The sequence below is a fragment of the Rousettus aegyptiacus genome, unplaced genomic scaffold, assembly GCF_014176215.1.
Source record: "Rousettus aegyptiacus isolate mRouAeg1 unplaced genomic scaffold, mRouAeg1.p scaffold_m13_p_10, whole genome shotgun sequence".
NCBI classification, from domain to species: domain Eukaryota; kingdom Metazoa; phylum Chordata; class Mammalia; order Chiroptera; family Pteropodidae; genus Rousettus; species Rousettus aegyptiacus.
In genome coordinates this window covers 70,986,010-71,130,188 of record NW_023416285.1, presented here as the reverse complement: position 1 = coordinate 71,130,188, position 144,179 = coordinate 70,986,010, and the positions used below count along the sequence as shown (strand labels likewise).

Sequence of the window (144,179 nt, the reverse complement as noted above, 5' to 3'; positions counted from 1 at the left end):
GCATTTCCCTAATGATGGATGAAGTTGAACATTGTTCATGTGCTTATATGTTATCAGTAAATCTTCCTGGAAAAAGTATTGAAATCATTTACCTTTATTATTATTTTTTCTTGTCATGTTCTAATAGTTCTTTATGTATTTGGATAAAAGTCCTTTATCAGATATGAGATTTTCAAATATTTTCTCTCAGCTTGTGGTTTGGTCTTTTTTGTTCTTTTAATAGTATTTTTTGAAGAGCAGAAATTCTTCATTTTGATGAAGTTCGACTTACTTTTTATTTATAGATTCTGCTCTTGACAGTTTATCTAAGAAATCTTGGCTTAATACAAGGCACAGATTTTGTTTCAGAAATTTTATTGTTTTATATTTTACATTTATATCTATGACTTATTTCACAGTTACTGTTTGTATATGGTTCAAGGTATGGATTGAAGTTCATTAAATATATGTATATATTAATATTTATTTGTTAAATACATTAAACTGTGTTTGAAGCTTTGTGGCAAATCAATTGACTATATATATTGATCCATTTCTGAACTCTGTTCTATTCCAAAGATCAATTTTTTTTGTTTTTTCTCAGAGCCAATACTCTGAGATAAACTGTAGTTTTATGACAAATTTTGAAGTAAGGTGGAAGAACTTTGTTCTTCTTTTTAATGTTATTTTTTCTATTTCAGTCCCTTTGCGTTTCCAAATGAACTTTAGTACCACTTGTCAATTTCTATAGAAAAGCTGGTGGAGTTTTGATTGCAATTGTGTTGAATCTATACATCCATTTTGGAATTATGATACCTTAACTAAATTGAATGTTCTGATTCTCAGCTATAACATATTTTTCTATGTAGTTAGATAGTTAAATTTTTTTCTTTTCAATGTTTTGTAGTTTTCAGAGTTTGGTCCTGCACATTTACCCTTAAGTAGTTATATCTTTATGTCATTATAAATTATATTTTTAATTGCAATTTCCATTGGTTGTTATTATATAGAAATACAGTTGATTTTCAAACATGGGTCTTTTATTCTGAAACCTTGAAAACTCACTTATTAGTCTTAGTAGCTATATAGATTTTCTGCAAGGTAGATTAGCAGGGCATTTGAGAATGACTAGGTATGTGTATGGGTGGAGGGATTATGAGGGAAATTTGAGATGATCATTATGTTTTTGACTTGGAGTGCTAGGTTGATAGTGATATCATTAATAAAGATTAGAACTATATGATTAAATAATATGTTTACAGCAAGAATTGTGATTAAATTTATTGTTGGATATGTTGAATTTTAGAGTCTCATGAAATTCAAATGAAAATGTTTAACAGGCAATTATATCTCTGCTTGGGGAGCTATTAGGAATGAAATACATTTGGAAGTCATCATTATTGATGGTGGTCTGCTTTGTAGAAATATATAATTATAAAAAGAAAAAGAATGTCAATGATAGAATTATGGGAAGCATCATATTTAATTTAGGATGGAGAGGCTTGGATATTTTCATGGGCTGCAATAAGGAGAAATTAGTTTAGAGAAAGATTCTTCAATTTCTTTTTCTTTAGTGCTTTGTTTGGAATCACTAATATCTATTTGGATCCAAGAGAAAGTGTGTTGATTCCCACAGGGGTCATATCTTTCTCTCTGGCAAATCTGAGGGACAGGTTTTATCTAATTGTGAGTCCATGTATATGTCATAATTTTTAAAAAGTTTTTATTAAAATAATTTTTATAGTTATGGAAATAATACATATGTTTTGTAGAAAATTAGAACACAAAAAAAGCCAAAAAAACCCCCAAAACAAAACCAAAAAACAAAATAGAACACAAACATTACATTCCCGTTCTCTCAGGAATCACCATTAATATCTTTGTACATATTAATTTTGTACATTCTGCTTTGTAAGCTTCTTTTCTTAGTCAATGATCCTCATCTTTCCTCTCCAATAATTTTTTTTTATCTCATCTAATACCCAGATCATACTCAAATTGCCACAATTGGCTAAAAAATGTCCTTTCCAATTGGTTTTTCTAAGTCAAGACCACATATTGCATTTGGTTATTATATCATTAGGTTATTTTAATTTGTCCCAATTATTTTTTCTTATAATACTGACTTATCAAAGAGATATATATCCGAGTTTTAAAAACTTAAATTCTAAAAAGCAGCCAGTATTGTTCATTGAAAAATACTCTCCTAACAGAATCAATAAGTAATCTGCTTGTCTATTAACTAGTGTAACAGTTGATACTTTCTCAAATTAGGCATGTTTATATAAAATGCCAATAACAAGAGCAATATGTATGATGGAACAAGTAGTACTGCTTTGGTGAGATCACTGGGTTTGGATGGCAAGACCTAGATTCTCATTTCAACTCTCTCGGTGATTCCAGCACAGCCTCCTCTACTCCTCTAGCACTGGCCTTGGTGGCTCCAACCCCACAGTTCTTGTTTCTTGTAACATCGATCCTTTCTGTCACCCAGCCATATGGATGGATGGTAGTTGCTTCCTCTGTTTGGTGGTTTTTATACATGTCTATGAGTTCTCTGGCATTCCTACCACTAAGAGGTGGAATCTATGTCCCCTGTCTTTGTATCTAGACCAAACTTACTGACTAATCAACCAACAGAATATGGCAAAAGTGACACTAAGTGATATTCGCGGGTAGGTCATATAATGAGATGGATCTCCTCCCTTTTTCTCTTGGATTACTTGCTTTTGAAGCCTGTCCCATCAAGGAGGAAGTCAGACTATCATGTTGTAAGAAAAGCCAGGCCACATAGAGAAGCTCTGTATGGGCGTTCTGGCTAATAGCTCCTACTAACATCCCAGCCAACAGCCAGCATCAACTACCACTCATGTGAGCAAGTAAGCTTTTAAGATGACTCTAACCTCTACCACCATCTCATATAACTGCCTGAGATAACCTAAGTGAGAGCCCTCTAACCAAACCCATCCAATCCCAAAACTGCGAAAGATAACAATAAAAAAAAAATGATTGTTATTATTTTGAGCCACAAAAGTTTGAGGTACTTTGTTATGCAAAAATAGAGAAATGAAACACTCAGTTATATGTTTCTGAGTCACCTCATTATCCCTAATTTTCTCTCTTACCTCATCTGTGTAATCAATTCCCTTAATTAAATTTCCTTTCTTTGAAAAAAACCTAGCATCGTTTCTGACTTCCTGACTAGAACCTTGTGGATAACCCTCCAAGAAAGGACATACACAAAACAGCCAGGAAAAACTGAAAAAAAAATCCAGATCACACGTTGATCTTTTTTAGTTATATGGTTTATGTTGTTTATTATCTACTGGTTTTGTAAAATCCTCATTGTAAATGTTTTTGCTTTCTCAGAAACATAAATGTCACCTTTTAAGAATGCGTGGCAAACAGTGCTACATTTGAATATGCAGAAGACACACAAATTTCAGCATTTGTTATTTAAGAATGTTAAATAATAACATAAATGTGTTAGTGATATCCTTTTTTTCTTCATCATAATAAACTGCCTTTTGTTTTTGTGCCTCCTGACTTAAAGGGGGAAAGATTTAAAACCACACCCATTATTTTATTTTTTCTTTAATGTTTTTCCTTAGGAAAGTTAAAATCTGTGCAATAAGAGGAAGTATAGGAGAGTTATAATCTGTGTGAGGAAATATAGCGATGATAATCCTGGCACAAAGTGGTTCTCGCTACTTAAAAATTGGCTTTGTTTGTGATCTGCAGCATATGCAGTAAGCTGCCTGCTGCTCTTCAAAGCAGCCATATATTTTAAGACTAGAAGCTTGGATTTATGTAGAAGGAGGGAGTAATTCCAAACTGAACTAGGAATAGTTTTCCTCAGGGTGTCAGGCTCTGCTGGGTACTTCAGTGGGTGATATCCTGTGGCCTTGGAGTACCTGGGTCCTTAGCTGGTCAGATTCCAGGAAGCTAGACTTTGGTACCTATTCCATGGAGAAAGGAAACTTCCCAGAGCAGACTTTGCCTTGGTTCAAAGCAAGTCCGCTTCCATTGTTAGTAGTTTGATATTCAGCTATCATGTTCCCCTTTACCATCTATTTCTGTGTTGCCTCTGATTGTATCTGTAGGCTACATGTGACCTAGGACAGCCTTGGTCTTTAGCTCAGCTTTGGTCACCGAGGTCCCACTCACTTCCTGACACAGTAGAGACTAAAGTAGGAGACTAGACCATCAGGCAGTAGAAGATAAGTTTTGCTGCCAAAAGCCATAAAACTAGGGTTAGTCCCTATTAGGCACTGAACTGCAACCTTACCTTAATTTCTGTGTTGTTGGCATTCTCTACACAACTGAGTTTTTCACCTGTCTTTAGTTAGTTTCTTTAAGTCCTATTCATACTGGATCTTAGTCCTGAACCCTTACCTACTCTAATGGGTCTCTGACAAGCAGCCTAGTTCTGGCCTAGCTCTTTTTCTAACTCCCTCTTTACCATCCATGGCTGAAAACTGTCTCCCATTACTTGGGCATTTAATGGAGGCTGTTCCCAGAGAATAATGACTCAGAACCCTGACCCAGTCCCTTCCCCCACCACACCTTAGCCTTGTCTTGAAAATGACCATACTTGGACTCTTCTGCTGCCACCTCCCTTTCTCCCCTCATTGAGTACAGGTGGTCATGAATGGAAGATGAGATTGTCACACTCTCTGGACACTAGTTTCTTCTCTTGGTCTGTTTTCTCCAACCCTAGTGCTGTCCATTTCTGGTTTCTACTCTTTTCACTCCCCTCTCTCTCCTCTCTTCAATTGGCCTTTCCAATTTTTTTGAGGCTGCCTGTATTAAGACACTCTTCTTTAGTCTTAACCTTTTCCTTGGCCTCTATCAGGTTTCACTTTTATTCTTGTTCCAAATAAAGCACATAAAAAGCGTTGTATTGATATTCGAGAGGGGAAGAAAATAAACACCGAGGTAAATTTGTAAAGCCAGATGCTATGGAGCCCAACAAGTGTGGAATAGAAGGAAAAATAACAGAGAAGCAGGTGACCAGCATTTACCAGGAGAAACTAATAGGAAAGAGAATCCATAACAATACCTATAGCCTCAGGTAGTTGTAATTTCAACAATGTACAGAGCTCAGCGATGAACAAAGTGAACTTAAAACTTAACCCAGGAGGGTGAATATAATCTCTTAGGCATTACTGAGACTAGATAGTATGGCACAATGGTAAGGGAACAATGTCTCTACCGAAAGTCAGTCTTTCTTTAGTTGATGTCCCTAACTATCCATGCTACCACTCTGATTCTCTCCTTTGAAAACTGATAAAACTGAATTTCATTTCTCAGTTTCTTTCTAGTTCTGACATTCTGTGAGCATCACCCATAGGTCATTCTCACAATTGGGCTTAGCCAACAGCTGTTTTCAGGTTCTTTAAAGAGGTATACCTATCCCAGAATGGAAGAAAAAATTATAGTTGTTGGGAGATGATGGTATATGAAACCAGCTACATCAATTGTGAAACATTAGTTTTATACATTATTTAACTTCATAAAAATAACAACATTTTGACATCAAGCTCATGCAAGATCTACCACTCTCAAGCGAGTTTGTATGTACCATCAGCTTCCTGCTGGGGATATTTATTTATTTTTTCCACCTGATGTGTCCAAAATCTGCTTAAAAAATTTGAGTTAAACCTTCCTACTGCACTGAGGCTGTGGGGAGCACAGTTTACAGAATAAGAAAGCATTGAGGATAAGGAGCCTTTTGCATTTTCTAGAGATGGAAGCAGGAGCCTTAATCCCACCAGAAATGTAAGAGAAAGGAGCATGAAAGAATGGGTCTTTTGGTTTTGATACCATGATGTCTATAATCTAGAATGCAAGATTCAACCAGATTTGCATTTGAATCCCAGCTCTGCCTTAATGATTTTGAGTAAGGCATTTAGTATCTCTGAACCTCAGTTTTCTCATATGTAAAATGGAGGCAATATTACATATTTCATAGGCTTATCTTAAGGACTAAAAAAGGTAACATATGGAATGTTTTTTGGCATGTATGAAACAACAAATATTACTTTTATTATTATAATAAGACTGCCTCAGAGATATTGCAGGTTCAGTTTCAGACCACCACAATAAACTGAATATCACAATAAAGTAAGTTGTAATCTTTTTGTTGGTAGAACGTCTTACCTTCAATGTGTAAAAATACAATAGCTTTGATATGCAGTAAAATGAAATGCAATAATCAAAAGTTATACCCATATTTAGTATTTATGAAGCATCCAAAATGGAGACTATACAGTAGGAAGTACACCAATATGGGATAAAGTGAATTACTCACTTCAAATTTCACTTTCTAAGTGCCCTTATCTTCAATTAAACTTCAATTTAGTATTACAAAATTTGATTTCCGAGAAATTAAGAAAAATGTAGATTAAAAATAAAATGCACAAATGAATATCTTGGTATTCAAAGCAGCAAATTGTCTAAGCTATCTAAATAAGCCATAAAAATGTAATATACTTTTGTATCTTTTCAGTATCAAAAGCAACTTCTTATGTGCATGTTCCTGTCATAATAATATTATAATAATATGATAAAATAGCAAAAAAAAATTTCAGGAACATTTTATTTAAAGAACTAATCCTACTTATTAGGCAGGAAGTCACCAACACTGAAGCATTTATTTGCCCTCTACTTTGTTCTATTTGTAAATTAAATTGACAGTCAATTCAAATAGTGCTTTTGGATACACGATGTCTGAACTGTAGCCATAAAAGGATACATCCTTTTTATAAAGAAAGTGAGGGGAAACCAGGTAGTATCTACTGAATATTAAGAATTCTTGAGAATGAATATTTGGGTAGACTTTCTAATCAACAGCCTACCTCAGGAAAAAATAATAACGGTGACTTGGAATTATATGATATTCTATAGGTATTTACAGGTGTTCAATAAACCTGTACTTACAGGTGTTCTTAAACCCATGTTTTTGAACAAATGGATTACCATCCAGTTTTCTTTCTGCTGAGGATGAAACTCAGAAAAGGAGTAATTTGTTTTTCTTTGAATATGCAAGCTACATTTTGATTTTTTATTTGCCTTACTTGGATAAATTCTTTTCTTCAACATTCTTGGAAATTATAACAGCAGCAACTATTTTTAATTTTTTTGAAAGAAGCTCTTTCTGACCTTCTGTGTCTGAGCCGAAGCATCAATTCCTCCTACTTCCGTATTCCTCTATACTTCATTTCTTGCTATTATACAGCTTGTTGAACTATACTGAGAGTTACTTGAAGGCAGAAGCTGAATGAGTTTTGAATCTCTCTTGTTTAACATGACATATGCTCAATCAAATGGGTTGAATGAACAGGTGAAAAATGAATGGAACAAGTGTCTTGGGAAAGGAATAAAGTTTATATTCATGCGACACGTGAAACGTGGGTAACAGACACAAGATCAGAATTCCTATTTGAATGGGACTTACTGAAAAGGGAGGTATCTGAGAATTATAGAGTATTAGAATGTCCTGGGTTAGGATTCAGTTCCTATTGAATCTATTTTCCACACCCTCCTAAAGCTGATGTGGTCTGGGAGAAACTGAAGGTAAATTAGTTCAGTTGTTCTTAGGAAGGGAAGTATGCCCCTTCAGGGCATTCTGGAAACTTTGAGAGAGTGTTTTTTAGTTGTTAAATATTTGTGGAGGGTTTCCACTGTCATTTTAATAAAATTGAATCCAGGGATTCTATCTGTCTTGCCATGTGTGGGAGAGCCCTGCACAACAAATGTATATATATCCTGTGCAAATTGAATATTATCTTAGCCTTGAAATGAACTCCATTTGACATATGAACACAAGGTGCTTTTTAAACAATAAATTAATAATAATTTTTAGTTTTCAGTTATAGTTGGTGTACAATACTATATTAGTTTCAGGTGTACATAAGAGTGATTAGACATCCGTATAACTCACGAATGATCACCCCAATTACTCTAGTGCCCCTCTGACACTGTACACAGTTATTACAGTATTATTGGCTATATTCCTTATGCTATACTTTCTATCTCCATGTTATTTTGCAACTACCAATTTGTACTTCTTAATCTTTTCCTCTCTTTTCAGTGACCCCTCTGAAACCTCCTCCCATCTGTTAACCCTCAAAATGTTCTTTGTATCTATGAGTTTGTTTCTGTCTTTTTGTTTGTTTATTTTGTTCTTTAGATTCTACATATATGTGCAATCATATGACATTTGTCTTCTATCTTAATCTACTCAGCGCACTACCCTCTAAGTCCATCATAAAATATCTTTTCGATCCCATTACTTTCAGTCTCTATGTGTCTTTTAATCTGAAGTGAGTCTCTTGTAGGCAGCAAATGTAGGGGTCTTGTTTTCTTATCCATTCAGACACTCTATATTTTGATTGGAGCATTTAATCCTTTTTCATTTGAAGTACTCATTTATAGATGTGTATTATTGCCATTTTTTATTTAGACTTTTGATACATATTTTTTTTCTTATTCTAAAAGAAGTCCCTCTAACATTTTCTGTAATACTGGCTTGATGGTGATGAATTCCTTTAGATTTTCTTGCCTGAGAAGCTCTTTATCTATCCTTCAACTCTAAATGATAGCTTTGCTGGATAAAGTAATCTTGGTTATAGATCCTGGGTTTTCATCATTTTGACTATTTTGTGCCAACCCTGTAAAGTTTCTGTTGAGAAATCGGCGGATAGTCTTATGGGCATTCCCTTGTATGTAACTAATTGCTTTCTCTTGCTGTTTTTAAGATTCTATCTTTGAATTTAAACTGGAATTTTAATTATGCTGTATCTTGGTGTGGGCCTCTTTGGGTTCATCTTGTTTGAAACTCTCTGAGTTTCCTTGGATTGTATGTCTATTTTCTTCACTAGGTTAGGGAAGTTTTCCTTCATTGTTTTTTCAAATAAGTTTTCAATTCCTTACTTTCTCTCATGTCTTTCTGGTACCCCTATTATGTGAATGTTGTTATGCTTGCCATTGTACCAGAGGCCTCTTAAACTATCTTCATTTTTTTTTTCTTGGATTCTTTTTTCTTGTTGTTGTTTCAGTGTTTCAATTGTGTGTCCTCTGATACCCCATCCTCTATGTCACTGATTCAATCCTTCGTTTTATCCATGCTATGGATTCCCTCTAATGTACTCTTCATCTCAGATATTGTATAATTCATTTCTGACTGGCTCCCTATTATGTTTGCCATCTTCATTTTTATGTTTTTTTTTTTTTATCACTTTGTTAAAGTTCTCCCTCAGTTTATCTACTCTTCCCCTGAGTTCCTTGAGAATTCTTATAACCAGTATTTTGAACTCTGCATCTTATCTCCATTTTGATGAATTCTTTTTCTGGAGCTTTGTTGTTCTTTCATGTAGGACATATTTTTTTATCTTCCCATTTTGGCTGTCTCCCTGTGTCTCATTCAATGTACTGGGTAGAGCTCCTAAGTCTCCCAGTCTTAGTAGAGTGGCTTTATGTAGTAGGTGTTCTGTGGGGCCCCTTGTCACAGGCCTGAGAGAGGTCCAACCGCAGGCCTAGTTCAGTCGCAGCCTGTGTATTTCCAGGGCTACCTGGTAAAAGTCACAAAGCAATCCACATATGGCTGCCACCTGTGCTGGACTTATAGGTTCCTTGAGGGTCCAAGTCAGAAACCAAGGCCATCTGCCACTGGGGTGGGGCTTGTGTTGCTCAGCAAGAGGTACAGGGTTCCCTAAGGCCAGATGCTGTTTCTTTGGGTTTTGTGAGCTTTCGAGAAATTTTATGGAAGTTTACAGCAGAGCCAAGAAAGCCCGTTTGTATGAAATAAACTACCGGAAGCAGCTTTGGTGGGCCCACAGGTTGGGAAAGGTAGAGCCTCAGGGAATTGCATGGGTGGAGAGACCTGTGTTATCCAGGTTGATGGTGCCTGCATCTACAGGTTGGGAGGGAGAAGGCTCAACAAAGGGGGAATGGCTTCGGTCTGCACTTCTGTCCAGGAGCCAACCACCTCTCCAGACTTCTCTCTGAAGCCCGAAGGCTCAGCACCTCACGTATGTCCCTGGTGCCCCTCAAGCAGCTGCCCTAGTGCTGGTATTCAGAGCAAGAGAGCCCATCAGTGAGTAAGGCTGGCATGGGCCCTTTAAGAGGAAGGTCTTCATTTCCCACAGCTCTCCCGCTCACTCAGCCACAACCTCTGCTGGTTTTCACAGCCAGAGGTTGTGGAGAACTCCTCTTCTTAGCACTGGAACCATGAGCTGGAGACTGCAGTGTGGGACTGGGACCCCTTGCTCCTTAGGTGGAGGAGGTGGCTCTGCAGCCAAGATAGCCCTCCTGATTCACATGGTTGTGGGACTGGGCCATTTCATGTCTCTACCTCTCTTACTGTTTTGAGGTGACCTAGTATTTGAGGTGACCTAGTTGTAGGGCTTCTGATTAGCTAGACCTCTGGCGACTCTATGTACTGTTTGCTCTGTAGTTTGTTATAATTTTGGTGTGGTCGCTAGAGGAGGCATGTGTAGCCTCTATGTTCTACACCATCTTGGATCTGGAAAACCACTTTCTCCACAAAGTACTTTTGAATATAGTTTTAATATAGTTTATTTTCTAAGAAATGGAACTGATGTTTAAATTGAGAGAAGTATAGTTTTTTTTTAATTTGGAAATTTATCAAAGTTATCATTTCAGAAAATTATGTCACTGACTATAAAAGTTATTCATCATTTCAGAAAACTATGTCACTGTGTTGGTCATTCAATTGAGTAGCTGGCATGACACACCCTTGTTAGTTTGCATGTGTGCCTGTCATACCTAGTGGTTCTGTGTCTTGGTGCAGGCATCAGACCACTTTAGTACATCTTTGTACATGTCAAGTTTAAGGGCTTACTTAATGAAATGAGTGATGTCTTATTGAATAGTATTTTTTGAGTTCTTTTTCATGCTCAGTTAGGCTGTTATATTGAGTTTTTGTGTGAAAGTAGGTTACATAGTTCTAAAAGTCCTTTTCTGAATCTCTTCACCTGAAATGTTTTCAGTCTTTTTCAAATTTTAGAAAGCCAATGAAGTATATATACCTAATAAAATGTAACAGTCTCAGTGGAATGTGGGAGTGCTTGTAACCAAACACATTGATTTTGCTGCAGCAAATATTCATAGTAGGTGGAATAAATAGAATAAATTGCTCTCACTGGTTCAGATCAGAGGAAGAAGCCATGTGAAGTTTGGAGCCAAACCTTGATGAAAGTTTCAGATTTCCAAATTTATTGGGCTTTTGTATCGTGGAGTAAAAACTAAAATGAATGTAATTTCTGTGTGGATGGACTATAGTGTCTATGAATTTCATTTCAGGATACTAAGAGGAGTATTAAAATATTTGGCATAAAAAGAAATTTGTTTAGTATTATAGTTAGAGATCATTGATATAGTTGAAGAAACTCGGACTTTTAAGTAACCATATGCAGTGAAATCATTGACTGAGTTATGACGTAGACTTGAAGTCTGAAGTAGTTCCCTGGGGTTAGAACCCATTCATAAAATATGGAAATGTACAAACTAGGTTATTTATCTCCAAGTGCTTTACAACAAGAGATTGCACTCAGGGCTACTGGTGTTTTGTTGATATGAGAATGTTATTTAATCTTCTGAAAATGAAACATAAAGACACAGTCAAAAAAACCAGATGAACTCTCCAGGTTTCTAAGGAAAGATTTTGTTCTTTTTTGTTTCTCACAAAAGCCCAGCTGTATCACCTTCTAAAACTGGAACTTATTCCCGTGCCTACCAGGTACCAGGGCATAAAAGTCACAAGAGGAAAAGCTGAAACAAGATATTTCAAAAATAAGAAATAGGAATAAGGATAGAAGTAAGTGAAAACATAGAATAGAAAGAAAAAATAGCCACGTGGAAACACGTTGATGGGGTAAAGTGTACATAGAATATTATTAAACAGAGTGAATTTGTTGGATGAGGAATGAACATTAGTCTCCTAATTGTTTTAGTTGGGTTGGCTGCTCATGGTTTGTCCATCTGAATTCTCTGGCTCATATTTTTACATTAAAAAACATGGGACAAAAAGCCAGTTCATAGTGAAGTTTGGAACAAACTCAGACCTACCAATTCTGAATATAGTTTACTTTTCACACAGAGGACCTGGGCTTCAGTGGAGACTCTGAGATTGAGGAGAAGGGACATACTTGAGATATGTTTATAAGGGTGTACAAATAATACTTATTGATTTAGTAACCATGTAGAAAGAAATTAAGGAAGGGCGTTGGGGAGCAGAAATTTTAAATCTGTTAAAAAGAAGAATGCTATTGGCAGAAGTAAAGATAATTAGAAAGAGGAAGATGAAGAATAATGAAGTTCTATTTTGGATATATATTTAGGTAACGGAATCAAACCTTATCGGTGATATCTGGTGGGCATGTGGAAACAAATGGAAGTCATGAAGTAGCTTTGAATCATCAATATATGTTCATTCAATGCTCCTCTTTCCTAAAGCCTATCTATCATCTCAGAGAGTTAAAGATTTTCTCTGGAATTTGGGGTCACAGGGGAGTAGGCACCAGGGATTTTATGCATGAATGGCCCTTTGTGATAAAAAGAAGGAGTAATTCTTTGGCAAATTTTCCCCAGTGACTAAGGGTGTTGGTGGTAAGCAACATAAAGCTATTCAAACCAGGTTAAGTAAACTTGTGAGTTAACACGGCAAAGCATTATGCCAAGTCTCATGAGGAGTCCAAGAGCTGGAAATCTCCAGGAATCAAGGCAGCTACTTTCTTCACTTGTTCTCTCTTTGACTCCTAGAATTGCTGTTTTCTAATTCCAAGTTAACTGATTGGGCCAGCCAAAGACAGATCCATATGACCCACTGCCCTCTTGGTAGAACTACTGGAACATCTGGTAAAGAGACATGGCCAAGACAAGCAATTTGAAAACATGCCAGCTAAATGCTATTGGTAAAACACTATACTGAGTATGTGGAGGACAGTGAGTTCAAAGCAGATTTGTGGAAATATATCAGGACAACACATTGCTTTGTAAGAATACCGACATATTTTAAGAAGAGACCGAATATAGACCTAGCCGATTAACTTTATTATTATTTCATTGGATAACTAAAATAAATATTAATATTTGGGAGGGGAATTTACCTCTTTCTTTGTTTTAAAATTCACTTAACAGACATTTTTAGAACACCTGAGTGCTTTCCAGTCATATTTTAGATGCTGGAATATAACATTTATCAAAATTGTTTAAGTCTTTGCTCTTGAGCAGCTTACACTGGGAAAGCAGGCCACAAGAGACAAATAAATGTAAAACACGAAGAATAATAGAGCAGGTTAAGGGAAACAGTGACAGATTTTATCTATGTTTTCAGGGAAGGCAAGGCGACTACATAATTTATTGTCTAATGGGTATACTTTGAATATGAAAACAAGCATGCTTAGTAATTCTGGGATAACATACATCACCTGGGACTCTTTCAGGCAACCTGGGCAGCAATCTGGTCACCCTACTGATAGTATGTCATTTGAGCAGAGACCAGGAGAAAATGAGGAGTGGGTGATGTATTTATTTAAGGGAACTTGGTCCAGGAAGAAGGAATGCTTGAACTATTCTACACAGGGTTAGAACACTGGACATTTATAATTGTAGAATTTTTAAAATAAGAAGAGGACCTCACTGTTGCATTACCTTTTCTAGGAATGACACCTCAAGGACTAGCCGTGTGAGGCTGACCTGCTCTATCAGACCTTGACCACTGGTATCGGGGATTGTCAGTGTAAGAGTAGAAACACTGATGGCCAGCTGGCAGCCTCTTCCTCACTATGGTCGCAGAAAAGTGATATTATGGTGAGAAGTTTGCTTTGTGAAGGGATGGACTCAATTTGTGGCTGTATTTTGAGAAGCCCTTTCTATTTGGAAACTTAGCTCAACCAAAGCCTGAAGATCACTGTAGGATAAACTGCTGCCTCTTTTTAATGGGTGTGCCCTTTTACCTCACACCTGGGGTTCTGCTTCTAGGTGTCCTCTGAGAGCCTGGGTTGCTTACCCTGCTGCTGTTGGCTTCTCAGTTTGCCTCACTGAGCGCCCTGCATCTGCTTTCCAGCTATCACTTATTCTCTACTTATCTTGTTCAGTTCACTAGGATCATGTTCTATCAAGAAACTGCACTCTAGGATTAATAAACTGGAGCCTCACAGCTTGGGGAAGTTGGACCACTTATGCTACTTTAGCTTCTCTTCCTCCTTCTCATCAACATGAAATACCAAGGGCACAAAGATATTATGCTAGATAATAACAGCAACGACATATCAAGATTAATAGCTATTATTCATTCGGGTGTACTTTTGCCAGATACTTAAAAACATTAATGATTGAAACCTCAAATTCTCATTCACCTGTGAGACAATTATAATACTAAGCCATATGAAGTTACACTCTATCATTTCTAACCTACAGAAATGACATTTTTATATGGTTAGACTTAATATTTTACAGGCAAAGGAAGGAGAGGTTCAGGAAAATTGAAAAAACAAAACAAAACAAAAAACTACCAAAGTCACACACCTTGACTAAGAGCTAGTATTTTAATGCTTGACAATTGGCTTCTGGTCCTTACGTTGTGTTTCACTGGTGGCTAGATCCAGTATCCAGTAGATTAGCTGGTTCTTTCTTTGGAGATCTGTGAGGCTAGAAAATAGATGCAGAGGAATATGTAGAGCCAATTGAATTCCTTGTACCTATAAAGCTTGGAGCCAGTGCTGAGATGTTTGGACCAGAGGATGAGACCCTGTTACCCAAGCTCGTGAACACAAAGAGGGTACTACTGTAAGGTCATAAATTGAAAGGGGAAAATGGACAAAATAACTAACTCATAGGAAGTCCAGGTAAGAGGACCTGCAAGGACATATGTGGTCCAGATATGAAACAGGAGCCTGCTGGAAATGAGAAGCTAGCACCTTTTCCAAATGGGGTTCCTTAAATCCTAAGTCCCTCAAGAGATATATGGAGCCAAGTAGGTTGGAAAACTGCATTCTATTGCATTTAGACCAGAAGCGGTAATAAGAATGAGACCAGGAACCAAGGAATCCTGCTGCTGCCTGTCCCACTCCAAACTCTGCTTCTGTTTTCTTCTAGATATCTGTACCTTTTCTTTTCCTCTCTTGCAAACAGCTTTCTCAGTTCCTCCATGAATGTGGTGAAAAATTATCACTCTAAGAATGTCCCTGAATTTCAGTGCCCATAAAGACTGATGAAAATTATCAGATTCAGTTAGACATTCCCCAAAGGCAAACCAATTAATCAAGCTCTGGTCAGAGGTCTCCTGAAGCCAGGGGTGAGTTCCATGCATACTCTCTATAGAGGGGTCATGGTATAATAAGTAAATAGACATGTTTGCTATCGTTGGCATCAAGCCAAATTGAGAAGATAGAGAAATTTGTTTTTATGCTTTTTTTTTTCTTTTCTGGCGTGTCTGCGCTCACTCAGGAATCCTCACAGCTTATCTTAATAGTGGGCTCTCCTTTCTTCTTCCCAAGCTGACTTTGGCCCATGCCACTGGAGGCTGCAATGTCCTATTTCCATGCTCCCTTGGGATTGTCTGAAAATTTCAAGTAAGAAGTAAGTCCAATAAATGGGAGTATTTGTTCTAGATTAATACTTGTTTTTATCTTAAGTAGTGTGAGAAGGAGTGGATATAATTTGTAAAATTAAAAAAAAAAGACTATGGACAAATAAATGAAAAAGAATCATCCCTTAAGATTGTAAGAAAGTAAATATTTGGTGAGAGAGCATTAAATCAGGCATTTTTTTTTTTTCTGTCCAGAACTGTTCTTGTTTTAGCACTGAAAGTCTCTGGTCCCAGGAAATCCCTCTCAGATAAGCTGGGACTATTAGTCACCCTAAAAATCTAAAAAATGTCTTGTTTTTCTCTCTTGAGTATTTGTGGAGAGTAAAGAAGCCTATTTTTCTTCTCCTCTTCATAAAATGATTGAGTTAATCCACATTGTTTATCTCAGCAAATCTATATTAGCTTTACAGAATGTATATTTCTTCAAACTGAGGTAAAATAATCATCTAAGCTTATCAGGTATGGATTTTTTCCATAATGTATAGGTTTACAAAATATTCCATATAAATATTTTTAAAATTCTGTTTTACTTGTTTTAAAAAAGTATTTCTCAAGCTTTGATGTGCATAGGAATCTCCTGGGGAGCTTGTTAAAAGTCAGATTCTGATTCATTAACTCTGGTTGGGATCTGAAGGTCTGCATTTCTAATACACTCTCAAGCTGTGTGATGTTAATGGTCTGAGGACCATACATTGGCTAGAAAGATTTTGAATCCAGTTGGGATGTTATTCTGGGATATGTCTCTCTATGATCATGTAAGAATTACAAGAGTTTATTTGGTGACTGCAAAATGGAGGAGTTAGCTTTGTTTACACTTTCCCAAAGCAGTGAAAACAAAAGAGAAAGTGATATCTTCATACTTTCCCTGCAACATAAATAAATCTTTTAGGCATCAATTTTAAACTTGTTCACTTGTTTTAATTTTTAAAGCTCGGATATGCTTTTCTGTACAGAACATATAAGACCAGCTATGCTTCATGTAGTAGATGTCTGAGTTTATAAATAATTACTGATGGACGACTATTCCACCTATTTGGCCGCCAACATCATCATCAGATTGAAAATAAAAATTTTGTCTCATTAAGAAGGTATTTGGATAATTATCTGGAAAAATCATCTTCTTTAGATACCATTTTTACAACTTGATGTGTAAGACGCAGCATGTGAAAGCCATTGGAAAATAAAGCATTAAACAATGCAAAATCTTGCTAACATAATTTTATGAGTTGAGTGCCACCTGGATAGCTTAGCAGAAAATCCTTTTCAAGATTTTAGTTTCAACTGTCCTTGGTCATCTTCTAAATTGCAAAACATCACTTGATGATCTTTCCGTATGTGTATTAAAGATAAGAACCTAATGAAGGAATACATTTAAAGGTGCTAGTCCATATCCCATGCCCACTAATCGATACCCCTTTGATGTCTGCGTACAGAGCTGGCTGAGTCTGGGTAGACTTTAGTTCTTTGAATAGATGCCTGTAACAAAAAGTTAGCTGATCTTTAGGGACGGCTGGCCTCCACAGGCTGCAGAACGTTATTAAGGCTTGATTACAATCTCCTGACATGATAAAACTGAATTAAAGAACAGGAACTGCCTGCTTGGCAGCTCATAGGGCAGTTGGAAAGATCAGAGAAGGCATAAGCATTAAGAAAGAAAGAATGCCGACAGAAGCTGGGCAGGCAGACAGGGCTATTTAATTGAGAGGGGCGAATGTTAATTATTTTTGGTGAGGGAGATCTGATTTCTAAGCTAGACTACAAGCTGTTGCCAGTCTAGTTGGGGACAATGTCCTAACAGCTGTAGGAAGATCATTCGTCGTCTGGATAGCTGACCTCATATCATATCCATCTTTTTGTGTCCAGACTTACCATGTTGTGTCAGTTGGACACCAGCAGTTCATTTTTCTTACCCTTCAATGTTACTTTTATTATATGTGTCTGGCTAGGTGGCTTGTCTCTGCTCCTAATTTCTCCTTGAACTTACCTAGAGCATGAAAATGATCCATGGCAGGTGGAAAGAAGCAAACTGGGAGTGGGTTAGAAGATATTGCTTCTTCTAGAATGGCATAATTTTATATGCATGAAATTGTGGCTTCTTATACTTTTAAGATGGGTCAAATGCTGTTCCCGAAAAAGGCTAGTCATTAAAATTTACTAAGGCAAATGTCAAACTCACAGTGTCCTTATTTCCTATCTGGTCCCTGCTTATTCACTGCCAAAATTATTTTCTCTCAATTCCATTGTTTCTCATAACAAAGGATATGTCTAATGATGTCCTCCCACATGTAGTTTTATGGAGACATTTATTATAGTAATTAATTTTTCAAGGCAAAAAAATGGTATGGCGTATTATGAAATACAAGCAGAAATGAGTGAAAGTTTTTGATAATTTTAAAAAATGTTTCTATGTAGTGGAAAGAGTACTAGATTTTGGTATTAAAGGCCTGGTTTAAGCAAGTCACTTAACAATCTAAGGAGTTCTATACATATTTGTCAAAACATCAAGCATTAAAAGGGTGATTTCTTTTGTATTTAAATTAAACCTATATAAATATAACTCAAAATTCTATGTAATATTATGTTTTTTATTAAGTATGAAGAGATTACAAACTCCTCTGAAAATACAGAAAAGCACAAAAAAATTAAAACTAGCCATAACATTTCAACCATGAGATAATCACATATCTACATTTTGGTTTCGGTGGAGTGAATTAATTATATCCTGTTAATCATGGTGCTCTATCATCATTGGTCTATGCAAAGCACCTCTCTCCTCCATCATTCCCTATTCCCATTCTCATGTCTCCTCTCTATCTTATGTCACTTATGGAATATACTTTGATTTACATCACCCTTGTAAAATATGTAGTGCTGCCTTGTGCATGCATTTGTTTTATTCTACTTAAATGATGTTATTATTCATAGAACCCATTTTATTTCTAAATTATTTACTCAATATTAATACTATGTATTAAAGATACATCAGGATTTCATGTAAATTAGTTCGCTGATCCCAATTTCTACACAGCATTTGTCAGGGCTATTATTTCCAGTTTCCTGTAACCCCACACAATATTGAAATAAACCTCCTCATAAATACAGTTCCCTCATGGATCTGAGAAGTACTGTCTCTGGGTTATATACCCATGAGTGGGTTGTTGGGTCATGGCATCCAGAACGTTTGCATCACCCGTAATTTTAGGAGGCTCTCGATTTTCCACACATTCTTCAGCATTTCTGTCTATATTTTTTAAAAATAAAAATCCTCTTGTTTTAAAACTTTTTTTACCATGGACATTTTTTCATCATTTAAAATAACATTCTAATGTTTATATTTAAAATTAGACTGTCCTTATTGGACTATCATCCTTTGTTAAACTGATATTCTATTTTGTGATATTAAAGTAAAATGTGCTTCTAAGATATGACATAAACAAGTTGTGGGTCCCAGGTCTGGCTGTGATCCAGGCTTATGGCTAGGAATAGGATCCCGGATTTAGAATGTTACATTAGTGTAAGCCTAAAGTATGTAAACATAATTCAGCTTATTGGATCATGCATATGTGGCTGAATTCCACTCCGATATATGTGGAGACCACGTGGTCCCCTAGGTAGCAGAAGAGAAGCAGAAGCAGAAGTATGTTCCCCGCAACAGAAGTGCGCTCCCCTCATTAAAGTTGGTGCCTGCTGTTTCATTCTCATGTTGGTCTCTCGTGCATTCTTCCAGCTGGGCCCCTCCCTTCTCAATCAGCTCTGCAGTGACACAAGTCTGCAGTTAAGGTAGCATAATTGTCAAAATAATAGATCAAATTACTACTGATATGTGGAAATGGGTAGGGATATACTTCTTACCAATTTTCAAGTGTTCCTAAATGTAACTCTTTGGTTAAAGGAAACTAATGAAACTGTGACTGTATTAAAAGAAATGATCTAATAAGTAAAAAGATAAACTAAAAAGAAACAAAAACTCGACTTCCAGAGCAATTCTATACATCACATACTCTGACAATGGTGTTGTCAATGGAAGTAAAAACCAAATATGAGGTATATCATGTCCCTTATGTAGAGGAAGAATCATTGGCCAGATTTTCCTTAGAATAAAATTCAATAAAAGAAATTTCCCAGTTTAGCAATGTGTTTACTTTTTATATGCTCAACTTCTTTGAAAGTTTCCTTGTGAAGTTGAGTAAAATTAAGCCAATATTTATGTTACATTCTACAGTGATTCAATATTTTCAGCTGTCAGATGTACATATCAATTATTTTTCCACCCCCTCACACTATCTCTGATACAAATTCGCAAGTTTACATTGTCAGGATGACATTTTCAGATTATCTATGACTTACTATAAGTTGGCATTGGAGAATTTAATATTAACATACTGAGCAAGTTATCTGATATTAAAAAGGTTTTATTTTCATACGCAAAAAATTAAATAAGTCCATAGACTTCGAATAAGAATTCTTTTTTAAGAGAAAATTTTCAACCCTTTAGATTGAAGATTTTTCTACAATATGTATACATTGTAGAAAACTCTGGAATTCTGTCATATTGTAGTATACAGAATTCCAGAGTTTTCTACAATGTAGTATACAATATGACAGAATTCCAGAAACCCAAGAGTAAGAAAAAGCAGAGCAAATTTATTTCTTAATATGGGAACTCAAATCAAGCAATACACTAAGAAATATCTCTCTTTTTTCTTGAGAATTTACTTGGAAAAAAAGATAATTGTTTTTCATGAAGACCACTATTTTTAAAGTACTAAGGAAGCTTGGGAACTTTTGGAGGTTAAAATATTAATGTTCAGATTGTTGATATTTGGACTAGATGATGACTGTGTTAGTATTTGAATTGGATGATGACTTGAACTGACTGAAGAATATTCTATTTTCAAACAGAAAAAATTAAAGCCAAATCGGTTAATTACCTTAGAGTTCCAAGTTTATATATACAGAAACTGCATTAACTCATTTTGCAAAAGATAATGCAAATATATATATGTGTGTATATATATATACATATATATATACATATATATATGTGTGTATATATATATACATATATATATACATATATATATATGTATGTATATATATGTGAAAGCCCTCTCTTCAATGTATACTTGACGTTTGGAGAGAATTGATTGAGCTCCATGCTTTCTGAGGTGGGATGAGGTGCTTTTTAAACCACAGAACTCATAATTCATATTTCATCATGCCATCTCTTCAGGTAACTTTAGCTTCTTCTGGGCATCACTTATGTGCTCTTAAAAAACTTTCTAGTTTATTTGTGGGCTCTACATTCCCACCAGGAAAACAAGAATATCTCTAGATCTCTAAATGCACACGGGTTCTTTTTTTTCCCCTATCTTGCTAGCTCCTCATTTTTCCTCTCTTTGCTAGCTTTAACCTTCATCTCAGACAGTAGAATCAACAGTCCCCTGTTACCTTGGCAACGATGATAGGATAATAGAATTCGAATTTCCCAGTGCTTCATTCTATCATCATGCTCTTAGAAGAAAAGAGACAACACATTTATGAAATATAATTTCTGATTCTTCAAACTGGCACTGTCCATTCATTTTAAATTTATGGTATTTACTGATTCAAGATAAATGTTAAATTTTCAGTGATTTAAAAATGTTTAACCACAAGAAGAAGATAGGAAGTCTATATCATGATATGGGTTTCTTTAACATATTTATATATTTTTATGTTTCTTGACATTCTACTTCATATATGTCTTGACATTCTACTTTTTCATTAATTTAAAATGAATAAGAAAAATTTATCAGTAGGGTAGTCTCTGAGAGCGTTGCCATTTTATCTCAATGGATTTGAAATTCTTAAGGATTTTTTTACACTTTCCACAAAAACATTCTCACTTGTGGAAAAATAAATTGATACTCTAGGGATTTATACTCCTAAACAACCATATTAAGTGTTGACATTCTGTTGAAATCTGTTATTGATTTGGAAAACTGCATTTAATTTTCTAGGTTGATGTTTCTAACACTGTGACTTTACTTCCCTGTTCTCTTATTTGTATCCTGATTCTGGAAACATCTCAAGGATAAACTCTGATCTCTTTGATATTTAGTAAGATAGCTTGAGTACCTTCAGGTCTAATTCAGTATTTTTGGTGGTTTATTCATTAACCTCTATTCTTGAGTGTCATGTTCGTTCATCCTGTCTGAATTTTTCTCCATCCCATAGAAGATGGATTTGCTTTTAGTATGTTTCCAAGCAGAATTTTGAGAACTAAATTTCCCATGTGTAGGATAAAAATATGCATAATTTCATTAATTGATTATCTTTTTATTAGGAGTTAAAAGATGTCAAATCCATATACCAATAACCTGGAATAGAAATATAGTTACAATCTGATTGAAGAAGGATATAAAAGTGATCTTTTCCTTTCTTCCTGGTTTAAGGATCTTACCCACACAATACATTAGAAACTCCTTATTCAAGAGGAAATAGCAAAATCCTCATTTCATGCTTGAGAACAAAGCTTGAACTTATAGTTATTGGTGCTAAGTGGACTAGATGTTTGAGTCACTTGCTTTTATAAGTTGAAGGCAATCAATTCAAGTTTTACCTAAATAGGTAAAATTGATTCATTCCTCTTCGATCTCTTCTGGGACTTGGATTCTATAGGCTGAGTATACTATTTTCTCTCTAGCATTCAACAGTTCTAATGTAATGTAGAGAACCCTTTAATGACACCAATAGCATCATATGACTCAGACATTTTGCCTGAGAAGTTAATAAACATTATTTCTTACCTTGTGTGTGGACTAGAAGCAGGACAGAAAAAAAATGAAAGTAATCATGTTAGTTGTTATATACCTCTCCCCTAAATGTGAGGTCAATCTGTCCTGATATTAAAATCTAATTTAGCTAATTTAATTCAGCAAACATTTCTCTGAGCAATGTTTATGTTCAAAACATTCTACAAGATACAGTGGAGGAATCAAAGACAAAAATTGAACTGTAAAAGTCTGTTTTGGGAAGCTATTGCTCTGAGAACTCTTTGTTGATCCTCCTTCATTTGTGGTTTTGTTAAATTTAGAAAACTTAAGTATTTATAAAATGGAAATGCTAGGTGCATGTTGATTCCACAACTGAGCAGCCCCAGGAGTCTGAGACAACCGTGCCCACTCATGGTCCATAACAACAGTGTGTAAGCTAGCATTGAAACCATCTGCCCCCAGTACAGCTCTTAATATATAGTAAACTCCCAGTCCAGAGATGTACAGAGTTAACAAGTCTACTGGAAACTAGAGTCCTTCTCCAGAATCTAAGTGATGGCAGGCTGATTTAGGCTTGGAGCCCTAGAATCAGACCAGAAAGAGAATGGATTGCCTTGATTCTCTGTCAGTTATTTATGCTTGGTTCCATTCTTCTTACTGACCTCCAAACAGTATGCATATTTAGCTAGTTTAAGTAACTGATAAGAATTTATAACTGTCATTTGTTGAGCAGCATGCTAAGTACTTCCTATACATTATTCTATTTAATCTTTCCAAACACTCTGTAAAATAAGAATTATTATTTGACAGAGGAAACTGAGGTTCAAAGTCACTTAGAGGATGTCTGATCCAAGATTCAAATGCAGCATTGTGTTCACCCATAGCCCTCATTCTTAGCCATTAATCTGTAAACTAAGATATCAACCATCTTTCTTGTTATATAATAAGACAATAGTCCTATTTTCAAAGAATATTTTCTTGAATGCGCTCAGTTATTTTCTGATTAGAAGTTCTCTGTACTTCAAATTAATAATTAAGCTGTAAATTTTGATTTGTGCATTCATGCTAGTTAAGAAAGATTCAATACTCTACAAGATGAAAAATTTGGGGGATAGCTTATTTTTCCTATTTCACTGATGGTTGCTAAATCTTCTTTTCCTTCTAATCATTAATGAAGTCAGAAAGTAAAAATTGATAGGTTTTCTCTATCCAAACAAAAGTTCTGAGAATAGCCTTTGGGAAGTGAGTCATGGTTTATCACTTTTTTAGTGAAAAGTGTTGCTGGAGAGAAGACAATTACTTTTCCAAAGACTGATAGAGTTTTTGCTTCACTTTCAATAATCAATTTTTAGTGTTTTCAAGATCAAAAAACAAAATAATGAGTGTGATAGCTATGAAATAATAGCAAATGAAGACATGTTGCATATATTAACTGTGATTCAATGGATTAAAAAATATGCTATAAATCCAGGAATATGGTTAAAATTACTCTCACCATGCAATGATAAGTACACATAGAATTGTATGTGGGCAATATTTGGAGACTGAATGAGTAAAATAATAATCATATTTTGGTGTTATGCTTTCTCTACAGATAAGGTAATAATTAAATATTTATGATTAAAAACTGACAGCAACAAAAAATATCCAGGCCTGGGTCTAGCTGCTAAGTTGCCATTTCTACTGGGAATTGAACAAAGGTACTTTTTTCTTTGAATTCATTGTTAATAGTATTTTTCAAAGTAGTTCCAGTTTGGTTAATGCAAGATTCTACCATCTATATAGCTTCCAGAATGTATAACTTACTATTTTCAATAAATAGATGTCCATTGGTGGCAAACCTAGGAATATTTGAAGTATTTCTTTATTGGCAATATAGAAATGGTTTGCAGGTTTTTGGTTTCATGTTTTGAGGAGGTTGTGTAAATTAAGGGTTAGGTTAGGAGGAAAAGTTCTTCTAGTCCTATCCTTTTTTGAGAACTTTTTTAAATGGGAGTCATACTTGTCTTCAGCCACTTTGCCTTTTATCAGTTCTTTGGACAAACCTAGTGATTTTCTGCTTTGGGACCTTTACACATGCAGCTCTTTGCCCACCTCAAATGTTTACATGATCAATCTTCTAATTTTGGTAGACTTTATTTAATATCTCATTTTCAGGGAGGCTTATTGTTAGATTTTTTTGGCCTAAAGTAGGCTCCCTTCTTTATCCATTTCTTTTTTTAGTAATACTTGTTATAATTTTTACTATATATTTATTTGTTTATTGTATGTTATCTCCCTACCTCTGAAGGCAGGAAACATGCCTGTTATGTTCACCTGTACAAATCTAGCAACTCTCTCAGGTTTAGTTGGTTCTTAATAAATACTGTTAAATGAATGAATAATTATAAGAATACATCTGAAGGAAGAGAAGGAAATTCTTGCTGAAGGGAGGAGGCAAATTTGCAAAGCAATTAACATGTAGGCAATAATACAGGTAAAAGGTGGCAAATGGAGTAGTTAGAAGTTGCTTTATTGACATCAAGTAGCTGGGAACAAATTGTAAACAGAATGAGGATGCAGATTGTTGAGAAAAATCTATATCTTGTATTGAAGATAACTAGTAATTTGGTTATTTCAAGGAAAAGGGATCCTATATGAGCTTAAAGTATAGTGCATTGAATTTTGTTTTGCTTAAGCTTATGTTACTAATGAAAGGCATGGGTATAATAATATATATATTTATATTTACCATAGTATCTTGCAATGTCTTATCCTTGGGGCCACTCAACAGATGCTTGTGGAATACTCATTGCCTGAATGAAAAAGAATTTGTCCACTGAAAGTAACAGCTTAATTTTTATTTTAGCTTAAGATAAGTGTGTGAGTTCTAATTATCGAGGGCATATTATATAACAGGGTACATATCTTCTCAAACTAGCAGATACTTCTTTATACTTATGGCACGATGGATTTTAGTCTACTGAGCTTTCTGCTAATCCTTGAAAAAGAAATGATTCTTAACCAGTCTCATTATTTTAAAATATCATATAAAATATTATATATACATATACATGTATATATATTTAACATACTATATATTTAACATAAAAATTAAAAATGTCACAAATTTTTTAGTCATTCTAATGAATTCTCTCTATCTTTCATATATATTTAGCGACTGTAAGCTTGTATGGCCATTATCTTGCTTTATTCAGGCTAGACTTAGTTATTTTCATCCAGAAGATATATAGTATATGTGTACACTATCATAGACATATTGAGTGATAGTTCAAGATACTTTGCAAGCACAACTTCTTGAAGAAGATATTGTCTTGGTTCTACTGATGGGAAAAATTAAATAATTGGGTGGTGGAAAGAACGTTCCTGCTATGTTGTGCTGGAATTTGAACCTAGTTGCTTTGACTCCACAATTTTGCTCATGCTGCAATACAGTTTCCAACTCAAAGACTGGAAAGGTGGAGCTGAGGCAGATCAAATGGGGTGCTCAGGACAAAAAAATAATTGGAACAAACATGGAATTTTCATTTTTCCCCCTTGATTAGGCTAATATCCATGCCCTCCCCACTAACTACTATGTATTCTGAAAGATCTGGACATTTGGATGTAAAGATACATTAGCAATTTTCTTCTGCCCCAGTACATATTTCCTCACTTAAGTTTTCTTGTTATACACTTTAACTATATATTTGCTTTTACTTTGCTGAGTTAAAGTCGCTTTATATCATCACTTAGGTATAGTTGATACAGCGCTCTCTCTCTCCCCCTCTCTTACTCTGTTCCACTCTTCTTTTATCTCTCCCTCTCGCTCTACTTCTCTCTTTCTTTTTTGGTATTATATAATATTCTCTACATTTGATTCCCAATTTGACTATCTGTGAGGTAGAAATTCTCATTTTTCTCTATCTTCTCTTCAGTGAGAGTTCTATATGAAGAAAACATTCAGAATGAAAGTCATCAATAGTGTTTTAAGTTGGAAAACTATAATCAATGACTGCTTATCAACCCGATAAAAAAGTTATTGAAAAATTGGTAATATTAAGTTTTGGCATGGGCAAGAGTACAGTAGAGTAGGAACTCGTGTACTAGTAGAAGTGTATGTTACACAACTTTTTTTTTTACAAACAAATGGCAGTTTGTATCAAAACCTTCACCTTTAAAAATATCCTTCCCAATGAATTTTACTCAAATGATTTTATACTAAAGAATTACTTAGATATATGTACGCTGATTTTTGAGCAAAGACGTTCAGTATAGCATTATTTTACTAAATATTTAAATAACTTAAACAACTAGCAATGCAGAAAAAAATAAAGTAAAATGAGGTACAACTATTAAGGGTACTTTTAATACACATTAAATTCACATTTTTCAGAAATAAAAATATTAGAAATGACTCATTTAAATGCTGAATAAAAAAGCAATATGCTAAATAAATGCAGATGATTTTATATATAAGAGCACTTAGATTCAGCTGGTCTAACAACTCTTTAATCAATCTTCATTGCTCGACACAATAAACTCTTATTTTTTTGCTTATGACATAGTCCATAGCAGATTGGTGGTGGTCGTGAATTTCTCTGTGACTTTGACAAGCTCAATATATGCTTTCAAGATTAAAAGGGTCAGCCAGTTGGCAAATGAGGAAGGAAGAGAAATAGCATGGACAGGGCACTCTCCGCCTTAACTGCCTTGGTCCACAAGTTATGCATCATTTTTGCTCATATTCCATCAGTGAAAGCTAAGCACTTTTTCTCTCTTCTCTTAAATGCACAAGGCTAGGCAGTGTAGTTTTGTGAACATCATAACATCTCATCTTCAAACAGACTGAAAGAAAATTCACAAAATTATGAACATCTCTTGAGATTGTGACTTTTATTTTCAACTTTTTGTTATTATTTTTTTGTTTTCTAAAATAAATTCTTAATTAGATAAAATTATAAACATGAACAAACTGAAGTGCAGGGTCAGCTGCATGCCCTCTCTGTAGGTACAGAAAGGTTCGGGTATTCACTAAAGCGTAAGTTTCAACATGGCTCTGTATCTTAAGAGATTCTTCTGGTGTCTGCCAAGGTGATAGAAAATACACCGAGCACAGCATAAGAAGGTCCCTTCTCTATGCATGGGTGATTTCGATATTATACTTATCAGTGCTGATCACCTGGATTGCTTTGGCCGATCTGGCTGGCTTGAGGGATTTTTCCATTCTTTCCTCATTGTTCCATATGTTTCCTTTCCAAATCTTTCCCTCTGTCCAAAAGAACAACATTTTCTACTAGCAGAAGTGGAAAAGTAACAAAGCAAAAGTTTTTTTTTCCATAGTGTGTTAAAAAGTTATTCTTTAGAAAAACTGCTGTGCATGAAGATGTAGGTTGAAATTCATCTTATATAATGTAGGTGAGGTCTAATGATGATTTAATGAGCACAGGTAATGATAGTTCTATGCAGAAACATACCATGTTTACTGCCCTTTTTAAAGATTGATTGTGCAGAGTGGAAGACAGAAGAAATAAGCACTGTGAGAAGAATATGACATCTCTGATCCTATATATTTGATTCTATATTTTATCTCTGGCATCCACTCTGGACAATGAACTGTAGAGGTGTATCTGTCACGAAGATCCTTTTCAACACTCACTATTGGCTTCAAAATTCAAGTCTTTCATTTCCTTGCCCACACTTATTTTCTATTTCATTGCATGCCACTTTCTTGCACTTGTCCTGTTAAAGAATCTACCATGACTATTTAATATTTAAAGCCTGGGATCATTTTGCAGGTTTTAGTTTAAAGGTAACCATAGCACACTCACACTCATTCATTATTAATAGCTGAGATGCACCTAAGTTCCTGGGAATCTTCTTTCCTTTCAATGTTAGTTTCAATGAGTGCTGCTGTCACTAGAATTAGGCTCTCATACTGCTATCTGGCAGGTGGACTAATGCAATAACAAGGGATCCAGAATTATATAAACTGTTTATATGGGTGGATGTGACCATGTTGAAAAGGGAGATGAAGCCGGAAAGTGACAGGCCACGGAAAGTCCGGTTTCGGATCGCTTCATCTCACAGTGGGCGAGTTTTGAAGGAGGTGTATGAAGATGGGCAACCATCAGGCTCTCTGGATTCTGAATGTGCCAGTATCTGTGGCATAGATGGACTAAGTGAGTCTGATGGACAACAAAATGGCCACATAGGATCAGAAAGTGATGAGCATGAGAATGACCAAGATAACTTGCTGGTGTTAGCAAGGGCCGCCAGCGAGAAGTGTTTTGGTACAAGAAGAGTCAACATTTTAAGTAAAAATGGCACAGTCAGAGGCGTCAAATACAAAGTGAGTGCTGGTCAAGCTCTATTTAACAATTTGACCAAAGTTTTACAGGTAAGTTATTGCACTTTGCTCTACCCGAACTTTGTTCCTAACTCACCCTCTCAATACCTCTCTCTTCACCGGTTTAAAGCAAGCCTCTCTTATTCATGACTCCTACATACTTCATGAGCCACTTTCCCATCTAAGATACTGTCTCAACAGCCATTGATTAAAAACAAGGTTATTATGCTAAGCAAGCTAGATTGACTTTTTAAAGCCAGATTTCAAACATTTAAGGAGTCTTTTCTTCCACTGTGCAGTGAGTGAAACAACACATCTAATAGCTAGGAAAAAAGACAGACCATATTGTTTAAGGCATCTGAGAAAAACTTATAAGTTTATTTCTGGTTTATCATCCTTAAGATACCAAGTTAGCATTTATCATTATTTGTATAGACATTTAAACCAGAAAAGTTTACTGCATTCAGTGGGGTTGGATTCAGTTGGACTGTTAAGAAGAAATAAAGGCTAACTGACTTTTCCTGTTCCTGAGGAGTTTGCAGTTTTCCTTTGAGGTTAATTTTTCCTTAAGAATTTTTACAATAGTACTTACAAAACTTATTCCTCTATAAAACTACAGACTGAAACCCAGATTTTTATAATAAAAAATTGCCCTTAAAATGTGATTGATTCTACACAGTAATATGGGAATGTATTATTCAGGTCTCGGGCCTTTGGCAATGATCTAACATTAAGATGGGTTTTTGAAGTTGCCTGGAAGCATTGGTAAATGATTTTCTGTTTAAAACAGGCATCATATTTCAGAAATGGAATTAATAACCACTATCATTAAGGTAGCAAACCAATATTTTTCATTTTAACACCATTTTATATTATTCTCAATATTTAAATAAAATGATATCTTATGATGAATTATTCAATGCCTTGGCATTATATAAAGCTGCTGGAATGGTAGGGAGAAAGGATTTTTAAGAAGATATTTGACTATTTTTCATTTCAAAGGAAGTATTTGGAAAGATCACACTATGAGAATTAAAGAAAAAAGAATTAAATGGTAAAAGCAGTTAAGATCAAAGGTTCTTTTCATATATAAGACTTACCTGTGCAGGATTTTCCAGATTAGGGATTGGAGTGGGGAACTAAAAATCAGAAACTGATGACTGTGTTTTACTATGTTGGAAACAATTTTGTATAGATTTCTAGAGATGTGACTATTAGGATGAAATCATTTTGGTGGCCTCTGTATTTTACTTAATGCAGAAATTGTTATTGCCAATGTATAGAACAAGACTCTAGGACAATTACGTTTAAAAACGATGGCATTCATTGTGATTAATTTAGCTTGTCATGATTTGAATTGGTTCATGATTTGGAGAGTTATTTACAAAACTGCTGTAATTACTATACCAAGTTTGTACTTTGATTTGAATTTGCTCACATCTCTCAAAAAACTAACTTTTGAGTAAATACCTTAAATATTCAAAACCTATAAGAGAAAAACTTTTCTTCCTTGTGGCTTTATCCTGATAATGCTATAAATTTGCAAATAAGAAATAGAGGAAATTTCAAGTAAAAATTTTAGTGTTAGATTCTGTTACAATATTTACTTGTACATTTTTCTATACATAATTCCATTGCCCCCCCCTTTTTTATAAGAAAAAAATCCAATAATGCTGTCATGTTCTAGTAATTTAACTCCATTTCCTTTACCCTCTGCATTAAGAGGAAAATAGTGGTTACTAGCAGAGGTCCTTTGAAGTCTTTGATATTTAATCTTTTATTTTTTTTATCAAGCTGGCCCTTCTTTCTTTATAATGTGAGTAAAGTAATCATCATATTGTAGGTATTCACAAATTTTGGCCATCATCATTAATTTTTTCTTCATCATCACCATCATCATCATCATCATCATCATCATCATTATGGAATGTTCTCTGATCTTTCCAGAATAAAACATAAGTTAAAGGAACTCCTACCTTGGATCAGGACTACCAACTGCACAATTTCAAAGATCTCTGTGCATCTCATTGTCTGTGTGAACAGCACCCCCTAGAGTTGTGCAATACAATCTATACAGCATTTTAATAGAGAGCTGCCTTGAATGCTTGCTGCTTGCTGAAGGATGTGTATGTCATAAGTGATGATAACTGTTTTAGGCATATGTCTTAGGATAATTTAGTATGTTCCCATAAGCATCTCACAATGCAGTAGCAGAGAAATCCCAGGGGCTAAATGTGGAAGCTACAATTTAATTATTCCCATACATAAATAGGAGACCAGATGTAACTCTCCCCTAGATCTCTTTATATTTTCCATATTGGAAAGTAAGCAACAAACTTAATGAGATGTAACTGTAAATGACAATTTCTCTCAGGGAGGGAAAAGTAAGGAGTTGTATCTTGGATATTTGATTAAGATTCCAAAGCACAGGCAATCTTATTACAGCAAGGGACTGTGACTGAAGAAACAGTCAGGTCTTTCTTCTTATTTGAAGTTATAAAATCTTAAAGCACTCAACTTGAAACTTGAGAGGAAGCCCCAAATATAAACGAAACCTTTCAAAGACCCTGTAAATCAGTTTCCCTCTCTTAGTTTCCCATTGTTATTCCTGTCTCATAAAGCATTGACATATGCCATGTAAACATTTCAATTGTGCTGAGCATGATCATTGAGATTATTTACTTAAAACATTTTTACTTCTTAGCAGTATGCATTTAAAAAGTTGTCTGTAAAGTATATTAGAGGTATTTGTCACTTAATATACCTTATGGAATTCTGGGTAATTGAGGATGTGCAATATTAAACAAGGAAGTTAAGGGTAGTGATGGACCAGGAGGCAAAGAGAGAGGGTCACTTGGATTCTCAGGGGGATTTTGTAGAGGGTGGCTTGCTGGTCCCTTGGCAAATCGTTGAAAGACCTCTAGTTGGTAGAGATTATTGCTCTTTAGTTCTAGACGCTTGACTTCAGCCTCTCTCAGAAATGACAAAAATTTAATGTTCAAGAGAGGCCAATTTAGAAATCTTAAAACCTAGAATCTAGTAATGGCTTGGAAATGTGTATTTATTATAAGCTCTTTAGGTTTTACATACATTAAAATTTGAGAATCATTGACCTAGAGCAGTTTCCTAGAGTTAATAAACATATTCCTTAATGTTCTTTATGTTTTCAATATCTAATGTGGAAAATAAAGAAGATATGTATTGATCTATGATTTCCTGAGCCAAAGATAAATAAAGATATCCTGATAGCCATGTTTCCTATTGATATTCTAATTTATCAATTAGTTGGTTTAGGGACAGGCCTAGAAATCCTGCCAGAACACCCTAATGTAGGTGTAATGTTTTTGTTATTTTAAATAAATTCTTCTGTAAGGATATTTCTATCTAGATAAATTATTTTATTCCTTATTAATGGAAAATTTTAGAAAGAAATTATTATTTTTTATTTTGTAAGGCAAAATAAATTACCTTATGCAAGACAAATTACAAAAACACTCTCATAACCTAGTTTGCATGATTAAATTTGAGATACACCTACCTTGCTTTAACAGCAACATATTTTCAAAATCTTTTAGGGTGGATCAATGATGCAGATAATTAAAGTTGTTTATATTTTTAACTTATTTTTATGGAATTACATTTCAGGCAGTAATTAAATTTCAGTCAGTAATCTTTTCTTGACCTTGTCTGCAAACTCGTATACTTTGTTGTATACTTTGTTAGAATCTTCTACTGAATTTTCCATAATTGTAATTTCTTATTTTTTTACAAATTTAAATTATTATACAGAGAAAAATAGTTACAAAGAAGGAAAATAATTACTCCACTTGCTATAATTTGGTGACTCCTTTAAGAACTCAAGCATGTATTCTCCATCTTTGTATGCATTGATGCACATCTGTGGTTAGTATGCTTATATTTATGAGTATTCTAACATTTCAAAAGATAAAATAAAAATCCTATTGCATTTGCAGAATTATTTGCATTTTGTAAAAGATTTTCACATATATTGTTTTATTTTAGTGTACCCAAAATTTTATGAAATAATCAGGAAAATTATTATAATGACTATTTTTAAATAACTGTGTCAAAGAAATCAAGTGTCTGGCCCAAAGCTAGTAACATAAGAACTCTGACGTTCTATTTTAGCTTTGTTCATTTTTAAAAGTATAATGCTGTATACAAAAACTTCTAACTTTACCTTTTGAAGTGCTATAATTCCAAATATGAAGATTTATAAGACTATATCATATTATGGAATAATCTGGTCTTTTAAAAGGTCGACAATTGGTTAGCAGATTATAAAATTCATCATTTATTTAATGTTCAATCTTCACCTAGGGAAGGTTTTTTGGCAGAGTTAAATTGCTTCTATTCAGTTTTAAGATGTATTTTCAAAATTTATTAAACTTATCTCTATATCATCATTAGATTAAATTGTCATGAGATTGCAAGGGTCACCAATAGAAGAGGATGAATTAATTATCTCAAGGAAGACTGCTGCTCAGCATTGTTTACTAACTTTAGGATGAATAATATTAATAGAGGTTTCTGGCTGTCCTTATTATTCATCTCTGGTTCACTGAATCTAGATTGGTAATAGAATCATATTCCAGTGAAAACAAGGTGATACTCTTGATAACTTCTTGGTCCTAGCAGTTTATTTGGACCACCCTGGAAAAGCAACAATGGTAACAACAATAATAGTAAACATTTATTAAGTATTTACTGAATGTCCAGAACTGTTACTATTTATGCACATAGACATAGTTATTTCTCACAGCAAATTATGAAACAGTATCATTAACCAATTAATAGTTCAATATTCTTCTCTGCGGATGAAACATTAAGTTTATCCAGAAGAATTTTTATGTAATGTTCTATCAAAATAAATATCTACTAATGGAAATATTGCCTTTTTAGCTATTAGAAAGTAGGCAAGAAACTAGGATTTTTGATACAATTCCAAATGATACAAGAAACTACATTAAGAAATTAGGTGACTTATCAGAAAAGAAGCAGGAAATAAATACCAAAATGAGTTGGTACTGCAGACATATTTTTATGTACAATTAAAGAATTGCAAACTGGTAGACCTTGGAGTCCCTGTGACCACTTTCCACATATCATCTTTTTGCTACTCTTGGTCATAGCCTTTGGCATTTATATTAATTAAGACCTCAATAAATTCTTTGAGTTGATGGATTAAGTGAAATTCTTTTAGGCAGTGGTTATTTTCCTCTTTTCTATATCTTTTGGGTTCTGAGATTTCCCACACTAGATAGGAATAGAGTTTGCATGGTGAAGTGTTAGTGGCTTGCTCTATTCAATCCTTTCCATTGTGGGTTATTTCAATATTATTTTAGTCATTCATTTAATAACCATTTACTGCCTATCTATTATGGAACAGGCACTATACTAGATAATTCGAAGAATAAAACCTAATTTCTGCCTTTGTGGAATGTTCAGTAGTGTATTGCGAATGGTTGTGTAAAGTGATTTCTGGTAGAATTCAGATATAAAACTTGATTTTGTTCCTCATCACCATAGGATTCTTCCTGTTTATTTTTTTTCTTGTTGGCCTAACATACTTAGCTGCTATGTTTTTCTAATGCTTGTATTTTTCCCTTTTTAGTCTTTCTCTTATTAGACCATAATTTTATTGCATCCCTTTCTTCAATTTCTCTTGCTCTCTTTCTATTCTAATTCTGTCTCCAGGCCCAATAACTGAAGAATAATCTTTATAATTAGTGAGTTATCTTGATCCTACAAGTCTCCAGATATCAATAATGGTGACCTCGACCATGGGCACAGACTTATCCAAGTTGCATAAATTTTATTAAAACTTTCTCTCTTTAGTTCAATTAATATCTAATTTGGAATATCACTCATTCTCCCCTATTCATAAGACGCTTGCATCATCACAACATTTTAATTTGTGGGAGCTTGCTTTTAATTGTTTGAAGCTTAATCCTATGAATTTATCTGAAGTCTGACTTTAGAACAACATGCTAAGCAAGACTACAGATTCCACCAAAATGACTTGGAACTGCTTAATGAACTCTTATTGGCAGCCTGTCATTACCACATAAACAGAGAATTCGCACCTGATGTTTCCAAACAATATAACTACAGGACTAGACAAGCATCCTTTGGGTAGTCTGATCATGCTTGCAGAGTTTCCAATATTTTCTCTGAAACTCAGTATTTTGAATTTTCATAAAAGCAATATAAATATTTAATAGTCTATAAATTGATACACTATAAAAATATTTCAGTTGTGCAATCATTGTTGTCTGGAAGAAATTGAAAATTGTAAACAAAATAGAAATTTAAAAAATTATAAACAATAAAATGTCACGAAGAAATTTTTGGTTAAGGGAATTTTATTTACATATACAAATCCATTCAACTTGTGATCTCTTTGATCTATTTTATTTTTCTAATAATTCATTATCTCACCTAATTGCTGACAAATTATTTATGTCTTAGGACATTCCATTAGAAGGAAAGATATACATTTTATTCATGTAACTCTACTGCACTGTTAATAGAAAAATTATAGAAGTAGTCTTTATTTTATTGATTCTTAAACAACAAAATTACATCATGAAAAAATTGTGTGTGCGTTTTTTTTTCTGGATCTTTTATGTAAGTAGTGGTATGGAATTAAAGATCTCTATTATATAAAAACTCTGCAAGCTTGACTAGTGCATAAAGTAAAGTAGTGAAAGTTAAGGTATTGATTTGGAAGAGATAGCTTTTGTTAGAAAAGAAGGCACTGAGGAATTATGCTCTAACAAGTCAGTGGAAAGAGAACAGAGATAAAATCAGAGTACCAAACCATTGGATGGGCTGTTATTTTAGGGGAATTTGGTAGGTCTAGAGATTGAGGGTAGGGGCTTCATGGATTAGAGTGTGGGCAGCATGGAGAAGCTGCAGGCAACCCTGCTCACTAGTGCCTCAGAACCAGCCCATGCTGTCAGAGCAGCTATCCTGACCTGTACATTACCTTTGGTGTACAGCCAGGTTCATGTCCTCTTATGGCTGTCTCATGAGCACTTTCTTTTGACAGCTACTACCACATTCCTTGTGGAGCATCTGGCAGAAGTGATGCCCTTTTATATCCCAAGATTCTGCTGAACTCCATCCAAACTGTTCCAAGAAAACACTCCTTTTTCGGTGACACAAGATTCATGATTTTTTTCCAGAAATAATAAAGCAGGGACTTTGGTGTCCATATTAATCATGCTGATTATGTGAAAAATAAAGCCTGCAGTATCCCTATTCAGGAATGATTGAACAATGATAATTACTAACCTAGTGTATATGTTTCCCGTTGTTATTTAAACAATTTGCCACAAACTCAGGACTTAAAACAAATTTATTACTGCCGGAGGCCAGCTCCAGCCAAGGCCAGGGCTGAAGGAAACATGGAGTCAGTGAAGGAAAAATGGCAAGGAGAGAGCCTTGGTGCAAGGCAGTTTTATTTTTATCACACCAAAATGTAGAGGTACAGGGGTTTTAAGCCACAAATCCCATTCTTCATTCTGTCTAAACACAAAGGTCTATTTTTCTTCTATTCATTACCTGTCGACCAATAGATTGGGTGTGCAAGCGGGGGTACAGAAGCAGAAAGCTTATTGTTAGAATGTTATGTTCCTATGGGTGACAGCCCATGTTCCCATGGGCATAGCCATGTTCCCATGGACATAGCCACAAACTTATATTTAATATTTAACTTATAATGTTTTTCATTTTCTTACCCTTATGAGCCATCATATTACTTTCCTGTGGTTAATGTGTGAAGCAAAGCAGAGCAAAGTGAGAAATAGACTTTTTCCTCTTATGTCTCATAATCATAAAGGCAGTATTTACATTTTATGTTCCTATAATGTTGATTTAGCTGTCTCCTAAGACTATTATGCTGATCCTTGGTAAGGAGGCAACTAGGAGGGCCCTGCCTGGCGAGTCTCATCATAAGAGATAGATCATAATATCACACTTATTTCTCGTTTACATCTACCATTCTATATAGGTTCCTGTATAAGGTAAAGTAGGTAAGGGAGAGGGGGATAATTTTCCCATAGACTTCTTTCTCAGAGGGGGGCCTTCCACTTAAGTGTTGACACAATGGCTTGCTCAGGAAACAAATCTTGTTTTCTCCTTTGATCAAGTTGTTTGATTAATTTCTTATTTCTTGTATTTCTTTGTGCTCCATTCTCGGAAAAGTTGCCTTTCCCTCTAACACTCCCCTCCACTCCCAAGGACGGAACAGTAATCAAAAGCAATGCGTAAATTCCCAATATAGACAATACAGAGGAAAGCGACAAGCACAGATGACTCTAGCATCACTTGCTTTGCAAGAGACACTTCACTCCGGCTATGACTGTGTCAAACAGCTTGAGGTCTGTGGCCTGAGGCATATTACCTTACAGTTTTAGAGGTCAGAAGTCTGAAATGAGACTTATGGGGCTAAAATTAAAGTTTTAACAGGGCAATGTACTCTCTGGAGGTTTTATGAAAGAATCTGTTTTTTGCCTTTTCCAGCTTTTAGAGGCTGCCTGCATGTCTTGGTTCATGGTCCTGCATCATCACTCTGACCTTTGCTTTCATTGTTACATATTCTTCTCTAATTCTCCTGCCTCCCCCTTTCCCTTTTAAAGACCTTTATGATTACATTGGGCCCACTGGATAATCCAGAAAAATCTTTCAGCCTCAAGATCCTTAATGCAGTCATGTCTGCAAAGTCACTTTTACCATGTAAGGTAATATATTCATAGGTGTGGGGATTAAAATATAGACATTTTTAGGTGCTATTAGTCTGCCTACCATACTGGTAGGTATGGTAAGCTTATTTTGTTTACAAGAAAACTAAACTAAGGCTCTGAAGTAAATAAATTATTGGCTATATTTTTTCATCCTCCTGCAGTAGCATCATACATAGATGCCCTTTTGCCATGGCCATCTGAGGATAGGAGCACACTTCTACAGCCCTTGACTTTATTCTTGGCCACATGACTTCCTGTGAACAATGAGATAGTAATAGATGTGGCATATGCAGAGGCTTGAAATGTGCTTGTATGGTTAGATTTGCCTTCTTGCACTCCTTCCATTAACAAAAGAAGGGCATGTTACAGAAGGCTAGCCAGTCCCAGAAAAGTGAGAGACACAAAGAACAGAACTGGACCCACTGACAGTTTGAAGCCAAGCCCTGAATAGCTTAGCTTAGATCAGTTGATGGCCACCTAACCCTCAGACTCACGAGTGAGCAATCAATGCTTAATGTTGTATTTCACTCAGTTTGAGGTGGTTTGTTAAGCAGCAGAAGAAAACTGAAACTGGTGCAAGCTCAAAACTATTGAGTACCTTGCTCAAAGTCACATGATGGTAAGTGATAAAAGTATCAGATTGTTAGACTCTAAAGCTTGAGTTCTTATTCACTAAGCAACTAGTGACCAAACAATCATCCACTGCCCAAGTTTTCTCTACAATCTTTCTGCCAAGTTCTTGTCTAGATTTGATGGAGATTCCTAGAGGCAAGAAATTCAGGGCCATTGGCAGGACAAGATTTCAAATCTTCTCACCATCTTATAGATATTGAACCTACTGAGTGATTAAACTAGGATAGAGTGAAGGCCACCTTTCATTAACTTCTAAGAATGTAGCTTAAGATTAAGTTAATATTGTTGGTGGCCACATCACAGTGTTGCAATGTTGGCTTGTTTATTCATTTAAACATATTTTACCCATTTAAACATTTAAACATCTCATTTAAAGGTTCATGAAGTTAAAAATTTTAGTCTTGTAAAACATCTATTTTTTGATTTAATATAATACTGTTAGTTTCTTTCTTGCATTTACAAACAGGACTCTACATTCAACAAAACTTCATTTTATTGTGTTATTCTAGGCTGTCAAGACATTTTTAACTCCTCTCCTCATTAGTTGTGGTCTGCAAGATATATAGGCTTACGAGGGACCAGAAAACCTAAGACTAGTACTGGTTTAAGGATCTTAGTGGATCCATCTTTACTGCTGCCCCCTCTACCCTTTGAAGCTACAGGCAGCCCATGAGGCCCTTCGCATCACATAATTCCTTTCCCAGGATGCCCAACTTTTACTTCTTTCAGCTCTTCAAATGACTCAGTATCATCACCTTTATGTTCAGATTCTTGAAAATAGGTCTATCAGTTATTCCCAAGGACAAGAGATCATAGTAATCAAAGACCCGCTTTTCTTTGTGAGAGAAAGAAGGGACAAATATAATTCTCTAACAGCATCTTAAATGATTTTTGTGCTTGCTTTCCCCATATTAATGGGTAAGAGTATTATTCTCTAGAGTAAAATGGCCTGGTTTCGATGCAGAGTTTGCCATTTCCTATTTGGGTATTCTGGGGAAATTTACCTAAGTTCTGTAAACTCCAGTTTTTTCACTGGTAAAGTGAGGATAATGATAGTGACTATTCCCTATTAAATAAGTGAACTATTATGTATAAAGCATTTTGCACAATACCTGGTACATTGTAAGGGCTCAATAAATACTGTTATTATTTTTATTATTCATCCCCCAAATTATAAATTAATTATTGCTAAGAACTTTGTTAGACGATGAGCATGTAGAGATTAATAAGCATGATTTCTGTCCTCAGAGAAACTAAATTCTTTCTTATGAGGGAAACAAACTCATAGTTACTGTAAAATATGATAAATACTTAGGAACTTACCAGGGGATAAAGAAAGGATATCTTATAGAGATCCTGTTCCTCCTCATATAACATCTTTAAAACTAGAGCTGTGTGGAGAGACCTGGCTCACTCCTTAAAAAGCCTCATGGTACTGTGAGCTTTACTGGTGGAACTCACTTCCCTTTGAGAAATCTCAGCTGCTGCTTCTAATAGCCCCTGCCATACAAACCTGCTTTCTCGAGGCTAATTCCTCTGTAAGAGATCCTGTCTTGGCTCCTGCGCATAGCTTGGCCTTTTCCTTGGATTCTCTAGTTTTACCCTCCCATGGCTACTCATTTGTCAGCCTGGCTCTGCTGCACTTGGCTTCATACCTGTGAGTTCAGCCAGCCACCCACGCGCCTTGTGTCTGTGCATCCTCTACAACACCTGTCATCCTGAAAGCCCGGCCTGCTCCTTCTGGATAGACACAGACCCTGTCTCTTCTTTAGCAATAGCCTGGATTGATTTGTAATACTTTTCAACATGAATCCAGGTAAAATTATTTGTATCTATAAGAGACGTGCTCTGCTATTAGCCATGGAGTGGACTACTAGACATGGCTTAAAATGCACAGTTACATTTATTATATCATTTAAGAAGTTTAGAAGAGGCTGTTGCTGAAGTTATTTAGTGGTTTGGTAATGTGATAAACGATCCATTTCCTGTTGTTCTGCTCTTACTCTTACCTTGTTTGTGATGTTCGTTCATGGATTAAAGATGGCTGCCATAGCTTAAAGCCAGGGCAGAATCACAAACGGAAGGGGAAGGGTGGTAAAGAGGACTTTCTTAGTAGGTGTGCCTCTTCTATTAGAAAGGTAAAGAGAATTCCAGAATCTTTCCAGAAGCATTTTTGTACATTTCATTGGCCAGAATAGGGTCTTATTATATAATAAGAGGCTGGGAATGTGAGTTTATGGTATTCCCTCTATGGTAGAAGAGAGCTTGGAGCATGGAGTTGAAAACATCTCCTGGACCAGTAAGTAACAGCACCTGCCCCACCATTTTTCAAAAACTTTGATAAGACTTAGTTTTTATTTTATGCAATTTAGCTCATATTGAATTAGGCTTCTTGAATTACAAAACCGCTTTAATAGTGATCTTATTTCATGATCTGTGTACATTTATTTTGCCTGTCCTTTTTTTCCCCCTGTCTTTCCAGGTTTGCTTTTTCTTCTTATTTTTTTTTTTTTTCAGTGTTCATTCCTTTTGATTTCTGGTTGCTATCTATATTTTTTCAAGCCTAAAGCCTTTTACCTGGTGGATTTAATTGCTCTAACACTAGAACTTCAGGACCATCAAGTAACATTATGGATGCTAAACAATTTATTATTAACTAGCAGTAGTGAAGGTGTTAGTATATTAGTTATCTACTATATTTGTAATGGGGTGCTCTGTAATTTTAAAAAGATGGACGCCACATTTGACCTAAGCTGAGCAATCTAAAACAGAAAGGAATTTCCCCAGAACAGTGTGCATTGCTTTGATTTTTCCCTCCTGCTTTAAATCAGAAACAAAATAAAACACAAAACACCATGACTGCAGAGTCCCAGCAATCATTCCCACACCCCCTTCCTTCATTCCTCCCCTTGGAAGCCAATCACCTCAGGGGCTCCACAGTCAGCAGGGTGGAACTCATTTCGCATTTGAGAACAATGATAGAAAAGCTCTCTGCATGCAGAGTAGGGCAGACTCTCTCTCAACAAGCCTTTTAACAATGCTGCTCAGGTTTTCCCAATTCCACTAGTCAAAAACAAGCTTTTAAAAAAATTGTTTAAAAGAATATAATTAGTAACAAGAGCAGCTCTTTATTGAATACCTACATGCCACAGAAATTATTTTAGGTGCTTTTCTTATAATATTGTTTCTTTAATCCTCAGAGCAAATTTGCAAGGTGGATATTAACTTGTTTTACATTATATGAGCTGATAATATCCTAATTTGATATAAAGGATCATATAAAAACATTTGTCCCCAAATATTTTAGAGTTCATTTTGATCTGCCACATGAAATTTTTCCTATTATTTTTTCTATTTTCCTACTCTAGAGATCTCCATTGTCTTAAATGTCATTCCCTAGAAATAACCTAATATTAGCTTCTTGTGTAGTGATTTATTAAGAGAGCATTCTTAGAAAAAATGGAGAGAAAGAAGCAGATTAGGGCAAGGAAAGAAAGCAAGGGAGTAATCTTGGCTATACACCAGTTTCAGCATGGACACTTACAATACAAATTGCATCATGGATTTGATCCCACCTTGCAGCAAGGAGCTGGCATTTTGTATGCCCGTGTCGGTCTGTCATTGGCCATTGGCTCTTTGTGCACATGCACGTGTGCCTATCTGTGTCAAGGCATCACCTACTGAGCCATTTACTGATAAAAAGGGGAAGTGTGACCTTTAGCAGCCAATATTTACAGTAGCTGGGGGTGGGTCAATCAGCATAGTGAAAGAAGTCTAAGAACATCATCTACTACAGTTCTCATCTTACACTATTCAGAATTAGTTGCTTCTTTTCTTAAATTTATTCCATTCACACATAGCCTTGCCACAGTTACTGAGGGAATTAGTGGGATGAATTATAGCCCCCATCCTGGAGTTGGTTATGATGTAATAACTGACATTTATTTTTTCCCTCTTTTACTGTCCATTTTACATGCCCCTTCTCTTAGCTAGCATTTCTACTTATCTAGGTGGCTTGTATGATTTTCAGTCCCTGGAGAATCTGAGCCTCTTATTGCTATGTCCTTATTAGTTTGCTGTACTTGACTATTTACTTTGAAAACCAAGTGAATACCAGGAGAAGCACCTTAAGGCCAAACATATTTTCACCTGCCCCTAATGTATAGCAGCAGTTCTACTTTCTTGAGAAAAACAAAGTCAATTACTCCTGCCAGCATGGAGTTACCATGTCAGCTAGATTATCATGATGAGTCCAAGGTAACCAGATGTCAAATGTGGCTTCAAGTTTAGTGGGCTTCTTACCATGCTGATTGGTGTAAGGATTCTCTTTTGTAACCAATGACTTAGACTAATAATGCCTAAATTTGCAGTGATGAAAAGCACAATTTGCCCAGGTGGGTGACTGGCAGTGATGGTAAATAGGATCATTCCTACATCTCCTCAATGATTCCTTAATCCATAAATTCTAACTACTGATAATACAGCTCCAAATAATGACCATTAGTTTAAGGGGTTGACCTTAAACAAATAGACAGCTAGCTAGTTCTCCAGCAAAATGGGTTTATTTGGAAATAACAAAGAATTGTAATTTGGGACATGTGGTCCAATCACAAACTAGGTTCAAGTCCAGAGAACAAAGAAGAGGAATATTCTTTTACAGAAGAAAGAAGGAGTTTAGAAATACTATTGTAAACAAAGAGTCCATTGGAAGAAACAGAGTTCAAAGTGTTGTGGCTTTTCATTGGCCGAGTTGTAACAGTCTTTCTTTGGCTGAGCGGTTGCTGGGGAGAATACCCTTTTTCTTCCTGCTGGAGTAGTAGGGTAGAAAAACATCTTTCTGTTGGAGGTGGAAATTATGTCTCTTCTTGTTTGGGCTAACTGACATCAAATGGTCCGGTATGAGAACGCCCTCTATGAGCCCTCTCAACTGTAATAAATGAGGTTTCTGTTTGTTAATCTTTTCAAAAGAAGTGGCGTCCTGAAGAATTATGCCTTTTCCAATCAGGGTATCATCCCCAAGCTGATGCATCAACTATGCCTTCAAGATGCTACTCTACAGCTCTATTGGGTTCAGGTTCTGGATGGTGTGGTATATGGTAGGTACTCCTTTCTGTTTGAGTAGCTTACGTGAGCCCTCTGAACCTGTTTGAGCCTGATCGTAAATAAATCATTTTTATTTTATGATGAAGCTACGAGCTCTACCTGACTTTATGACTTTGTGGATATGATAGTATATATCCATAAAGGAGTATACATTCAGTGTAGTTCTGATTGCCTGGTAGGGTATATGCTCAATTTCTGTCAAGGCCTAGGCCATGCCTGAAGCTGATTTTCAAATACTATATAGCTTTCCTGCATGTAGCATGATCCAGAGTCCTAGGGGTTGGCCTTGTCTTTTCTACTGAGGCTCACTAGAGATTCAACAATACCGTTCTCCACCACAGATAACTCATTTGTAACATGAGATCTACTGTATTGTAAGAAGCACACTTCAGGGCTACTTGTACCTCAGCCTGCAGCTGTTGTAAAGCCCTTCTTTTTGTGAGCCCTACTCAAAACTAGCAACCTCAGTGCCACTTGATAAATGGATATATTTCCTCTAAAACCTGAAGAGGTTCACCACTGTGCTTCTTTCTTAGAGGTGGAATTTTCAAAATACAATAGTCTTTTCCTTATGAGGGGAAGTTCCAGCATGCTCCGGTTCACCAGACTCCTAAATAATTCACCAGGAGTTGCAGGTTCTTGGATCTTTGTGGGGTTTATTTCCCACACATCGGAGCAGATGTGTCTCATATCTGTATACTTAGTATTTTTTTCTCATCAAGTCTGAAGATGAGTTATTGATACTGGTATACCAGTATCAATCTCCTGGATGAAGTGGCTTCCATTAATCTGAGGTTTAGTAGCCACCACTCACAACAGCCAAAGATAAAGGACTGACCTGGAATAAAGGAAGGGAAGAGCAGGGACACACACCACAAAATCCACTAAACCTTGTAAATATAAAATGACATTATCTGGAGATAATGGAGGAGTGGTGGTGAGGAAGGGATCAAAATTCAGGATACTAGAGTCTCTCATTAAAATGTCACATGGAAAAATGATGAATGGCAGTTTCATTTTGATGGAGAGAAGAAAGGAGAGCATAGTTTGCCGGAATTCTGAGTAGCCAGGGGCCTTTGTTATAGGAAGTAGCAGTGGTGTGATAGAGAGAGGATTGCTAAGTATTCAGAAATTTGTGAGACAGTTATTAAATCTTGGCAGTTTGAAATTGGCCATGGTGGGAGTATTCCCAGCACAGAAATCAACGAATACTACAAATTAGTATTTGTGCTTTTTATTCTCCTTGAGAATAGTTTACCAGCACACTACTGCTACTAAAAAGTTCCTGAAAAGAACATCAGAACAGGAAAAGATGAAGAGTCCTTAATAATTTATCCTGGACCCAGAGCTAGCTGCTTCTTATTTTCCTTTTCCAATAATACAATCAGAACGTGCCATCTGGTTAGCCATTTTTTAAAGTCATTACTGTTATTTCTTTCATTAAAAAATTCATTTATGTCCTGGGTTTAGTTAGTAATTTTATGATGCCATAGACATGAAGAAACTCTTCCTATTACATTTTCCAGCCTCCAGGCTTGCCTTCAGCAATTCTTTCCTCCAACTGAAAAGCTAATGATATTACTCTCCTGCTAAAAACAAACCAATGGTTCTCTGTAACATTTACATGTAAAAATCAAACTTTTGAGTCTGGTCTGTGAGCTGAGTTTCTCTCAAAAGCCAAATGTGAAATAAAGATGTGGGTACAGGTAGTTTCATGGGGAGGTAATCTCAGGGCTGGAGGGAGAATTGGAGGAATGTGGGAGAGGAAAGAAGATAAAGGCAATACAAAGGTGCATTGATTACTGCCATGGGCAATTAGGGTTCTTTTCATCCTGGATCCTGCTGGAGCCTTTGGAGGAGTATCCAGAATGCTTTTCAGAATCCACACCATCCAGCAACAACCAGGAGAAACACTTAAGGTGAGAGTTGTCCTAAAAGATCTATAGTCTCCCTCCCTCCTTATGCTTCTGAGCTACGTACAATAAGAGCGGAGTGTGTTGTCTTCTTCCAGTGCCCCACACTGAGATGCTGGAGAGAATCCAGGGCAGAAAGCAAAAGATGGCACAAATAGTGTATTTCTGATGGCACAAATAGTGTATTTCTGATCGCACAAATAGTGTAGTGTAGTTCTATCACTACAAAGTGACTGGAAGCTGTGATATTTCTTAAAGCTGTGATTGTGAGGCAGAACACAAGAGACAGCTGACCCACATGACATGTGAAGCTCTCCATGATTTTCCGTTTTACTCTTTCAGTCTTATCCGTGGATGTGTTCTCCCTTGTAGCCTATACATACCAATATAGCAATCCTAACCATACTTTGCCATGTTATATAACCCGATTATTATTATTTTTTTTGCACATGCTGCTTTCTCATCTTGAAATGCTAATACTTTCTTCCTTAGTTAACTCAATTTTATAAACTAACTTTAGATGTGACTCTTTGCTAGAAGCTTCCATGCTTCCCCGCAATTAGTTTAAATCCCTTGATGCTCTTGAAACATTCTTATTATAGCTCAACTGAAGCTCTCATTACAACATACTATAACTCTAACACAGAAATCTGTTTACTACCCAGCCTTCTGCCTTCTGTACAGGTCTGTGAGGAATGATATTTTAAATTTCCGTAAATTGAGTACCCAGCATAGTACTTGACTACATAGTAAATGTTCTATAAATACTTGTGGGCTAAATGAATGACTACATTTTGATTTTGCAGTGGACTGCTTTTACCAAAAAAGAAAGTGTAATCTAATTTAAGACCACTTTGAAAACAGTTGAAACATGGATATATTTTGAAAGAAGTATACTAGGTATCCCAATATGTCATACACACACACACACACACACACACACACACACACACACATAATTATATATAATTAACAAAGCAATAACAATGAAACTGCAAGAAAATCAAGTAATAAATTAATAATAATGAAAGTATGGCTCCGCTCTCAAGAATTATTAGATAAGACACATACAACAACAAATAATGATAAAAGGAAAAAATAACATACTGAGAAATGAAATATTATAAGGTGTTTAAGGAAATATAGCAGTAAATATATTTGCTATGATATCAGGGGATTCTGAGCTTTTCTGGGGATAGAAGAATGAAGAGGTTTCTAGGCAGTAGATAAGACTTGAACCAGGTAGCATGTGTAGCAGTTTATAGCAATGACTCTGGAGGAGAACTCTTAGGTTTAAATTCTTGGGTGACATATCACCAATTAGCTGTGTAATCTTGGGCAAATTTTAGTTGACTCATCTGTAAGTAGGAGTTAATAATTATACTTAATTCATGTGGTTATTATAATGATTAAAATAATTAAGACATTTATAGAGATTATAACAATACCTGGCATATAATATTTCTACTAAGTAGGATGTACTTACTTTAAAAAATGGGGAGATTAGTCTCTTAGTAGATGTATGATATGTTTGGGAGTCAGTAAAATGAGTAGTTTTCTTAAAGCAGAGTTTATGTGGGGAAATGGTCAGAGATAAAACTGGAAAGCTGTTTAGGATTCTTTCTAAGGGCCCAAAAAGTTAGCTATAGCCAGTACTGCAGCAAACAAAGATGACTGTCTTGATTTTTTGTGGATAATTGTGCCTTAATTATGGTCTTAGTATAATTATTAGGGCATCTTTCACTTTCAAAGTTGTCTTGTTTGCAAAAAGATATCTAAAAAGTGATATTTAAACAAGGATCGTAGGGATTTGTTGAGATTATCTGGCATAAATGTAAGGTGCACTGGAGCATAGCATTTATAGATTGGTAGCAAACCATTGTGTATTTATTTAAAATTATATTTGTTTTCACAGAATCATAGAAACTCAATACTGAAAGGGCCTGGGAAATGACCTGGTAGAATTCATTCTCCATTTTCCATATTGGAACATTGGGATTTGATGTTTTCTCATGATTAAATTCAGGTTATGTATTTTTGGATGGAATATAAGCAATGTATCTTTCTGGTGGTATCATATCTGAAGTAATATGATGTCCCTTTGCTCCCTATTAGTGATATTAATTTTAATCATTTTATCGTGGTGTTATCACATTCATCCCCAGCATAATCATTTCCCCCACGTTAATTAATAAATAACATGTTGGGAGATACTTTGAGGCTGTGTGATTATTCCATTACTCATTAAACTTCTATACCCAAGGTTAAGCACTCAGATTTTTGCCTGAATGAATTTTTAGAGTTATGTTTGCAAAATGATGATTTTTATCTGTAGTTATTAGTCAGCATTTTTCTGTAAAAAAGATTCTTTGTTTTTCCTTTCATTATAGATTTATATATCCATCTATTTATTATCAGTATGTATACTTATGGATAAATTCTTATTCCCTGGGTTCTGATTTGTCACTGTCCTTATTTATTTCAATGCTCTAAATATTCTAGTTTTGGCCAGTGGGAGCCCCTTAAAACTGGCGCAGGTGTCTTTTTGGTGTGCCTACCTGCATCAATTTTTTAAGCACTTCTTTACTTTTTGGTATAAGATATTCCAGGCTCACCTTATACCTTTCCTGCCCATACTAGGAATCTACCATTTCTTCAAAGAGCCTTGGTACCTTTTGGTGCAGAATGATATTAGGACACCAAAATCTGGTGTCCTAATGCTTACTGCTTACAAAATGCTTACTACTGATAGTATGTCACCACTTGTCAGTCCTTTTAATTGACAAAGCTACTGGTGACAGTGGAGGGAGATCTGTTGTAATTTGACATTTATTTTTGTAGTTAATTTGAAGCTCATGCTATTGTAGCCTTCTAGTAATTCTGAAGGCATGGGTCATGTTGGTTTTATTTTTGTTCCTTGTGATCTTATTTTTGTGTGGAAAATGTGTGGAGTAATTCATATTCAAGAAGTCACCATCATCTGAGAGCTGACCAGTACCTCTGAGATCTACAGTTTTTCATGTGGTCTTTCCCTGTCTTCCTTTACCAGGAGCTCAGTCTCCAGGGTAATTAACATTTAAATGGAGATTTTCAATGAATTAATGGATGTGCTAATGAAAACTTTGAGATTAGAAATTTATGCTCTATTTCCTGACGATCTTTCAAATTAATAGTGTATGGTTGCTTTAAGGTTAAATAAGGCAGCTTGAGAAGAAACAAAGCTAAAAATTATTCCCCTAAAATGAGTACTGATAGGAAGATGGCTTCTCTAATTTGCTTTTATACATTGCCTTCAGAGGCTGCTGCTGTTTTCCCATTTGGCATTTTTTTCTTTACATATACATATATATAACCAAAAGTGCAGTCTTTGGTATTATGAAAGTCTAATCTGATTTTATTGCAGAAATTTAAAGCAGAAATTTATGGAGGAGGAAAAAGTGTCCCATTTCCTCCAGTATTGATAACACAAATGAGAGTTTAGTGTTTCATTCCAATGAGACTGTGGCTTTCATTAATCTCACACTCACAGCTGATGAATGAAAATTGTTTTGTTGTACTAGACAGATGGCTCCCGCAGAGTAATTAATCCCCAGTGAAGGGTTAGAGGAACTGCCTGTGAAAATGCTGTACATCAGCAGCTCAGCCGAAACTCACCAGTGAGGGCTTTACTGGCAGCAGCTCATGCTTGTGAATCTCTCTCTTACATAGGGAGAGTGACAAATAAAGCTGCTGACACTTATTTTAATTAAATAGTCTCTGAAATAGGTGGCCAGTCAGGGTTAAGGAGGTACAGAGAGCTTCTACAATAAGTTCTTAGGATGCATGCATTTTACTGGAAAGAAGCTGCCCTTGGCAGAAAGGCTACCTTGTTGCTTCTGGTAGAACAGAAACAACAGGATTATGAAGCACATACCATAGTCTTCTTTCTAATAGGGAAAAAGAGATAGGAATTTGACAAAATAATAGGAAGAAAGGAAGCCCATGAAATATTCACCCTAACATCTTTAGTTTTTTAATACTGTGAGATCCGATATAGAACCTAACTAGTGAATATACATTTTAAGATTCTAGCATAGCCAGTACTTTCTTATATCTGAGTGTAGAGTGGTTTGAAATAGGTTTTATATGCACATAATATTTTTCCAAAACCATCCTGGTGTCTCCCTCGCCACACTAGACTCACCTTCATGAAGGAGTAAACCTAGGATCACAACCATGTATATCTTGTGCAACTTAAGTTCTAACAAAGTTTTATGTTTTACCCTTGACACATTAAAATTCCCAGAAAGAGTCAAAGCCTTCTTGCTTCTCAACATGACATCTAAGGACCAGCAATGTCAGCATTACCTGGGAGTTTGTTAGAAAAATAGAATTTTGGTTTCACTCAAACCTAATGAATCAGAATTGTATTTTAAGATTATATACAGGTGATTTCTTTGCAAAGTAAAGTTTAAGAAGCACTGCTTGAGAGAACTAGACTTCCCCATTGACTTCCATCTTCTCTTCTACATTTTAGCTCCCGTTTTCTGTTGGTCTCAGGGATGATGGCCCCTTTGTTTCAGGTTTGTCTTGTTTCCTCACTATATTGTATGTTCTTCAAGAGCGTGTTATGTTTGTCTTACATCTGCCAGAGCACTATTATACTTGGTTTTCAGTAACCATTGGCTATATTTGGTTAACTGATGGATTTGATGGATTAAAAATTGAGAATCAAAAAAACAAAAACAGGAACACTTTTGCTTCTGCCCCAGTAGGTACCCAAGCCGTCTGTGTTCAAGTTTTTTGTGCTCTGTGTTAAGGGATGAATGACAACACAAACAATGTTGATTTCCATCTCTGCTGACTCCCATTAATTTTGGGAGACTAGAAGACTCTTTACCTTACATCTTTCATACAGGTGAATTTGTCTTAGGCTCAAGCTAGGAGCTCCACTAGCTGCCATTTTAATATTAATTATCATAATGGTTTAATGATACTACAGGTTAAAAGATCCACATTAGTTTCAAATATATTAAAATTAGGAGATTTTTACATAAATCTAGATAGTGGCATCTATTGACAAATATGGGTCCATGTTTTCTCAAGCGGTATCAGCCTGAGCTGTGTAGCACCTGGCCTGTCAGACAGGGTTAGATCTTTCACTATGCCACTGTTTCTACTCTTTTTAATTATTTCCAAGTCCACAGGTCTTTGGTATTTATCCTCAAATCTACTCTGTTGCTTTCCTAAAGCTGGCCCGAGTTCCTCATATTTATATCACTTGTTTTATCTCTTGTGGCCATTTGATTTTGAGTCCATGGGCCAGTTTTTTAGTCTACTTTCTTGTGTATGGTATTTTAAAAGTGTGAAATTTGCTTTTGCTTTCCATTTTATAAACATGCACTATATAATTTTATTCCTTTCCAGGGTAAATCTGGTACTGCGATTCCAAACGCAGAAAGATTCTGACCTTTCAGATCAGTGCCTTCAGATTAAAAGCTTGACAGGATATGAAAGAAATATATTTAGGTAATATAGAAACCCTCTAGGCCATGTTTACTTGGATTTTCTCATTGGACCCCTTCAAATACACTGAACCTTGGAACAAGGCCAGTTCCAAGAAGATGCCATGTACTGAAGGAAAAAAATTAATTCCCAGAACTCATCCTTTATTTTCTAAATGGAGCTTAATATTTTAATTTCTAGAGGTGTAAACTTCTAAAATAGCTATTCTCCATTTATATTACCTATTTGGAAATCTATCAGTCAACTTCTACATCTCTCAAGGAGTTTAAGTGTCTTACTATGTGGTTTGCTTTTGGAGATATGAAATGTGTGGAATTATCATGTGTATTTCCAGCCTATAGAATATCTCCTTAGAGCAAAGCATTATGACCTTTGTGGCACAAAGGAGAAGACTCTAGACCTTAGAGAGGCCTGTGTCTGAGGAGGAAGAAGGAAGTTTGACACTGCTGACCATCCATTAGTAGAGCTTTTCCACAGCGTGCTGCTTCTGTATCACTGTAGAGAGCTTATTGTAGGACAATGGATACATGGAAAAACAATTTCTAGAACTGGCTGCCTTACTTGGAGTCATCATTTGAAAAGGTGAAGGGGAAGGAAGGGGGATAAGCACTGAGCATAATAGACAATGAGCGTATTCCCTGGCAATTATCTCAACTACAGAGAAATGTTTAATATTTCTAATATGCTTGCCCACTCAGTCAAGAAAACTTTTATTTCACAGCTTATGATGAACTGGTGTAAAACTAATTTGCTTCCTCTGCCATCTGCACTTAATGTACACATTTATAAGAATGGCGCTCAAAGCTAATTATGAAATATATATATATATATATATATATATGTTGGGACAAAGTGTCACAAAGAAATAGAACATAGTAGTATAATGTGTGGTAATTATGCTTAGAGGAGCTGGAAGCTTAAAGAATATGCTGACATGGTATGTTTAGAGCACACATTAAAAGGGCCCAGAGGTTCTACTTTAGATCCCAGCTCTGTGCAGTTCATGATAGTGAGTCCTTCTCTCTGTCAAACTGGATGATTCCTGTAGGGTCTTAGCTTCCCTTCCTGCCTCCCTTCCTCCCTTTTTTCCTTTTCATTCTTTACTTTTGTTATTTCTTACACAATTTATTAAATATAATTTTCAGAAATCAAATGTTTTATTTTTCTCTCATTTCTCACAGTGAGCCATAATGCTAATTATGATTAAATCCTTATTATAGTGCTTTTTATAGTTTTACTCTCTGGATTTTCTGCTTCAATATTTTTAGTAAGCAGAGGTCAATAAATTATTCCCAGTAGACTTCACTGTGAAATTATCATTCAAGCCTGCAATAATTTCATTTAAAATCTTAGAAAATAAATACCAATGAGATTTTTACACAGGAAAATTTTTACCCACATCCCCACTCTTATCCATTTTTATATTTTCCTCTTTTATCCCTAAGGATTTTCTAACTTTGAGAGTTTAGAACTGTATCATGTTTCTGGTTATTAAAGAACAAAGCATGAAATATTATGCTGAAGTATGGTAAGTAATTTTCTAGTTAGAATTCAAGGGCGGGGCATCTTGTACTTAGAGGATACTGTAATTATACACGTATATACATACTCAGTCTGCCTTTAAATAGTTTATATTAAATAGTATGAAATTTATGAGATTCAAACAATAAATTGTTTTATCCTTTCAAATCGCTGTCTTTAAATATGTTTTACCTAAGCTCTTTTTTTATTTCATTAATATCTCAGAAAAATTCCGTAATGACTCTGAACTTTTCTGCTCCTAAAACACTCATTCTCTTATTCCATTCAAGGATATTCTTTTCCCTGTTGCTGACTTGACTTAGGGCTAAAGGGGGTCTAGTCTGTTTAGGGAACATACCATCTTCTTTTCTCCCTTCCTTTCCTAGGTCCCCATATCTGTGTTGCAGAAAGGAGAAAAGTGATTGAAAGTGACAAGTGTTTCACACTTACTTTTTGGTTAACACTGATTGGCTGCTCCAGATGCCTCTTTGTTGCCTGCCCCTAACATCTGTGGGGCCCGGGGGCATTAGTACAAATGGAGGCCTAGATACCCTATGTCTGAATATTAAGAAATTATATATCAAGTTAACAAAATATTAAATAAATATACATTATATACACTTATCTTGATAGATATATATTCATAATGATTCTCAGGGCCAGGTTGGAATTTAGAATTTCTGAACTGCTTGTGAATTTGTATGTTAACATGGTGGCTGGTATAGGATGAACTGTCCCTGTCCACCTTACCATCCATAGCCCAAGGCCTACCATTCTTATCTTTCTAGTCCTGGATCTGTCTCACACAGAGAGTAGTCTGTACACCTGGGTAATCACTTCAACTGACATGTTCAAGCTCTGTTTACCTCCTGCCACTTGCTGCAAATAGTGACCCTTTGGTTACTTGTAGGGGTCATGCTCCTCAGGATACTTAAACCAGGAAAGAAGTCTATATAAGTTCTGAAGCAGGCTTAAGACCATTTGGAGAGAGAATTCTGGAATAGTTAGAGCATGATCTAGAAGATGGTATAGGTTTCTGATAGGTTGTCTCTTTGTCCCTCACCTTGTCGGGCTGGGTATGGCTATAGGAAAGCAAGAATGGGGTCCTCTAGAGAGCAGGCTAACAACTACCTGCTCTAATGAGCCTCTGTTCCCTTTACTCTTCTGCTGATATAAGATCGGGGTGGGTTGAAAATGGAGTGGAGAGGTAGTTGGAGGATAACAGAGCTTGTTTATTTGTTTCTTAATAAACCCATGAGGGACTATTGGTCTCCAATTATTAGGTAATTTATGCTATTGTGTTCTCGGCTTACAGTCTCAGTAGTCCATTCTAGGGCCAATAAGAAAATCTCTTAATATCCTAATATGCATGCATACAAAATCTTTTTCCTATTAGAGTAACATTGCCAATTAAAATGAAAAGGGACTAATTAGCCCAATACTTAACTCGATCTTTCTTTTTTGTGTATAGAAAATTTCTTTACTTCACAGTTATACAGGTAGCATCATTGTAATTTAGCTTAAAAATGTGTTCTGGTCAACATGCAAATTACTCATTTAATTCCTTCTCTCCTTAGGCTTGCCCCATGCTTCTATGCTTCCATCTGTCACAGGGCTATGCAATACACTATTCCCAATACATTATTCCCACAATCACAAATTCCTTAAAAATCTTTAACTGTGCTCCAACATTTTTTTTCTTTAGAGATATAAATAATAGTTATTGCTCACTAACCAACATTATTCCATGGGTAACAGTGAAGGTGATATACAACTTTTATATAGTACCTTCATTCTAGGCTCTCTCACTCAGGGGAACATCTCAGAACACTAGTGAGTGAGCATGAAGTTATTATGGAATAACCTTGAATTCACTCTGTTCTATGTTAAAAGGCAAATCACTTAAAACATCATTAATGTTATCAGTAATAAATTATCTGCCACAAACTGCACGATTGATTGTGATACTAAAGTTGACAAGCAATTCCCTAGATCAGCGGTCCCCAATCTTTTTGGCACCAGGGACCGGTGCTCCTATGAGACTCTAATGCCTGATGATGGGAGGTGGAGCTGAGGTGGTGATGCTAGTGTTGGGGAGAGGTTGCAAATATGGATGACGCTTTGCTCCCTGGCCAGCTGTGTGGCCCGGTTCCTAATAGGCCATGGATCAGTTCCAGTTTGTAGCCCGGGGCTTGGGGACCCCTGCCTTAGATTATCTAAACTAGAAAAAGCAACAGAGAGCAGGATGTTATAATAAAGAGAGAAGATCTGATCTCTGAGAGGGACTCTAATTTATGGAAGGCCCTATATACAAGGACCAGATCCTATAATTCACTTTTCAGTTCAACAAGCACTCATTAGCTACTGACATACTTTCAATAGTTATTGTACTTTTAGAAATACTTATGTAAAACAATGTAAAAGTTATATAATAAACATGTGTGTGTAATGTACCAGAAATAATGATGGAGTCATGATTTTATCTATATTATCACATTTAATATTTAAAATGATTCTATAGGAGAGAGGAAGTTGATTCCATTTAATAGATAAAGGAACAGAGGTTTAGAGAACTTACATAATGTACCCAAATTCACACAATTAAGAAGCAACAAACTAGTACAGTCACTACGTAAAACAGTATGGAGGTTCCTCAACAAATTAAAAATAGAACTACCATATGATTCAGCAATCCCACTTCCAGGTATATAATTCAAAGGAAACTAATACATTATCTTGAAGAGATCTCTGTACTCTCACGTTCATAGCAGCCTTATTCACAATAGCCAAAGTTTGGAAACAACCTAAGTGTCCATTGATGAATGAATGAAGAAAATGTGCCTTATAAATGTAATGGCGTATTATTCAGCCTTAAAAAAAAAAAAAAGAGATCCTGTTATTCGGGATGACATGGATGAAACTGAAAAGCATTATGCTAAGAGAAATAAGGTAGACAGAGAAAGACAAATACTGCATAGTATCACTTTCATGTGGTATCTTTAAAAAAAAGGCAAACTCATAGAAACAGAGTAAAAAAGTGGTTGCTTGGGGTTGGGGTAGGAGAAATAGAGGGATTTGAAAAACGGTACAAAGTTTCAGCTGTAAGAAAAATAAGATCAGAGGATCTGATGTATAACATGATGATGTAGTTGATAACACTGTATTGCATAATTATAATTTGCTAAGAGAGTAGAACTAAAATATTCTCAGCAATAAAAAATATCAATATATGAGGTTATGGAAGGTTGTTAAATGACTCATTAGGAGAAATGCTTTCAAATGTATACATATATTAAATCATCATGTTGTATACTTACAATATCTTAAATTTTATTGGTCAATTATTCCTCAATAAATAAAGCTGAAAACAACAACAAAAAAGAAGCAATGAAGCTGTCTTGCAATTCAGGAACTTCTGACTCCAAAACTAATTTTTCTAACCACTATTTTCTTCTCGCCCTTTCTTTTTTACTCCTTTCCTTTACTTAATAGAAATGTGTGGAGTACCTGTTACGTGTTGGCTATATTTCTAGGTGCTATATACAGCAAGAAAAATCTAAAATTCCTGCCTTCCTGAACCTTACAATCTATTTGAAAAGACAGATAATAAAGCAATTAATAACTAAATAAATGCATAATGTACCTTCAGTTGGTGCTAAATACTATGAAGGAAATATCCTAAAGGTAAAAAGTTTGAGAACAAGAAATGGGGTAACAGGTAGAGACAGGAGTAAGATTGTCTTTCAGATATAGAAGTCAGAGATCTAAAAACGATGTGCTTCAGAAGCTATTGGTCACTTTATTGAAGTATTTAGGTTCCACCATGGCCCTGTAAACAATATTCATTTGTTAGCAGAAACCCTTAGTTGCTTTCTGCAATTCATTCAGAGCTCATGGTTTGTTATATAGCAATGTACGCATTCGCTCTGAGTATCCCCCATGAAAGAAAAAAGTTTGTGCACAGGAAGATGTTTGAGTATATTAAGGAACATTTTAAGTTCTTACAATGGCAAGTAGCTATAGCTCCTGTGTTTAAATAAGACCAATTCACATGTTTTGAAGGAGGAACAAAATTAGATGGAAGGGAGAGGGTCAGTCAGGAATCTGGGAGAGCATTAGTAAGGACGACTTGCTAATTATAACAGAATGCAAAAAGTATAAATTAAAAATGGAAGCCTCTAGTTTGTTTTATTCAAGGAACATATAAACCTTGGAATTATTCAATTCTAGAAGCAAATAAAAGTATGTCATTTTACAAATTGTATCAGCACCCTTAGTCAAGGGTTCATTTTAAAAATAAATCACAGCAGACCAATTAACTGAATTTTTCTAATTTCAATCGCCTATTATTTCTTCCAGCAATTTGATTATCATTGTAATTTATTTAAGCAATTTCCTTAATAACGTTCTCAGAATAATATTTTCAGATATGTCTTCAAAAAATATGCTGAATATGTGCATGTGAAAACTTTACAGTCTATTTCCTTTTTTGCTGTTATAATTGAAATGAAATCATTTGAACTTGGCTCTTCCACTATCTTTGCAGGGGATTTAATGAGGTGAAAAGCAAATGCAAGATGGAGAGAAAGTGCTTACTTTGATAGAAGCAAAAAGTGGAGGAGGGGTTTACTGAAAGGTAGTGAATTCAGTTAATCCCACCAACCATTTCCACCACCCCCAAAGATCAGATCCTGAAACTGAGTTGAATACATCTGGAAATAAATGAGCAAGAACTTCAATATAGATTACCTTTGGGTGGGAGAAGTTCAGATAACTCTGACTCATTAATTTCTCTGTTCATACTGGAATAAACTGCTTCAACTGCACATTTCGAATGTCCTTGAGAGAAAAATTCTCTTTCAAATAGGTTCTGATCTTCTAACTCTTTCTACCTATAAATGTTTAACTGATATTTTTTAGTTCTTCTAGTTGCCATATTGCTGTTTGTGAGTGAGGGTGATTCAGCATGGTAGTGCTCTATTCTAGATTTTCGTAAACTCAAAAAGAAAAATATAATTAGTTCTACTTGAGAGTTAAACTTATTTGATGTTCCCTTCATTCTAAGTTTCTTTGAGCCCTACTCTGGGTAAAATATGCATTAAAATGCTCGAAGTGTCCACGTAGACTATTAGCTTCATAGGAACAGAAATTATTTTTTGGTCTATTTTATTCATTGCCATATCACCAGTTTACAGAACAGGCCTGGTATATAGCAAATGCACAATAAATATTTGAAAAATAAATGGACAATTGAAGTGGTATCACTCAATTTATGCTTTTAAAACTCTTCATTCTGAGATTTTGTGATTCTGTGTTTTTTTTCTACTTTTAGTAGGTAATGCATTGAAAAGTAATATAGATTTTTCTGTTTGATTTAAATGCTTCAGTGTATTGCATTGTATAATTTTAGTATTTAGAACAAATGTTACACATATTTCATGTTGGATTGTTTTGCAAAATTGTGTTATTCATAATGCTTGGTTAGTTGAAGGTCTTTTTGACACTGAAACCTCTGCTGATTATTCTCTAATTGGGGCTGATAATTAAGCTTGTGGTTGAAGGTGTTTTTAATTTCCCAATTTCCCCCTGGGTTTATTGAGGAATAATTGAGAAATAAAATTGCATGTATTTAAAGTATACAGTATAATGATTTTATATTTATATACATTGTGAAATGATTACCATAATCAAGTTAATTAACACACCTACCAGCTCACATGGTTACTTTTTTTTGCAAGAATGCTTAAGCTCTACTCTCTTAGCAACTTTCAAGCATACAATGCAATATTAATAACTATAGTCAGCATGCTGTATATTAGCGTCTCAGAACTCATTCATCTTATAACTGAAAGTTTGTAATTTTTGACCAACATCTCCCCACTTCCCCCATCCTCCATTCCCTGGCAACCACCATTCTATAATATATTTCTATGAATTCAACTTTTTTCAGATTCCACATATAAGTGATACCATATAGTATTTTTCTTTCTATTTTTCTTTCTTTCTTTTACTTAGCATAACATCCTTTAGTTTCATACATGTTAATCCAAGTGACAGGATTTCCTTTTTTTATATATATATGGTTGAGTAATATTTTATTGTATAAATATATACCGCATTTTCTTTATCCATTTATCCATCAATGGACACTTAGATTGTTTCCATAATTTGGCTATTGTGAATAATGCTGCAATGAACATAGGAGTGTATATTTTTGAGATAATGATTTCATTATACCTATTATATTGCTAGATCATAATGGAAACTTTAATTTTAATTTTTTGGGGAACCTCCATGCTATTTTTCATAATGACTGTAACTTTAGATATTCCCACCAATAGCATACAAGGGTTTTCTTTTCTGCACATCCTTGCCAATATTTTTTATCACTTGTCTTTTTGATAATTAACATTCTAATAGAATTCATGTAATTTCTTGAGAATGCTAATCTCCCATGGAAAGAATTTTGAGGTGGCCTACAAAGGAATGCATATTCCTCTCCATCTTAGTTAAGAGAGTATTACACATTTTCCTGGTCACTCAATGTTTTGTGATAGAGTTATTTTTTTTTACTTTATTTTTATCTTTTTTTTTATAAAATATTTTCACTTATCTGTTCTATATGTTTGTTTTAGACTTGCTATTTGAATAAACTTTGGAAGAATAAAAGATGTATATATAATAGCTAAAACTAGTGACTTGTACAGGTCCATGTATAAATATGAACTTACATAAAAGCTGATGATGAGCTTGGTAATAAAAAGACCCCATCAATGAGCTCAGAGAAAGCTCAGGAGCCTGGACAAAGATTATTCTTATGGTTAATAAGTTTTCTTTGAGAATTATTAAATGTAGTTAAGAACATTTCCTCCCTAGAGTCTGAGATTGGGATTTTAGTTGGAGATAGTAGATTTCATACTCTCGGCTTCTGGTTGGAAGAAGAAAGATTTTTAAACAAGTTTCTTAAATAAGCAGATTATTTTGAAATGCCTGAAACCATGACTGCTTAGGAACATGTCAAAGCAAAAAGTATTTTTATGTATTAGGTAGGGCTGCTATGTCTCCCAGTCTTAGTTGAGTGGCCTATGTAGTAGGTGTCCTGTGGGGGCCCAGTGGCACAGTCTTCTCTGGTTACCTGACCTGGGTGCTCCTGGTATGTTTTTTTGTATGGGTTGTGTGTTCCCTCCTGTTGTAACTGAGACTTGATTGCTGTTTGCTCATCAATGGGCAGGACAGAACCTCAGGCTAATTGGTGTGATGACTGCCCATGACCAGTGGAGGAGCTGCTGTGCAGGGGATGACCTTACAGAGCAAGATTCATTTTAGCAGAGCTCTGGTGCCTGCCCTGTCTGCCCTTCGGGTGTGTTGTCCTTAGATGTGATCCTGAATGGTGCTCTGGCTCAGACTGAAGCCGGCTGCTGGGCCAGTAGGCTGGGGCCTTTTGGGAGGTGCCCTGCCATAGACTCAATTCAGCTGCAGCTTGTGTCCTGCCTGGGGTCACTTGGCATGAGCCACCAAGAAATCCATAGATGCCTGCTACCCATGCTGGGCGTGGAAGTGCCTCAAGAGGCTAAGCCACAAACCAAGGCTGGCTGCCACTAGTGCTGGGCTTGAGGCTTCTCAGCAAGAGATATAGAGCATGCTGAGGCAAGACACTGCTTGTTTAGGTGTTGTGGACCTTTGAGAGATTTTAGGAAAGTCTGTAGCATGAGCCAAGATAGGCTGTTTGTATGGAAAATCCACTGCAAGTGGCTTGGGTGAGCCCACATTTTGCGGAGGGTGGGGGGTGGGGGTAGGGAGGCAGGTTCTCAGAGAATCTCCAGGATGGGGTGACCAGTGTTAGCTACTTTGCTGGAGACTCAAGTTTGGCAACCACCTGGGTCTGCAAGCCAGATTGGGGTGGGCTCAACAAAGGAACAATGCCCTCAGCTTTCACTTCTGAAAGCTATCCCTCTAGCCTTCGCCCTGAAGTCAGGCAACTCAGTTCCTCCCTGTATGTCTCTGGTGTCTTTCGAGGTGCTTTGCCTGGCTAGAGCTCAGAGCAAGTGAGTTTGCCAGCAAGTAAGTCTGGGCATGGACCTTGTAAGAAGAGTGCCTGGGACTCCCTCAGCCCTTCATCTCACTCAGACACAATCTCCACCGGTTTTCACAACCGGAAGTTGTGGAGACTTCTCTTCCCAGCACTGAAACTCTGGGCTCTGGAGCCCATTGTGGAGCCAGAACCCCTCACTCTTCAGGGGGGACCTCTGCAACCGAGATATTCTTTCTTATTCTCAACCAACACACATGGGAGTGGGACCAGGCTGTTCCACATATCCCTCCTCCTACTGATCTTGAAGTTGCCTCTTCTGCATGTCTCTAGTTGTAGGACTTCTGTTCAGCTAGACTTCAGGCAACTCCCAACAATGGTTGTTCTGTAGTTTAGTTGTAAATTGAATGTGGCTGTGAAAGGAGGCAAGCACAGCATTTACCTGCCCCAACATCTTGACCCAGAATTTTTTTTTGTGAGACCACATACCAAGCCGAAAATTGGTCTTTAATGAGGGGACAACATCCAATTCTCTAATTTTAATTAATAATTATCTGAGTTATAGCAAACTTAATATTTTATATTAATATTTATAAGCTTTTTATTACTAGTGTTATATTTTTCATGTTTATTAGCTTTTTCTTTTTCAAAATTAAATGTTTTATTTCAGAATAGCTTTTCACTTACAGAAAAATTGTGAAGATGATACAGAGACTTGCCATATATCTAAAACCCAATTTCTCCTAAAATCCTAAAATTAGTATGACATTTATCACAATTAATGAATCAATATTGACACATAATTACTAATTAAAGTCTACAGTTTATTCGGATCTCCTCAGTGTTTCCCTAACGTCCTTTCTCAGTTCCAGGATCCTATGCGAGATAACATATTGCATTTAGTTTCTCAGACTTTTCTTGGTTTCGATCACCTTGATAACTGTGGAGAGTATTCAGACATTTAGAAGAATATGCTTAATTTGGGATTGTTCAATGTTTTCCTCATGATTAGACTAGGGTTAAGTATTTTGGGGAGAAAGATCACAGAGATAAAGCATTGTTTTCATCACATATTCAGGGTACATATTACCAACCTGACTTACCACAACTGAAACTAAAACTTGATCTCCTGGCTGAGGCAGTGCATGCAGCCCACATTTAAGGAATAGATAATTAGCCCTGGGTGCATTTCAGAGGGGTTACTCTTCCCCTCATCCTGCCAGAGCCTGGTGGGGATCTTTCCTGATTCTTCACTGTGAGAACCTGTTGGGGTTCCTGAAAGTAAAACTCATGAAAATGTGGGAGCTCCCTTAAAACAGCAGCCCCTTGGACTTTTACACATCATACTTGTCCATACTTAGGTGTCAGTAGTTTTTATCAAAATTACCATTTAGGAGTCCTACCTAGTTTATGTCTCCAAGGTCTTTGGCTCCAGGTAAGCAGAACTCAGCTATGTCTTTCTAAGTATATCTATCTCTCCAGGTTTCAGGATGGCAGTTTGCCCTGAAGCTTAAGTTTTTGATGAACCAAAGAAAAGTCAGTGACTTTAATTGTGTCCAACTTTTCTTATTTTAAAGGCAGAAGCGAAAACTTCCAAACTCTTTACATGTTGAAGCCAAAACTAGAAATCTAAACTATTAAATTTAAATGATGATCTTATTTGGTATTTTGGATTAAATAAATAAATAATTCATTTGATCAGCTGCAATTCCAGTATAGCCCAATGAATGGGTAAAGGAATAGCACCCACTGATTCCTAGAAACCTCTCCTAGTTTTATTATTCTGATTTTATGACTATATTAACTTTCAAATGACTTTGATAAAATTCTTTTTTTTAATTTTAAAAATTATCAACACATTAGAGAATTCACTTTATATAAAAATTTATCTCTATTCTTATTCTCTAGTTTATAATACCAATTAGCCCACTAAGCACACAATGGTATTTCAGTAATATAGAGACATCAAACATAACTTATTTATTACTTTCAATAGAGTAAAACATTAAATAATGTTGCCATATAAAATATTTTCTAACTTTTAAATTTTTATCCTTTGTTAAGTCTCTTGATTAAAGTTTATGAGTTGAATAGTCAGTTAAGATATTAATTAAGCCTGGTTTGCTCTATTTTATGATTCTAATTCCTTTTAAAATTCATTGTTTATTAAGGAATAGTAAAGGATAAGTATAGAATTTAAAATTAATATATGTAATGTTAATGATCGAGTAAAGGTACATGATATCACCTAGTGACCTTTTGTATAAAGATCTATAAGATCTCTGTCAACAGGTATGATTATTAACCAGATAAAAAGTTCTTCACATAATGGTAAAAATGATAAAGATCTTACTGACAAATCTTTTAAAACTATCACCAGAGAGATTATATGTATATATTTTGAAATTCTTTAGAAGAAATCACTGAAAGAAATGGTAAATGTATAGCCGAAATGTCTGTTATGGTAGACAGCTTATTTATTTGACACTTAATGATTCTTATGCATCCAGAAATTTAAGTAGATTAGCTTGGATAAGTTATTTAAACTCGAGGATTAAAATGAGTTAATATGTCTTTAGCTAAGAGCCTGGCATAATCACCAGGTAAATGTGAACAATTATTATTATTTTTGTTACAGGTGATTTCAGTTATCATTATATTTAGAATCATATATAGTTAAAGCTGGAAAGTACTTGAAAAACCATATAGTTCAGAGATTATATGTAGCCTGTGGACTTAATTTGACTTCCAGAGGTTTGGTTACAGTGTTTTAAAAATTTTTACATTAAATGCTCTTTGATAGGTTTTTTTTGTTTGTTTGTTTGTTTTTTTAATCCAATTCTTTTAAACCCCTACTGTTCCCTGTTGTCTTACATTATTTTATTCCCTGTGTTTGCTTACCTGCTTAGCTTCTAAAAAACCTTTGCTTTTGTGATCCTTGATCTAATCTACTCTGCTCATTTAATAAAGAGACAAATGAGTTCCAGGGAGATTGTATAAAGGCCCCAAAGTTGTGCCTAAACTGGAAATAAGATCCTGGACTTCTGATATCTAGGCTAGTGTTATCCTCATTACACCACAGTGTTTGCTTTCATCTGAATTACTTAGATCAAGTCTGTCTTTAGTGACAGTGGACTGAAAGGTTTAAAATCACCTCATCATCTTAGAATACATGTCCATGGAAAGAGTGTTCAAATTCTTGAGGACAAAATTATCCTCATTATTGAAAAACAAAAGAAAACAAAACAAACAGACTTAAGGTGTGTGACAATATCTCCCACCTGCTTTTAAAATAGCATAAATCAGTCAAGTTAGGATACCATCAAGAAGCTTTTTTTTCCTTGTTATTAATTTAGTGTCTCTCAAAGCTAAAATAGTGACTTGAACATGTTATTTAAAAATCTGCTCACAAGGTTTTCAATTAACTGCATGTTCTTGTGCTGTTTTTAAAAGAAGTAGTAAAGCTAAAATTATTTGTGTGGGACTAGAACATCATAATAGGAAACTCTTCTGGTCATAGGCACAATAACAATGAAATCATTCCTACAAAATATAAGAGGAAGAAAATTTATATATATTTTGCATATTCTAGATCTGGTAAACTGGATATAATATGAAGCATATACAAGTAGAAAAATTGGGGAAGTTGAGGTTTATTTAAAATGAGATGAGTGCTTTAATGATGAATTGGATTTTTGTGTAAGACTTCACCCTATCTTCCACCATATTTCCTTCACAAAATCAAGAAAGGAAATAAGACAGTGTAGGTACCTGGACCTGACTTATTGTCTGCTCAATGTGAGGTTTTAAATACAACTCTTCTCTTAGTAAGAATGCCAAGGTGAAAAAAAAGGTGACAATCTCATCTGCTAACAATCAGAAGAATTAGGCAAACTTCCTATAGAATGTTTTATTCTTTAAGGGGAACAAATAGAATATGCTGTTTAAAAATCTATCTTTTGGCAAGAACATCAAGAGACTTCAGGTTTCAGTGATTTGTAATCTATAGTGTGAATAGGAATCACCTGGTGTTCTTTCTTATTGCAGTGGCAGAGCTACAGCACCAGAATCAATAGCGGTGAGGCCTGGGACCTGCATCCCAGCAGACTTGATGTGGGAACTCTTTGGACCACACTTTAAGAAATGATGACAATGCATCTTGTCTACTATAAGAATTTAAGAAAATTTCTTATCTTCCTCTATCCTCTCTTCCTCTGCCTTTTTTCCTCTCTCCCTCTGCTTAGCTTTATTTTAGGAGTAGACATTTAAAAAGATAAAAGACTTGAAGATCTGAACCATAACTTCTCACAATCTACTTGGCAGAAATAATGCCAATAACACAAACAAAGCATAGAATGGAGGGTAAGGAGTGAGTAGAAAGATACTTGAGAGGAAGAGAAAGCCACACAGACCTTGATGGAAAGACTGAGATGTGGTAAGTTAGTGGAAAGCATTGCATTCCTGGTTTGGAGATAGAGGTACTAGGGTTCAATTCTATTTTCCATATCAAAGCTGTGTGATCTAGTGCAAATCATTGTATATCTCTGAGTCTCAGCTTCTACATCTTTCTGCAAATTAAAAGCATTTACATTGCAGAGTTACAGTGCATGTATATATAATATATATACATATATAAGTTTTATATATATTTTATCGGTAAGTTACTGGGAGAAAATTTTGAAGATTATTCTGACATTGGTAGTGGGGAGAAAATAGATTGGACAAGTGAGTTAGGTTATGGAAATCTAGGTAAAAGGTGATGAGAATTTAGTATTGCATGGGAACAGTAAGAAGAGTAATGTAGATATGAGAGAAAATTTATAAGAACACCATCATGATAGATGGTGGTTTATTCTTGAGTTTGACCAGTAGAGAGGAATGGTGGAAGGCAACTCCAATAGAGGATGCAGAGACCAAATTCATAGAGGGAAGACCAGAGAGAACATGGATTTGGGGGAAAGTCTAATTGCAGACCTACAAAGTTTGAAGCTACATCAGGATTTCAAAAAGGAAATAGCCATTAGACTGTAGCTCATGTGAAAAGAAAGGAAAATAAATATTAACCTAGGAACCCAGAACAGAAGGGTGGTAGTAAAAGACAAACAGATAGATTAGTCCTTCCTGAGAGGGAATTTATAGAAAAGACATCAAAAGTTCAAAGACTAAAACTTGGAAAATACCAGTAATTAATAGATGTTACTTATGAATGGTTATACAAAGTATAGGTGTGCTGTTCATTTTATGTGATCCTCATAAGGGCTAGGTGACATGGTGCAGGTAGGTTTTACCTATTTTATGAATGTGGGAATTAATTTGTTATAGGCCACTTTACTACACAGTAGCAGAGATGGGATTCACAACACTCACACTTCAAAATTCATAATTCTTAGTTCCCTGAAGTCAAGAGGAAGGAGGTCTTCAGTAACTTATTTTATTCAAACCTAGGTGATACATGAGCATAGAAATGCGCTAAGTCTCAAGAATGCAAAAACAGGTAAAAAGGCTGATTTTCCCCAAAAAAGTGATTTCCGGAAAAGTTTTTATTCCTGGAGAGCAAAATGTAGTAGATAAGATTTATCAAATCTACTGAAATCTTTGGTGGGTCATGACAGAAACAAGATCAACTCAAACAAGCAAAAAACAGAAGAATTTATTTATTGACTCATGTAAATAAGCCATGATCTTGGCAGAAATGAAGGTAGAAATGAAAGTGGAAATATTGTCAAAACCTGTTCTTTCATTTCTGCCTCCTTCTCCTTTTCCTCCTTTTTCACATTTTGGGGTGGTGGAAGAGCCATATCTGGCCTCTTCTTCACTTGTATTCTCATAGTTTGAGAACCAGAGAGAAAGATTCTCTCTCTTTTTCAGAGCTGGATGAGGATGTAACTGTTGGCATACAGTTTATAGGGTGGTTGTTTTCTAATAGACTCTACATAACATTTCAGTAGGTGCTACCAGGTAGACAGTGGATAATGATAAAGGCCAACAGGTTTTCTTTGGGCACAGCTAACATTTGCTTAAGCATTTAAACACTTCTTGATAGAGAGTGTTTTATAGGTGATTAGCCAGCTTTTATCTCACTTCCTACCTCACAAATACATATTCTACTGCACTACTTTACAATCTAATTCTCTACTTTGCAATCAAAATAATGATGTTTGTAAAATCATCATTAACTTGAATAAAATTACACTAGTCTTCAATTAGCTATTGAAATTTTGGATGAGGTCATCCAGAGAGAAAGAGGCGGCCAGTGGACCAGCTGAGAGTCCATGGGAACCAGAATACTTAGGGGAAGTGTGACTCTAGCTGAACATAGAAAAGGATTAGCCAGATATGAAAGAAAAAAATCTAGGAAAGGGGAATGTTATATATACTGGCAGAACAAGATTTTTATGATCTCATGGCCTTGAGCAAGTTTGCAATCTCCCTCTGACTTTTACTTTGACAACGAAAGTGGAATAATAGTATCTATTGCATTATATATTTTGAGAATTATAGTAACAATAAAAGCATTTATTTGGCACAATACCTGTAACATAAAATTCATTAATGAATTTTTTTTTTGTTTCTAATGTTGATTGAGTTATTAATAAAAACTTTCATGATAATCTTTTCCACTTAATGGGACTTATTATTTAGTTTAATAATTTAGTTAGATCTCTATCCTAATGGCTAAATCTTTAAAATCTGATAATCAGCTCCAGTAAGAAGGTTTGGTATCAAAGCAAACAGTGTCTGATGAAGACTTCCAGAAATAATTTTATTTTCTTCCTTCTGGTGATACTGTGATCAATCTTGTGTGCTTTTTTTAAACCTGCATTTATTTATTATTTAAATATACAATAAATTTCAAGTGTTAAACTTCCTTTAAAAATTTTTAAGTCATTCCAAATAATAGAATATATACATGAAAAATATTATTTTTAAGATTTTGAGCATTCTTCTTCACATCTGCATCTGTAGGCTTCATGTGTTTTATGATTTAGTTACTTTTATTAAAGCAACCTAATTTGGGGGAATTTCAGAGGATATGGGAAGGCAATATTTTTTTGCTTTTGAAATCTTAAGGTTATTTGACTCTCTCTGAAGCTGAGCTGAAAGACTAGCTAGATCCCTATGTGGAGCACACAAACAAATCCAACTTCTGGCTTTATTCAGAAATTTAAAACATTTTTATATGTATTTTCTTTTTCATGTAACATGAAGTACCTCCCTCATCTGGTCATACTTAGTATTTGGTTTTCAGAGCACAGAGCAATTTCTAAGGATCTTTTGACAATTGGAGACAAAGCATATTGCAAAGTAAGAGATAGAAAAGAGTAGAAAAGAGAGATGAAACACACAAAATTAATAAAAAGCAGGCAAATATTTCTTTGATATACTTGCTTCTTTTCTCTACCCTCCATTTATTCACTAGCAACTTGGAGAAAAGTCCTACTTATAAGTAATTGTGTCAAAGGTCTTGGGAGAACAATGTGTTTCACACCTACCTTACCAGTATTGCTTTCATTTATGTATATAAAAAAAGCCCATAAGCACAATGATGAAGTTCTAGTCTGCTAACCAGGGGTTTGAGTGTGTTCTTGACATTGCCATACATTGGTTCAAGTTGAGCTAGATCAGCTCCGAGTTTCCTTTCTGTTTTAAGATTGTGTATATTTTACCCCTATACCCATGATCCAGTATCTTAAAAATCTATCAGTAGGCTGAGTAATGAAGTCCCCAACCTGCCCTCTGTCAAATGTGTTCACGTCCCAATTCCTGGAACCTGTGAATATGTTACCTTACAGCAAAAGGGACTGTGCAGATGTGATTAGGTTAGGGATATTGAGATGCAAAAATTATTCTGGATTATTGGATGGGACCAATGTAATCACAAGGGTTCTAATAGGAAGGAGGCATGAAGGTCATAGTGAGAGAGGAGATGTGGTGATGGAAACAGAGGTCGTGACAGCACCCTTTGAAGGTGGAAGAAGTGACCACCATTTGAGGACTGCAGTTGACCTCTAGAAGCAGGGAAAGGAAAGGCAATGGATTCTCTCCTCTAGCCTTTAGAAGGATTGTGGCCCAGTCAACATCTTGGTTTCTCCCCAGTAAAACCTATTTGGGATTTCTGACTTTCATAAGTGCAAGATAATAAAGTGTTGTTTTAAACCACTAAGTTTGTGGTGATTTGTTATAGCAGCCCTCGGAAACTAATACATTCTTTATTTAAGATCCCTACATATTTATGAAACTTGAGGATTTATAAATCCTGTAACTAATCCCTCTAAGGTCTTGTTCTCTACCAAATGAAATGGGGTACAGATAGACTCAGTCAGTACATGACCAATAGGGTCATATAAAAAGTTGAGTTCTATGATTCATTTGATCAAATACTAGCTCCATCATTTGCTAGTTGTCTGACTTTAGACTTGTCACAACTTCTCTGCACCTTAGTTTTCTCATATGAAAAATTAAGATAATGATAGTGCCTATTATCCTTATAGAATTAAAGGACTAGATGTTCATAAAATACATATATCAGCTTCATATGCCAACTTCTAAGCTCCCCTAAATGCTCTCCAGAAGTTTCTGTCCTGAATACAGTGTTTAGAATCTGGAGAAGAGCACATTTGGGATCATGGTAATTAGTGCAGTCAGAGGGACATAAGAGCTAAATCTGGAAGCCTGAGGAAGAAACAGGAATGAGGGCTTGGCCCAAGGCTGAATCCAATTTTCACAATTTCTGAGTTTTCACTGGCTTTGTTCCTCTTAGTCCTTAGTTTATTTTGGGAATTCCACAGAGACTGAGATCATATCTCTTCTTCACACTGGCATTTATGAAAGCATCAAGCTGAGATGAGATGCAGGTATTTCATCCTCTAAAGTAGGTTCTTATCACATCTGAACCCACTGAAAGGGATTAATTACATTTAGCTGATTATTCGAGCATTTTTCTTTGATGTAGAAAATCAAGGAAGATTTTAATCTTTTATTGTTTGATATATATATATTTGACAGAGTTGAAGAAAAAAGAACACTTTTCTCTTTAAAAAAAGAGCTCTAGAGTTTTTGTAAAGTAAGGTGAGAAGCATTATGAAAATGGTCAAGGTGGGACCATCTAAGCACTTATTTTGATGCTATTGGTCAATGTTTTAGACTTTTTTATTCTGGTTTTGCAACTTGAGTCTTTCATAGAATGAGAAGGAAAATAAATTTTTCACTGTCATTCTTTGCAGGATGGACTTGATTGATTTGCTGCCTGGCTTTTCACTGTTGTAAGCACATCACTTTGGGATTGGATACTTCTAAATATGATAATTTGGGCATGCATTTCGATATCACTTTTATCTGCAGAGAAAAGCACAATCTCAAATGCCAATAAATGATGTTCTTGACAATTTCTACAGAAACCAAAGTATTTATATTGGAAAAGAGATACTTTTGTTTGGTAGGAAGTTGGTTTCCATTAGACCCTAGTTCGTCTTCTCCTATCTGTGTGACTTTGGGTGATGATATGTGTTTTCAGGTGCATTTTACATATGATCCCATGATTCCCTTAGGGGCTAAATTATAGCTACTTCTATATTAGAGAAGAGAAAACCTAGTCCTAGAAAAGTAAACTAATATCCCTAAGTTATGCAGCTAAGTGCCAGAGCAATGACTCAAGATGAGTTTTCTTTCCACTGCAACATGTTACTTCCAAAGTAAATTTAATTCAAATCATTAAACTGTGAGTCTCAGTTCCTTGCCATGTAAAGTATACATGCAGATGCATTAAACTAGACATGATGTCACAAATTCAGCTCTAAAGGAGCTATGCAGGCAATGTTAACACAATAAATTGTCTAGATATAAGGGAATGGTATTAAATACAACATCAAGAGACATGCACCACTAACAGAGTAGCTGCCACTAAGCTCCAGTTATTGTTTTTGTGCAGAAATGCAAAAATACTAGTGTTAGATTTTCTGCTTTTTTCAAAGAGAAAAAAAATCTAGATTTCAAGTGACCTGATTAATGCTACACTAGGAGAACTATGAACCTTTTTCAAGGTTTCCATGGTGGGTGATGGAGGCACCTTCATTTTCATTTAACTTTCTGGAAAAAATAAATTATTTTTGAATGGAGATTCATTAGGTTCACTGGCTTTTCAATTAATGCCTAGGCCAATTCAGTAATTGATTTGAACAAATAGGTAGTTCCTAAGGAAATAACTGAAATTCATTTATTTACATCTTAGAGCATTAAGACAACAGAAAACACTCTCTATAGAAATCCTTACATCCATTTGCATGCATCACTCATGCATTTTTTTTCATGCCACCAAGGGGACAGCCGAACTCAGAAAAGGAGGGATTCCTAGTACATCTGATATCTATGCTCCAATCTATTGCTTTCACTCAGAATTGATGGCACATCCAAACAAATGTAAGTGGCAATTTAATTTATTAAAGAGATTTATTTTTTGATATTGTGTAATTACGAGGTTAAATTTTGCCATTCAAACTTATGAGATTGATGATATATGCAAATTTGAATTTGTTGGTTGTAATGATAGTTAATGGTGACAGTGCTGGTGCTGGTGTGTGTCAGTACCATTTTATAATAATAATAATAATATTAATAATAAAAAGGATGCCATTCACTGAGTGTTTATTAGGCATCGAGCTTCGTGCCAAGGGTTATTTTATTCATGAAATTATTTAATTCCCACAAATCCCCATGGAGTAGGCAGTAGTGTCCCCATGGTACAGATAAGAAAACTGAGACTTAAGGAGATTAAGTAACTGATCCAAGATTACCCACTTACTAAGAGGTAGATTCACACCAAGTTCTAATTATGTGTGGAAAAGAGGTCAGTAGATATTTATTGAACATATGCTATGTACCAGGTCATGTTCTGGGTTCTTAGTTCTAGTGAGCAAAACTATGTTCCTGCTTCATAGGGTTATACTTTACTTGTGAGGATACACAGTAACATAATGTCCAGCAGTACTAGGTGCTCTAAGGGACAGAACTAGGTCAGAAGACAGAGAGCTTATTTTACATAGAATGTCTGAGGAGTGACAGCTAGCCAAAGGCGTTAGAATGAAGTAAAGAAATGAGTCATGGAAATTTGTAGGACTCTCTGTGATAGTCCCTTTGTGGGATAATTTACCGTTCAGTTCTAGAATGGTATGGCCCATTGGTTGGTTGTATTTAATAGGATTATGTAGTATCTTCTGATGGATAGAGCAAGGACTGAGGCAGATCCAGGTCAAAATTCTAGTTCTGCTACTTTTTCCTCTTAACTATCAAGATACCTTAAATTTAGTTTCCTCATCTGTAAAATTTGGATGATAATTCTTATGTCTTATGATAAATGAAAATTGAACATGTAAAGTCCCCTTTGTAGTCCTTAGAACTACATATAAATATGCAGGAGTTATGCAATAAATAATAATTATAATTATTTTTATAATCTGTGCCTTACAGAGGGATGCGGAAAAGTTCCCTCAAAGTTTTTTTTGTGATCACTGTGTGAAGAGGGGATATGACATAGATCACTATTTACTTTCAGAGCTGAGTAGGGAATATTGATAGAATGGAAGCAGATCCAGGAAATAAGCTAAGAAAGGAGCCTGGTACAAACAAAGTAGGTTTTCATATCACATTAGTTAAGAGCAAGAATGAGAATTCAAGAGGTGATTTGAGAGCAAGATACATAGCAGGTTATTTGTTTACTATTAAGAGGCATCTCATGGTATACATATAGCTACAGGGGTTTACAGAGTAGCATGGAGAGAGACAGACAGAGAGAGAGAGAGAGACAGAGACAGACAGACAGACAGACAGAGACAGAGAGACAGAGAGACAGGGTGAGCGAGAGAGAGAGAGACAGAGAGAGAGACAGACAGACAGAGAGACAGAGAGACAGAGAGACAGAGATATTTATAAGATATTTGTAAGATTCCCTGCCCTCTACAGTCTTGCCTCCACAGGAATGAGTCTGCTATTTAAAGTGATGATTCCTGGAATCTAGAAATCTGGGTCTAGTCCCACTTTGCCTTCTGATATAATGACTCCAGTCTAATCACTTTGCTTATTTGCTTTCAGGTAGAAAAGATCCCTACACTTTGGCCGTCTCAAGGGAAAAATGCATTTAGACGGAAAAAAATAGTTTAAAATGTCCCTCTTATGATGTTACTTACTGTTAATGGTGGGAGCATAATTTAGTAAAGAGGCAAACCTCTTTAAATCACAGGCATTACCTCTAGTGCAATGAATGGAGATATAGCCATCTGCAGTTTGGTCAACAGCTTTATCTTGGGAGAGGGTGCAGGACAACACTGTGGCTCAGTGGCTCAGTGGCTCAGTGAAAAGCATGCAGATTTTGGCAGGCAATGCATCTGGGTCCAATTTTTCTAACTTTGATGAATTTTAGCTCTATCATGCTTATCTCCTTTCAACCTAGGTTTCTACATCTATAAATAAAGGCAGTAACATTGTGTAAGTTAATGTGAAGATTAAATGAATGTGAAGTTATTAGCATTATGTCTGCCATTGACATTTAAAAATGTTACTTTTTATTTTTTTATTTTTGGGGATAAGACTAGAAGGAGGCCTAGTTCAGGAGGTCTTTTCAAAGCATTGCCAGGCTGGACAAGCAAAGGGTCAAATGGAAATACCCATTGGAATTGCTCCAGCAGGAGAAGCTGGGTCTGCTTCATGTTGATCCTCTGGAGGGGAGAGGTGGGGAATGATTCTTGGCCTGAATTCCAGTGGCAAATCTGTGGGTGTAGGGGCTCCTGAATTGTCCCAAAATGACTAGATGACTACAGCATATACTGTTTCACGGTAGAAAGTGCAAGACAAGGTGCAGGCTGAGGACATACGTTGGCTATTTAGTACCCTCTTAGTCTCATTCACAGCAATTACCATCCCTTGCCAACACATCTACATTTACTGTGGGTTGTTGCGAGGCTTCAGGGCACCCCTTAGAGTTATCTTTTTAATCAATGGAAAGGGAGAAATAGCCTTCCTTTTCTAACATCCAGGTCAGCTCTCAGGACAAACAGGCTGCAAATCCCAGTGGCTTTTCAGTGTTATCTTAGATGCTTCCATCCTTCATTACTCTATTTCCATGGTAACCCTCAGGAAGGGAGGAGATGGACAACTAACCAATGAGAGGTTATTTTTAAATTTCTGGCCAGATGCTTTGACAGATCTGTTGAGGGAAAGAAAATGAAATAAAGGTAGAAGAGAAATTTAATTTTTTATTGCCAAAGACAATATCATTTAAAATTCATATTATAAAACTGGAAAAGACTGAGAAATCATTTGACCTACTTCTATCTCTAGGAGGATCTACTTTCAATTCACATCAAACATTTGTGCAATAAGATTTTTTTTTATATAACATTTTACTTAATAGCCTATTCTAATAGATATCCATATTTCCTACCCTGAACTTACCTTTTATTCAGTCTCAGTTCCCAGAACAAGGGAGTTTGGAATAAGACATGAGTATGATTGCTCAAGCTGTGGCCTACACAACCCTGAAGGTGTCACTCATTTAAACTCTGCTACTAATGACATTCTCTAGGTTTATGCAGTGCACATCCTGTGCAACTATCTGCACTGGCCTTGCTTCAGTTATCTTTTTAAAATGTAAATCTCTCCCATCTTCCTTAAAAACCTTCAGGAAGTTCTCATTGCTCTTAGGTTAAAGGTCCTAGATTTTTAAAATGGCTATAACATAAAACATGATACCGATCCTGCATACTTGTCCAGAATCATCTAGTACTATTATAATTCTTCCTCTATGTTTCAACAAAAGACCTTCTTTCAGAGTCTCAAATCTGCCATCTTCTTCCCATCTCAAGAAATTTGCACTTAGCTATGATTCTTTCCCCCATGCTGTCTACCTAGTTAATTTCTCTGTTAAGTCCTTCTTGTACTTCTAGTCAGAACTCAAATATCAGAAAACACTTTCTTGACTTCTGAGACAAGAAAAGGTACTCTTGCAATACCTCTCCTAACATCTCGTGCATTTCCTTAACAGTTTATAATCCTATATTTATTTATATAACTTCTTTTTTTCATTACTTTAAACAATGAGTTCCATGTAGTTTGGGAATTGTAGTGTTTGATCACCATAATCTATTCAGTGCCTAGCACCATGTTTGGCAAATGAATTATTCCAATGACTGAATAAATGACCAGCAGTTATTTTAAAGGGACATAACCCCAGGTTCTTAATCAAGTCAAGTGTACTATGTGATTGCACTAGGGCTCCTTAAAATGTAATGTGAATCCAGATTCTCCAGAACTTGTTAAAATGCAGATTTTGATTCAGTAGATCTGAGGTGAGGCCTATGATTCTGCATTTCCAAACTATTTTCTAACTAGCTCTAGAAATTGGTCGCCTATTAGAATCACCATAGGAGCTTTAAAATAATCTTAATTCTGTGATCCCACTGTGGTGCTTCTGATTTAGTTGATGCCTACTTGGCTTGGGCTTGGGGATTTTTTAAAGCTCCCAATTTATTCTAAAACCAAACATTCTTGGAGATCCACTGATTCCAGGAAAAGCTTATTTTCAATAGTAGATAAAGGAAAGGGATATTTTTGTTACTCTTTGCATTAGACAGCATCCAACATAGCCATCTGATAGATGTGTATCTTATTACTATTTTTTAAATGTATAACTCTTAAAGATACACAGAAAAGTAGTACCTGGCATTTTTTGTATGAGCAGAGAGAATCCTACATGAGTTGGTTAATGTGGCGAATATATTTCTTATTGAATATTTTAAAAGTAAGTGTAGCTATTGGAAAAAGTGGAACATATTGAGAGGACCAACTACAGTCAAATGCAGTCTTTGCAACCAGAAGAATTCCACAATGAGAACTGTAATCTTTTTGCAATTTTTAACTTAACACAGCACTACATTTCAAGCCCCATATTTGTTGTTTTTATAGTCCCACTTACTTTATTTTCTCAGCAAACCTGTTAGGTAGCTGTTGTTATTATCACATTTTACAGATGAGAAAACTGAGGCTTAATAGTTCATTAGCTTCTAAAAGACACAATGATGGGCAATGGCAGAGTCCAGGTATAACTGATGCTGTTTCTACCCCAGTGTTAATAAATTGGCAGCATATAGTCCAAATTCAGCTCTCAGATATATGGGTCTACATGATCTCAATACATTTTAATGAGGTTTCGAAGTTTAGAAAGCATAAAAATTTCCAGAAACATCCATATTTCAAGTATTATCTAAAATAATCATGTCTGACAACACCGAGTGACATACCTGCAAGCCTGAAACTTGCCTGAAGCTGACTAACATCTTTCCCTTTCAAATGATACTCTCTCTGCCTCTTACTAATATCTCTTTTAGTCCTGACCTGTCCTAGGATTTATGACACCTGCATGGCTTCTCTAGGCCTCTGGGTTTTCACCTTAGCCTCTAAACTCTAGGGGAGAAAGAAATGATTCTTGTATTTCTAATAAATTTTATTACCAGCAAAAAAGAAAAAAAAAAAGAAAGAAAGAAAGAAAAAGAAAGAAAGACCCCTTTTTTGGTGAGGTAGAGAATATCGCTTTGCCATCCTTATGACTTTGGACCTTTTTAGGACTATCTGTACATAAGTGTCCTGCAGAATAGTCTGATTTCTTTGAACAAAAAGTGTTAGAGCTTAGTATCCTAACTTCTAACTCTACTATTTTGCTGTGTGGCGTGGTTTCCAATCAAAGTTTTGACTTCACAGGGGTTTGTTTACAAATTGTGTGTTTGTGTTTTAACAACTATAGCCCCATGAAGACTCATGTACCCCTTGCATCACAGTATAGCTGCAATTTGTTCAGTCTTCTTCAGGTAAAACTGTTAATTGAGGAAGAAGATCTTTCCTGATGATGTCAGGACCTACCGGGTATGGTACTTGTGGTGCTGAGCTGTATTTCCCAGGAAGGCAGTCACTGATTTCTGATGTAGAAAGAAATGGAGAAAAAAAGTTTTTCACATAGGGATTCTTCACCTTTGTTTTGAGAGTTGTTTGCTTCTGTTGCAGTGTACCCGTTTCTTTGTTTCCTTTTTATGCTGACTTTCACCAGCTGCCCACCAGCTGCACTCCTTCTGAGTCTGTCAATCATTTAGTTGTGGCAGAGCCTTCTTACTGCATGTTGGAACCCTGTTACTCAACAGAGCTCATGTACATATATTGTGCTACTTAAACTTCGGAACAGTTCTATGATATTGATCTTGTTATCCTCAAGAAATTGTGGCTCAAAAGACTATTAAATTTTGTAAATTGATAAATAGAAGACTTTTCAAATGGTTGAATGTGACATATTTTACTTTGGGTTTAAGAGGTAGGTATGGTAAGTGAACGATGTCTACAAAACATGAGAAAAATAATTCAACCACTCTTATTTCATCACGTGGCATGCCAAGTGAGACATCATCAATTTTAAGATATGCCAGTATTTGATGTGCTATTGAGAACAGAAAAAATACTGTCAATTAAATTATGTCATTTAAATTATGTTGATTATCCGTATTTCAATTACAGATGTTCTAACTTAAAAAGTCATATCTGAGAATTGACAAATATAGCACTCGTTTAACTTTTATTTCATGCCCTTAATGTACAAAACACTTGTTAAAGCTTGTTAGTTGTCTTAAGATGTAAGACAGTAAATGTGACTATAGTTACACTACAATGTTTTCCATTTAGCAACCATCAACCGACCTAGAATTTGACCGTGTGGTGATTTATACCACTTGCCTCCGTGTGGTACGGACAACCTTCGAAAGATGTGAACTGGTTAGAAAGATCTTCCAAAATCATCGTGTGAAATTTGAAGAGAAAAACATAGCTCTGAATGGTGACTATGGAAAAGAGTTAGATGAACGATGCCGACGGGTGTCTGAAGCTCCTTCTCTCCCTGTCGTGTTCATTGATGGCCATTATCTTGGGGTAAGAAAAATCATATTTCTATTGGACCAAACCAGTGTTGATAGAAATCTAAAAGTCTATGACAGGGAAACTTGCAACATAACTACCAAGACACTTGCTACTTTTGGAGTTCAAACCGGAGGGATCAAAGCACTTGCTGTATGGCAACTGTGTTTCTCCCTGCAGGACTGTAAGATAAAATCAGAATGAAATTGCCTTTTTGAATAGGATATATTTAAAAAGCTTCTCAATTGAATTGAGTTTTGCATTGTGAAGTTTGACATGTGGGATAAACTATTTTTTTAGTAAGAAAAGAAAAATGGAATATTTATAAGATATATATATTTGTGAATTCTCTTATACTACCATTATCCAATACTCAATTCCCTACCTAATGAACCTAAGATGACAGTCCTGAAATGAAATCAATAAGAAATGGGGCCTGGAGCCAGAATTTTATCTGCTTATTATTTAAAATTATGCTCGATTTTGGTAATGCAGCAGTGTGAGACACAAATTCAGGCTTACAGTAAGCAAAGAGAATTCCCAGAGCAGCAAGAAAACATGCCTGCTTCATTTTTCTTTGAATAATACTGGTAGTATAATAGTTCACATTGACCTGTGAACATGTTCAATTGGTAAGAGGCCCATGAGAGGACTCTGGAGAGAACATTTTGGAAAGAGTGGGGGCAAAGAGCAAAGGGACACTAGAAGTTGAGGGGGGTGGGATTGATTACACGAGATCGCTTATCAGAGAACAAAGACTGTCATATTTCAGAGTGACACTTGGATCTAGGTTTTGTTTTGTGTTTGGTCTTAACTTTTAGTTTTCAGCTAAGGTTAGAAAAATCCAGAAAAGGAAATACTCATATTTTGTTACAGGGAACTTCATATTCTTTTCATATTTTCACAGGGAACCTGTGTTCTGATATACTGTCAGGAGCCATAGCTGTCAGAGGCAGCTTGTCATCTTATGGAAAGACAAAAGCAGAGAAGCCATGATTCAATAGCTTTGTTATTATGCAATATTACTTTCAACCAGAGCTGGATACAGACTACATTCCGAAGAGAAGAATTTTGATTTGAAGTGTTGAGCCTCTTTTATTATATTTCAACATAAACCCTAGACCGCCCCCTGCCCCAGCTATAACAATGGCAGTGGTAATGATAAATAATAATGATAAGACTACTAATAATACTATACTGTACTGTCAACTTTACATGTCATCTCATCTAAGCCTTAGGACAGCCTTAGAAATCAACTCTCTGGTATACTGGTTAAGAGGCAAGACAGCCTTGAAATCAGACAGTCTTGTTTCAGATTACTTCTCTGATGCTTTCATGTGATTCTGGGCAATTTATCAATCACTTTGTGTCTTGGTTTCCTTATTTGTAAAATGAAAACGACAGGATTTTTCTTGTATTCCAATTGTGAGGCTTTTATACTTAGTTCCTGTGCTTGGAACAAAGTTATGTTTTCAATAAATATTAACAATTATTGTCACCATTTTGCAAAAAACAGCAATAATTCCTTTGTACTAAGTCACATAGCTGGTAAGTAGCAGGGCCAGACTCAATATTAGGTCTGTCCAACTCCCCAAACGCTTGCTCTTTGGTATTTAACCTCAAGGAGAAGGATCTTTGACCATTTGTTTGCTGATACATTCTTAGCACCTACAAAGTCCTCAGAAATGTGTTGAATGGATGTATTAATGATTCTCTCTTCTCTCATAATCTTTCCTTCTCTCCCTAAGACATTCTTCCATAAGGAATGATCTGATAAACTCCCCATACAAAGGAGAATATCATTGATAAGCTTTGAGGACTTTTGCCTTTTAACTCAGGAAAAATTCTTCTGACAATGTAAGATATTTCTTATTATTGGAATTTAAATTTCTGTGAAACTGCATAACTAAACTTGGCAAGTGACCACCTGCTTCCACAAGTACAAGGTTGGCCCCTCCTGTTATACTGCTCTTGACCATGCTTATCTTCTCTGTTTCTGAGATGATATGACAGGCTGCAGGGCCTTTTCTGCTCTTTGTCTTGCAGTTGGAGGAGAGTGCAGCAAAGAAGGTAGGATGCAGATTTCTTTCTCCGTCTCTCCGTCTCTCTGTCTCTCAGTCGCTTTTGCTTGGGGATCACTTTATTTTCACACACAGCATTCTAGAGGAGGAAAGATCACACAGGTGCTACCTTGTTGCCTCTAAAATTTGAAGCTAATGCTGTAAACTTGGAGAGAGGCCAGAGACGGTGAATTTTTTCTGCCTCCTCTCCTTAAGGAAGGATAGTTAACTCTAAATCTGTAATTCAAAATGGAGGTAAATTCTCAAGAATAACTTATATAACAAATTCCCCTTCTACTACAGAAGCCTCTCTTTTTTTAAAATTCCAGTGCACAGTTGTAAATGGAAGACATTGCTGGAATAGTAGAGCCCTTTTGCTTCAGTATTCATGCATCTGAAATGGAAGGATGCCCTCTGCTGGAGTTTGGCATGTGGAGAAACATAATTTTTAGGGAGATAAAGAAGCTGATGTTGGTAATTTCCAATGTCGGTGATATTTTAGTCACATGAAATCACTTGATTTAGTTTAAATTTAGATGAGTGAGAAAAATCAAGATGTATGAATCATCTGCATATTACAACTTTCTTTAAAGGGGGAGAGAGAGAAATAGAGTGACAGAGCAGGCCAGAGAATGTGTTAGAGATAGAAACAGAAACATAGGCATATGAAAGCAGACTATAGGAGACAATGAAATGGGGTGCAGAGAGCATGAGAACATTTTGCAGCTCCCTTAGTTTGCTGCCATAATTGCCACTCAACCCAAGGTGGATGGTGCCAAAGGAAATAGTTATCTTCTTTGAAGGGAAGGTAACAGAGTCCAACAGCAAGAACAGAAAGATTGACAAGGATGCTGAGCTCTTCTTTCCTGGTCACTCTCTTCCACAACTAAACTAAAAACTAAAGATGAAAGCAATGCAATAGTCAAGGGGAAGAAAGTACTTTAGAAAATAAATTTATACTGCCCTGGGAATGCTCTGTTGCAGGGGGTGGCGGGGGGAGGAGCAAGTTCGGCTTGGAACTTACTTAGGGCAGTTGTCCTGTTGTTTTGGCATCAGAACACCTTCACACAAAATGATTGTGTTCTAACAGTTTAGACATATATTATCTTAGAAATCCACATAAGAAATAGTTTAGAAATAACATTTGATTCTGAACCAGCCATAAAACTCTACAGTGGAAATCCACAAAACTCACACTGAAACTGGGCTACGAAACACATTAGTGGGAACCTAAGTGGGGACTCTGGTAATGGAGAGAAAATCAGAAGAGCTGTTGATTTAGGCAGATCTCTTAAAATAGCTGATATTGAGGTGTGACTGCTTGATAACTTTATAGCTATTTAAAGTATCATTTTATTTACTTTAAGAATGGAAGAATTATTATTAAAGGTAGTTAATTTACAGACTAGGAATACAGACTCTAAGCATGCTTCTAGGTAACACTTGCAAACCTCTGCAGAAATGGATCACCAAGGAAATTTACCACAATCAGGAACTGGTTAGCTCTAGAAATTTCATGTTTTTGCCATGGTCCACGCAAGCAAAATGGATGATTTTCTTTTTTTTCTTTCTACATAAATCTACTCCTAAGTAAAGTCTCAAGAGAACGTCTCTGTGGTTACTAATGTTGCATATGAAAACTGAGGGAAAATGGGAAATATATTTTTTTGTTTTCTAGCCTCTACAGTACCCTCTACAGTATAGGAAGATATTCTAGGAGACTAGATTATTTACCGAATGAGCTAAACCACAGTATCTTCCAGATATCCTGTTTTCATTTATTTTGATTTGTTTATTCAGCTTTGTTGAGGTATATTTTACATATAATAAACTATACCCATTTAAAGTACATATTTTGATGAGTTTTGGCAGATGTGCACACCCATGAATCTACCAACATATTCAAGATACAGAGCATTTCCATAACCTCCCAAATACTCCTCATGCCATTTGGCAGTCAGTCACTTTCTCCATCCCCAGTCCCCTGGTTACCATTGATCTTTTTGTCAATACAGTTTTCTATTCCTCTAATGTCAGGGTAGTGATGAGTTCATCAAGTGAATTTGGAAGTACCCCACTCTCTATAGTTTTAATTTCCGGTGCTCTTTATGCCTTAGTGTAGAACCTTATGTCCATTTGACATCATTTCCCTTTTATCTGAAGGACTTCTTCTACACCACTATTATAAAGTGGGCCTACTGTAGATGAATTTTTTTAGATTTTTTATGTCTGAAAAATTTTTATGTCACCTTTGTATTCAAATAATATTTTTTCTGGGTGTAGAATTCTAGATTGAAAGTTCGTGTTTTTTTTCTTTCAGTACTTTAGAGAAGTTGCTCATTTACTTCTCACTTGCATTACTTCTGATGAAAAATAATCTATTGTCATCCTTATCTTTTTTCCTGTGTATATACTATGTCTTTTTTCCTTCTCTGGCTACTTTTAAGATTTTTATTTATCACTAGATTTCAGAAACTTGATTACATCTCTTGCTGTAGTTTTCCTCATGTTTCAAGAATGTTGCTGAAACTCTTGACATCATACCTGCATTCAAGGCAGGATGGGAATGAGAAAGAAAAGAGAAGTGCTTTCTAGTTGAAAGAGCTCCCTTTTAAAGATATTTTTGGAAAACCCACCCAACTTCCACTTGCATTTTATTTTCACTTTTAGTTGCAAAGTAAGCTAGAAATTGTGATCTTCCAGAGAGACATATTGATAGGCTGAAAAAAAATATTTTTTTCTTAGAAGGAAAGAGAGATTGTGCATGTTGTATAGGTAGTCAGTCTTGATATTTTAACATTTAAATATGGAATTGATGAACTTAGATCTTATCTTCCTTTTTTTTTTTTTTTTTTTTTTTGAAGTCATTTTCATCCCTCTTTGGCCATTTCCTTGATTATTAACAATTTCCTCAGAGGTTTGGATGAGAAGAGAAATCCTTGAACATTTAAATTTACCCTTACTGTCTTGGATCTTATTTGTAGTTGACACAGTAAGTATTTAATCTTCAAGCCTCCTAGTTCAAAGTCATGAAATGTTTGTTCCTGGCCTGTTCACTCTACTTCAGAAAGTGCAGGGATAGAGAAGTTTGAAATTTAAGCCTTAAGTCAGATTCTTGGAATTTAAATTAAGCAATACTTTCTCATATGATTGCTTTTTTGTTCTTTTTTTCCTGAATAACTGAGGAGAGTTTTTAATGGCAACAATAATAGCAATAATAATAAAAGCTTACTTGAATGCAAAGCTTTTTAATACACTGTCTTTTACATTTTAAAATAATACTGTTAATAGTACTATTATCATTTATGACATGCAAATTTTTTACCTGAAGAAAGGTTAGGCTTATCCAAATTAAGAAACTGTTTAAATGCTTTCATATCATAAGTGGCATAATTGGGATTTGAATTTAGGTGTGTCTGACTCTAGAGTTTGAACTATTTAAAATACAGGCCACAAGTTTCTTAACCCTCATCTCCAGTGGCTTTCAGTTCCGCTCTTAGAATTACCAGCATATTTACAGCCTGAATTACTTCATCACTTGAAATCACTCCACATTCAAGATCTTAAACTTCTCTTGCTCTGGCCATAGTTTTCTCTTCTTTAGTCTCTTTACTTTCTCTCTGTATTTAATTTATTCTATCATCATAGATATTATTTATCCTGCCCCCCTTTTCGTTTCTCTCAGCTTAAAGTCACAATTTTCATTTCACTTGTTCCCCTACCCTATTGTATTTGGGAATATAATAATATCTAGTCTGTTATTGCTTGATAAACAAGCTCTCTTGACTATCCAAGCCATGGATTGGAAAAAACCATAGTCAAAGTTTAGGCTCTATAATAGAAGTAGCTGATATCAGTTGGCTTTACTATATAACAAACCACCCCAAAACTTAGTGGCTTATGACAATTAGTTTGTAGATTGCAATGTTGGCTGGGTTGGCTACTCTTTGTGGTCTGTTGGTGGCTTGGCTAGAGCTAAGTGGTCTAGGATGGCTTGAGTTACATATGTGAAAATTGGTTCCTCAGATGGCTTCTCTAGCAAATTAGCCAGGATATTTTAAATGGTGGCAAAGTAGTTCCTAGCAGTGAGAGAGGGCAAGCCCTAATGCTCAAGCACATTTTAAACCTCTGCCTGTGTCACATTTATTTTTTTTCCATTTACTATAACAAGTCCATGGTCACATCCAGATTCAAGATGGAGAGAACAAACTCCAGCTCTAGATGGGTGGACAACTAATGTTATGTTGTAAAGCGTCCATACAGTGAAGAATGAACAAATTGGGGGTAAATACCATGACAGTCTACTAAAGTGCAGAACTTTGATGACATCTAATCTTGGCCTTTTGCTAGGACCAGTGTGCTCACTGTCATTTTCATGTTGGAGAATGGCATATTTTTACCAAAGCCAGTTAATTATGGTTTGACATTGCGCATACCCATGAAATTTGTTTGTAGAACTTTGGCAGTCAAAGCGCAGTAAGGAACTAAATCAAAGTACCAACTCTCTCAAATTTCCAGAGCCATACACCATCATCTTGTTCCTTTAGCAATACTGTAGCATCACCAGTTGCATCATGTGATATCTTGGTCCACTGACCAAATTTTCACCTCAGCTTTGCTAATTTGTTTGACTGTCACCTTGTACTCACAGAAGAGATGCAGCAGCACTATGATTATAGTTTTTTCATCTCATATTTTCAGTGCTGCAGTAAATTCAATGGCATGCAAAGTCATTAGTAGTAAGTACCTTAAAATCTGTTTATGCACAGTTCAACTTTCACTCCAATAACTTGAGAGTTCATTAAATAAACAGAACTTTTGAGGCATGCAGATATTAAATATTTCTAAATTATAGGCCCAAGGAAAACTTTATTCATATAGGCTTTCCTTAATATATATCCTGGCTTTATTATTTCACATATTTAAATCTGTTGTCTCATTTGCCCAAGACCTTGCCACTTTCAGTATTGTTTGGTATAATTATTCGTATGGCAGGATACTTGTAAAGTGTCTGGTAGGTCCATCGTTTAATGATTTGTGTAATATGTCAAAACCTGAGTCTTAAATTTGGTGCTTTGGACTTGAACACTATAAAGTAGAAATTAGTTGTGTCTATTTGTGACTTGGCCACAAATTAAAAGAAGCTATAGAACATGCCACTTAATAAAGGGCTCCAGGAACCAATTTTCCTATATATCAAGTTAGATGTAAATAGTTATTTTTAGCCTGATTAAAAAGAAAATACATCTGTGCATAATTGGTGCTTTCTTATTAGGATTTAAAGACTTAATGTAAAGCATTTAAGATCTTTTTTAAGCCTAGAAAATGCATAAAAATAAATTGATTTATCATTTTATAAATTGTTGAAAATTAATAGAAATTTTAATAAGCATCCTTTTAATAGAACTCTAATAGAACTAATTAGAACTTTCTAGTAGCAGTATCTCAGTAAGGAAAAGCTTTGGTTAGAATTGAACTCTATTTCTGTTCTTATGAGCAGAGAGGTTCAGTATCTTTTCAACCACCAGAGGTCTCTCACAATATAAGAAAACATTAAATAAAAAAATAACTAAAAGTAGAAGAAATCATTTGTGATATATCTTTCTTTAGAGCTCAATTAAAATTAAGTGTCTTAAATGTAAGGATTAGAAACTTTTCCTTTTAGGAAAAGAAAAATATAAGAGGAACAATTTTCAATTGACTATTCAAAAGCTTAAAACAAATGTAATAAATATTTTGCTATTTGGAGGCCTAATCCTGAACCAAATGTTTATACTATTCATTTATATTTTTTTCTAGGAAAAAAATAAATGGAAAGTGCATATATTTTCTGTGAGAGTTTTTGGTCCTTAGGACCTATTTTTCTATAAAGATCTAGTTTGTTACCATGATATTATATATGATTACAACTAAGCAAACATCTGAGATGGGGATTCAACAAAGTAAATAGCTCTCAGCCAAGTAGTAGGTTTCTTTCTGCTTAGGTAGGAGGATACATTGTGTTGTGGTTTTGTTTTGTTTTTAATCACTCCTTAGGCTCCCAGTTTGGTTGAGCTCAGCCCAAGACAGCCTCTCTCCAAAAACAAAAATTAAGGTAAAGACTTGACCATATGTTTGATTCTGATGGTGTGTAGTCTCTGGATTAGATTCACAGAATGAATAGAATGAATAATATGAAAAAACCACCTGTCTAGCAATGAGCCCTGAAGTGCTGACACATAGGGCTCGTCTTTGTGTGTAATCTAGATCAGCCTTAAAGGAAATCAACAAGGTCAGTCCCCAGGGGCCAGTACTCATCCTTTTTTTATGAATTTCAGCACTTAGTTAGTATTGAACTCTATTTCTGTTCTTACGAGCGTAGAGGTTTAAGATCCTTTCAACTTATGGGGTCCATCTTGGGGGACCGAGGAGGCTGAATCGGCATTAATGGTTTTCAAATGGTCTCTCGCACCCTAGAGGTTCCTTGGACCTTCCCTTAGGGAGCACTGATAGGTAGTATGAGCAGGAGAAATTTCAGACTTTTCTCTTCATGCCTACCTACACCCTCCGATCCACACACTTTATTGTATGCCACATATGGTTTTCCTCGAACGATTTGAAATAAAACAAACAGTTCAGTCAACAGACTTGAGAAAATACAAAACAAATGTTTAAGTTCTTTTTAGCAATTTTATATTATTTCAATTTCTCTGGAACTTAAGCCATATTGCTAAAATGCAGAGTGGGAGTGGTGATCTATAATCAAATGGGGGAGGTTTGGGTATGTCACTTTGCACAGCCTTCAGGCTATCATAAAATTAATTACCCTGAAAAATCCAGAAGGAACAAGGGGAATAGTCACTGAGTAAACACTGAGCAACTTCTGTGTAAAAAGCACCATACAGCATTCTACGGGTTCAAAGATTTTAAATACACAATCCCTGCCATCTAGGCTCAAAATTTAAGCAGTGTGTGGCGTGGAGAGATGGGGGTGATTATGGACATACACTATAATCTAGTTGTGCAATGTGCCAAATTAATGGTAAAACAGAGTTTATTTAGAAGGAAGGGAAAAGAGACATATTTCAATCAGGACAATGAGGGAATGTTCTAAAAACAAGGCAGCATTTGAACTGTGATTTGTGAAATGAATAAGATTTTAGTATGAAGTAGAGAGAATGTACTCCTAATTTTATCTCACATGAGTTCTTAGCATAAGAGATTTCTAGAGAGAAATCTAGTGCTGTGCCTAACTTGTGAACATCATTTATTCTTTTTTTTTTTGAAAATTTTATTTTAAATCTGAAAAAGACATTTATACAATTCATGATGTGATTCCCCCCAATTACTTTAGCACCAATCTGGCCCTACACACAACCATTACAATAATATCGACGATATACCATATGCTATACTCTAAATCCCCGTGACTGTTTTGTAGCTACTAATTTGTACTTCTTCATCCCTTCACCTTTCTCACCCAGCCACCCCAATGTCCCTCCCTCTGGCAATCACCTGTTTATTTTCTGTATCTGTGAATCTGTTATCATTTAGTTTGTTTTATTTCTTTTGTTCCTTAGATTTCCACATATAAGTGAAATTGAGTGGTATTTATTTTTCCCTGTCTGACTTATTTCACTCAGCATAATCCCTCTGGGTCCATTCATGTCATTGCAAATGGTGAGATTTCATTATTTTTTAATAGCTGAATAATATTTTATTGTATACATGTACCATAACTTCTTGATTTAATTGTCCATTGATGGGTACTTAGGTTGTTTCCATATTTTGGCTATTGTGAATACCACTGCCATGAACATAGGGGTGCAAAGATTTTTATGAACTAGTGTTTTAGTGTTTTTGTATATATACCCAGAAGTGGAATTGCTGTGTCAAAAGGTAGTTCTATTTTTAATTTTTGAGGAACCTCTAAACTGTTTTCCATAATGGTTGTACCAATTTGCAATTCCGTCAACAGTGTATAAGAGTTTCCTTTTCTCCGCATTATCACCAACATTTGTTATTTTTTGACTTATTGATGATGGCCATTCTGACTGATGTGAGGTGATATCTTATTATAGTGTTAATTTGCATTTCTCTGATGATTAGTGACCTTGAGCATCTTTTCATCTATCTATTGGCCATATGTATGTCCTCTTTGGAAAAATATCTATTCAAGTCTTCTGCCCATTATGTAATTGGATTGTTTTGTTGTTGTTGGGTTGTACAAGTTCTTTATAAATTTTGGATATTAACCCCTTGTCAGATGTTTCATAGGCAAATATGTTCTCCCATTCAATAGGTTGCCTTTTCATTTTATTGATGGTTTCCTTTGCTATGCAAAACCTTTTTAGTTTAATGTAGTCCCATTTGTTTATTTTTTCTTTTGTTCCTCTTGTCCAATGAGATATACCAGAAAAAAATTACTAATAGCAATATCAGAGAGTTTACTGCCTGTTTTCTTATAGCAGTTTAATAGTTTCTGGTCTTACAGTTAAGTCTTTAATTCATTTTGAGTTTATCCTTGTATAGGGTGTAAGAAAGTGGTCCAGTTACATTTTTTTTTACATGTATCTGTCTAGTTTTCCTAACACCATTTATTGAAGAGACTGCCTTTATGCCATTGTATATGCTTGTCTCCATTGTCATAGATTAAATGAGCATATAGGTGTGGATGCATTTCTGGGCTCTGTATTCTGTTCTATTGATCTATGTGTCTATTTTTTATGCCAGTATCATGCTGTTTTGATTACTCTAGCCTTTTAGTATAGTTTGATATTAGGTAGTGAGATACCTCCAACTTTGTTCTTTCTCAAGATTGCTATGGCTATTGAAGGTCTTTTAAAAAGTTTTTAAATTATTTGTTTTAGTTCTATGAAAAATGTCATTGGTATTTTAATAGGGAATGCATTAAATCTACACATTGCTTTGTGTAGTATGGCCATTTTAACTATGTTATTTCTTCCTACCCATGAGCACAATGTATGCTTCCATTTATTTGTATTTTCTTTAATTTCTTTTTACAATGACATAATTTTCCAAGTATAGGTCTTTTACCTTCTGGGTTATTTCAATTCCTAGGCATTATGTTTTTGATGCAATGGTAAATGTGATTGTTTTCTTAATTTCTCTTTCTGATAGTTCATCATAAAAATGCAACTGATTTCTGAATATTAATTTTGTATCCTGCTACTTTATTGAATTCGTTGATCAGTTCTAACAGTTTTTTGGTGGAATCTTTAGGGTTCTCTCTATATAGTATCACGTCATCTGCCATTAACGACCGTTTTACTTCTTCCTTTCGTATTTGGATGCTTTTTATTTCTTTTTCTAATCTGATTGCTGTAGCTATGACTTCCAATACTATATTGAATAAAAGTGATGAAAACAGGTGTATTTTTCTTGTTTCTGATCTTAAGAAAAATGCTTTGAGCTTTTCCCAGTTGAGTATGTTAGCTGTAAGTTTGTCATATGTGGCCTTTATGTGGAGGTATGTTCCCTCTATTTCCACTTTGCTGAGAGTTTTTATCATAAATGGATTCTGGATTTTGTCTGATGCTTTTTCTGCATCTATCAATATGATCATATGATTTTTATCTTTCAATTTGTTAATGTGGTGTATTATATTAATTGATTTGTGGATATTGTACTTATCTCACATCCCAGGAATAAATCCAATTTGATCATGGTGTATGATATTTTTAATGTATTGCTGAATTCAGTTTGTTAATATTTTGTCGAGGATTTTTGCAACAATGTTCATCAGGGATATCAGCCTGTAGTTTTCATTTTTTGTATTGTCTTTGGTTTTAAAATCAAGGTAGTGGTAGCTTTGTAAAAAGAGTTAAAAAGTCTTCTTGCCTCTTTTTTGGAATAGTTTGAAATGAATAGTTATTCATTCTTCTTTGTTTGGTAAAATTCACCTATGAAGCCATTTGGTCTAGGATTTTTGTTTTTTGGAAGTTTTTGATTACCGATTCGATTTTGTTGGTGGTAATTGGTTAGTTCAGATTTCCTGTTTCTTCTTGACTCAGTTTTGGGAGATTGTGTGTTTCTAGGAATGTATCCATTTTTCCATATTGTTCAATTTGTTGACATATAATTGCTCGTAGTTTTTTCTCATAATCCTTTGTATTTCTGTGGAGTCCATAGTTACTTCTCTTTCACTTCTGATTTTATTTATTTGGGTCCTCCCTCTTTGTTTCTTGATGAATCTGATTAAAGGTCTACCAATTTTGTTTATTTTTTCAAGAAATCAGCTCTTGATTTTATCTATCTTTTGTATTGTTTTTCTAGACTGTATTTCATTTATTTCCGCTCTACTCTTTTTTATTTCTTTTTTACTAATCACTTTGGATTTTATTTGCTGTTCTTTTTCTAGTTCTTTAAAATATAAGGTTAGATTGTTTTTTAAAAAATTTTTTTTTTTGAGATTTTTGTTGTTTCTTGAGGTGGGCCTGTAATGCTATGAATTTCCCTCTTAGGCCTATTTTCTCTGTATCCCATAGATTTTGAGTCATTTTGTTTTTAATTTCATTTTCTTTAGGTATCTTTTGATTTATTTCTTGATTTTATTGTTAACTAGTTCATTGTTTAGTAGAATGTTGTTTAACCTCCATGTATTTGTGTATTTTCCAGTTTTTTTTCCTTCTAATTGATTTCTAGTTTAATACCATTGTGGTCGGAGAAGATGCTTGATATAATTTTAATCTTCTTAAATTTATTGAGACGTGTTTTGTGACCTAACATGGTCTATCCTTGAAAATGTTCCATGTACACTTGAGAAGAATATATTCTGCTGTTTTGGGTTGAAACACTCTGAAAATAACAATTATATTCATCTGGTCTAGAATGTCATTTAAGGCCCTTGTTTCTTTATTGATTTTTTGTCTGTCCATTGGTGTCAATGGGATGTTAAAATCTGCTACTATGAGTGTATTAGTGTTATACTCTCCTTTTACGTTGGTCAATAATTGCTTTATATATGTAGGTGCTTCTATATTGGGTTCATATATGTTTAATAGGGTTATACCATTTTGTTGTATTGATTCCTTTACCATTATGTAATGTCTTTCTTTGTCTTTTATTGTATCCTTTGTTTTAAAGCCTATTTTGTCTGATAAAAGTATTGCTACCCCAGCTTTTTTTTCATTTCCACTTGCATGAATTTTTTTTTTTAAAAAAATCTCTTTACCTTTAGTCTGTGTGTGCCATTTGATCTGAGGTGGGTCACTTATAGACAGCATATGTATGGGTCTTATTTTCTTATCCATTTACTTACCATATATCTTTTGATTGGAACACTTAATCCATTTACATTTAAAGCGATTATTAATAGGTACATAGTTATCGTCATTTTATTATTGGTATTTATAATCCCCCCTTCTCCTTTTTATAGAAGTCCCCTTAACATTTACTGTAATTCTGGCTTGTTGGTGATGAATTCCTTTAGATTTTTTCTGTCTGGGAAATTCTTTATCTCACCTTCAATTTTGATGATAGCCTTGCCGTGTAGAGTAGTCTTGGTTGTAGGTTCTTATTTATCACCATTTTGCACATTTTGTACCAATCCCTTTTGGCCTACAAAGTTTCTTTTGAAAAGTCAGCTGATGTTTTTATGGGAGTATGCTTGTAAGTCACTAGCTGCCTTTCTTTTGCTGTTTTTAGGATTCTTTCTTTGTCTCCAACCTTTGGCATTTTAATGATGCTATATCTTTGTGTGGGTCTGCTTGGGTTACTCTTGTTTAGGAATCTTTACACTCTCTGGACTTGTACGTCTATTTCCTTTGCCAGGTCAGGGAAGTTTTCTGTCATTATGTCTTTGAATAAGTTTTCAATTCCTTGCTCTCTTCTCCTTCTGGTACCCCTATGATACGATGTTGGTACATTTGATATTGTCCCAGAGGTCTCTTAAACCTTCCTCATTTTTTAAAATTATTTTTTCTTTTTCTGTTCCTATTTGGTGTTTTCTTCTACCTTATCTTCCAACTCACTGTTTTGGTCCTCTGCTTCATCTAATCTACTCTTGAATCCTTCTAGTGTATTCTTCATTGGTTATTATATTCTTCATTTCTGACTTGTTCTTCATGGATTCTGTCTTTTTTAATACTTACTATCTCTCCACTGAAGTCCTTACTGAGATTATCTATATTCTCCCTAACTTCATTGAGCATTCTTATAACCAGTGTTTTGTACTCTATCTCTGGTAGGCTGCTTGTCTCCAATTCATTTAGTTTTTTTCTTAGTTTTCTCCTGTCATTTTATTTGTAGCATATTTCTTTGTTTTCTCATTTTAGTTGCCTCTCTGTGTTTATTTCTATGTATTAGGAAGATTTATTTTATCTCCTTGCCTTGGCCAGGTAGCCTTATGTGGTATGTGTCTTGTCTGGCCCAGTGGTGCAATCTCCCTGATCACCTGCACCAGGGACTCTGGACATGTTCATTGTGCAGTTCTGTGTATTCTTCTGTTGTTGCTAAGCCTTGGCTGCTGTTAGCATGTCAGTAGATGGAATTGATTCTTGTGCTGACTGCCTATGTAGATTGAGCTGTTGTGTGGGTGCTAACTCCCAAATGTGGGATTTATCCCACCAGTCTCATGTACCTGTTGAGACCACATTTTGAGTGTGCCACTTATGGGGCTAGTTAAGTGGTGCTCTATTGTGGTCTCATGACAACTTTTGGATGAGTTGGTTCTGTGACTCCTTGGGAAAGGCTCATGTCATCTGCTGCCTTAATTGCTTGGGACTACTTGGTAGGAGCTGTTAAGTGATCTGCAGATGGTTGCTGCCTGGGTTGGATCTGGAGGCAAGTGGGGGACACCATACTGTGAACTAAGATTGGTTATCCCAGTACCAGGCCAGGGGAGGCTCATTGAAAGGGCAAGTGTACCTCAAGGCCTGAAGCTGCCTGCCTGTTGCCCATATGACTCCACAGCTATAAGAGCCTTTGGGTAGTATGCGAGTTGGGTGGGGAGGGAACCCAGGGTTTTATCAGCGTACGATGAATGAATTTTACTTGGCCATTGCAGAGTCAGGTTGCATGCCAGTGCTGAATCTATGACTTCCTGTAAAAGTTTCAGATCACAGCAAAGCCAGCCACTGTCCTCCTCAGGCCTCAGACCTCTGTGATCCACCCAAAAGATATTGCAGCTTGGGCTGGCAGCCAGTGATTCACCACCAAAAGTGTCCTCTGAAATGTGAAATGTGTCGTCTGCACATGGGCCACGTGAGCTGAGGGCTGCTGCTTGCCAATAAATATGCAGCCTAGGGAAGCAGCAGGGAGGGTCTAGCTGTCTGGCAATGGGCCACAGGAACAATTTGTGGGCTGGGTGGAGTGGGGCCCAGGGAGACACGGGATATAGCAGCTTCAGAATTGGCCATGCTTGGGGGGGGAGGGTTCAACACAGGCAAGATGGTGCCTGAAGACTGCTCCAGAGTGGAGCCCAATAAAGGAGCAAAGGCAGCTTTCCCTCCAGTCCTTGCCCAAACAACACACAAACCCAGTCTTCATCCATATGTCTCCCCCTGCCTCCCAAGCTACTGACCATCCACCGGAGCCCTGGGTGAATGTCTATGAGCAAGTAAGACTGTGCATGGGCTCTTTAATGGGGTGTCTGGGTTTTCAGGTTTTTTCCTTCTCACCCAGATGGCCAGAGTCCTCAGAGATTTTTACAGTCATATTTTATGGAAGCTCCTCTTTCTAGGACTGGAACCCTGGGCTGGGGATCCACTGTGTGGGTCTAGGGACCCTTGTTTTTTCAGGAGGTCTTCTCTTTGATTCTTTCCAATGAGGTATGATTAAGTTCAGTTCTGGGAAAGATCTAGGTGATGAAATGCAGGGTAAAAGAACTCTAGGGAATCACTGAGTTTTTGTGAAGGAATAACAGGTCACCTAAATCTCTGTAAATGTTAGTACCTAGGGAAAAAGTTATGAGCCTTCTCTGACATACAGCTCAGCCCCATGCAGGTATTGTACCTAGTGTTTTTGCTATCAACCTTTGACTGTGGCTGCCCAGTCACAAGCCGCAAAGGCATTAGAATCTGCTGAGGTCAGGAGAGCTACTTCTCTTTGGGGTCCTCAGATGTCACACAGTTTTTGGAGTGTACTATGTGCTGGCTCTTGAAATGACTTAAGCCTGAGTTTCTGTATTTTGTTTTTCCCTCAAATGAGCCAGGAGAATTTAAACATGTAGTAAAGAATATGAGAAAATGGTTTGAAAAATCTGGGTGTTGGAAAGTGCTGTCTTCTTTGTGGGAATGCTTGCCGAGAATCCTGGCTCCACTCTGTCTACTGTGTTTTGTCCCTGGGGTAAAAAGGGCAAGATCTACATTTTTCAAATGTAGTCAAAATGAGAAATAAATCAATTCTATTTTGTCACTGACTGAAAACACTGGTGAAGAATAACACCAAAACTCAGTTCTTTCTCAGGAAGAGAATGCAGTAAAAATAACAATATGATTTTTTTGGAAGATGGTAAATTCAGTCTACTCTTTCACTTTCATAGTGCAGAACTCATGTTAAAGCAAGATTAATCACAGCAAATATTCTTTCAAGCTCACTTTTTACCTATGTTCAAAATCATATATTTAAAAATGTAGTATAATTTGTAGTATAAGAAATTATTAGAAAATTAAGATTGAAAATATAATTGATTGTTATATTTTTTGTTTTATATATATGTATATATATATTTGTAGAAAAAGACTTGGTTCGTCTTCCTGAACATTTTTTATTAATTAATTATTTTTTATGGTGACATTGGTTAACTAAACATTTCTTTATCATTGACTAGTTTAAGATTTTTCAAATGACCAATTAACAAATGAATAATGTGTATGCCAGGCTTTTTGGAGGACTTAGTAGAAATATAAACTATGAGGCTTGCATGCCAGAAACTTGCAGTAAGTCTGCAAAATCAAGAGTATATATGGAGTATTGTATATCATATAGTTTATTTTTCTAAATTATAAGTGCTATAGGACATCAGAGGAGAAAAAGATCAATGAAAGGTGAAGTTATTCTAAAAGACTTCTCGAACTCTTAGAATTTCATTCTTTCATAATACATCTCTCCAAACATCTAACTTAACTTTCTGAGTGACCTCAAGCACATTAACTAAGCCCTCTACATCAGTTTTCACATCTATAAAAAAGGAATATTCGTATATACTTCACAGGATTTTTTAAAGGTATTATTTTAAGCAAAGAAAATACAAAAAATGATAACATCACAACCTCTGCTCATAAGGAACTCACAGTTAATGTGGAGGTAGACAAAAAACAAGTGTCTTACAGTATGAAAGTACAGTAAAATAAATATGTACTGTCTGTATATCCTGACATGTAGAAGACATTAAATGTAACTTCCTGAGATACTTTGAAGGTCTCACTGAAGACAAAATGCTCAGGTGGGTCTTAAAGGTGATTTGAAGTTCATAAAGTGGGCAAAGGCAATAGCAGGGACAAAATAGTTGAATGTGCAAACTCATGGAGATAGCAGTATAGTATAATTAGAGTATAAAATGGGTTTTAGTTGTCAAATTTTTTGTAACAAATCACCCCAAAACTTTGTTAAAACAATATATTATTTTTCATAATTTCATGAGTTAACTGTACTCAGCTGGAGGAGTCTTCTGTTCTATGTGGCATCTGTTGGGACCACTTAGAAGTTCTAGAACATCATTTTCCACACTTCCTGTTGACCAAGACACATCATAAGCCTGGATTCAAGGTGATGGGATAGACCCCACCTCTTGAAGAGTAAAGTGACATATGTCTGCAGGGAAGGAAAAAAGTGATGGTGGCCATTATTGGAGATTATCTATTAAAATGTAGATAGGGAGTCATGGGAAATGAGATTAGAAAGATTGCTGGAGCCAGTTAATGGAGTAATTCATTAGACAATGCACTATTATGTGGAGTTAATTGGCTTGCTTGTGTACTTTCAGAGCTAGACTAAAAGGATTTTAGGGTCTTCATAATGATAAAATCTTTTTTAATGATTTTATAAACTTTTTTGACACATACCACATTTTTTTCATCTTTTCCCTGCTGTCAACAATTTAGGCTCGCCATTTTAGAAAATAGTACAGTAAACATCTTTGTGAATATAATTTGTATATTGTTAGACTATCTTTTTAGAGAAGTTTCCAAAACAGATAATTGAGGCCAAAGGTACAAACATTTCAATGTAATTCAGATTTGGAGCAAAGAACATGAACATTTTGGTATAATTGGGACTTGAGCTGTCACTGTCATATGCCCACCATCTTGACTATCTAGTTAAATTTGATTCTAAATTTATAACTTTATATGGCTTATAACAATGAAAATCTTTCATATTATTTCCATGAATTTACTTCTACCTCTGTGCTGTTAGGCTTATGTGGGCTATCTCTGTTTCAACTTGTAATAGCCTAGATGCAGAATATTATTGCTTTTCATTATAAATCTATTATATCAAATCATATCAGGATGTTGTTATATGTATATAGAAAGGTCAGTATGCATCATAGCTTTATTTCTTCTTGAAGATATAATTCCCCTTCCTTTCTCATCTTCCTACTCCTTCCAGAGCAATAAGTAAGGTTTTCCTCTTGTCAGTTAAAAGAGTTCAACACATATCTAGGTCTCTTGGACTATTATCTTCTCTTTGCAAACACTTATTAATTTATATTTTCTACAAAATATAGTTTATTTTCTAAAAGAAACTCTGGTTGCAGGTTTGCCATCTTTTTATATTTATGTTCTAAATGTGTTCAAGATGATGCAAAATTTTTATTTAATAATAGAAGAAAAACCTCACCATCTTCAAGTTGAGCATAGTCTATTACTAGTTCTAATATTTTTCTGCCTTTAATTAATCAATTTCTGTTTCAATATTTATTATTTTTGTCATTTTGCTTGGATAGGATACTTTTAGTATTCATTGTACAATTTCTTGAATTATTGGCACTTTTATTGTTCTTAAGGAATAAAAACTTATAGATATAAATTTACTTCTTAAAACTACTTTTATTGTATATGTAAGTTTGATTTATAACATATTAATTTTATTATTAATTAGTTGGTAATTTCAGGATTTTTTTTTCTTTGACCTAATAATTCTTTAGAGACTTTATTTATGTCTAAGAATTTATTTATTTATTTTTGGTTTTACATTAAACTATTCATTTCTAATTTTATTTCATTGTGGTCAGATGATATGATCTATGAGGTGCTTACTATTAGAAATTTATTTTTTTATAGTCTACTATATAAAAAATTTTGTAAGATTTTCATGGTTCTTTGGGAAGAATGAGTAATCTCTATTTTTACATACACATATATGCATATATGTATAAATAAATACCATACAGTGTTTTAAGTATATAATTATGTCATTTAAATACTCTGATTCTTTTTTCATTAAATATTTACAATAAGATATTACATTTTAATTTTTGTCAATTTTGTTTTACTTTTTTGAATTTTTATGGGTTTATTTGAACCAAACTGATGATATATGCTAGGGAGCAAGATCTCAAGTGCTCTCTAGTTTTTGTTAATTTGGCTTCATATATTTAAATATTTAGAGATATATTCATGGCTTTTCTAATATTCATCTTTGATAAATTAGTGCTCTTTTGGCTTGAATTCTTCCTTGTCTTAAATTACTACTCACATGGCTCACTCCACATCTCCTGTGTTTCATTCATGTGTTTTGTTTTAGTTTGCCTATAATTCTTCACTTGTAATTTTGATTTATGTGTCTCTTTTGGAAATACAAACATAATTGGATTTTGACATAATTTGCGAATTTTTGTCCAGTAAGAGAATTTAACCCATATACATTTAGTATCTTCACTAGACCTTCTTAGTGTTGTCATTCTATGTTTTGTGTATTTTTTTAATGTTTTCTTAAAAAACTGCAACTCTTTCATTAAATGTACTGCACTTTGCAGTCTAAGGAGAACAAGGAGAGAGGTTGCAGGTGAGAAATTTACAACAATAAGCTACCTCTTTCACTGAAGCAGCTAACAGATGCTTAGAGCATTGTGAGCCAGGTGTAAATGCCACCATCTCTGCTCAGTGTTTCTTGTGACAGAAGCTCTTTTCTGTTTAGTTGATGCTGTACAACAGTGTTTCTTAATCTTTTTATTTTTTGTTATTGTCCCTGTCAGCTTAAGGACTATATGTGTTCCTATAATTTATATATAAAAACAGGAAGATTTGTTTTACTTTCTCTCACTCCTAAGAATCGACTTTCACCCCTTTGGAGATATTATTGTCCTTATTGAGAGGATGTGCTTTACAGAGAGGTCACCTGACTTCCACGCAACTCTAAATGAGCAAGTGTTGGTCAAGTATTTGAAAGTATTTCCCACACTTTTCTCAGGCATGCAAGTTTTTATATGGTAGAGTTTAAGGAACATTCAGTGTTGTCTGCCTTTCCTTTTGCAATATATCCTTTAAGTACCTGACATATGGATGTTACCCTGTTCTAGTTTTTATCACTAAATCGAATTTCCCCCAATTCTTATATATATATATATATATATATATATATATATATATATATATATATTATTTTAAGAGAAAATTTCCACAGTGGAGGATAGGAGAGTTTGACACATCTTGCACAAAAAGCTATGCGGCTCTTTTTAAGAGAATTCTAGAATAAAATCATAAGCATGGCATTAAAAAGAAACTGAGTAAATGCTCTTCTTCAGAGAGCTAAAAAATTTAATATGATTGATAATTAATAGTCAAGAAAAAGAGGAGGACTACAAATCAAGCCTGTAATAATCATCTTATTGGAATGTCAATTTCCTTGCACACCAAAAGTCACCCTTAAAATTAGTTAGAATACAGATGACTAACAATGTAATTTTGTTGCTTTATATATAAAACATAAGATGTAAGATAATGCCTACTATTTTTTTACCTTTGAAGATTGCCAACACTTTGTTATTCACATACATAATTTCTGTTCTTTCCTGTTAGAACAATTTTCCTTCTTAGAACTCTAATTAATTAGTGTGGGAAAGAGTTGAAAATCAGATTTGTTTACATGACATTCAATACACTCACAGTGGATATGCTATTGCCTCAGTAACTTCAAAACCCTTTTGTTTTTATTTTGTGACTCAGAAGCCCATAATTCAGCTTGTTTTGGTCAAATAACATGCTGAGAAAATGAATTCACATTGTTCACAGCTGTCAGTACTTTCAGAACATTAAAGTGGGGTGATTGTTTCAGCATAATTACTTAAATATAAAATATAATTAAAATGGGTGTCAAAAAGGATTTAAAAATTTTTTATGAAGATGTTAAAATTTTTGTAGCTTTTTGGTTTATCTATTTTTAAATTCTTTTTTTATTATTTTCCCAATTTGGGGTGAAAAATAATAAATAAAAATATAGTTTTCTTAGAAACTCTTTTTTTGTCCTTTCTACATCTTAGCAAATATCACACAAACTACACTTTTTTTCAGCTTTGAAAATGGCAACTGCTGTTTTAGTCAATGGTGAGATTTCCTCTTCCCTCCTTCCTGCCTTTCCTCCCTGCTTCTTTTCTTTCCTTCCTGTCCTCCTTCCAAATAAAGTGTGTTTTCTCTTTCACAGGCAAAACATATGGGAAATTAAAGGAACAGCTGAAAATGTGCTCTTAGCCAGATTGGAGCAGTCACTTCAGTAACATCTCACGAACAATTCCTTTATTTTGTTAGCTATCTCCCTCTTACTTCTCCTAGACTCTGGATTATTAATTCCATGATGTATCTCTGCTTGAGCTGGAAAAGCCTGTTGTATCAGGCTTTCTGAATTTCTGAATCATAAGCTCTGGTTTTCAATTACTTACTTTCAACTAAGAAGCATCATTAGGTTCTAAGTAGGTCTCAGCAATTGTGCTAGATGCAGTGCATATCTGAAGAGTGGAACATATTGTCTCTTTTTTATCTCTTTCATAAGTAAGCAAGTGTGGAAGAAAATCAACAAGAGCTCCGTGAGCTCTGTAAGCCTTTATTTGACAATGCTAACCATGAGAAGAATTGTGGAAGGAGTTTCTTATTTGGGAAGGAATGATGAAATGTTTTATAGGGGTGTAACAAGAGTGGGTCAGTGGAAGTTTACCAGGTCTAAGAAATAATTGGCCAAAGATGGTGGTATTTTAAAAAAGGTAGTATTTTTCTTGTAGATTAGCAACATCTGTTGATTATTTGTAGTGTATCAAGAGGATGGGGAGAACTAGTGAAAAGCTGAAGTCATGTACCAGAGAGGGTAGAATCAGCTGTAGGAGACAAGGACAAGGGAGTACCCTGTTAAAAACCTCTTAGCCTTCAATGTCTCTTACTTAAGATGGCAAGAATGGTTGATAAACAGGAGTAAATGAAGAGAGAGATTTCTATTAACTAATCTATAATTCTATGATAATCAAATTCTTATGTGGATTGGTGAAAATTGTCAAACGAATGAAGGACTGCATAATACTTCTTGCTCTGCTACAGCTCCTATGGTAGTGGGCACTAGAAGTACAAGTTAAATATCTCATTGAGTACGTGCTTTGTTTGATTTATTCCACTGATTTTTCGAGTGCTTCCTCTGTACACAGTCTTTCTCTCATAATCTAGTGGGCAAAACATACTTCAGTAATCACCTTGATGAGTGCATAATCACTAAGTGAGAGTTATTTTCTGAAGAAAAGGAACATCCAATTAGGTAGGTTTACCCAAACTAGAGGGCTAGGGAAGATTTTCTCGAGGAAGTGAGAGATGAGCTATGAAGGTGAATAGAAGTTGAAAAGAGCTAATTAGATTTGAGTTTGGAAAGGTTTATTGTTACCTTATCTTTCCATGTTACTCTGAAATAATTTGCAATCAAGATATTTTATATTCTGTAACTTTTTTATTGAAAATGTGAAAGATTTTTAAACTTTAAAAAAATGCATAAACATAATACACAAAAGATTTTCAGGGCAATTGCTCTGCATGATAATGATGGATAAATTTGTCCAAACTTATAGAAAGTACGCCACCACAAGTGAACCCTCATGTAAACTATGAACTTTGAGTGATAATGGTGTGTCAGTGTAACATTCATCAATTGTAACAAATGGTATCACTCTGGTGGGAATGTTGATAATGAGGGAGGCTGTAGGTGTGCAGGAGTAGAGGTGTATGGAAAGTCTCTGTGCCTTTCTTTAAACTTTGCTGTGAACCTAAGCACCTCTAAAAAAATTAAGTATTTCATAAAAAAAATATGTAACGTTACTGCTTTACTATAATCATGTTCCTTTTTTTTCATATTGCCTTCCAGTATACACATATATATTATTTATGGTGATATTTAAACAAAAGAACCATTTTTACTCCGCTCGTTAAGCTTAATATTTTATCAAAAATATTCTTAATTTTTCATATACTTATAATTAAACTTGAAAATGATTTTATATACTATCATGATGACACATTTGAATTGTTAAAACATTTCCTTCTTGTTGGATATGAAAGTTTTTAGTTCGAGGGTTTGCTTTATAAATAATGTATGATAGAGATTTTTTTGGTTGCTGTTGAATTATATTTCAGGACAAAATCCCAGAGATAGAAGTATTGAGCTATAGCTGTATACAATAATTTTAGTTTTCTTGCTTTGGACACTTTACAATGTGCTTTTTATGATTGTTTTAAAATGGTTATTTATACATGTATTTTGTTTACATGTATTTAAATGATCTATTAAAAGCTTTCTGGGGCAATAATTTTTTTTTTTGAGGGATGAAGCAGCATATATATTATTTTTGTCACTCTTTTTTGACTAAACTGGAAATAGTCATTTGCACCATTGTATTCCAACCACTAGGAGTCACTAGTTTACCATATCCCGTGCACACAGCTGAATTGGGTGCTTTTGAGGAAAGCCACATATGGTGCAAATGTTACTAAAATGCCAACACATTTGCTTCCTTGAAAAGAACATAAAGTATATGTATGCCACAATTTTTAGGTCAGTACAATGAATTGGCAAATTAGGGAATGATATTAAAATTTTGAATGGTTCTTTCTTTCTAAGGTGATGTGCAGCATAAACAGTTTTATCTGTGGAACTGAAGGTTCCACTCATTGAGTCTGAGGGCTTAGGCATTGACTGAAGCAACACTGTGGTATACTTGCTTGGGACTGATGTTGGACAAAACCAGGCTTTAGCTACCAGTATTTAGTCTTACTTAAGAAAACCTCAATAAACATCCTGAAGCTTTCAGATTTTTCATTAGCTACTCTGTCATAGGCAGCATTTAATTAATAAAGAGTAGATATTATTTTTTCAGACTACTATTGTTTTAGAAACCTACAGAAAAATTTATATATTTTTAAAATATGTTTTTAAAGATGAAATTTAAGGTCAAAATAATTTCATTAGAAGCAAAATTATTATGGAAGTGAAGCGGAAATTTAATTTGATATATAAATCCTGGTTTATATGCAGTGTCACAGAAGCCTATCTCTAACATTAAATAGAGTTACAGTCATCTGTTCCCATAACTTGTGGTTCGCTCTGCTGTGACTAATACTGTCTGATTAAAAGTGCACATTATGGCAGGGGTAGAAATAGCTTTGGTTACCAAATGACAGGGAACAAAGCAAAGACATAAATTTACTATATCCAGTGCTATTTTATGACTGTAATAAGTCATCTTTAACTTTGACCTAAAGTTACTTGGAGAATAAATCATATTACTTTTTCAACCTGTGCTTTTTGATATGTGGGTACTTTGGTTTGCACATTGAAGAAATCTTGACTAATAATTTATGTATTTGGAAAATGTATTTTATAATTCTATTAGTATAACAGATTTGCCTATGAACAATTTTTATTTTTGCTTTTAAAAGTTATCAAGGATTCATTTTGTTATTAATTTATACAGCAAAACTGTAAGTCTTACAATTTAGATTTATTGTGGCGAGTTCTCATCCCTAATTACAGTGTTTTGAAGATGACTCTATAATGTAGCCTCAAAGTTGCAATTATAAAAGATGGTAAAATAACATACTGACTATATAAAAATATAAACTCCAGTAAATACTATAGATTTTATAAGTTAATATTTTATATTACCAAACAGACATGTCGATAAAATATAAATATCTTATAATATGCATGTATTTTCCACTCTATATCTTTCCTTACAATGGGATGGTCAACATTGGTTGCAATTCCTTGGCCACCAAACACTCTGGATTCTACTTTTGGAATATTATTTACTTCTGTTCCTTCTCCTTAATTCCCACTGCATTAGTTCAGTCTCTTATCCTGTGTAGTCTCTAGCCATGTTGACACTTCGTTGAGCAATTAAATGACATACAAACTTCTTTGTGTGTCATGTATGCATATTTTAATTAATAAGTATATATAAATACTCTATGTTAATAGGAGATTATTATTCATATGTATGGTACATTTGGGGTACATAATGTCATAAATAGATCACTGAAAGTTGAAATTTGGAATTTGGAATTACCTATATGCCATCTGTGGGAAACTTCAGATATTTGGTGGTCATTATTTAAAAATTTTTTAAATTGAGACATACTTGACATATAAGATTATAATTGTGTACATTTAGAGTGCATGACATGTTGTCTTGAAACAGTCATGATGAAGGTTATTATTGATCACAGAATAGTTGGCAAATGGCAATTTTTATGAGTGGAAACATTGTATGTCTACATATATTGGCAGCGTCTTGGCTAATATTCAAACTTCAGCAAAAATTTAGCATAATCATCTATATTTTCAGGTGCTTTGATATCTGGGGCCTTGCTGACACTAGAGGGATTGCCGTTCCCAGGATTAGCTAATTCCTGGAGACAACACGTCCTAACCAACCAGTCCAGAGCCCACATCCTCAGCTATCTTTCTACCACTCTCAGGCCACCATCTCTCTGCCCCAGGGTTGGATACTAAACCCTTAGAGACAGTCTCTATACTCTAGAGCCCACTGAAATTATTTGAACCAGCTGATCATAAACCTGTTTACCCTGCCTTTCCTTGCTTTTCCTGTGGAAAACACAATAAAGGCTCTTGGCCATTGTTCCCCCACCCCTATGCCCCGTCCCTACCTCTCAAACAAAACTGGTACTTCTCCCTTTGGCCCCGAATGGTCTGGCATACCTACTCTTCTTGGGGACTGAACATAACAGCCATTTTTTCAATGGCATTCCTCTCCCGATCTGTTGGCCTCACCATATCTGAATAATAAAACCTACATTTTAAAATAAGAGGGGATGTAATACTTTTTCAAAAGCTTACATTTATTGAATAGTTTGTGGCAGTAGCAGTGGTAAATGCTTTACAGGGCAGGATCTCACTAAATCCTCCCCACTTATGAGGCAGATGCTATTACCCTACCATTTTATAAATGAAAGAACTGAAGCTATGAGAGATTAAGAAACCTACCCAAAGGTTCACAGCCAGAAAGTGGTAGAGAAAAATCTAGAACAGGACTTTCTGAAAATAGAATCTATACTGTTAGCCATCAAGCTGGAATAGCAAATTTATCTCTCATTTCCATTTATACTTTTTCTTAATTAGTTCTTTCCTTTCTTTTCTTAATATAGAAATTGCTTGAAAGGGATATACTGAAATTTCTACCCCATAGAGAGTTCCATATTTTTATTTACACAATCAATATGCCCCATGCACTTGTAATTGAGAGCACAAACTACTTCAACATGTTACAAGAGCAAAGGCATCATCTTCCTGCGTGCTCTAAGTCAATGAGAAATGTACAGGTTTTGCAGCAAAGAAAGGATTTAGAGACTTTCAAGTCCTGGAGACACAGGTGAGCTATTGCTCTCAAAAACCTGGCTCCTTGGGTGGCTCGAGAAGAAAGATTATATAGGGGATAAATCCTTACAAAAATTAAGGAAATTGAGGTTGTGGCTGCTACTGATTGGATGGGGCTAGAGTAACTGATCATCCTGTCTGGTTCTGGAATCAGCCATGGCATCATCCCTTCCTGTCCGTGGTCTGCAGGTCTGTTCCCCTTTGATGGGCCTGGGGCTGAAACACAACTGAAGCCATGTTGTTATCTTTAGTTTTAAGTGAAACTTATTGTCCTCAGAATCAGACTTTAGGCTTTATTCTTAAAAGATCTGACACTGGCTGGAACCTTATATCCTAAGGCTTTATGATTAAAAAAGTAGACATACCAAGGTGGAAGGGTAAGAGTGGGAAAAGCAAGTTAGTCACAGAAAGACTGATTGAATCATAGAAAAAGCTGTCTTAAAGAAATAAAATTCGTGTGCAGTTACAAACATTTCTCAAAAAATAGAAAATATGAAAATCACAATTTCTAAAGTCAATATTACAAAACTACGAGTTAATGATAAGCTGCACAAATGTAAACAATGGAACAAAAAATCATCGAAATGGCCAGGTTTTATAAGGAAAAAAGTCTATTCATGATCTTTCTAAAACAAACAAACAAACAAATAAAACAAAGAAAATACAGTGGGATTTGCATTTGGGCAGACATACTTGAATTTCACTTTTTAACATTTTCCAACAGAGAATCATCTATTATAAACATGTCATGCGTAACCTGATTTCTTCATAGGTAGAAGGTTCTGTTTCAAGGAATAAGCACCTCTGAAAATAGAAATTTAAACAGAAGAAATGTTTTTCACTTTTTTTAATTTTTAATTTTTAAATAACATTTTTTATTTTTCAATTGTAGTTAGCTTACAATAGCATAAAATATTATGCTATAAATCTAGTACCCAACTGACATCATATGTAGTTATTACAATATTACTGACTATATTCCTTATGGTATACTTTATATATCAGTGACTATTTTGTAACTACCAGTTTGTACTTCTTAATCCCTTCTTCCTTTTTCACCAACTCCACCAACCCTCCTCTCATCTGGTAATCCTCAAAGTGTTCCTGTATCTAAGAGTTTGTTTCTGTTTTTGTTTGTTCGTTTATTTTGTTCTTTAGATTCTACAAATATGTAAAATTATGTAGCATTTGTTTTTCTCTATTTGACTTACTCTTTTCAGCACAATATTCTCTAGGTCCATCATGAAATATCTTTTCCTATCTCATTACTTTTATTCTGTTTGTGTCTTTTAATCTGAAATGAGCCTCTTGTAGGCAGCGTATGTATGGGTCTTGTTTTCTTATCCATTCAGCCGCCCTATGTCTTTTGATTGAAACATTGAATCTATTTACATTTAAAGTAATGGTTGATAGATATGTAGTTATTGCCATTTTACTATTTGTATTTTTTATCTTTCTTTTTATTTTTTCCTTCTTCTTCTTAAAGAAGTCCTTTCAACATTTCATGTAATGCTATCTTGGTGGTGATGAACTTCTTTAGCTTTTTCTTGTCTGGGAAGCTCTTTATCTTTCCTTCAATTCTAAATGATAGCTTTGCTGGGTAGAGTAATCTTTGCTGTAGGTCCTTGCTTTTCATCACTTTGAATATTTTTTGCCAAGCCCTTCCAGCCTTCAAAGTTTCTGTTGAGAAATCAACTGACAATCTTATGGGAGCTCCATTGTAAGTAACTAATTGCTTTTCTCTTGCTGCTTTTAAGATTCTGTCTTTGTCTTTAATCTTTGGTATTTTAATTTTGATGTGGCTTGGTGTAAGCCTTTTTGGGTTCATCTTCTTTAAGATTCGCTGTACTTCCTGAGGTTGTATGTTTGTATTCCACACCAGGTTATGGAAGTTTTCCATCATTATTTAGATTTTCAAGTTCTTACCCTTTCTCTTTCACTTCTTGTACCCCTATGATCCAAATATTGTTGTGTTTGATGTTGGTCCAAGGCCCCTTCAACTATTCTCATTTTTATTTTTGGATTCTTTTTTCTACTTGCTGTTCTGATTGGGTGTCCTCCACTACCCCATCCTCTATATCAGTGATTTGATCCTTCGCTTCATCCATTCTGTTGAATTCCTTTAATGTACTCTATCTCAGATCCTGTATTCTTCATTTCTGACTAGTTTCCTTTTATGTTTTCCATCTCCATTTTTATATTTTCTATCTCTTTGTTAAAGTTCTCCCTGAGTTCATCTACTCTTCCCCTAAGTTTATTGGGAATCTTTATAACCAGTGTTTTGAACTCTGTATCTGGTAAATTGCTCATCTCCATTTTGTTGAGTTCTTTTTCTGGAGATTTGTCCTGTTCTGTCTTGTGAGACATACTTCCTTGTCACTCCATTTTGGCTGCCTCCATGTGTTTATTTCTATGTATTAGGTAGGGCTCCTAAGTTTTCTGATCATATTAGAGTGGCTTTATGTAGTAGGCATCCTGTGGGACCCAGTGGCACAGTCGACCCTGGTTGCCTGAGTGAGGTGCTCAAGCTGTATTCCTTGTGTGGGTTATGTGTTCCCTCTTGTAGTTGAATCTTGTTTTTTTGTTTGCACATCGAAAGGAGGGATTGACCTTTGGGCTGATTGTTTGTGAAAATTGGCTAGAAAGGGGCTGACTCTATAGAGCAGGATTCACTTTAGCAGGGCTCTGGTGCCTGCCCAGGCTACCCTTTGGGTGTATCTTCCTCAGGTACAGACCTGAGTGGTACTCTGACTCTGACACCAGTCAATTCAGACCACTGGATATGTCATCACAAAGCCCTCCTGGAAGGGGCCCAGGAGCAGGACAAGTTCATCTGCAGCCTGCGCACTCCTGGTGCCACCTGGTAATAATCACCAGGCAATCTGCACATGGCTACTATCCATGCTGGATTAATGGTGCCTTGAGAGGCCAATACAGGAACTGAGGTCAGCTGCTGCTAGTGTTGGGCTTGGGGCCGCTCAGCAAGAGATATGGGGCACACTGAAGCCTGATGCTGCTTTTTTGGGCTTTGTGAATCTTTGAGAGGTTTTATGAAAGACCACAGCATGGGCCAAGACAGGCCATTTGTATGAAATAAACCACTGGAGGCAGCTTTGTTGGCCCCGCAAGTTGGAAGAGGCGGGGTCTCAGGGAATCACCTGGGTGGAACGACCTATGTTAACTAGGTTGATGAAGACTCAGATATAGTGACTCCCTGTGTTTGCACACTGGAAATGGGGAGTACTTAACAAAGGAATGATGGATCTATTAAGCATTTCTGTCTGGGAGAAAGCCGCCCCTCCAGCTCTGCCCTGAAGCACAATGACTCAGTGTGACCCTGGCACTCCTGGAGCAGCTGCTCCAGCACTGGAGCTCAGAGAGAGTGAATTTGTCACTGAATAAGACCATGTGCAGGCCCTTTAAAAGGAACATTTGTGATTTCTGCAGCTCACAGTCTCACTCAGCCACAACCTACATTAGTTTTCCACAGCCAGAGATTGTGGGGACTTCTCTTTTTGTCATTGAAACCCAGTGGGGGGCCAGGACACCATACTCTTCAGTGGGGGAGGGGGATCTTTAGCCAAGATAACCCTCCCGATTCTCTACTGCCACATGCAGTTGCGGCACCAAGATGTTTCATATCTCTTTTCCCACTTGACCAATCTTGAGGTTAGCTCTTATGTATGTCTCCAGTTGTAGGACATCTGTTCAACCAGAACTCAGGTGACTCCCAGTAATGATTGCTCTATAGTTTCATTATAATTTTGGTGTGGTCTTGAGAGGAGGTGAGCACAGTATCTACCTTCTATGCCATCTTGACCAGTCTCTGTCTTTCACCCTTTTGACCATTCCCGACTGCAGTCATTGATTCCATTTTGTATGTCACAGATTAATTTTGAGAACTTGCTTAAAAATAATGAACACATTAGTAGATTTGACTTTTCTGGTAATGAAACACAGCTTGTGATGTTAACTTGATATTGTTACATATGTTAGACACTACTGGGCTGTCAAAAAGTATTTTAAAATCAACACACAACTTAGGAACACATGGCTAAAGAGAAGCACAATCCAGATAACACGTGGAGCCCCTAACCACTTAGGACATGGGTGTCACATTTTCAGTGTGTGTCCAAAGATTTTCACAAAATCTTGAGGCTGAAGGAAGGATGAAAGTAGATAGCCTCACATTCTTATGATTGCTTCTGTCTCTGACATTTTTATTCTTTGTACAGTTTCTCTCCTGTACCTCAATCAGCCTTCATGTGAAATTCAGACCTTTTTTCATTTCTTTGTACATGAAACCAGCAAAGCAAGTGGAACAGAATTTACTCAAGATTCAGAGGGGTGGGTAAGGAGGATTAGAGAAGGGACTTACGTTGTACTAAACAAACTTGCTTTGGCAGAGACAGCTTCTAATTAAACACGAGTTTATTCAAAGTCCTTTTGGCTGCATAGCCCCTTCAGGTTTCCTCACCACATAGCCTTAGGGTGCTCTAGCTTATCACTGCACATCCTCTCCCTCTGCCCTCAGTCTCCCAAGTTGTCTCCCCTTCCTGTGAAAGTGAAAACCATTCACTTTCTCATACAGAGCAGAGAGGTCATTCTCTCTTGCTGCCTCTGGGTTCCTACCCCTCTCCCATCCTTAGTCCCTCTTTTTCCCTTAGGATACTCTCAAGTCAAGGCATTTCCCTTATATAGCATTTTTCCTTTAAGTTTCTTGAGCAATTAACTATTAGGACTTTAAAAAAAATTCATATGAAGTTCATCATACACCAAATTAAGAAAACATCTTTAATTCACTAACAGCTCTCTAGAAGTAGACAAACTGTTAAACCAACCCAAACCATATAGTTGGCTCAATAGTTTGTAAGCATCAGTAAGCAGGCAACAAGCCCACTAAATTCCTAAGATGGTTTGATATTAGATGGTTGCTGGTATTTAATTTACAGTCAATGTGTCCTTTGTTACCTGCTCTGATATATGAGCCCACATTTACTGTGTTATTACCAAAACACATGGTGGAGGGAGGTGTGGCAAGAACTATATTACCAAGTCATATTTTTTTTCAATCATGTACTAGGGACAATATGTATAGCTATGGGTATTTCTCTCTTTCAATTCAACTTTTACTTTTTTCTCAGAGATTATTGGATATCTTTATACTACAGTCAAACTCTCCTTCCTTAGTTACCAATTTACTATATTTGCAGTGAGTCTCTACTTTTTTTATTTTGCTTGTCCTAAACACAGTTGTCTTATTTATTTATTTAGTTTGTGAATTCCCCTTGAGCCGAGGCTAAGGCACAGTGGATGATAGCTTGGCATGGGGCTTAATGCTAGACTTTGCAAAAAATTGAGTTTACTCTCTTAATTGAGTTTTCGAGTCTTGGAAAGTATTAATTTCAAACACTAAATTTAGGGATCAGTGGCAGTTATTTGTTCAGCACTGTGAAGAATGGCATCTGGATTTATGTGGAGTTTTTCTGGAAGAAAAATCTATTTATATGTACTCTTTGAAATTTGAGTTCTCAACATTGTATATACTTCACTGGAAGCTTCTGAATGGCTTGCTTTAACTGTTTGAGCATCTGTGTGATGGTCTTCTTATATTTTCATTGATTTGTTCCCAAATGCTGTGCTACATGAACCACTGCTATGTTTTTTCCTGCTTCCCATCCTCTTTTTCCCTGCTTAAAAATCCCAGGAGCAAATAGATGATATGTTATTTTGGTATCATAGAAAAAAAAGAGTGCTGATATTTATGGTCTAATGTAGACAAGACCTGTATGGAACCAGGATTTAGTTTCTGAGGTGTTTTTTTACATCTTTAATTTAAGAATATACCTGTATGTTGCAGTAACCTTTTTATTTGTGTTTATTTATGTGTTTTATTATTTGTAGCACATTCTTTAGCTTTAATTATATGCTCCATTTTTTTTTTTTTTTTTTGTATTCTGATGTGTATTTGTTAAGTCGAACCATAACAATCTACCCATGTTCCATTATTTTGGGCAATGATGACAATGTGCTGTTCTTCAGCCTTATGTTGTTCAAGAACAAAGAGTCACCACAGGAAGGAAGACTGTGATCAGACTGTAGGCATCAAGGAGCCAGACCACAGAATTCCATCTTGCTGTACTAAGTTATCCTAATATTAATATCTAAGGTAGGCAGTGCACCTGCAGGAGTGAGATGCCAGACATGGGTGTAGGGCATGGAGACTAAGCATCCTTCTCTCTGTTCCTCAGTTCTGAATCTTGAAGATTCTTGTCTATTAGGAAGGCCAAATATTTGAAAAGAAGCCCACAGCATGGTCTTTCATTTAGCAAATATTTATGAGAAACTAATATGAATCCAGTCCCATACTAGGTGAAAGTTATATACGGTGTTAAATTAATTAGCTGTTGTTGCTTTTTCTCATGTAGCTTACATTCTACTAGAAGGTCGAGCAGTTTAATAAATATGTACTAAATTACAGATTGAAAACTGTTATAAAGTTAATAAGATTTGGGATTGAGAGTAATTATAAAAAAAGGTTAATTAATATAGGTGATTGGTGAAGGTCTTGAGAATCTGATACTTGACGCTAAGACCTGGAGCATTACAATGAGGCCACTGTAAAGAGATCTCGGGAGTTGTGTATTCTGATTATAGAGATTTTGTACATTCAAGCATGTGCTGATGCTCTAAAGGCAAGAAAACTGGTATAGTGTAGAAGCTAAAAGAAAATGAAAAGAAAACCCAAGGGAAAGTTCATGAGCTTGGTACAGAGGTGAGGCTGTGAGGTAGTTTGAAGAATTAGGCAGGGCAACACTGCACAAAATTCTATAGATCATGGTAGAAGTCTGGCTTCTGCTATCAATAGAAGGCAAAAGTGTTCAATGTTTTAAATCAGGGGAATGACAATTGAAGTGACCATTTTTACTTTGTAAAAGATCATTCTGGTCTCTGCATGAAGTAGAGATTGGCAGCAAGTGAGAATAAAACCAGAGAAATGGCAGATCCATGGAATAAAATGTTAGTAGAGGTGATGAGAAATGGATGGATTCAAAATAAATACTGCAGGTGAATCAACAAGACTTACTGATGGATTGGATGTGGGATGATGAAAAGTGAGGAATCAAGTTTATCTGCAAGAATGCTGATTTGAGTAACTGGTTATTTGGTGATGCCATTAATAGTTTAAAAAATAAGTGCTCTGGCTTTAAGAACTTGGGTAGTTTCCATATGAAGGTTTATGCTTTGGGTCTTAGAGGCTGCCTCATTTTTACATTCTAATAAAATTCGTTGGCTTTTATTCTCATACCTCATAATAACTGCATAATTTTATATTTTCAAATATATTTTCATTTTGTTTCATTTTTAAAATGTTTCTGGGGCTCACTTTATCTTAATTTTCTTAGTCTGCTGTGGCTTTGCTTATATTATTTTATTTCACTGGTATCTTTTTCTAGTTTTTATTTGCTTAGTTTTATCTAGTTTTCAGTGATTATAATAAACTTGTATTTATTCTTGGAATCTACTTTTTAATTTTACTTTTTAATGCTTCTAGTACACTTTCATTTCTCTTAGTTTATTTCATCTTTTTAGTGTTTCATGTAGTATCATTTATCTATGACTGTGCTTTGCTTTATTAAATGGTTAGTATGATAAATAGTCATTTCATAGATAGTTTTTGTGTTAGCCCACCCTCTAAACAAGGGGACTATATATTTACTCTCTGAATGCCTGAAACAGGCCTGCCTATGTACTTTAACAAATGACCTGTATTTCTATCCATTTGCTTCTTTGCTTCACAGGAAGGAAAAGAGGATACACAGGTCAGAACTTCACAGCATAAGTTTGCCTACACTGATGGCATAAATGAAATGTTGAAACAGCTATGAGGTATAAAAAATGACGAGATCTAAAATCTATGTTCTTTATCATCTACTATCACTGAAGATTAGACAGATTTGTAATATATTACTATTATGATGTTCGAGTATATAGTAAAACTAACAATAACAACAGTAACATTTATTAAGCACTTACTATGTTCTATATTAAACTGTGGCTTAACATGTGTTAGTATTATGCTTTATTCTCATATGATTTCTTAGAGGTTTATATTACTTTAATTAATTAATTTATTTATTAATGAAAATATTAAAGTTCAGTGAAGAAAGTATAAAATTTGGAGCCAGAAGATCTGGCTTCGAATCTTGCTCTTGCCAAATGTTAGCCGTGTGATGGTCTGAAACAAGTATTCTCATAACACTTGCACTTTTATACTCTCTTTGATTCTCAGTTTCCCTATTTTTAAAACTGAGGGTTTTAAAAAAACTACTTTCAGGGATGCAATGAAGATTAAAAGAGTAATGCTTGTAGAGCACATTATTGGTAGGTGCTCAGTAAGCTTCTCCTTAGTGAAGAGGCTTCTTCTAATGGTTTACTATTGTCACATTGCTCAAGCCCCTTTCTTCCATGGCCCTTATGAACTCTCCTTTTCTTTACATAGGAAATTGTACAACATTCCGTTTTCAACTTGAATTTGTATATTTATTCCTTCCACTCTCCCAGAATTATCCCCTAATAATATATAGGCTTGCATCTGAAAATCGTTTGTTGATCGCTCTAACATACTTTTCTGAAACAATAAAAAATGTGTATGATGTGTATATATAATTAAAAAAAAAAGAAAAAGAACCGTTCTGGCATTTTCCTACCTGCTGAAACAGCCAACATCCTTAAGAGATGAATCACGGAAGGCTTGTAACTTTGAAAAAATCCCAGACTTGCATTCTTTGGAGACCAAGGAGGAGGCCAGGACAAAGAGAGGTAATACGGGATTACAAGGCTTTATTCTCATTCAATTTTTAGATACCCAAACTTACTCTTCCTCCCTGAATTTGTCTATTCAATTAGTTCCTCAATTTGTTCCTCCAAATATGAGACAGGCCTGATAGGGAGAGTCTCTGGAAGAATGGAGGAATAGAACTTAAAATTCTAAAAGAAATCTCTCTGGACAAGGATATTATTGCCACCCTGTTTTACTTCTTTTCTTAAATCGTGTAGCTAAAAATAATCTTAAATTTTGGGCAGAACCCATGAGTTTGTGCTGGCCTTCAACTCTCTCTAATGTCGTGCACATCCTATCTCTATCTCTTTTACATCACTACATAAATGTATCTACCTAGCTATCTATACATATACATATATTTTATGTATTTATTTCTGTCTCTCTACCTCTTGTTATCTATATAAGTTATAGGTTACTAGTCCAAGCAAAGTAGGGATTTGTATCTCGAATAAGTCTAAGATGGTTGTACAAGGGTATATAGATAGATGTCTCTGCTCCATGAGTAATTCTTTTTTTAAAAAAATTTTTTTTAATTTTATTTTTCAATTAGACTTGACATTCAATATTATTTTATATTAGTTTCTGATGGACATAATGATAAATTTATATAGTTTACAAAGTGATTCCCCTGATTAGTCTAGCATTCACCTGGCAATATACATGGATATTACAATGTTATTGACAATATTCCTTATGCTGTACTTCACATCTCATGACTATTTTATAACTACCAATTTATACTTCTTAATGCCTTCACCTTTTTCACCCAGCTCCCTACCCCTCTCCCTCTGTATCCATTTTGTTTGTTCATTTATTTTATTCTTTAGATTTCACATATAAGTGAAATCATATGGTATTTGTCTTTTTCTAACTTATTTCACTTAGTATAATATCCCGTAGGTCCTTCTATGTCATTGCAAATGGCAAGATTTCATTTTTTTTTAATTGCTGAGTTATATTTCATTGTATAAATGTATGACAAGTTCTTTATCCAATCATCTATTGATGGACACTTCAGTTGCTTCTATATCTTGGTTATTCTAAATAGCACTGCAATGAATACAGGGGTGCATATATCTTTTCAAATTTTGTTCTAGTTTTCTTTGAATAAATACCCAGAAGTACAACTGCTAGGAGTTAAGGTAATTCTATTTTTAATTTTTTTGAGGAACCTCCAAATTGTTTTCCAAAGTAACTGCACCAATTTGCAATCCCACCAACCGTGCATAAGTGTTCCCTTTTCTCTACATCCTTGTCAACACTTGTTTGTTGATTTATTGATGATAACCATTCTGAAAGGTATGAGGTGATATCTCAATGTGGTTTTAATTTGCATATCTCTGATAATTAGTGACCTTGAGCATCTTTTCAGATGTTTATTGGCCATCTGTATATCTTCTTTGGAGAAATGCCTATTCAGGTCCTCTGACCATTTTTTATTGGATTTTTTTTTGTCTTTTTAGTGTTGAGTTGTATGAATTTTTTATAAATTTTGGATATTAACCCTTTATCAGTTGTATCATAGGTAAATATGTTTGCCCATTTAGTATGTTGTTTCATTTTGTTGATGGTTTCCTTTGCTATGCAAAATCTTTTTAGTTTGATGTAGTCTCATTTGTTTATTTTTGTTGTTGTTTCCCTTGCCCAAAAAGATAAGTCCGAAAAAAATTTTACTAAGAGAAATGTCAGAGTTTACTGGTCTAGTTTTAATTTTTTTGCATGTACCTGTTCAATTTTCCCAACACCATTTATTGAGCAGCTTGTCAGATTAAATGACCATATAGGCGGGTAATTTTTAGGGTTCTCTCTACATAGTATCATGCCATCTGGAAATCATGACAGTTTTATTTCTTCCTTTCCTATTTGAATCTCTTTTATTTCCTTTTCTAGTCTGATTGCTATGGCTAGGACTTCTAATACTATGCTGAATAAAAGTGAAGAAAGTGGGCATTTTTGTCTTGATCTGAAGGAAAATACTTATAGTGTTGAGTATGATGTTAGCTGTGGGTTTTTTACATATGGTCTTATTATGTTGAGTTATGTTCCCTTTATTCCAACTTTACTGAGAGTTTTTATCATAAATTATTGCTGGATTTTGTCAAATGCTTTTTCTGTATCTATTGATATGATCACATGATTTTTATTTTTCAATTTGTTAATGTGGTGTATCACATTAATTGATTTGTGGATATTGAACCAACTTTATATCCCTCAAAAAATCCCACTTGATCATGGTATATCATAGTTTTAATGTATTGCTGAATTCAGTTTGCTGATATTTTGTTGAGGATTTTTGCATCTATCTTTATCAGGGAGATATATATATATAATTTTTTTTTGGTAATGCCTTTGGTTTAGGAATCAGGGTAATGTTGGCCTCTTAAAATGAGCTTGGAATCTTCCCTTATCTTGAATATTTTTGTGTTAATTCTTTTTTGAATGTTTGATGAAATTCATCTGTGAAGGCATGTGGTCCAAGAATTAGTTTATTGGAAGTTTTTTGACTACTGATTCTATTTCATTAGTAATAATTGGTCTATTCAGATTTTCTGTTCCTGCTTGACTTAGTCTTGGAAGGTTGTATGTTTCTAAAAATTTATTTATTTCTTCCAGATTGTTTAGTTCATTGACATATAACTGCTTATATTATTTTCTTATAATCCTTTGTATTTCTGTGGTGTCAGTTTTCACTGTTTCTCTTTCATTTCTAATTTTATTTATCTATGTCTTCTCTCTCTTATGTTTCTTAATGAGTCTGGTTAATGGTTTATCAATTTTTTAAACTTTTCAGAGAAGCAGCATTTGATTTCATTAATTTTTGTATTGTATTTTTTAGGTTCTATTTTATTAATTTCCACTCTAATGTTTTATTATTTTCTTTCTTCTACTCACTTTGGGTTTTGTTTGTGGTTCTTTTTCTAGTTCCTTTAAGTGTAAGGTTAAATCTTTTATTCAAGATAATTTTTGTTTTTGTTTTGTGAGGTAGGCCTGTAGTGCTATGAATTTTCCTCTTAGGACTGCTTTCTCTGCATCCCATAGATTTTGAGTCATTGTGTTTTCATATTTATATGTCTCAAGGTATCTTTTGATTTCTTCCTTGATCTCACTGTTAATCCATTTATTGTTTAGTAACATGTTATTTAGTCTCCACGAATTTGTGTATATTTGTTTTTTTTCTTGTAATTGATTTTTAATTTCATGCCATTTTGGTCAGAGAAGATGCTTGACATGATTTCAGTCCTCTTATATTTATTGATGGTTGTTTTGTGGCTAACATGTGGTCTATTATGAAAATGTTCTATGCGAACTTGAAAAGAATGTATATTCTGCTGCTTTCTAGGGAAATTCTCAAAAAATGTCGATTAAATCAATTTGATCTAGTGTGTCATTTAAGGCCATTGTTTCCTTGTTGATTTTTCTGTCTGGAAGATCTATCTATTGGTGTCAATGAGGTATTAAGGTCCTCTAATATGACTGTATTACTGTTGATCTCTCTCTTTATGTTGGTAAATATTTACTTTATATATTTATGTGCTCCTATGTTGGATGCATAAATATTTACTAGGGTTATATCCTTCTGTTGGATTTATCCCTTTATCATCATGTAATGTTTTTCTTTGTCTTTTATTATAGTCTGTTTTATTTATTTATTTATTTAAGTTAATTAATTAATTTTATGGTGACATTAGTTAACAAATCCAATAAGCTTCATCTGTACATTTTAACAGTAAGGCACATAAATTTTTACACTGTGTGTTCACTTCCCATTGTTAGATTGCTTTCTGTCATCACATATTTGATCTGCTTTACCTGGTCTACCTCCCCACTATCTACACCTCATATCCTCTGGTAACCACTAGTCTATAATCCATTTCCATGAGTCTCTGCTTGTTCGTTCTGTTCATTTGTTGTTTTTAGGATTATATTCCACATATAAGTGATATCATGTGAGTTTCAATTTTTTTCTATCTGGCTAATTTAGCTTTGCATGATTATCTCAAGGTCCATCCATGTTGTCGCAAATGGCAGTATTTCATCTCTTCTTATGGCTGAGTAATATTCCATTGTATATATGTACCACAGCTTCTTTAGCTAATCATCTATCGTAGGACATTCGGTTGCTTCCATGTCATGGCCACTGTGAATAAAGCTGCTATGAACATTGGTGTGAAAATATCTTTCCAGATATGGATTTTCAAGACTTTGGGGTAAATACCCAGTAGAGGGATTGCAGGATTATATGGTAGATCATTATTTTTCTGAGGAACCTCCATACTGTTTTCCATAGTGGCTGTACCAATTTTCAGTCTGACCAGTAGTGTATGAGGGTTCCTTTTTCTCTGCATCTTCTCCAACATCTGTTATTACTTGTCCTGTTGATAATAGCTATTTTAACAGGTGTGAGATGGTATCCCATTGTGGCTTTGATTTACATTTCCCTAACAGCTAGTGATGTTGAGCATCTTTTCATATATTTGTTGGCCATTTGTATGTCTTCTAGGGAGAACTGTCTGTTCAGGTCCTCTGCCCATTTTTTAAGTGGATCATTTGTTTTTTGTTGTTATTGAGTTTAATGAGCTCTTTGTATATTTTGGATATTAGACTCTTATCGGAGACATTGTATCCAGAGACTTTACTGTATTTGCTTATTGTTTCTAGTAGTGTTGTTGTGGAGTCTTTAGGGTTTTCTATAGAGAGAATCATGTCATCCACAAATAGTGACAGTTTGACTTATTAGTTTTCTATTTGGATCTTTTATATCTTTCTCTTGTCTGATTGCACTAACTAGGACCTCCAATGTTATATTGATTAATGGCGGTGATAGTGGACAGTCTTGCCTTGTTCTCGATCTTAGAAGAAAGGTTTTTAGTTTTCCACCATTAAATATAATGTTGGCTGAAGTTTCGTCATACACGGCCTTTATTATATTAAGACATTTTCCTTCTGTACCAATTTTGTGAAGTGTTTTGATCATAAATGGATGCTGTATCTTATCAAAAGCTTTTTCTACATCTATTGATATGATCATATGATTCCTATTTTTTAATTTTTTTATCCGATGTATCACATTAATTGATTTGTGTATGTTGAATCATCACTGTGCCCCTGGGATGAAGCCCACTTGATCGTGGCATATAATCTTTTTAATATGTTGCTGTATTCGGTTCACTAGTATCTTATTTAGGATTTTTGCATCTGTGTTCATGAGAGATATTGATCAGTAATTTTCTTTTTTGTGTGTTATCTTATCCAGTTTTGGTATCAGAGTCATATTGGCCTCATATGAGTTGGGATGTATTGCCTCCTCTTTGATTTTTTTTTTTTTTTTGGAAGAGTTTGAGGAGAATAGCTATTAAATCTTCTTTGAATGTTTAGTGAAGTTCACTGGTTAAACTATCTGGTCCTGGGCTTTTACTTTTGGGTAGGTTTTTGATGATTGTTTCAATTTCCATACTGCTGATCTGTCTATTTAGATTTTCCAGTTCTTCTTGATTCAGTCAAGGAAGATTTTATTTTTCTAAGTGCTGGTCCATTTCTTCTAGACTATTAAATTTGGTGTTATGTACTTTTTCACAGTATTCTTGTATGGTCCTTGTATTTCTGTGGTGTCTGTCATAATTTCTCTTTTTTTTTACCCCCTGATTTTGTTTATTTGTGTCCTTTTTCTTTGTTCTTTAGTGAGTCTAGCAAGGGGTTTGTCAATTTTATTAAACTTCTTAAAGAACCAGCTCTTTGTTGCATTTGTTTTTTCTATTTTTCTTTGTTTGTTTTCAATTTCATTTAATTCTGCTCTAATTTTGATTATTTCTTTCCTTTTGTTGACTTTAAGCTTCATTTGTTCTTCCTTGGCTAGTTTTTTAAGATGAAAAATTAGTTTATTTAGACTTGTTTTTATTTTCGGAGATAGGCCTATAATGATATGAACTTTCCTTTTAGGACTGCTTTTGCTGTGCCCCAAAAGTTTTGATATGTTGTACTATTATTATCATTCATTTCTATGTATCTCTTGATCTCTCTTTTTTTATTTCTTCTGTGACCCAGTTATTCTTCAGTAGCATGTTGTTTAATCTCTATGTATTTGTGGTTCTTCTTGATTTCTTTTTGCAATTGATATCTAGTTTCAAAGCATTATGATCAGAGAACATGGTTGGTATGATTTCAACTTTCTCATATTTGTTGAGGCTATTCTGTGTCCCAGTATGTTGTCAATCCTTGAGAATGTTCTATGCGCACTAGAGAAGAATGTATAAGCAGCTGTTTTGGGATGGAAGGCTCTCTATATATATGTCAATTATGTCCAATTGGTCTAATGTGTCACTTAAGGATATTATTTCTTTATTGATTTCCTGTTTGGATGATCTGTCCATATCCAATAGTGAAGTTTTTAGTTCCCCTACTACAATAGTGTTTTGGTCTGTTTCTCCCTTTAGTTCTGTTAGTAATTGCCTTACATATTTCAGGGCTCCCTGATTGGGAGCATATATTTTAAGAAGTGTTATGTCTTCTTGGTGTATGATTCTCTATCATTATGAAATGTCCCTCAGTATCGTTCTTGACCTTTTTTATTTTGAAGTTTGTTTCGTCCTTTCGTCCGATATTAGTATTTTCTTGGAATATCATTTTCCACCATTTTACTGTGAGTCTATATTTGTCTTTGGAGCTGTGATGTGTTTCCTGGAAGCAGCATGTGGTTGAGTTTTGTTTTTTGATCCATTCTGCAATCTATGCCTTTTTATTGGTAAGTTCAATCCATTTACATTCAGAGTGATTATCGAAATATGAGATCTTCTTATAGCCATTTTATCCTTTGCTTTCTGGTAACTTAATGTTTCAATTGCATCCTTGTCCTTGTGTTTCTGTTTTCTTTATTTTGATTGGCTTTTTGTGGGTTTTGACTCTGATTCTTCTTGTTTTATGTTATATGCTTTAGTTCTGAATCTTCTCTGTGTGGTTACCATTACAAATATGTAAAGATAATTATATATATGCAGTAGTCCATTTTCTTATGTGTATGCCCCATCTCCATTCCCCTTTGTATATTTGGATCTTTGAAATCTTTCTTTTTTAGTCACTGATATCTCAATGTGTCCCTATGTATGCTGAATGTTCATTACTATATTGCTATAATAACAATTCTCTTCTTAATGTTTAAGCTTATAATGCCTTGTTCTTAGTAAGGGTTGCACTCCTGTGTTTCTATTTGCCTGATAGTCACCTTACTCCTAATTATGTATTTTTTTTGTCATTTCATTTAGGTGAGCTGACCCCTTTCAGTATTTCCTGTAGTGCAAGTCTCGGAGCACTCCCTCAAGTTTTGTATGTCTGGAAAGGTCTTAATTTCTCTTTCATTAAATGTAAAGGAGAGCTAGAATAATGTAAGGATACATTATTCTAAGCTAGTAGTTCCTTTCGCTTAATAGTTTAAATATTTGATTCCATTCCTTTCTGGCTTCTCAGTTTGCACTGAAGAGTCTGAGAATAATCTAAAGGGTTTTCCTCTATAAGTTATCATTTCTTTCTTCCTGGCTATCCTGAGAATTCTGTCTTTATCATGATTTTTGATAACTTTAATCAAATATGTCTTGGTGAAGGCCTTTTTCGATTGAGATAATTGTGTGTTCTGTTGACTTCTTGAATTTCAAGCTCTAGCTCATTCCTGAGATTTAGGAAGTTCTCTTTAACTATTTATCCGAAAATGCTTTTTAGTCCCTTTTCCTTTTTCTTGCCTTTGATAATGTCCATTATTCTTATATTTCCTCTCCTGATGGTATCAGCTAGTTCTTGAATTTCTCTTTCATTATTTTTCATACTTTGGTTTCTCTCTTCTTCCTTCTGGTTTATTTCTAGATTTCTGTCTTTTATATCACTGATCCTTTCCTCCATTTGGTCGACTCTATTTCTTAAGCTTGCTAAATCATTTTTCAATCCTTGTAGTGTGTTTTTTAATCTCCAGAAGATCTATTCTGCTCTTTTTGAGGGTTTTAATCCCCTTGCTCTGGTCATCCAGTTGTTTTTTCAATTCTTGAAAGTGTTGATATGACTCATTTTGAAACTCACTGAGTTTTTTTAGAAGTATCATCCTGATTTTTTTGTTATTTAAGTCACATATTTAAGTTTATTTCCTGGAGATTTTTCTCTTTCTGAGCTGCCGTGTCACCTTGGTTGTTCATGGTGTTTAATGTACTATTTCTCTGCCTGGGTATTAATGGAAGTATATTCTGCTTTTCTTCCAGAAAGATGATTTATTACATAAAGATCTCTCTAGCATTTTGCAAAGAAGGCCCTTTTCTTTTGCTTTCCAGTAGGTGGTATCTAAGCCTTTTGGGTCCCTGCTTTATATAAGGCCTTAATAATGCTTTGCTTTTTTTTTTCTTTTATAGATGTTTAATCATGCTCACTCTTCTCAGTCTCAGTGTCTGTCAGGTAGAGACAGTTTGGGTAGTGTTTGCTCAGATTCTCCTGGGGCTCCGTGGTGTTTGGTCTCAAAGGGTATGGGGGATGGAGCCCTCTGAGTTGGGGGTTGAGGGCTGTGGCTATGCTTCATGTTTTGCAACCATGGCCTATAAAAAGCAACTGTTGTTTCTCTGCCATCTCACTTCTCTGCTTTCTGCCCTGATGACTGGCCCTGCTACCAACTGCATGGAGCTCACAGCACTGCCAGTTAGGGCTGTTCAGAGACCTAGTGGCACCTTCGCCCCTCCCACCTTATCCTACAGGGGGCTCTGGTGGCTGAGAGAGGCAGCTTCTTTATTTCTCCAGTCCATTGCCTGAAACCTGGGGTTCTGACTTGTGCTAGCTCATATGCACAGATCCCATGCTCAGATGTACTGGTGTGCAGTTTAGGTGTTTTTTGTTTGTTCATTTGTTTGTTTGTTTTAGTTGAGTTTTAGATGTTTAGCTTATTGTTGTTTCAAGGGGAGAGATCTGGGGACATGTCTCACTCTGCTGTTTCTCCAAACTCCTCCAGGTGTGTTGCTGCAGTTTTGAGGTTCCGAGGTAAGTGATGCAAGGCTTAGCAGTTGGCAACTGTGACACAGCTCTTTATTCCAGTAAGGGTACAGCCTAGCTTTTTTTAAGTCTATTTTTTCTAATAGAAGTATTGCTACCCAGAATTTTTTTGTTTGTTTGTTTGTTTTTTCATTTGCATGAATAATTCATCTGTTTCAACTTCTCTGTTGGGGTGAATCTTGTTAAAAGTTAAAAAGAGTAAGTATGGGATGATCAAATTGCTTTTAAGAATATGGCCTGGAAGCTGTGTATATTACTTCTGCTCATTTCTCACTGGCAACGACTTAATCACATAGCTATATCTGACAGCATAGAAGTCAGGGAAAAACAGTCTTTCACTATGTGCTACAAATTTCAGAACATTTTTTTTTTTTTTTTTTACTAAAAAGGAGAATGGGGACTGGATAGTGAAAGTGGAACAGGAGTAATTAAGGTTCTTCCCACACTATTAATAGAAATATGATAGTCCCAATAAGAAAAGGTCACTGCAGATGCTTTTAAAAGAGAAAACAGTTGACAATGAGTCTGAATTAGGCTCAATGGAAAAATCCATTACGTCTACTAGTCTGCTGAAAATAACAACAAGAATAAACAAATATTATTCTTGGTTCCAAGACTCTGTATGTGCCTGGTACCATGCTAAACATGTAATATGAATTAGCTCATTTATTTCTTACAACTCTACATGCTAGAGATATTTTTCTCTAGATTTTATAGCTGAGAGAACAGGTTTTGAGGGGCTAAGTAACTTGCTCAAGCTTATACACTAAATACATAGCAGAGACAGAACTTAATGTTTGGCGGATTCCACAATTTTTACCCCAATCCCTTCCCAACATCTCTCTTGTTAGCTGGATGATTTACTTTCTTCCACCCTAGGATTACAGGAAGATTCTCATCCTCATTCTTTTGTTCCAAAGACTCATAATAAATGAACTCAAACAGGGATCAACCCTGATAGAATGATGGAAATCATATAATTCATTGCTGGCCGTGCTTTTTACTTTCTGATTTCCCTTCTAGATATATTCTCTACCCTTTTCTGGTCTGCTCTAAGCCTCAGGAAAGCAAATTTTACAGACGGCATCACACAGATGCCTTTGCCCTCTGATTCTTAGTTCTTTACTTGTGATTTTAGTCAGAAGGAGGTTAGAGCAGGACATCTGAATAAGGCAGGAGAGAGAGGTTGGGGTATTTTTATCTCTGTTCCCATAATCCTGGGGTGTGGTTTTGGCAGTCCCTGAGTTCCTGTCAGCCCCATTTTCAAGACTACATTTTTGTGTAGTTCTATGGTACAATACCATCCCCATTTTCTTAAGACCTAGGGGTAGTAAAATCTTCCAGTTCTTGCCAGTCCCTGGTGCCAAGTCTGTTAGTTTACTGAATGTTGTTCATACTTCCATAGATAAGGCCTTCATCAGGTCCATCTATAAATAATAATAAATAAATAGTAACTAATGTCTAAACATCCTTGGATTTCACCTGGGATTAAGGCCCATTCAAGATGGAGCTTTCTCCTATTAATGAAATTTTAATTGATATTTTGATCAGCTAATTATATTTATCACTTACGTTATTTTCACCATTTGATTTTACTCAAATATTTTTCCTGCTGAGTGATTAAATATTCATATTGTCCCAGAAAAACAATCAATTTGATTTTCTTCAGCAATATTGGTCTACCCTAACTACCCTCAGTTTTTCACTCTTCAGAGAGCACTAGCTGAAAGCTAGTTATATCTTCTATAATAAAGAATACTTTAGCCATTTTACAACTAAGTTCAGAAGTTTTATGGTCTGAAAAGTCCTCACATTTCATACCAACTTTTCTCTTTAATAATTCAGAAAATTGAATCTTTCATCTTAGTATTTTACCTGAAGCTCCCTCCCCTTCACTTTATGGTGATATCATCCAACGATGATATAAGACTTTGATAGATCTCCATTTATCTTTTATTAATTATTGACTCTAGATAGAAAATGTTTGTGGACAAATGCTTGACACTGATTCTAAGATCTAATGCTCTCAGAGAGTTTAATAATAATAATAATAGTAATACAACTACTATTTAGTGAATTCCTATTATTCATTGCTCTGGACTCACGTATCATATCATGTAATTCTCGCAGCACTGTAAACATTTATAAATGAGGAAAATGAGTCTTAAAGAGTTTATGTTACTTGTCCAAGTTAATTTGTAAGTGGGGGTGTTAGAATTTATTCCAGAGTCTTATTCAAAAAACTTTTGCTGAGCTTAATCACTGCTTTCTAAAAATCGGTTTATGCAAAGAGAATTTTATGACACATGAGGCAGCAATCTTAAATCTATTAATAGAACAGTCTTCTGGTTTCTAGCTCAAACCCAATACTTTTTTTTTAACCTTCATATCACTCTTATATGATTTGATATTTATTTTTTTAAAAAAGCCAGAGAGATAGCTACTGCTATAGAGAAGAGAATAATACATCCCCATGATCACTTATTTTGATGACATGGCTTTTATTATTAATGAAAAAATCAACATTGGGCTCCATGAGAAATTGTTTTTTTTTTATAGCTATACTGAAAAAAGTGGTTCAAAATTAATTATATACAACTAAAATCACTTTCTTTGACAGGCATTTTCTAATACCCAAAGGTCTGTATTACATAATTGCACAAAACAGTCAACTAGTTTAGTTAAATTTGCAGTTAATTATTCCTGCCAGGGACACGAAAAAGCTATGCTCTTTAGAATGAGATTATCCACAGAAACTTTACTGTGCCTTTTTAAGACATTGGTGGGATAATGCTGCATCTGCTTTGAACATTTTCTAGGCCTAAGAATTTCAGGGCCTTCATGGAGTTTTTCATGTCCTGGAGAAGATCAAAAACTAACTCCTAAAGTAAATTTTAACTTTGTCATCAAGACTCTGTGACTAGTATCCTCTGGTAGGCATGACAGCCACACGACAAACGTTGAGCGCATTGTTTAACAGACATCATATTCGGTGCTGGTCAAACTCCTTGAACACCACCGCTGCCATCTGCTCTCCTGTTTACACAGCAGAAGGTTCTTTAGCAGCCAACACTACACAATCCTAGCCTCCTGGTCAGCATCAGAGAGTACAACTTTCAGTGATTTACTCTCCACTTCTCATCAAGTGCCCAGATGAGGATTAGGGGTGATCACTTACACAGTGTTCATCCCTTTCATTCCTCTAGGTATCTGGCATTCTATCATCAAATCGTATTAGCTTCATCCCTTGCAGATTTACCTTCACCAAAATGCATTTGATTCATGAGCTTCCTTGGTTTTCCTTTTTAAATCAGCAGTCATTTCAAGAAACAGCCATTTGGAATTTAAAGACTCATTTACTACAAAAAGTCTGAAGATATAAACACAGCAAATACTTACTGAGTATCTATAGTGTACCACACAAAGTGCTGAGTCCTTGAAGAAATTGTAGTCCCTGTAATCACCACTGGGGCTTGCTGTGCGGTGGGACAAAATGTGATCTGAGAGCACAGAGGAGGAAATGACTGATTTTTGTCTGAGAAAATTAAAGAAACTTTATTGAGAAGATAATATTTCATTTGGGTTTGGAATCCTGTGCAGGAGTTTTATAGAAAAAGATGATTGGGAGGATAGAAGAAAATTTGGGCAAAGGATGGAGCATGTTTAAAGGCATATTATCTCATGGAAGAACCAGGAGAAGGAGAGAAATTCAGAATAGTAGGAGCATATGATATTAAAGGACAGGGCTGAAAAGATCGATACAGCCAGATAATGAGGGCCTTTGTAGATTATTCTAATGAGTTTAGGTTTCATCCCAGTCTCTAGAAGATATTCCAGAGAGAAATAAATGATAGAAAAGCTGTTCAGTGAGAGAGAAAAGGAGCTTTGTTGAAGCTAGGAGGATAGATGAAAACCTGTACTGTTTGATTCAAGAGGCAATTCTTCGATGGCATTTATTTGTAGATTATATTTTTATGGGTAATTAAAAAGCAAGAGCATTATTTATTATATCACCCAGTTCATCTAAAGTCTTATGTAAAGCATTGCATTGTTGAACTACTCTGCTAAGTAAAACTTTGTTTCAACTGAGGAACTGGGTCAGAATTCAATTTAAGGCTCAATCTTTGAGATCATTTTGAGATTTATTTAGGACAATTTTATGGCCTCATTTCTTATTCAGATTTTACTGCATTATATCATTGTGTGGATCTTTGACTGCAAGCTGTTTTCTTAGAAAAATCAAGTGGTGTATAAATAAATGCAAGTAAAAATAAAATAATATCTATAATATATATGCATACGAACAGTTAAAATTTGCTTATTTTTGGTTAGTGAGAACATTTTTTTCTAGATCTGGACCTCTCAGAAATATCAGATCAATAGTTTTCAAACATGGTATTGCATGTGGAAACTAGAACCTAATTATCAACATGGAGGCATATTAGCATGCAGATAGCTAAAATCTGTATGTGTGATTTTAAATAATTTTTAAGAAAAAAGTACTTAAATGTTTACATTTGTTTATTTTGTTTATTTATTTTTAATAATGGTATTTGCAAACTTTTGACCTAACATCTTTTCCAAGAAATCTAGAAGAATGTGTTAAATATAAGCTGATTTATACCAATCTATTATTTTCTTCAGCTTATTTGAAAAATAGATTGTTTATACTATGGCCTGAAATCTTACCTATGTTTCCTCCAGGGCACTGATCCATAACACTATGCAAAATATAATAGGAAGTTTTGTTTTCTTATTTTAAATGATAGGAAGGTGCCTGAAAAGGGTCATGTACACTACTATTTGGTAACCTTATTGTTCTAATTAATTTCCTTCCTTCATTCTGTCTATGTGCTCAGTTAATATTTTTCTTAAAGATTTTTTAATCATTACTTTATGGAGAGAGCTTGCCTTAACCTTCACGACTAGGTTAAATTCATCTTATTATATGCTTTTATAGCATTTTCATACAAATGCCTCTTCTGTAGTATATATGACAGTTGTAAGTTTACATTCATTTATATGATCTTTTGTTTGACATCTGTCCTCTTCAAAAGTCCCTGGGCTGCCTTTTTAATCTCATTGTTATATCATTCACACTTAGCATATGCTTAACCCATAATGGGGGCTCAAAATAATGTTGACTTTGGAAATGAATGGATGGACATATGTATAATGCATATGGTGGCACACTTTGCACATGCATGGATCAAAAATGATGGGCAAGTGTTCTGGCAGTCCTAGTCAGCAGGGGGCTATTTTTTTCCCCACAATTTTCTTGTTTCTTGAGGGTATAAGTCTCTTCTTTTGTGATCCATATATGAGAAAAGATTATGTAGAATGTCTTATCTTTGTTTAAGATGTTTTTATATGTAAAATAAAGTGGCTGTTCACATGTCACAGCTCACTGCTCAGAATTTTAAGGTGGGAAGTATTGACTGAGAGGAAAGCTAATTTCATGTATTGAAGGATAATGAAATAAGTCCTTTCTTGGCAAATGCGGCATATTAGAAATAACTGAATGGCCATGGGGCTGAGATTTAAGAAAAGAACTGGGATGTTCTGTAGCTTCCCTGGCACATCTATTGTGTTTGGAGTCATAGTGACAAAAACTTTTATTCATTTGACCTCCTTGGGTACCTACTCAACAGTGAATCCTAACCACAGCCTGCCATGTTCCCTAGACTAGGAGTTGCCTGTACCATTTTTTCATGATACAGTTATGTTATATCAGAGGCAGCGTGCATGACACAATGGAAAGAGTATAGGTTTTGGAGTTAGCGTGCCTGACTTCTAGATCTGGCAGGCTTTATATTGATGAACTGATAGGCTCTGGACATATTTCTTATTTTCTTCAAATTTAGTTTCTTCATTTCAAAAATTTTGATAATAACACTTACTTTGCACTACTGATTTAAAGAGCGAATATCTGTAAAACATTTAACATGTCACTATTGTCATTGCAGGATTCTATTAATTTTTTAGAAAAAAATAATTATGAATTAATTGAAAAATATACTAGTAATTTTTCACAGGTATCTTGGAAATCTTGATAAACTATGCCAGAAAATAGAATGCTTAATAGAATGTGGAGCTATATTTAAAAACTATGAAACTCATATCTGACATTCTTAGTAAAATACCATCCAGGCAGAGGGTGGAAACCATGCTGAGTGGCAACATTTGCGAGAGGGACATGGGAGAGTAACCCCCAGGTCTCTGTAACAGAGCAAAATTTTCTCAACTTAAGCACTTGGTATACCACCTGTGTGCTAGCCACCCAGGTGTCATGAGGAGCAAAGACTATCCTGCCTTTAGGTACATTGCTTCCAGTGGGCAAAGTCTGCATTTCTCCTGAAACGTGGACTCTACTTCCATAGTAGTGATGATGCTAGGATTATTTGACCAAAGCCCAGCAAACTTCATGCATTTAAGGGTAACAAGACAGTCCTTTCCTGTCCTTTGCATTCCATCCTAAACAACTGAGTAAAACAAACTGACTGCTAAGATAAGAGCTAGGAAGCAGATGTGTGGTAGCTTCTCTAGTACATTCAATTTGTTTGGAGGCATTGCAGTGCATTTTCTTTCACTGAAAAAAAAAAAGGACTCATATCTTCTCCTTAGTGCTTTAGTTCAAGTGTCAAATTCCCCAGAGACTTTTCCCATTAAACAAATAACATATAGCAGATGTGGTTCCATAATGTAGCAGTTAGCACATCTGATTTACACACAGAAGGTCCTGGGTTCACTCCCCAGTGGAGCCACAGTCCATGATCTACAGCCATGCCACCCTCAATAAGCCTGATGTCTGATCTTGGAAGGTAAGCAGAGTCGGGCCTGTTTAGTACTTGGATGGGAAGACCAGGTTCTGTAAGGATAAGTAATAATAATAAATTAAAAAATAACATGTAGCAAAAGCTATTACTATATTTTAGACTTTAATATTTTATTTGGTGCTTTTGTTACCTTTGTTCTCACTTTAGGTGTGTATGTCTATATTCCTGACAAAAGTACCCACAAATAAAAAAATACAACCTGTCTCATATATATATATATATATATATATATATATATATATATATATTCTCTGTAGCCCTGTGTATTCACTCATAGTGCTTTTTAATATATCAAGTTGACACTTCTGATGGTTATTAAAATAACATGAATTATATAAGATAAACTGAAGTAAAATGAAACCCAGAACTAATGGTTCCTATACATGATGACAGGAATTGCCTATCCTATTTTAGAAAGCTCACCTAATCTTCAAGGTCCAGTTCAAACGACACCAACCTCATAAATCCTACTCTACCCTCAATAAACAGATCTCTATTCCCTTCCCTGCCCGCTTGTGACTTCCTAGCTCACCCTTTTATTCTGCATCATTTATTTGGCACTCATTTTCCATTCCACACTGTCAGTTACTTTGTTTTGTGTTTACATAAAAGTATATTGTAACCTGCTTTAAGAACTAAGACCTTTTTTATTTTTTAACTGAGTCTTTGTGTTTTCCATCTTGCTCAGCACAAATAGTAATATAAAAAGTATTTATTGTGTGATAACATTTCTCCCTGCACTGTTGATTAATCAACAGTGGATTCAGCATGCTGTGCTGGGGACATGATGTGAACAAGCAGATGTGGTCTTTGCCTTTGATTAGAAATAATTACCCCAAGTTTTCCTTCTTCCTCCTTCTATGACTATACATTAGGAAGTAGAGTGGGAAAATGTAAGAGATTGGAAAGGAAAGGAAAATGTGGTAGTTAGGAGAAACAAGAGTTTGATAGAAAGTGCATATATTGCCCCCATTCTCATTTTCACAGTGAAGTTTTAAAAGTTAAAAACATTAGTTCTGGAGTAAGTCCCCGCCTGTGTTCAAATTCCCACTCTCTTGCCTTTCTGGGTCACTTGGAAATAATTTAATCTCACTGAGGCTCAATTTCTATTAATAGAATCTGCCACATCACATTAGGTAATGCTAGGTGCCAAGCTTACTGTGTATGCTTAATCAGTGTTGGTGGTTATTAATTTTATTATTATTTTTAGCTGCTGTTATCTTTACATGTATAACTCTAAGGAAGGCCATGTCCAGGACTGTTTGAAATATGGCAGAGATAGCCCAGCCTGGGAATTTACTCAAAGGCTTCCTTTTTCAGATGGTATAGCTGGCTTCAGGCTTCCCAAACAACTCTGAAGGGTATGAGGGAACCTTTCATATCTGGATTTAATATGACAATTTGTGGGCTTTCTGGTGCTCACTTCCTGCTGGCAGTCTTCTTGCCCATAGTAAGCCTTACTAGATGGGAGGATATGTGAAAGAAAAAAAAAATTCTTCTTTTTGGCCTCTTGGTTGTAAGTTTATGTAGATCTGAGGGAAAGAATCATGTTCAGTATTTTGCAGGTTAAACCTTCCTAGTTAAAACTTTGTTCTCTCCAATACTAACAAAAAGGATTTTCTTCCCCCTCCTACCCTCTCGTTAATAGGGTGCTGAGAAAATTTTGTCAATGAATGAATCAGGGGAACTGCAAGACCTCTTAACCAAAATTGAGGTAATTGTGCTTTTAGCAATTTATTTTTAGTAATATAAATGTTAAACACATTCTGATTGTAAATAAATTTTCCTAATTGAATTTTTCCCATGTTTTTACAAATCTGTAATGGGATATATGTTGCAGTTTTCATTTGATGTCACTTGCCTTTAAGTCTGCTCCAGGTAGAGTGACTTCAGTTGTAGCTTCAACAACTTCATAGTATTAGATAAAAATTCCAGTCTGCTTTATTAGAATCCAATTCTCTGTAATAGAGTCAGTGTTGGTTATTTAAATTATTCTATTTTTCTCATAGACTAGTTCATATCTTCTAAAGATTACAGAGCTATTTGTCCAAAAGTGCACATTTTAATTTTGTTCCTATACTAATAATTTAAGCATCAGAAAAATAGTTATTCAAATATATAATGTACCTCATCAATATGCAGCTAGTAAGTCCTTAATACCTCTCTGCTAAACTATATTTTATCAGTATATTTCTCTGTATGTAGGAAGATCACGAATTTTATTGTCTAACCTAGGACAGTTTGAAAGTGAAAGGGGTACGATAATAATTACCCTGCGACAGCAAACATGAATCAGGATATTCCCAGGTGAACTAGGCAATCTGGTTACATAGTATCTATATGCCCCTACAAGCTCTTCATGATTTAGTCTCCTGTGCTGGTCTTGTTTTCGATTCTCTACCATTCCTTCCACTTTGGTTGGAAGAAAGAACTCTTCATGGTTTGTTGCTACCCTTTTTTTTGTGTAAACTGTTCTGTCTGCCTAGGGTACCATTGTTCCAATTCCCCATTTTCCTCTACCATCTTTGAGGCTTGTATGCAGTATTACTTCTTCCCCCAAATCATTCTTGATCTCGTCCACCTCTGAATTCCTGTAACCTTCTTTTTGTTGGGCGCTTATCAAAAAGTCTTTTGAATTTTGTATTTTTGAGGGTATTTATTTCATGCCCCAAATGAACTATATGCTCCTTGGTTTTAGACATCATGTTTTATTCAATTGTAACCTTGGCCAGAAAGACAAACACAATGAGGATGTGCACATGATAGTCTAAAACTCCTTCATGTTGAAATCTTATGGTTGTAGTTTGTACCTATACTCCAATCCCACTATTTTGGGTTAACGTGCATCTTTCTATTTAAGTGACTTAACTTGGTTAATGTGTATTGCTATTTTATGTGCATATTTTTAATTTATGTAAATGATGTCATAGAATATATCTAATTTTGTTTCAAATTATTTTCTCTAGGCACTGTTTTTAGGTAACAGCTATATTGCTATGTGAACATTTAACTATTTCTTCTAACTGCTGTATAGTTCTCATGATAACACTGTTCAATAGAAATTTCTTTGATGATGGAGATATTTTGTATCATTCTATCCAAAATAGTAGCCACTGGCTGCATGTGGCTATTGAGCACTTAAAGTGTGGCTAACATGACTGACGACCTAAAATTTTCATTTTATTTAATTTTTTTTTACTTAAATTTAAATTCAAATAGCCACATGTGGCTAGTGGCTACTATTTTGGACAGTGAAACTCCATGAAGCCCACCCACTGTTCTTTACCTACCCACTTTTCCACTGATGAACATTTAGCTGTCCTCCACCTCCTTCTACCAAACAAAAAGTGCTGCAAGGAACAGTGTTGAATATGTTTTTTATGGATTTCTCTAGAAGTAGAAATTGCTGGGTCGGAGCTTATGCATATACTTAGTTTTCCAGGAAGTGCCAGATAAAGGTCCAGAATGATTGCACCACTCAACACTCCCTCTTATAGAGAAAGAGATTTTGTATGTTCCCATATTCCTGACAATTATGTTACATTGCTCTCTAATTTACAGTTGTCTAATTTTAATTGTTTTACTGATTTCTGTTTTTATGATTGCCAATGAGTTTGGACATTTCATTGTATGCTTGTTAGATTTTGACTGATTCTACTGCTGTAAATTGTGTATTCTTAGATCTTGCTCATTACATGTCTGGAAATGCCTTTTTCTTGATTTTCATACATATTAATTTTTTTGTTGATTTGAATCATCGCAATATTTCCTTTTGGCTTCTTTTGACTTCTTTCATGGTCACCTAATGGAAATCCTGTAATATAATCAAAGCCATTATAATTTTTTTAATATTTTGTGCTTTTGAACTTTTATTATATCTAGGTCATATCAAAATCCAATTTTATTTTCTTACATATGGTAGACTAACTTCCTAACATCATTTACTAAATAATCTATTATTTATTGCTTTGTTGTGCCAATTTTATATTATAGTAAATCCTCATATATACCCGGGTCTTTGTCTGAGCTCTCTAATAAGTTTCTTGTTGTACTAATATCATACTATATTTATTATTGTGGTTTAGTAGCAACTTTTATATTCTTATAGGGTGAACTCTCTCATTAACCTTTTTAAAGATCGATTATTGACTTAGCTATTTATACACTTTTATTCCTTTGAGTCTATAATTCTTTAATTTTGCAACTTGATTAACACCACCATGCTATATTAACCTACCTTTCTCTCTTTCTCAGCTCAAATAATTTTGGAAAGAAGATTTTGTTCTCTCATTAAGTCTGTCTCCATTCTCCCAATGACATAAATAAGACACAAACATTTAAGACTATTCTTAATGTTGAAAAGAATGGCATGATACTGGCTTCTAATATTATAGGAGTTGGAAAGTGCTATAACTCTGTCGGGCTGATTTGCCCATATAATAAAACAGTAAAGAGAATTTGAAGGCATCCAAAAAAAAAAAGCCCTGAACTGTGTCTGTAAAAGGGACTTGCGTTTAATGCAAACTAATCCAAGTCAAGAGACTGGTCCTGGAGAATCATTTCGAGGAGCCACGCAAAGTGGAAAAGGGATGTAAGACTCAGATCCATTCCATTCTTCTGGTTAGCTTTTGGCAATGGAGCAGGTAGAAAACAATGGAGTACTTACTATGTAGCAAGTAATATTCTTGGTATTTTGTGTAATAAGTAATTGAAATCTCACAACAACTCTGCAAGGTGGGTTCTGTTATTATCCCTATTTTATAGACAAGGAAATGGAGGCACAGAGGATTAAATCATTTGCTCAAGGCCCTACAGACAGTGTTTGGTTCATGATTCTAACCAGCCTGACTCCAAAGCCCATGATCTTAACCATGGATTTTTGCTGCCATCATCCTTGAATTAAGTGGCATATTGGTGTTTGGGAAATCTGACCATATATGGCAGGCCCCAAGGCCCAGGTGAGAAGTTTACGGTGAGGTAGGCAGAGCATTAGGTCCAGGGAACAAACTAGGTTTTAGAACTAGGCTCTGATGTTAGTGGGACATCATGGAAGGTGGGCAAATTGGTGATAACTTTAGAGAGATACCATACAGATCCTACCAAATTCTAATTTGCTGTTACTTGGGTGCTATATAGTAGGCTATGAATGCCTTGCTCCTTGTAATTCAGGCCCCAGTTTTCAGCAGTTATCTGAGATGATAGTAAGGAAAACGGTTAGCAGTTGCAGTTGAGCCATCAGAAGTGGTGTCAGCAAATAATTTCAAGTTTTCTAATCTAAGGATCTTAGCATACATCCTGTCCAAGTGAAAATTGCTCTGGGAAGGTGAGTGGGTCTGATTTTTTGATGAAAATTGTCAGTGACCTCAAACATGAGGAGCTGGCCAAAAGCAGCAGAAACAAGTGAAATATAGCAATAGCTGGTATGAGACGGTTTTGATAAGGCTAGATGCCCCAATGGGGGCTCTGTTCCCGAGACAGTTTGCAAGGGATTCTCTTGATAGAATATGAGCCCCAGGTAGACACAGATTCTTGTCTATTTTGTTCTGTTCTTTACCTATAATGCCTGGAACAAGGATTGGCAAATGAGTACTAAATGAATACTTTTGAATTGAGTACTTTTTCACCCAAGATTTTTTGGTTTTGTTTTTTGTTTTATTTTGTTTGAGAAGGCAAAGCAGTTAATTGATTTAAAAAAAATAAAAAAAAGAAGATAAAAATCAATATTTTATGTAAAGGAGTGTTTGGGTGAAAAATATGAATAAAAAATTATTTTTGGTAAAATTTATTTATATTTATATATTTATTTATATTAATAAACAAGCTAAAGATTAGAAGCAAAGAGGGGAGCAAGGATTTCCCTAAAGCAATAACCAAGACAAATGACTGATCTTGCTGGTGTTCACATAGAGGAAGCAAGGGAACCTGAGATGTATTAACGAACACCTTGTTATGGCAGGTACTGGATTGAAGTTCTCATGGTAGAGAAGCTATAAGTAAGCTTTTGCCTTGCTATTTTTCTAAGGATATGAGCAAACATTTTGGTGTCATTTCTAGTGAGGTTGCCAACAGTGTCCAGTTTTTGCACTTTTTTTTTTTTTTTTTTTTTTGGATAAAGCCTAATTCTTCTCTGAGGGCTCTGTTCATGAGGAACAGAGGTAAGATGCCCAGCTACACAGCGAGGATGCTGGAAATGGCACAGACTTTCTGTATAGGGCTTTGGAGCTGACCGTACAAGGCTTTGTAGCTGTCAGAGTTTGTCCTGACCCATTCTGGATGACGGCCCCTCTCAGTGGGGTGATGGCTACAGCATATTCAGAAACTACAGCCTTAGAGCACCACCTACCCACTGGAGAAATCTAGCCATGTGCTCAGCCTGTCTCTCTCTGAAATATAAATATCTATTTAAGTAGGCTTATGGCAGTACATCTCATTGGGTTCAAGAATCAGACTTATACATTCGGGCTTATATATTTTGTATCATAAGCTACAAATTTCTTATGTATCTGCATTTTGTTCAGTGGCTTCTTTGCCAACTCTGTAAATTTGAGGGTGCTAGAAACTCTAATTATCAAGTAAGATTTTGTTTATTAGCAGATTGTTCAGACAGAGAGATGTTTATTAGGCTCTTAACAAGTATTTGCTGAATGAAATTGCCGAATATAGTTTAAAACAAAATATACAGACAAAGCTGAACATCCAGAGATGATTATGTATTGTGTGCACTCTTTGACAGTTTGTTATGTGAATTAAGTCTACTTTATATACAATCTGGATGATGGGGTTTATGGTTACAGAAACTCAGATAATTTCCTTACTCTTTGGTAGAACACTTAATAAGAGACTTTTAGGCTCTTCTGGAATAGGATTAGATGATCTGAGGTTAAGAATAAGAAGTACATTTATTTCCTGATCTTGAAGAAGACACTGAAGACTTTTGATCTTAGCATCCTAGTTCTATATTAAATAACAGAAAAAACTCTATATTTCTTAAATTTGAGTTATTACTACAAAGAAGTACATTTGATTATCATTTATGAAGTCCACCCTTGTATCCTTGTCTCTTGGACCTTTGATAAACATTTGGGAGTTATTGGGTGCTTCAATGCAGATGAATGCAGTATGGAGTGAACCTATTCAAAGCTCTAAGGGTGAGGATAATTGCTGTTATTAAGAGAACAAGGATCTGGTTCACTGCTATATCCCAATGTTTTGTGCAGTGCCTAGTGAGTGGATACTCACTAAATATTTGTGGGATGAATGAATAAATCTCAACCACTGAGTATTTTTAAGAAGTCCTTCACCAAGAATATGTGAAGAAATAGCTGAAAAGGAGGATAATTTTTCATTCCTTTTTTTTTTCTCTTGAATTCCACTCCAAAGAGGAATGCCTCAACATAAACCGCTATCAGAGGAACAATATTCTATAGATTTAGTACTCTGTGTGCTATTCTCAACCAAGTCTGCATGGTTTCTCATTTTGCCAGGCACTAGGACACTGAAGCACTACCCTAGATTCCTTAGTTACTTGAAAGTCAAAGTTCTGTAGTTGACCTCTTCATTGAAACTGGAAGTCTGCTTTGCTGCTAATAATAATGACTCTTGTTATTATTATTATCTTTATCTGAGTTTTGGGGAATTCCTTAGCTCATTTTGCATTTTGCCCTGGGGAAAAACTTTCTATGAAAGTGTTGTAGTTAGGACACAGGAGCATTTAATACAGTCAGCATTTTTTTCTTTGCAAGGAATCTTTAAGCTAGAACCAGAGTTCCAGTGTAACAAAAGTACTCTTTGAAGGAGATAACTAGAAATGACTGAATCATTTATTTTTATTAGAAGAATAAATGAAGTAGATTGTACTGGATGATGTAACTGAAATGAGATTCCTAGAGGCTAATGGATCACTGGAAGAGCTTTAGCGGGTGGCCTCAAGACCCATTCCCACCCACCTCCACCTCTGCTTTAGTCACAGCATTTATCCTCTTCACTGTTTTACATTTGGGAATTTTACATAATATATTATTTGAGAAACAAATGGATGTAAATAAAAGTTGAAACTACTGTTGAAGAGGAAAGAACATGTATTTGCTCATGAAGAGAGTTCTCCAATACCCAGTTTTCTAATTCCCCTGTAACCTGAACATTTTCTTTACTCGTTAAAAGGCTTTGATTCCTCGTTTGTAAAATGAAATAGCCTTTATTATATCAGGTTGATGTAAGAATTGGGGATAGACTCTATAGGTTCTGTAAGCCATCCTTTTCCTTTCTCAAATTTACAGCTGAAACAATTAATCTTTTTTCTCGAGAATGAAAGTAGCCTCATAATCTTTCCAACACTGTGCTCTAAGACATCAGCGTTGACACATGAATTGAACACATTTACTTTCCCTTTCTTACTAGGGAAACACCTTAAACCAGAAGACTAAGCACGGAAGTGTTATTTAAATAAAATGACTGTAAGAATGATGGAAAATGGCTGTGTTATATGAACACAAGCAATTTAGCTTGAGGCAACAGTTAAAAAAAATCCCTTCACATAGGATTTATTAATAAAATAATAGCTAACAATGAGTAATCTTATTGAATAGTTACTATGTGCTAGGCAATATTCTATTCATTTTACATGAATTAATTCATCAAATCCTATTAACAACCCTTTGAGTAAAAAAGATAGACCTTATAACAGTATTATATGGATTCTGATGACATTATTTTAGAATGGCCTTTGGTCCATTTGTGATTCTCTTTAAAAATGACAATTTAGCTTTTAGTATTTATATGGTAATTTTAAGAAATTTATTTATTCTGACTTGTGGATAAACTATTAAGAAACAGCGGACTTTTGGTATTTTGGCCCTTTGAAAGTAATCTGTGTCAGTTCTATTGCAGGCCGAAGTTGTAAAATAATTTTTAATTTTGTTGGGTTACCAGTTTGAATTCTGTGTGCTATGAGCCTAGTGTCTGCAGTGTGTGACCTACGCTGTGAGTGAGCCTAGAAACTGCCTAACACTCAAAATCATTCCAGTTTTGTTGTTCTTTTGTTGTCATCACAAATATCTTTTATGGGAAAACCATATGCTATTCAAGAATTTGGTCATTCATAGATGTCTTGGGTTATAGAAGGAGTTACTATTTGGCCAGTGTGCACAGGTGCAGCTATACTAGTTATTGAAAATATTGAAAAATGTTTGTACTGATTGTTAAAGTAATTTATACTGGTTGGTAAATAGCTGCTATCTCAAGACACCCAAGCATCTCTCTTCTTCCCTGTTAGCAGGTCTCCTATAAGGGTAGCCAGATAAAATATAGTATGCTGACTTGTATTAAACCTCAGATAAATTATGAGTAAGTTTTTAATTTAAGTATGTCCCATAGAATATTTGGCACGTACTTATTCAAAATATTATTTATTTTCTATCGAAATTCAAATATACCTGGGCATCCCATATATTTATTTCCAAAGTTCGACAATCCTGTTTTACTTGGAATCCAGATGTATTCATAATCCAGCACTAATGAGTGAGTACTGGACTCTGGGGTGCTGTAGATCCTTTCTCTGGGACCTAGGCCAGCCCAGCATCTGTTCTAACTAGACGGTGCTCTTGCTGTGCAAGTCATTAAATATTTTTTAATACAACGTTCTGGCATAGCTCTAGTAAATGTCAAGGTCTATTTTCTTTATCATATTCTTTCTAAAATTTGATGAATACACCATTACTTAATTAATTTTCTTATATTCTCTTTTAAACTACACTTTTTTCCATCATTGGATTTACTTTTACTCAAAGTATTTTTTTCTAAAGACATTTTAATATTATGAAAAATGATAAGTCCACTATACCATTTTTGGGGTCAATTCCTGCACAAAGAGATAACAAAAGCCATCTACAAACTAACTGAATTTCCACACACACTAAAACTTTTTTGAAGAGCTTTGAGTCTCTACAGACTTGATAAAGTTCCTTGTTTGTGTCATTTATGTTGGCAGCCATTGCTTTCCATCAAAGTAATTCTCTGCCAATAAAAATGAGATATTACATAGATTTTGCCATCTTGACATAATAGCTAAGTCAAACTGTAATTGCAAATGAATCCCACTATCTACAGAAAATGCGTATCTCAAAAGTGGTCGGAACTATATAAAGTTTAAGGCAATCATGTACTCAATGTTTTCCAAAATACTTCCCACAAAGTAGTAATTATGATAGAATTATAGAATTATAATTGTTCCTGGGAAAAGAGTTTATAGTTGTATGTGCTAGGGAAAAGGTAGGTTAAACCCAGTTAATCAGGTTCCTTTTCTGCTGAATTTTTTTGAGACTTAGTATGTGTGATGTGAATCTCCAGAGAAAAGTTATGTGTATGTATAAGTATGTAAAGCATGTTTGAGTGTGTATGTATATGGGTCCAGATTTCCCAGCTTTATTTCAGCCATTATTCTGAAAGCTGTGCTTTCAAACATTGCTGCAGATTCCTATTTTGCAAGTCAGAAGCTTGGTATTCACTCACTTTTCTCTTTGTATTCATTTATAATGGCTCCTAATCTCCTCCCAGCTGATGGATACCACTAGTGGACTTCAGCAAAGGTTACATGCTCAAAAAAGCAAATAGGAACGTGTATAAATTATTTTCAAAATATTATCCCGAACACACAGCTTAGTTGTTTTGTTCTACTTATTAGAATACTTTATCTTTACTTGAGGTAGAAAGGCTGATAGCTACTGTGTGAAGTTTTATGGACTTAGGTAAATATCTTAAGGTTTTAATACTTATTTCTTTAAATACAAAATGAGGAAAAAGTTGCTTGAATTATCTGCTTTATAGAAAGTGTCTATGCGAAGAGTAGAGCCAGGGAAGATTCTATATAATAATGCGTTTGAATAGTACTTTTTTAAAAAACAAAGCACTATTCAAATGTGAGTTTTAACAATAGATCTCCAGCTGATAGTGGCTGCTCCACATTTCAGCCTTTAATTTTCTGATTTTCCAGATTCACTACTGGTGATACTATTTAATAAACAGACATAAAACTGTTAAGAGATAATAGAGAGAATGTTACTGTATTTTTCTTTAATGGCAATCATCTCCTGAATTTTTTGATTTGTAAATATGTGTTTTCACATGATGGATTTCTTGAAGTGTGTGGCCTTTGATGTAAAATGCACCAGACATTACAAATGGAAATCATGTTATCGATGGCCATCAATGGTTCAATGAAGGAAGCTTTAGCTAGCCTCTCCCTTGAGTCTAACGTATATTAATGGTAGGTGATTCCAGACCATAGCCATACTATACTATTATTATTTTTATGACCATCAACATATAGAAAGACAGGAAGGCTGACTGAGTTGTTCATGCTAACACATTTTCTATTCTCTCTTGTCCCACCCCGCCACCTGATACAGAGAGTGCAGCATCCACACGAGTGTCCCTCTTGTGGAGGCTTTGGCTTTCTTCCATGCTCCGTGTGCCATGGGAGCAAGATGTCAGTGTTTCGAAACTGCTTTACAGACTCTTTCAAAGCCCTGAAGTGTACAGCTTGCAACGAGAATGGTCTTCAGCGCTGTAAGAGCTGTGCCGGATAGGGAAATCTTCCACCCAAGGAGAGCCTCATTTTGTTAATTGAAGGCAATATTTTGGTTTATACCTTTTTAAAAAAAATGTCATATTTATGGATTAATCAATAAACTTTGTTTATTATAATTGCCTTTGTTTTGAATTTTTGCAGTGACCATCTTTATTAATTTATTAAATTAAAAAAAATGTTTACTTAACATTACTATGTGCCAAGCTCTGTTCTAGACCCTGGTTTCTATTTGGAATTACCCAGTACCATTCCAAAATATCCAAAGTATGACTCCTCAAATATGTTTGATCTTCAAAAGGAAAGACAAAACATTTCTAATGATGCCTATTTCAGTGTCACCCTTTTTTCTAGATGAGTTAATTCAGCTCTCTAGAATATAATACATTTTTTTTTTTTTTTTTTTTTTTTTTTTTTTTTTTTTGCGTGTCCCAGTTATAGGGAAAAAGAGAGCTCTGGAATGTGAGAAAGAAAATGATGATATTCTTAGACAGTAGAATTTTTTTAATTTGTAAAAGAGTCTTGGAGCTGATGATATTAATGATAAATAGTTAATGTTATCAGGTAGATTTCTTGGTGCCAAAAGACCTATCTGGATTTTTTTTTTTTTTTTTTTTTTTTTTTTTTTTTTTTTTAGCATCTGCTTTGTGCTATTGTCACAGAAAGCTCTCCAAAAGAGCTTTTATGTGCTATTATTGTCCTCTTGAGCTGGACACAGTAAGTGACAATAGCAAAGTAGACAAAAAGAAATTTTGCTATAATTATCAGTTGATGCCTACCTCTGATGAATTCCTTTACTGATGATTTAATAAATCATCTTCACAATATTTGTGCTAAGGTCATCAAAATATTTCATACTTTGGTTTTGTAAAAAGCTATAAATATTTACCAAATACTTTCTAATCAGCCAAGCACAGCATAAGTTATAATTTCTGCTTTCATGGAATATACCCTCTAAGAAGGAAGGATTAAACAAATAACTATAAGCAGAATGAGTCTTTAAATACAAAATGGAACAGTGTACTATGGGGACATATAGATGAGTTAGAGAATGGTAAGAGAAGACTTTGTTGAGCAACTTATATCTAAACTGAGACATGAAGGATACTTTTAAACATGTTAGTCAAAGAGCAAGAAGGATAATGCTTCTGGTAAAGGAAAAACATGTGGAGACTCTGAGTTTAGAGAAAAGTTGTATGTTTGAGGAACTATAAGAAATCCAATATGGAGAGTTACAGTCTGGTGATAGAGGAACAGTTTATAGCAGACTAAGCCTACTGCTAATAACACATTTATCCTGACCAAAATAGTGAAAAATAACTGTTCAAGGCATTGGAAATAAACTAAAAATAGAAAAGAACAGGAAGGCATTCAATCACTAGATGAAGGGAAATGAAATGAATCCCACATTTATCTAGCTTATCATCTGAGAGCACTTCCTAGTTTGCACTGATTATAGTTCATAAAGTGCAAACTTACTGGTTTGGGGGCTGCAGTGTGCCCGGAATTGAATAAAAAATTCTAAGAAATGAGAGGACCAAGGAGAGGGGAGTATCTATATCTGTCCACTAATTTTACTCAAATCCTTGGCTGATTCCTAACCTACGTGTGCAGAGTAATATCCTGGGACCAATCCCAGTGTGTGGGGAGGTTTCTCCACAATACCAAGCAAGTCTCTGACACCAGCTGGGCATTCTATAATTCAACTCAGCTCTAACACTATTTATCTGAAGATAGTGTCAGATCCCACAGGATAAGGACTCATTTCTACAAGACTGCCCTTCTCCACACACAGTGCTGCCCAGGTTGTTATCTGTGCTTTTGATCAACTGGTTATAGATCACGACTCCCTCCTTGGGTTGGATTAATTTGCTAGAGCAGCTAGCAGAACTCAGAGAAACATTTTACTCACTAGGTCACTGGTTTATTTAAATAGAAATGATTCAGAAACAGCCAGATGGAAGAGATGCCTAAGGCAAGGTATAGGGAAAGAGTATGGAACTTTCATGTCCTTTCTATGCTTTCCACTCTTTATTCAATCTTTATGTTCACCAACCTGGAAGCTCTTAGAACCTTGTTCTTTGAGATTTTTGTGGAGGCTTCTTTACATTGGTATGGTTGAATAAATTGTTTCCCATTGGCTATCAATTCAACCTCCAGTCTTTCTCCCATCCTCAGAGATCAGAGTGGTATTGCAAATATTAACTGGCTAATCACAGGGTTGGTTCTTCTGGCAACTAGCCGCCATTCTTAGATGAGTTCCAAAAGCTACCTCATTAACATAACAAAAGACTCCCTTATGTTTTCATCTCAGGAAATCCTAAGCATTTTAGTTTTGTGCTAGAAAAGAAGATGAAGACCAAACATATATTTCTTTTTATAAATCACAGTTGCACAGAGGAAAGAAGTAGTTAAGAGGCCAAAGTTTGAATAGAGGTTTCAGCCACTGCCCATGTTGCAAAGTCAGTGTTCGGAGTTTGAGTGGTAAATACATGAATATTTTCTTGAAATCTCAGAAGGGGCCCATCATTAAAGTAAGGCCAGGAATTAAGGGTTATGTGGTAGGGCTAAGGGAAAAAACAAAGCCAACTTGGCCTTAGAAGGCCTAAAATCAAACTTTTATAGTTATGTTTTTGTATTTGATGACTTATTAGAACAAAACTCAACACTCTAATGAGGGATAGAAAGGAACTCATTGAATATGAAAATCTACAGCTAACATAATACTTAATAGCAAAATATTAAATACTTTCCTATGAGATCAGGAAGAGTGCACGAATGCTAATTTTCATCACTTCTGTTTGACATTGTGATGGAGGTCCTACCTAGTAAATTAAGGCAAGAAAAAATGTCAAAGACTGGAAAAAATAAAGCTCATTATTTGTAAATAACATCATTGGAATTTAGAAAAGTCCAAAGGATCTATAAACTACTGAACCTCAAAATAAAGCTAACAAAATTGTTGTATTCAAGGTCATTATACAAAAATTAGAAACGAAATATGCAAGCAATGAATAATTAGCATATAAAACTATATGATATAAAATACAATTTATAATAGTATCAGAAAACATCAAGTACATGCAATATATTTTACAAAAGATATGTAAGATTTCCACATTTAAAACTAGTGTAGATTTTGCTGAGAAATTAAAGAAGATCCAAATATATGGAAAAATATACTCTGTTTATGGTTAGAAGACAACATTTTAAAAATGTTTATAGTTTCAATATGATCTCAATTAAAATCCCACCAGCTGTTTTGTAGATTTGATCAATAATTCTAAATTTATATGGAAATGCAAATAATCTAGAGTATTCAAGAAAATTTTAAACAAGTAGAGTAAAATAAGTATAAACAAATCGATAAATGTAATTGAGTAGAGAATACAGAAATAGAAGCACACAATTAGGTCAAGTGAGTTTCAAAAAAGATGCCAATTCAAGACAATTGGCAATGGTTTCTAACAAATAGTTCCAGAAACTATTAGGTTCCTATGTGGAAAAAATGACTTTGAAATGACTGCTACTACTGCTACCACTGCTGCTACTGGCATCTAATGACTAACAACCAGGGATACTGTAAACATCCTACAAAACACAGGATAACTTCCCTCAAAAAAGGATTATCCAGTCCAAAATGTTGGTAGCATCAAGATTGAAAAACTGATTTAAATGTTAAAGCTAACCAGGAAAAATATCTTTACAATATTAGGGTAAACAAAGATGCTTAAACAGGTCATATGATGCCTAACTATAAAAAATAATAAATTGTAGTTAAAGTTAAGAAATCTCCTCATTAAAAGATATTTTAAAAAAATAAAGTCAGAAGTCACAACTGGGAAAAAAATATTCATGGTATAAGTATCTGCCAAAGGACTTACATCTGAGATATATAAAAAAACTCTGAAAAATCAATAATTAAGAAAATCTAATTTAAAGAGTGGGCAACA

At 35.1% G+C, this 144,179-nt stretch overlaps 1 protein-coding gene across 3 annotated transcripts; it reads left to right on the top strand.

The window, feature by feature from the left end:
- The first annotated feature begins 27,853 nt into the window (after positions 1-27,853).
- On the top strand, positions 27,854-140,345 carry GRXCR1 (glutaredoxin and cysteine rich domain containing 1). Of its 3 annotated transcripts, XM_016127978.2 has the most exons (4): positions 27,854-28,732; positions 76,867-77,109; positions 130,294-130,359; positions 140,048-140,345. In XM_016127978.2, exons 1-4 carry the CDS (start codon positions 28,349-28,351, stop codon positions 140,225-140,227), a joined length of 873 nt encoding a protein of 290 aa, XP_015983464.1. In that variant the 5' UTR covers positions 27,854-28,348; the 3' UTR covers positions 140,228-140,345. The 3 variants fall into 3 exon arrangements, 1 of the variants encoding a protein (XP_015983464.1); XR_001594831.2 differs by lacking the exons at positions 27,854-28,732; positions 76,867-77,109 and adding an exon at positions 121,421-121,797 and having other exon boundaries at positions 140,048-140,086; XR_004953126.1 differs by lacking the exons at positions 27,854-28,732; positions 76,867-77,109; positions 130,294-130,359 and adding an exon at positions 121,421-121,797 and having other exon boundaries at positions 140,048-140,153.
- The last annotated feature ends 3,834 nt before the right edge of the window (positions 140,346-144,179 follow it).

Coding starts and splice junctions, on each gene's coding strand:
- GRXCR1 (XM_016127978.2), top strand. CDS start 28,349: ATGTTGAAAAGGGAGATGAAGCCGGAAAGTGACAGGCCACGGAAAGTC. Junction 77,110..130,293: donor TTGATGGCCATTATCTTGGG/GTAAGAAAAATC, acceptor TCTCGTTAATAG/GGTGCTGAGAAAATTTTGTC. Junction 130,360..140,047: donor ACCTCTTAACCAAAATTGAG/GTAATTGTGCTT, acceptor CACCTGATACAG/AGAGTGCAGCATCCACACGA.